The sequence below is a fragment of the Lepisma saccharinum genome, chromosome 12 (genome assembly GCF_977018435.1).
Source record: "Lepisma saccharinum chromosome 12, izLepSacc3.1, whole genome shotgun sequence".
NCBI classification, from domain to species: Eukaryota; Metazoa; Arthropoda; class Insecta; order Zygentoma; family Lepismatidae; genus Lepisma; species Lepisma saccharinum.
Genome location: NC_139240.1, coordinates 2744748 through 2888926, shown reverse-complemented (window position 1 = coordinate 2888926; position 144179 = coordinate 2744748).

The following is a 144179-nucleotide window of genomic DNA, read 5'->3' as shown; positions in this document are numbered from 1 at the left end:
AGGTAAGCATTCTTAATTTATATATATTATTGAAGTAAAAATTATATTTAATGTTTATTGTAATTAGCTTTCATTTTTTTTTATGTAGCACCCCCCAAGTTTGTCACGTGTATGGTAATTTTTCATCCTCTCCGAAAGAGAACATATCTGGGGACCTTTATTTTTCGGTGTTCCTTTTTTCAATTTTCTTTTTATTTTTACTCTTCAAAAAAATTAGCATTTCTATTTTAGTGCACTTTTCTGCCAAATATACCTAAAATTAAACTGTTGTGATTTTAAACAAATATTTTAATGTGTAGGTCACAAGGCCTATGCCTGTTCACGACAGTTTCATACGTTAGAAACTACCACGACAAATACCGATGTTAGAACCCCCCACGTGATTGTAGGTGTGCACCCAATCTCAGCCAAAACTGCATCACTTCACTTGGTAATCGCCCCCCAAAAAGTTTATATGTCATTAAAGTAGTGCGACGGTATGTGCGTAGTCAATCTCTACCTAAACTGCACCGCTTCGCTCGATTATACCAATTATAAAAAAAAAAACACACTCTACACTAAAAAAAGAGTCACTTCCCTTGGTAATGAGCAAAACATTTCTTGCAGGAAAAATACCGATCCCCCAGCTACCGTGTAACGGTAGGTGCGCACTCAATCTTCCAGTCGAACCCGATGCAAAGATAGAAGGGAAAAAATCGTGAGACATATCCAATTACACGTAGCTTCATGTAGCTGTCAGAAATATTCCATTTATAACACGCTCCAAAATTTTTGTCGTTAAAATTTGGAAATACGTTTCGGTGCACATTATTTTCTAAACCAAATACAGGAATGTTGGATTCTTGCGGTATTTTTTGTTTAAGCCCAAAATATGTTTAAAATTGAAAAATTGATTGATTTGGTGTTTTAAGTCCACTTTATTCACAGTAAGGCTAATCGGGACTGCACCTACAGTTTAAAGTGGGAAACAAACCACTATGTGCCTCCACTGGGTATCGAACCCGGGACCCCTTGGTTACAAGGTGACGATGCTACCACTGCACCATCGGGGAGGCCTAAAATTGAAAAAAAAAAGGCCACAATTAGTACTTTATGCCAAATTTGCTGGTTTTTTTTGTTTCTTTTTTACAATTTCAAGTGCATGAAAAATGTGTTTAGAACACGTCACTGCACATGGAAAAACACTTTTTTTTAACATTCCTCGGTTTCATGGCAGGGAAAAGGGGAGTTTACAGATTTATTAAAATGTACATGTTAGTAGTATTTTTAAATCTTCAAGAATCTACAGTTCATATTGTGCCCTCCCCCCCCCCCCAATGAAGTTTTGCCCCAAGTTACAATGCTGTTTGTCACATTTGCAAGAAATCAAAGCCCGTATTTAAATCTGAAAACTGACAGTAGGTTGTTATTGATGGAAAAACGAAACATCACAGCTAGGATTTGTTACGTACCCAATACGACCAAGTAATGTAAATAGTTTGCTAAAGAGGAATAGAGATGGCAGCACCAGGCATGCAAAATTAAGAATTAGCATAATACAGGGTGTCCGGCTTAGACCTTTAACATTACAAAACAGTATAACTTTAGTTACATTCAATTTCAAATGAAACTTATTGTTTGTATGGGACTGGCAACTGTACCAGTACTTCGAGTTGACATGACGTGCATGCGCATTTAACGCATAAATTCCAAGATGGCGGAGTTCACGGTTCAGCAGAAAGTGTTCTGCGTTCTTTCACTGGCAGCAAACAAATCTGTGAAGCTTGTTCAACATGATTTTCGGCGTGAATTCAATCTTCAACGTCACGACAATGTTCCTTCCTATTTGGGTATTGCTAAGTGGGATAAACAACTAAGAGAAACTGGAAGTGTTGTGTCAAAGTACGTGAAGCGGAAGGTATCAGAGGAAAACTTTGAAGTGATTCGCACTGCATTCACAGGAAGTCCAAGAAAATCAATAAGACGTGCAAGTTGAGAGCTCAACATTCCTCGGTCTACTATCCATGACGTTGTGCACAAAAGGTTACACCTACTAGCATACAAGATCCAGTTACATCAAGGAATTTATCCTGATGATAAGCCTAAAAGACAAAACATTTTCGGGCAAAATCTTAACCAAAATTGACAACAACAATGCTTTTCTGGACTAGGTGTGCTTTTCTGATGAAACTGCATTCCACACGTGGGGCAAAGTTAACAAGCAAAATTGCCGTATTTGGATAAGTGACAATCCTTATGAGTTTCGTGAAATTATGAGTGACTCGCCAAAAGTTAATGTGTGGTGTGGTTTAATGAAAGAGAAGATAATAGGCCCGTTCTTCTTTGCTGAAGAAACAGTGAGAGGAACGAATTATTTAGACATGCTTCAGCATTACGCTGTGCCTCAAATGCCTCCAGAAACCATTTTCCAACAAGACGGAGCCCCGGCACATTTTCCTATCATTGTACGAGAATTTCTCGATGAGCATTTTCCTAGAAGATGGATAGGAAGAGGTTCTAAACCACTTGGCCTCCGTGTTCGCTGGATCTCTCCCCCCTAGACTTTTTCTTTTGGGGGTTCATCAAGGACCAAGTCTGTCGTATGCCCGTCGAAAACTACGAAGATCTGCGTAACAGAATTTGTCAGGCGATTAACAATGTGACCCCCCTCAAATGCTAGTGAATACCTGGATGGAATTGGAATATCGTTTCGACATCTGCCGTGCCACAGGGGGGCTCATATCGAGGTTGTGTGAAGTGCTAGTGCTGGGTCAAAATAATGCACGAGTTTTTCTACCAAAATGTAAATTTTGGTAATAAAATTGGGTTTCTCTGCAAAATTATGTTCTTTTGTAATGTTAAAGGTCTAAGCCGGACACCCTGTATATGTGAATAACTTTATAAATATAAGAACAAAGCAAATTGGAAAGATGAAAAACAATAGAATATATTATAAGAAGACAAAGAATAAATATGAAATAAATAAATTAATATATATACTTGATAAATCAAACTAGTGATCATATGTAAATGGATCAGAAAACTAAAGAAGTCGAAGCACAGCTACAAATTTGTGTCTTTGAACAGATATTGCATCTGTCTGATTGATTTACCATTCCCATAGAGGAAATTTTGTTTACATCAGTGGTGGCATGTTCCAGTCGACGCCCCACAGCACTTTTGGTTGCGCGTTTCAACTGTAGCACCTACTTGGATGTATAAAATTTTGGTGCATATTTCTTTTAATTTGTTTTACTACAAAGGAATGAAAATGCTAGAAAATAAATGTAATGGCAAACGTTTCGATACAGCTCTATATTTTCAAAGCAAAAGCAACTGACATCTTCAAATGCTCATTTCTAATAGGTTCTATAGTAAATTCACAAAGAAAATCATATTGGTGACTTTATTATGACCTTTTTCTTCTCTGCATATAGTGTTTTGATTCTAACTAGGTCTGAGCAGCTTAAAGTAAATGGTCCATTTCCGTTTAAAGATATAGGGCCACACAAGATAAAGTCTTTATGTACACTTTGTATGTCATCATCAGAAGGCCAATTAAAAGTACCCAAAGATTATTTGAGGAACTTGATTATGCAGCTGTCTTCTTGAACTTTAGTAACTCGTCCCACATACCAGCTGATGCCATAGTAAATGGCACAGTATCGTTCTGGCATAATAGTATCTGTTTCACTATCTTCTTGATCTTCATGAGATGACTTCTGCTTGCCATGATGAGAAACCAAAGTGTTATTGATTATTGCCCAAAGCAAGGGGTGGTATAGATCAGTATCTTATTACCCCATTTGCTTTTCATATTTGGGGTAATAAGATACATGACAATAATCACTCTCTATTTTTGTGACAAAATTAACAAAATAGGACCAGAAAGTCCTATGTTCTGTCCACAGAATCACGTAAAAAATATCAAGAATATATAATCTGTATTTACTATAGAAAATAATATTAGACTGAAAATGCTACTTTCCGATGGAAAAGTTTCACACAAACATAAAAAAATGATGGAATAATCTTAAACATAACAACAATCTTATTCATTTTTTTTTAGTGATACAAAATTAATGAGTCTAGCTTGTGAATTTTTTTCAAATTTATACTTTCACAAATAATGAAAATAAAAAATAAGTTTCTTATTCCCCCACTCTCCCCTATGTTTATTCATGCAAAAATTTTGAATTTGATTTTAAAATTTTGCGTGCATCCGCACTTAGGCTATTTTGCACCCGTCTCATTATACGGGGTCCAGCCCCTTACCGTTAAAAATAACAACTCGAATGTTGCATGACTTCCATTAAAAGCTGAGGTTGTAAACGGGCACTCAGCACACACACAGGTACAAAAAGCAGAACAACACACTGAATTATACTGGCCGACCAGTCGCCAGAGCCTCGCTTGTCTGCAAAATGCAATCCAGGCTGTGCTGCGTGGAAGTGAGGTTGACAGTTGGGTGTACTAAGTGTAAGATCACCCCTTCATGCAAAAATATTTGATTTAAATTAGTTTACTTTATTGCACCTTTCTGCACCTATGTGGAAGGTATCCCTTACACTCCTCTCAATCTGTTGCAAGTAACTCAACCTCACAAGTATTTAATGCAATAATTTGCAAAACTTTTTGAAAGAGTCTTCTTTTAGGGTTTTTCTAACAAAAATCATGAGGGGAAAACAGTGTAGGGCCCAACCTATAGTATACTCATGATTCAATGACACAATGTCTGACGTATATTCTCACCTATTTATGTAACTCTTTTTTATTATTTCTCTGGACGTCTATAACACAGTAATTATTTCTTTTCAATACTGTCAGTTTTCTCCATGCTCTCTTTCTTGGAAATGACAACTCCACAAATGCAATGGCTCTGCAGGTTCTCTATCCTCATTAAAAAAATGCAACTACATACATTTTACCTTTAAGTAAATTCGAACAAAATTTTATGTTACTTTTACACTAGTTTCTCCACATTTTTGAACTGTGAACAAAAGGCAGATTCTTGCAATATGATACAATGTTCTCCTGAAAGAATGAACAAGCTGATGATTATTAAAATTGGGAAAAATTATTTCTTTTTTAATGTCACAACATGGATTACCTAGATATTCAAATTTTCTGTATTAACACTAAAACCGTGGCGATTCAGCTACCCCCTAGAACCGCGGATGGGTCATATTTGACCCACCACTGAAAACAGTCTGTTAACGTATTTTCTTGGTGCAGCATCAGATTCATTTACTGATGTTTCTCCAGATACATCAAATATCATGTCTTGTGCACAATCTGGCAACATACCCATGGTGCCATAGGAGTGGCGAAGTGGGTCAATCCTTTTGTAAAGGTGACAATGTATCGTGACAGATTCAGGGAAATAATGTTTTTCTTGATATTTGATAATTAGATCCACAAGGTCGGAGAGACTGAAAGAAGATAAATTTGAGCTGATTTCAGAAATCTGGTATGAGTTCATTGTAAATGCACAATGTAGCTATATACCTGGATAATATATAACCATTGATGAGCAGCTCTTCCCTTCTAAATGCCGCTGCAGATTTACGCAGTTCATGGCATCCAAACCAGATAAGTATGGGCAGAAATATTGGATGGCCGTTGACAAAGAATCGAAGTATATAGTACACGCTTTCCTGTACCTAGGCCAAATAATGAGCAGCACCTTGGTGATTTTGTTGTAAAGAGGTTGATGGAACCTTATTTGAAGTAGGGAAGAAATTGAACCTGCGACAACTTCTTCACCTCCTTGTGTCTCTTTCAAACTTTGAAAGCAAATGCCACAAGTCTTATTGGTACCATGAACAGAGCTCTTACCAGTTTGTGTAAAAGATAATTTATTGAGTACAGTGGTGCTGAAGAAGAATGATACGTCTTTGACAATCTACCAGGGAAAGACCAACAAAAATGTTGTAAGAATTGACAATATAGAGAAAGTCTGTAATTCACTTCCTACTTCATATACTCACTTCTTATGCACTCCTGGTGACGCATCTGGAGTTACGATTTGGGGGTCGCATGTTAAAATTGTACATTTACGTGTAAGAAGTTGTTATTTACAGCAATAATTCTCCATAAAGAAACACAGGCACCATCTTTCATGTAAGAACAAATGACGTTCAAAATTTGTTTCACTGTCTACAGCATTGCCACACTGTTCAGAGCGTTGGTCGTTGAAAGTGATTTAATCTAAGCGGGAGAGAAGATTGTTAACGTGGTCGTGGAAGTCGTTGAAGAGTGATAAGATTGTTAACGTGGTACAGTTATTTCAGTGGAGTGTGGAGGAAGAAGATTCTTGAAGAATGGTGGGAGACAGGAGTGACAAGATTGTTAACGTGGTACAGTTATATCAGTGGAGTATGGAGGTAGAAAGTCGCAGTCTCATAAACAAATTCATGGATTTCAATGTTTTGCCGAAAGAAGGCAGTTACATGTGTCCTCGCGGGCACGGTTTGAAATTGTATAAAAACTGTGCGTCCCTCGATAAGTACTCATGGAAATGTGGAAAAAGTGTTCAGTGCAGTAAGAAAAAATCAAAGCCATGTAGTTACTCTGTGTCCCTACCGAAAGGAACTTTTTTTGCAAGATCAAAGTTGTCCATCTTACAGATATGCATCTTCGTAAGACTTTGGGTCAGCAATTGTTCTTTAAATATAATTTGCGATGAGGCTGACATTTGTTACAGGACAGGAGTTGACTGGGCTTCCTTCTGTCGGGAAGTATTAGAACATTCCTTCTACAACAACCGTTAGAAGATAGGAGGTGTTGGTACAGACGTCGGGATCAATGAATCCAAATTTGGAAATCCAAAGTACCACCGTGGGCATCGTGTGGAGGGACAGTGGGTTTTCGGGGGTATAGAGAGAGGAAGCGGATGGTGTTTCCTAGTACCCGTCGAAAAAAGGGAGGAGGACACGTTAATAGGTTTGATTAGAGAATGGATTTTGCCACGTACAACTATCATATCAGACTTTTGGAAGGCATATGATAAACTTCAGGATGAAGGTTACCAACAATTTGTTCAATTTGTTAGTTACCGCTCCAGAAACGCATTGTGGAAGGAGAAGAAGCTTTTGAAGAACTCGCCACTGTTCATCACGGAATCTCTAACCACATACCGGCAGAGGCTACTACGTGCAGCGAGGGATCGAGTGGGACCACGGAACGCTTGGAGCCAGGACGGGCGAGTGTTTGTGTCACAAGGAGGACGGCGCTGTTTGATTGCATCACCTGAGGACCTCGACACTTTAACATGAACGGAGAGGGTGCCGTGTGAAAAGATTGAAGTGAACAATGATAATTTACATTTTATTATTTAGTTATACACATACCATGCGTGTGAGGAAAAGCATTGCAAGAAGTGGACCAGATGCAATTCAGATCACAGGTAAAAGTTTTACTTTGCTTCTCATCGTCAGTTTTCATGTTGTTTCATGTAAAATTTTCAAATGTTGCCACCCCTGGTTAGACCTGCCTCTGCATCGGCATTCCACCTTCCCCCTCCACCGTTGCGCTCCCAAATTTGTCAAAACAACCTTCCCTCCTTTCAAGAAAGTCACCCGCAGCCAGTGCAACTCCGGCTGCCTCCCCCCACCCCCTTCCTCGCTTTACTATCGCCCATGTCAATGTTCGTTCCCTGGTACCGAAAATTGACGAAATACATCACACGGTAGAAGAAAATAATTTGGACGCTCTTCTTGTAACCTAGACGTGGCTTAAGAGCCCGTATCAGCGTCGCTCGAAAAAAGCAGCGGACAGATGTAATTTATTCTTCGTAGTCTTACCAATATTGATTCCATTTCCCCCTTCGAAGGCAAATCCATTGAAATGGGAGACCTTTGCTGGAGGGAGGGGTTGGGCGAAGCAGACCACAAGGTTCCCTGTCCGCTACTCCCCCCCGCTCAAGAGTCTGACCATAACAGGTTTCCTGTTACAAGACAAAACTTTTTCCGAGTGTCTGAAAGAAGAAAAACCATAGACGAGAAAAACACACATTGACGAACATCGCAATACAACTGAGAGCCAAGGACTATTTAGGGGAGGCGGGGTGTCCAGGGAGTCCAAATCTTCTAAGAGAGACTTACGAAGTACTAAAATTAAATAATGTAAATATGCTTGTTTTGTTTAGCATCTGTCGTATAATCGAGAGACGTTTATTTCCGTCAAACATATTCTAAGGGAAGGATTACATTGGGGTCAAACAACTTTGGATGACTGTATCAAAGAAGATTTATTCACACCACTACTTAAGTAATATGATTAAATATTAAATTAAGAGCTTTCAATTTCGTCAAATGGATCTAACATCCTTATTCAAACAATATTCAATTCCTTATCTGTTTCACAAACACCTTGCCAGGGCAGTTGTTTTTATACAAATTGAAGCGATCTGAACTATTCATGAGCTAGATAATGAATATGTGCGGCTATATTCCTATTCATATACCGTCTTTTTCCCATTCATGTAATAACAATATTAATTAATATTTTAATTATTAATTTAATATTACAGTTATTTTAATTTCTTTTTATTATTAGAAGAAGGTACCAACATCATAGGCGTGCGCAGACCCTCTGATAAGGGGGGGGGGCAATCCCGCCCCCCCGCCCGTGCGCACGCCTCTGACCAACATATATGGAATAGTTTATAACATCGAGTAGCAGGATATCTCTCCTGTATGGTGCCGCGGTGGCTCAGTCGGTAACGCGTCTGACTACCATGTTCAAGGTCCCGGGTTCGATCCCCGGCCGGTTCAAATCCGGGAACTTTTCTAACGATGGAAGCGGCCCCGGCGCCCACCCAGCATCGAATAACATGGGTACCTGGGGGAAACCCTGGGGGGTAAAGGCGGTCAGGAACGTGATGCTGATCACATCACCCCCACTCACGACCGGGATCAAGAAAGTGGTGCTATGCACAGGGGAGCACTTTACCTTTGTATGGTGCTGTAAACTAGGGAAATAATGACGATGTTTTGTAGTAGTGCATAGCTATTCACCCTGTTGTGACACATGTGCAGAACAGGCGGAAGACATTCTTTTGTGTTTTCTGCAGTTTGTGGATTATCCTAGGTGAGATGATTTTGATGTTCTTTCTTTTCTTAACGTAATAAAAACGTGTCTTGCAACCTAAGGCGTCGTGCTTTGTGCTCCGCCTGAGGATGAATTGTATGATGAAACTGATGAACGGACATTCACAAAGAGCATCCATGCCGGGATTCGAACTCCCGGATGTGCTAACCACTTCATCACGGAGGCCAGTGCTAATGCACATGAATATCAATCCAAGTTAGCCATTTGGAATCATTGGGAAAGTCGTGTAGTTAGTAAAATGTGTACTTTTAGCATTTTTGATACAATTAAAACTATTTACAGCCAATGCATATTACTCATATTGAACCGGAACGAATTTGTGAATTTACTACAGGACTTTTCAAACATCCGCAAATAAGGCTAATACAGTTTCTTGTTCATATCTATCATAGTTATCCTGAAATACACGTATGTCAGATTTCACGCAGCTTACTAGTTTCCAGATATGCTTGATTCTGTTAACTGTACACTCCTCTTATTCATAGTTGCGAACTATCTCTCCGGATCCGAGCATGCATGTGAAAAAGAACTGAATCACTCCGCTCCGGAGGGCTCCTTTAGTACCACCGCGACCTAGCTCCGAAACCCTGCCTGCTGGCAATCGTATAATTGTCAGCGATGTTCTCTCCATCCTTTCATCCCCGGGTTCGAATCCTCGTTGAAAATTCTACGTAAGTTATGGTTGTAGCGAAATCCGGATTGTCTCCGAAATGGGGAGATTACCTCCGAAATCCGGATTCTCTCATTTTTCCATCGGATTCCCGAATAGTAAAAAAAAAATCTGTATTTGGCCATCCCTACTTCACACGCCTTGCGCGAACACTGACCTGCTGATGTGTAAGTGGAATTATTGGTGTGATAATTCCTAGTAATTCAGACTTCATAACATTCTGGTAGAAAAATGTGCAGAACAAATTCTCGAGTTAGTAACCTCAAAGTTGTCTTTTCGACAGCATTTGCTCTTTTTTTTTTAACTTCGGACGGAAATGCATGGTAAAAAAATCAGAATTTTCAGTTTTCATGAGAGAATTTGGAAATGTGTTTACAGGACAATACATCATCATCACTGGCACTGAGATATGGATCTCATACAAATATAATTTAAATACACGAATACAAGAACAGTGCGGGGGTGGGGGCAGAGACAAGTAAGTCTCTAGAAGGCCCTCAGTGATTGACATAGTATAGGGTTCGTATATGCGTATTTAAAAACTAAACTTAATTACTCAGGGGTTCAGAAACGAATACAAGATATACAGGTAAAGGCAGTGGCGGCGAGGGGGACAGTCGACCCCCGATTTTCGCCACTTTTGTCCCCGCACTATGCTAAACCGTACAGTATCTACAATGGGAAATATACTGTCCCCCCCCCCCCTCGGTTTTGGAACCCAATCGCCGCCACTGGGTAAAGGTAAAGTTAAAGTTCCCTGTGCCTATAGCACCGTGCCATGACGTCCGCTTGGAACACACCAATGTGTTTATATATGAGTTGCTGAGGGACTTTTGAATCGGTGTCTTCTTTGAATCACCCTCTAGGCTCTTAGATGTGACTTTGTCAACATGAGATCAAGAACTTCACACACACACATGCATTATAATATACATACAGACACACACACATATTATATATAGAGCGTAGAGGGTATGTTTGTGTGTGGTAGGTTGGTAGAGGGGAGCCTTTGGTAACATTTTGCGGGGGTGGGGGGCAAGATTTGTAGATCCGAGTTTCCATTGCTAAAACTGGCGGATGCTGAACTTTCTCCATGACGTCACAGTTTTACAACCACCTCGGTTTGACAAAAAGGGGTGTTAGGCACAGACTTTCCGAAGCATGCGGCAAGCACATGTCAAGTCAACGGACCCCTGGGCAGAAGACGTCAAAGCAGGCTTTCCTTTTCTGTTTCATCGTGGCGTGAGTGCGTATACGTTGTACACCAGAAGGATATTTCAAAAATGGGCAGAAGTAAATGTGAATATAGGAAAGGGAAGAAGAAGAATGGTTTGAATCTTTCAACCAAACGCAGAGCCAATAAAGGAAGAAACCTTAAAAAATGGAAAGAAGCACGAAGGTAAGTTGCATTAAATTTATTTGTTAAAAATATTGTGTTCGTGAGTTACTTTCAATCGAAGTTTGGCCTTCCCAATGGCGTAGTGACAACGTCATCATCTTGCAATCAAGGTTTTCTCGGGTGAAGGCATATAGCGGTTCTAATCCCGCACTTTAAACTATAGGTCCAGTTCCGATTAGCCTATCTGTGCAAAAAAATGCGCTTTATAAACAAAACTCAATAGGAATCAAGAAGTACGTCATATGAGAAAATTATGTGTTCAGCTTCTCGGTAATTTACATAAAAAACAATTATTTTACTTATCATGACATATTCTGCTTGATTAAAAAATGATTGAAGAAAAATAAACTTGCGTACAAGGAATCAATCCAAAGAAGCATCTGCAACGGTCGTTGCATAAATCATCGTGGTACTTTTCCTGTGTTAGTTTCCTTTCTTTATGGCTGTGCACAAAGTAAGTTGCAGAAACTTGTGGTCTTTTATTTCACAATTTATCTCTCCTTCCACGGTATAATTTTAATGCTCACATTCATTCAGATACCAACGTACACGTTCATCAGGAACATTAAATGTTCTGTAAATTATTTACATTATATGGACGTATAAATTGATAATTTTCTGAATATCTCTAAAAAAAACCTTGAAAAGGTTTGTCAAAGGAGTGTTTAAATTTTGTTTCTCTACGTAGAATTTAATTAATATAAAAGGCATGATTTTATATACATATCAGGAAGGATGAAATTTGTCGGGAACGTTCTTTTGTTGTAATGCATAGAATTGTTTCGTCGCACACTCATCCTTCTCCCTGACAGGAAAGCTGGTAATAATTTGAGGTCTTGAAAATGAACCCGAACATACTTAGATACTTGCAATAGTTGTTTTGTACTATTATTATTTTAATGTTTGATGATTTCCTTATACGTATTTCTAGAATTCTCAAACTTCGGGAGACGATATTGTCGGAAAGTGGTTCCTGTTCTACAGAAAGCAACTTGAAAGATGCGGACATTGAAAGTTCCGTGTAAGTATTCTTTTTTTTATTATATTTACTTTACCAAATGATCTCAGGCTATTATCTGAACCCCGGGGACCCCTCACATCAGTTCACTCTGTGTGTAATATACGCATAAAGACGACCAGTTCCTTAGGTTAGTTGCATTTCCTCCATTTTGTTTGATTCTGCATTACGAAATATAACCTTCTCTATGGATATTCAATTTAGTTGCCTTTCGTACTTCGATAAATCTCAGGAACTAGGAGAACGCCGTCCTCTTTCGTATCCTCTCATTTCCATTATATTTCCGTATATCAATCAACATGCTGGGGACCAAATATTGAGGTCTTTTTAAGGACGTTATTGTCCGTTTCAAAAAAACATACGCGTAGATGTACTTAATTTTATATTATATTTAAACTTTTAAAATAAACATTTTTAACCCAACTTTCCCTTTCCTCTTCAACCCAAAATTCACGTAGAGGAAGGGGGAGAGAGAGAAATAGAGATAGATATAGAGATAGATATTGATATAGATATAGATATTGATAGATAGATAGATAGAAAGAGAGCGATAGAAATTGCTAGAATGGGGTTCCGTTCACACGAAAATTGTTCTAGGATACGGAATCCTAGGTTCGAATACCGCATTAGGATCCATGAACACTGAGCCATGCTCACTATCATAGCGCTGTTGTACAAGGAATTATTTGCGTTGAGACTAACAGATAGAACTTACTCTTATTATGATAACCACGTATAATTTGCTTTTCGCAAGTTGATAAATAAATTAGCGGCAACTGGAGCTCTGTTGCACATAAACTGGGTTCTCCTTGGAGACTCGTATCATTAAAACGAGACATCAAACAGGAAAATATTACTGACATGTATACAATGTAAAAGTTGAATTATGTACAACCTGAGAAAATACGAGGCAAGTGGGGCAGGAAAGGTCGAGGGAGTTGCATAGGTACATTGTCCTCCTTCAATTGTCGGAAGGGGTACAGCGTTTGTTCTCTAGTAAATAACCTAATTCCATCAGCAAATGGTTGGAAAATACCACAAAACAAATCCACGGACTGCGAACCACCAAATTAACCCTCAACCAATAACCCACCAGAAATTAGCGGCATATTTTTACCTGTCTTTAATATATTGTAGAGATATGGAGACTATTAGACCGAGAAAACCTCGTCATGTTAATATTCACACTTGTTCATTTCCTGAACTTGTCCAACCAGCGAGTGATCCCAAGAATGCGCTAACTTGTAACTTCCGTAAAACAAGGAACTAGAAAGGCAAACGCGTGGATCTAAACAGGATCTACCGCGTTTGAAAGGTTTAACAACCTTTCGACGCCGAGAATGATAAAAGCAAGCTCCTACCCGGAGCTAGCTCTCTTTTGATTCTGACACTCATCGACGCTACATGGATAGCTAGTCCGATTACTTTACAACACGTTACACTGCTAACTACGATGATGGAACACAGAGTTACCGCTGCCTAGCATGCTACAAGGCGCAAGGGATCGCTTGGCTTGGTGAACTGAGGGTCGCTGGATAGAACCTTGGAACTGTCACGATTCGGTCTGCGAGAAGCATTAGGACAAGACATCACACACATCTACCAGGTATGAACAAGCGTGAATAACCTTTTACACCAACTTTCCATATCTCTACGCTCCTACGGAGCAGGTTTAGCCAACAGACATTATTAAGCTCTACCTAAATGTTTAAATGAAACTTCCCTGTGACCTCTCAGAGCCCAGGTAAACCGGGCTTACAACATGGTGGAGGTGCTTCAGGCCCTCTTTGCAATTAAGTACCCTCCTGTACGAATTGCTTTACATTAAATTATTCTCTCCCCCCCTCCCTCCCACTTTGGGAGCATTTTTAAAGTAAATTTTTAGTAATTCCAACTCATACTCCCACAGTACGCTTAAGATGCGTCAGACCCAGTGACAATTTTGTGTATTACCCTATGGACAACAACCCCTCTTTTCTTTTATGCCGAGCCCCCCCCCCCCTTTTTTTTTCAACAAAATCTAGTTCTTCTGCATAACATGTATTCAAGCATCATTCACACAGGAATGAGAACACTTGCTTATACTTATTTGACCAGCGATATATTAATGACATAAATAACTGTATACCCATACTTTCATTTCTTCTTTGGTCAGCACGACGAACCTTCGTTTATGAATACGTCACAGATAGCGTTGCACGAACACCTAGATTCCTCCCTCGACCAAATCATAGAGTTAGCAACTGCAATCACGGCAAATCCAATAAATTCACGACCTTTATCCCCAATTCCCTCCCCTACAACAATATACATATAGCAATTCAAATTGTATACCCCCAGATAATCTGACGGATTAAATATATTTATGTTCAAAGAAACTCGTTTGTAATTGGTAGATATAAACATTTCTTTTGGCTACAAACATTATGTTCCGTAAAACTGTTGAACTATATTTTTTTTTACTCATTACTTTACTTGATCTGCACTATTGGGAAAATTTTGAAGTGCAAATTTTTGATATGCGTAAAACGATTGTGAGGGTCGACATGCAACCCACTCCTTGTCTGTGAAGTATTTCTCTAAATTCATTATAAATAATAGTTTAGTTTTCTGGTATCGCCGGAAATAAACACAAGCCTACAAAACCTCATCTTCTTTCCAAAACATCAGGTTTCTCCTCTAACAAATGTCAAGTCTGCCAGTCACAGAATGGCTAGGGATTAATAAATAGGTCAATCTACTGTAAACCAAAAGAGCTCCTAGAATTTTCGTCAAAAAAGAAAATAAATTGTCCCTATAGTACTTTTGGCAGACAATATATCTCTCTATCTAAATTCACAATGTACACAAGACATCCTGTAACACTTTCCCTGCTGAGCTGAGCACACACACACTCTCACTATCTCTCACTCTCTCTCTCTCTCTCTCTCTCTCTCCATTCCACACACACTTACACAGACACCGCCCCATACACATGATTGCAGCACATGCTGTGCCATCCCTAGACAAAAATTCTGGATCCGACTATGGCTTCATCTGTTCCGGAATTCGTATCTGTTTTTTACGATTATTAAAAATTTATACGTATTCCAAATAAATACAAAATTCTAAAAAAATAACAATTATTTGTGAACAATGATTTTAATTGCAAAATATAGGGTTTTGCAAGGTTACCATTAAAAGATAGGAAAACTTGTGTTGGGAGAGGGTTAGACTTTGTAACCCAAAAATAAAAATAGTAAATACGAGTACTTTCCTGCCCCACTGGAGTGTGTAGGTAGAATAATTATAAATTCCGTTGCATCAATATTGAAATAGATATCTATTTACCCTAAATTTATGAACATGGTAAATGTAATATATAATCGAACCTTTTTCGTTACAGGCGTGTAACAAATAATGATGGAAGTGGCGGAAGTAATGAAAACCTGGATCGATTTACACCACCTGCAACTTCTACGCCCGAAAAAGTCTCAAATCCAGATCCCGATTCATCATATTCAGTGCAGAATGAAGAAATGCCATCAAGATTTCAATATCCCTCATCAAATGTTGTCGGAAAGGGAAGTAATTCTGATGCATCATATGTGCTCACCAGGCGACGAGTGATTGATATTTCTCATTTCTTCACTCAACTAAAAGAAATAAGTGATCATGGACCTTTCGGTTGCACCTTAAAAAATATGGATATCACGGGAGAAGTTCGAAAGGGGCAAAATTCTATGTTCACTCTTACGTGCAACATGTGTAAATCAAAGCATCACATCAGTACGGATGATCCTGAGCGTACAACAGGCATGGACATCAATACGGCAGTCGTGTCCGGAGTAATGTGTGCTGGTGCAGGGTATAGGCAATTGGAAGAATTAACTGCGGCTATGGACATGCCTGTAATGTCTGTAAATACATACGCCAAATACCACGACATCGTGTGTGACGGCTGGGAAAAGACGGCGCTGCAAGAAATGGAGACTTCCGCTGCGGAAGAGGCTGCTATTGCAGTTGCCAGAGGAGAAGTTGATAAAAATGGGATTCCCATTTTGACTGTAATTGCAGATGGCGCTTATGCAAAGCGCTCTTATAAGAATAGCAATTACAGTTCTCTCTCTGGAGTGGCTGCAATCGTTGGATTCCATACAAGAAAAGTTCTTTTCATAGGTGTGCGAAATAGGTATTGCACTATTTGTGCGCGTGCGGAGAGACAAGGTAAGGAAGCAGGTGAGCATATATGCTACAAAAACTGGTCCGGGAGTGCATGCAGCATGGAGGCAGATATCATTGCGGAAGGATTTAAGTCAAGTCTGGATATGTATGGTGTAAAATATGGGACGCTCATTGCAGACGGAGACTGTAGTGTTTACACCAAACTAGTACAAGCCAGGCCTTATGTCGATTTGAATATCGATAAAATAGAATGCCGGAATCATATCATGCGAAACTACGGCAACAAATTGAAAGACATTGCCACCAACAGCAAACTGCGAAACGTAAATTTACGTAAGATTTTAGGATCAAGTATCAAGAGGATGCGTGTTGCTGTTGTTTCAGCTGCTCGCCACTGGGCAAAGCAGAGCACTGTAAACGAACATGAAAAAATTTCAAATTTTCGTAAGGATGTATCTAACGTGCCGAGGCATATTTTTGGCGATCATGGAACCTGTGCATCCTATTTTTGTAAAGGTTCGAAAGAAGGAGAGAAAAATTTGGTTCCAGAGTTAGAAACTGCAGGTATCCTCCCTCTGATAAACGAAATACACATACATACAATTCAGAGAAACGCCCGGAGTCTTCTGAAAGATCTTGATAGCAACGCCGTTGAACAGTTCAACAATGTCATTGCTAAATTTGTAGGGGGGAAAAGAGTAAATTTTGCGTTAAAGAGGAGCTACAGAGCTAGGAGCTATGCCGCCGTTGTTTCATTCAACAGTAAGAAACCTTTCTACAAGCTCAACAAGGCTATGAACCAGACGAGTCCAGGCCAGTATACAAAAATTGTGGAGAGCAGACGTCGTCAACGTGCAATGAGGGAGAAAACTTTGATAAAGAAACGCTCCATCCGAAGTGTGAAGAATGTGACACCCATGGAAATTAGTTATGGACCAAATGTACCATCACCAGACATGACACCTTTGGAATACGATATTGCGAAAAAAGAACTATTGGCGTCTTTGCCTTCTACAAATGAGGAAAGACAAGATCTGGAAAGCCGAACTCTGCTACAAAGAAATAGCCGACATTGGAAGGAAATTCGTAGGAAGCTGTTGACAGCCTCCAATTTTGGTGCTGTGTGTAGGCGTAAGCCTTACACCTCATGTGAGAAATTAGTGGCATCTCTCCTCTATATGGATTTTGATACCGACGCCATGATATGGGGTAGAAGTCATGAGAAGACTGCCATCCAATGCCTGGAAGAAAAAATGGGTGTGAAGGTTGAAGAGTGTGGACTCTTCGTGGATCCCCTCAAAGCATTCCTAGGAGCAACTCCTGATGGAGTAATAGGCAAAGATGGTTTGGTCGAGGTAAAGTGTCCATCATCAGGTGCGTTGATATCGCCCGAAGACCTGATTCTACAAAGGAAATGTTCATTCTGGAACGTGAGCAAAGACAAACGTTCAATCGGTGACGTGAATAAGAATCACCATTTCTATTATCAAGTACAAGGCCAATTGCATGTGACCAGAAGGCAATATTGCATGTTTGGTTTGTGGACACCGCAGGGATTACGGATTGAAATTATTCACCGGGATGATGACTTCTGGTCACAGAAGATGGAGACACCATTAACTAACTTCTATATGGACTGCCTACTTCCTGAACTAGTTGATCCTAGACGGAGAAGGTCAATGCCCATCAGAAACCCACAGTATATAGTTGACGAAATGGAAAAATTCACCCATAAGAGACACCAGGAAAAAAATCAAAATGAGAACTTTACAAATGCCAAGAAACAAACCCGCCGGAAGCTGCCACTGAAATAAGTAAACTCTGACTTTTATGTTCTAAAGACGTGTGCTTTTAGGTTTCTAAAATAGGTTCTACAATCCAAAAATGTTCAAGTAGGTTCTAAAAATCTTTAATTAGGCTAAAAAATCCTCAGGTACATTAAAAAAAACTTGAAATAGTTAAAAATTTCCTGAAAAATACTAATTAGGCACAATCATTAAAAACAAAATTTGAAAACAACCATAAGAAATTTTAGTAGGTGTGTAAAATTTGTTAACCAAATTATCATTCGTATACATCACTTTCAAAATTATCCATAAATTACTGTAATACTATACTTTTGGTATCAGCCAAGGTGGATTGATTTAAATCCAGATTTCAATCAGATGATTTTTTGGGAAGAAATCACTGCTTCAAATCACTTTACAGAAAAACTTATAGAATGAAGTACATAAGGATTTTGTAGATATCAGAATCACTTTCCGTGAAATTACATTAACCTCGTAATCCTTTAATACTCTTTATTAGACTCTACTAATGTGGTGAAGCTCATAACAAGAAAGGAAATGTAGTAATATGTAAACTATAAACTCACTTGTACATTGATTTAAAATTCAATAATGTTTATAGGCAAAGATAGCAAATCCACCCTAATGTTAGCAAATGTTGTTGATGTGAATAATGAATTATGTATGTATAATTTGCTGCACAATACCAGGGATTGTAGTTAGCAGTTATTAATAAATGCCATTGCTTTCATAAATTTTAGTTGTACTGTAAATTTGTGTATGTGTTCCAGTGTCTGATAAAGAATTGAGAATATTTCTCAACGTAATGCAAGAATTCTGTTTGGGGAATAGAAGACGCAGTAGCGTAATAAATACACAAAAGTGCTAACTTTATCCTTGAGAGTTAATTGTAAATTATAATTATAAAAAATAATTATTTAATTAATAAGGGAATAATCTCGAGTGTTGTACTTTAGTTTGTCTAGGAGGAAACATTGCAACAAAGAAATTAAACTTTTTTGGATGTGTAAATTTTCGTGGACAATATTACTTACAGCACGATATGTCCGTGTGACCGTAATATAAGATGACCTTTGTGTAGATACACTGACTGAAATGATGAAGACTGTACGAGGTTAATTTTTATTTCCAAAGCACAAGTTGTAAATGAAAAAGAAATAAATGTGTGCCGATGTTTTTTCAGATATGCTCTTTCTTTTTTTTAATTATACATATAAGTAGTGAAGACCTGTTTGTGTGTGTGTGTGTGTGTGGGTGTGGGTGTGTGTGTGTGGGTGTGGGTGTGTGTGTGTGTGTGTGATGCAGTTATTTGGAAGGTTCATATTCATATTCCTTTAATAAATTCTAAGAGGACTTTTGAACTTCGGGAATGGCGCTAAAGGGGGTAGTGAGGGTTGGAGTCCGTCCGTCAAAATAGTTCTTAGCCCTCAGATTTGTATTGTACAGTAGAAGCATTTCGACCGAAACAAGATTTTTTTTTTTTCATTATAAAACTAAAACTTTCATAAAAGGTCATTACAATGCTCAAGTACATTTCCTACTTCAGGAAGATGTTACCTTATTACCATGTGTTCTAAAATCGTGGAAGGGCAGGGCAACATCTTATCTGCCTGGATCAACAACGGCCACTGATCATTTGATACTAAGAAATTGTTAAATCATGAGTCGCCAAACTTGTCACGAAATTGACATGATATTCTGCTGCCTACCTGGTAAGTGGATTTATTCAGTAGCTGTGAGATTGTTATTTGGTTCTATAGGTTATACATAGAGTTAAATGTGTAAAATTATTATCCTCTACAAATGGTGTTTCCAATTTCCGGAATAGGTGTGAAAAATGATTTTTTGAAAGTTGGAGGACGTTCAACATCTCAAGAACCGTCAAGTTTATTTTCTGTTTGTAGTGATTGATTGATTTAGTTTACTTTACATGGCTTTTCCGTCACTTTTGGCTAATTGCGAATATGGGGGATGAGTGATGATATGATGAAATTGATGAATGGACACCCATACCCAAGCTGGGATTCGAACCCAGGTCCTCTGGCGTCGAAGCGCGATGTGCTAATCACTCCACCACGGGGGGCAGCTTTTTTGATTGTAGTTTATCATTCGAGTATTTGCAATGAACATAATTGTCAGCGATGTTTTCTCAATCCTTTCATCGTTACATCTATTTTTGTTATTGAAAACATCCGAGAGGCAAAAATTTTTAAGGAATTAAAAGACTAAAGAAACTAACTAACTCTTAAATGTTAATAATTAGAAAGATTATGAGTGAACCTTCCCGCCTCGGTTAGCGGTAATAATGATGCTTTGTAATGGACGGGTCACGAGTTCGATCCACGGTTAGGCACATTTAATTAAGTGGCCCGGATTCCACTATAGGCTGTAGGTTTTGTCCCGATTAGCCTTTGTGCAACTAAACATTGCAATTTAGTGCAAAAATCAGCAAGCTTGGGCAGTTTTATTCCTTGTAAGCCTAGGTCTACATGTTAATAAATTATTATTTATGACGTTGGAAAATAATTTATGCCGAGTGGCCAATTTCTATTCCATGGAGAAGAATCAGATGTGAAACACACATAAAACTATTGGTAGTTATTTTCACTACTAATCACATCTGCCCAGTGCGAGAGCTGCAACTGTATCCATTGATTTATGTCAATGATATTGATAGTCAATGCTTTTGTCTCCTAGTGTAGGTGAATTTGCACTGAAAATATGTTTGTTCTCTCAGTGTTACCTTCACAATACAATTGGTAACATCCTCCAACTTATAAAAATTAATTTTTAACACTCGTTCCAAAAATAGTGACATGATTTACATAGGATAATAATTGTTATCATTTAGCTTCGTAGGCATCGTATTATCATCGTTTGACCCTCCAACAACCAAACAGCAATCCCACAGCCACTGAACACATCCACCTACCAGATAGGCAGCAGAGTATCTGTAAATCTTGTTTGGCAATTTTGGAGACTTGTGATTTAACAATTACTTAGTACGTATTAAATAATCAATGTCCGTTGTTGATCCATGCAGATCTGCAGCTGCCACCTCCAACCACGATTTTACGTACAACACGTTGTAATAATCTTGCGATCTTATAAAAGCAGGAAATGTACTTGAACATTGCAATGGCCTTGCCCTAAGGGAAGTTTTATAATGGAAAATATTACGTAAGAGAGCTTCTACTTCTTTAATTTTCGATCGAAAGGCGTCTACCGTACTATAAAAATCTGGGGGCTACAGGGAGCTTAGATATGTTGTTGGGGTTTCATCCCCCCTAACCTCCTTGTAGCTCCGTCCCTGGCTGTATGTATTTCGTCCAATGAGTACAAGCTAGCAAAACTGTGAATTTCAACAAGTTTGTAGATAATTCTGCAGCTGTTCATAAAAACAGACGTATTTTATTAGTTTCTTGCTGTGGTTCATTTTCCCATTTCAGCAAAAACGTATTCACACTGTTTGCATACGGTGAGTAAATGGGGGGAAGGGAGAAGTTGCCCCTTAATAGCCTCACTTAGAAATTTAGTGCAGAGGAATCTAATAACCGTTCTTAAACAACATTATGCTTTTATAGAAATAAAAGTAAATACTATTTTCAGACCTACGAAAGTTCCAAGTAACTACGTAAGGAAAGGGTAGTGTATTACTTCCTATGTAATTGGACTCTCCCACTAGCAAATTTCTTATTAACACATCCACATATTTTATTCTTTAGTTGTATTATCTGTATGTGTCTGCAGAATTGCCCATATATTGCACATGAATAAATCATGTGTAGTACTTTTGAATTTGCGGTACTAAACCACGTTTATACGTACAATAGTCTTTGAACGGCAGAGATGGAAAATAATGCGCCAGCAGAGAACAATGGTGCGACTGAAGTTGAAATTCATCTAATAAAGTGATTTTAGGTGCGTCGGAACACACACGACCCTGTTTTGTTCCCATCAATGTAATAAAAACAGTGAGATGGAATGAGGGCTTTATTTCGTCAGCTGAACTCTTATCAAGGCCCTTGCTCCCCATAATCGGAGGATCTGTCGTATATCCAGAAAGTTGATTGATTTGCTTTATTTTACTTCGCTTTTTGTGCGAAGATGGGGATGAGTGATGATATGATGAAATTGATGAATGGACACTCACAAACATCCGCGGCCAAGCCGGAATTCGAACCCGGGACCCCTGGTGTCGTAGCGCGATGTGCTAACCACTCCCCCACGGTGGCCGGCCCCAGAAAGTTGAAGTGAATGAAATTTTTATGGTGTGGGTTGTATGGTCATTATCAATAGTAAGTCTGTCATATTATTCCACTAAATAATGTCTTTGGGAAAGAAAAAACAACATATAATTAATGTATTTTATTTTACATAAGACCTATGCCTAAAAGTATTTTTGTATATGATGACACAGAACTATCTTATGTTGTGACTTCTTTGGGTCTGACTGTAATATATATATATATATATATATATATATATATATATATATATGTAATTGGTGATAAAATAACGCAGTAAAGTATTAAGTAAATATATTTTATCCCCCTACTTACAAATCATGAAGAGAGTCAAATTCGAAATTAAATTGAACGGACGTTCAAAATTTTTAAAAATATCACTATTTCCATAACAGGTCATCAAGTATTTTTTACCATTGACCCTCAGGAATATCTCAAACTTACAATGAACGTTCATTGAACTTATTTATGATCGACAGCTAAAAAGTCATTCATTTGCATGACTGGATGATAATCCACCACCAGATAGAATTTACACAATATTTACCTAAAAACTTTGGGTAAAGTCACCTTCACCCTAAAAAAAAATTCCTTGGTAATGGACTTTCGTGTTCTCACAACAAAAAAAAGTTATAATTTGGCACAATTTTTCTTTCGCGGGCAAACCTTTTGTAAAGGTATACTTTAGTCTGTGCAATCAGCCCTTCCCATTTGTGAACAATATACTGGGGAAATCCACCGTCCTTCACTGTTGTCATTGCACTACAACCCCATCGTGATTTAGTATGAGGATATCGCGTAGTGAAGAACTGTTTACAAGCATCGCCCAAACCATTGATTCTCCCCCCAAAACATTTCCCTGCCTTCTTTTTTCTTTTCCTAGCTCTCAGCATGCGGTTTTCTTGCCACTTGAGGAAGACTGGCCAATTGTGAAAGAAAAAAGGAACGGGAGAGGAGGGGGGTTCATGAGGGGCGCGAGCGGTACAGAGGGGGAAACGGCTAGCGCGACCAGCTTCGAAAAGTCAAAGTTAAAATTTACATACATTGCTCTGTACGTCGAAAAACTACAGACATTCTAAAGAAAATTATGTAAGATCAGTTTCATTTCTTTGCTGTAGAAGAACAGTAGAAGCTTTCTTGTTGTTTAAAATGTTGATTTAAGTTATTACATATAATTGGCGAGCAAGTGAATTTTACGAAATTGAGATAAGGAAAACTACGTAATAAATAATGTATTTAAAAAAAGGCTTAACGACATAACAAATTTCATATTTGATCTTTAACTCAGTAAAATTTAAATGCCACACACTTGACTGTTCGAGCACAGAAGGTCGACGCAAGAACCTATTTTTTAGGTATCGTCACCAGCGGTGATACGGGCTCTTAAGGAACACACAAATGATCAAATAATTAACATACCAGGATTCAACGTAATTAGGAAAGACCGCAAGCATAAAGGTGCCGGCGGAATTTTATTTTACGTGCGTTCGGAGCTAGCGGTAGAAGAGAGATAAATTATTCCTGAAGAGATTAATAATATTGAATTTATCGTAATAATAATCCGTCAAAAGCAACACAGTATTGGCATCTGCGGCATTTATAGGCCCGGTGATATTCCGTACTCCAAATTATCAATCATTGAAGATATTGTATCGAATATATATCACAAAGTCCATCATTTAGTAATCTTAGGTGACATAAACGTAGATTTTTTAAAGCCAAATGAGCCCGACACACGTTACGTCCTGTCACTTGCTGAACAGTTCCAGCTCTCCCAAATCTTAACAGAACCCACTTGTATCACACATAACACTCAAACCTTAATTGATCAGATCTTCGTAAATAACTTATCTGATATCAAAAATTCTGGCGTCTCTGTACCAGTCAGCAACTCCGATCATTGTTTGGCATATGTCTCTCTGCATTTCAGCAAAACAAAGCCTAAGGGGACGACTATTACTTACAGGAACTATAATGCGATAGTGAAAGACAGCCTCGAAAACGACCTAAGCAAAATAAATTGGATACATTAATGGAATTTGCAAACATTGAAGATAAAGTGTGTTTCTTCACCGAAAAATTGAATGCGGTGTTTGATAAACATGCTGCATTGAAAACCATTCCCGCAACTAAGAGAAAAGCACCCTGTACAACAGAAAATGTTAAGTTAATCATCAAATTAAGAGATAACGAGCTACTGAAATTTAAGCGGACAAATAATTCTCAACATTGGACCGAATACAAGAGATTACGTAATTTCACAACATCGGTCGTAAGACAGGAGAAAAAAGCGTATTTCGAACATATCATAAATTCGTCCAATGCTTCGAAGCACATATGGCAACATATGCGGAATTGGGGTTATAGTGGTAAAAACAAAATCGGGGAAGTTTCTCCCACATTAAATGATGCTTATGTCCTAAATAATCACTTTGTGAACGTATGCCGCGACTTGAAAATAAACCAAGAGAAAGTTTCTCAGCAGTGTGAGCGTTATTACGCTGGCTGTTTCAGTAAAGGTGAGGCTGATTTCAGTTTTCGTGAAGTGGATGAATCCGTTGTCAGAAAATTTGTGTACAAAATCCGATCAAACGTGGCCGGAGTTGACGGCATATCTGTAAAAATGATAAAACTCTCACTTCCCCAAATTCTTCCGCCATTAACGCATATCATTAATTATTTCCTCATCACAGGCTCTTTCCAGCATTCTTGGAAGGAGGCAAAGGTCATTCCCATACCTAAGAAACAGAATCCAAGCTCTGTAAATGACATTCGCCCCATTAGTATTTTGCCGGTACTCTCAAAAATCATTGAGAAAATAGTAAACGATCAAGTTCGTAAGTACATTGGCGACTACAACATTCTTCCTCTGCAACAATCCGGTTTTCGTCCTCACTATAGCACGCAAACTGCTCTCCTGAAAGTGACCGACGATATTTACCATGCAATGGACAAATCCCATGTAACAATGTTAGTTTTGCTTGACGTCAGCAAAGCTTTTGACACGCTACCACATACACTACTTCTTGCAAAGCTACAATATTACAAATTCTCTCCAATAACACTCAAATGGTTCAAGACGTATCTCCGTGGAAGGCAACAGCGTGTATTAACAGATAAACTGTCATCGCCTCTGCTAGTGAATGCTGGCGTCCCTCAGGGTTCAATCCTTGGTCCTTTGTTATTTACGTTAGCAGCTGCTGACTTGATTTCGTCAGTGAAATATTGTAACGTGCACTGTTATGCCGATGACACGCAATTGTATATATCGACAGATATATTTAATTTACAAAATGCGATTGCACTATTAAATCAGGACTTGAAAAATATAAGCAACTGGTGTGAATCAAATGGCTTAGTTCTAAATTTAAATAAATCTACATTTACTATTATCGGAAACAATAATCTCTCGAAACAAATTAATCTCAGCGAATGCAAAATATTAATTGAAACGCAGAACACAACATTCTCACAAACAATAGGAAATTTGGGCTTGACCATGGATCAAAAATTAGACTGGTCTGAACATGTACGGTAAAGGATATTCGGTGCTAAAGAGCCTTTACACGCTTCTTGACTTTATTTCACCCAAAATTAAATTAAATTTGGTCCAATCTTTAATATATCCTCTTTTCGATTATTGCGATGTTGTTTACGGGCCAAGAATCACAAAAAGGCTCTCATGCATGCATGAGGTATGTCTACAGATTTAAAAATCACGAACACGTTCTCCCTGTGCTTAATCAGCACAAAATTCTCAACATGGCAAGACGGAGAGAACTGCACATGGCATGCATTACTTGCAATGTTATAAATAAAAACATCCCGGATTATCTGAGTGTAAAGCTTAAAGCCAGGAGTGAAACGCACTCTTACTCCACCAGAAACGCCGCTAATCTCCATATAGCTCGCTGCAGAACTTCTGTTTCGCAATCTTCATTCAGTTACATGGCACCTAAAATCTGGAATGCACTCCCGAAGGAAATAAAACAACTGAACTACAGACACTTTTGTAGGGCAGTATATGATTCACTGATTGATGATCAGAAGCAAAGTAAGACCACATATGATTAAAAACTGTTTCCTGTGAGTTATTGAAAAAAACTGGACCGAAACTAAGTAATAATACATGTATATTATTATATTTTCATTTATTGGCACACACGCACTGTATATATTTTGTCATCTCTTTTCTTTTTGTAATTTTCTTTGTGTAGTAGTAGTTTTTTTTTATAGTTTCTTTTATGTTATTTTACTTATGTAGTGTCTTATAATCTTCATGTATAATAATGTACCTAGGTAGTTTGCTACATTTTTCTTTGTCGGGTTAGGTGGTAGATCAGCATTTGCTGAACCTTGCCCAAGAATAAAGACCATTGAATTGAATTGAAAATTAGTTAGTATACCGAAAATTAACAAAATTGGAGACTTTCTCTATATTGTCAATTCACTCCAAAAATGTTCTTTCTCAGCACTATGCATCCTGATGTTCAAATTGACACTGATAAAAAAAAAAAGGAACCCAACTAAGTAATATTTTATAATAACCCCAAATATGGAGTTGATGTGGTGGATCGGATGACCCATAAATTCTCCGTGAAAGCACCATCCAGATGCTGGCCAGTTCACACGGTCTGTAACTTGTTGGATTTGGCAGGAATAAATGCATGGGTTGCCTACAATGCATTGCATGAGAAGAAATTGAATGGAAGAGACTTCCTTCTACAACTAGGGGAGGAGCTTGCTGAGAAATATGCAGCAACGAGGATGGCAAACTTCCACAACACTATCCCTGATGAGATTCCAGAGAGACAAGAAAAGCACACACGGTGTCAAGTAAAGAAAATCTGCACAGGAAACAAATCGTATGTGAAGTGTCACGCTTGTAAGAAAATCATTTGCAAAAAACTGCACAGCCAAAAACTATTGTGTGTGCTCATTACCCTGTAAAACTACATAATACTCTTATATTGTCCTTCATATTTCATATGAAAGTACTCTGGGTGTGTTAAATTTCAAATAAAACATGCAGTATGCATAAGAGATTATTTTTATGTGCTGTTATTTCCATCCCTCAATTGATAATCACGAAACGGTAGTTCGTCTTAAGTGGCCCAACTGCGGTTCTAGGTAAATCTGGAATTTTCCCAGGGGAGGTAGGGGGAGATCATCGAAAAGTGAAATTACTTGTGTTTGTTACCAACTTTTATTGATGAAAAGTCAAGCAATTATAGCACTCCAGGTTCAAACAGAAAGAAGTGGGAAAATAAAGGAATAGCATTTGGGTCAAAAATGACCCAGCTGCGGTTCCAGTGTTAAATTTAGGCTCAGGATGTGGCTGGTCTCCCCCACCAACTGTCACAGTGGTAACATCGTTTCCCTGTAACCAAAGGGTTCCAGGTTTGATGTCCAGTGGAGAGAGATTGCAATTTGAATAACTGCAGGTCCAGTCCCAATTAGCCTATTTGTGTTAAAAGTGGATTTAAAAACTCAAAGCCGAAGACATCAGAGTATATAATGTCAGGCATGCCCAGTACATGCCACAGGTTTTTCATTAGACAGTATTTAAGAAAATTCTGATTTTATACACACAAGTGGTAGTCAAAACAGGTGGTTTTTTTTACTCATTTTACTACTCATTATACCCCTGTTATCATTAATTAGAACGTAAGTAGCTGTTCCTACAAATTCCAGGTAAAATTTTAGACATTATGATTAACCCTAGAACACTAGTGGTGGTCTGCACTTAATTTCCTTCCTTACCTCTAACCTACTAACGCCTCCACCTAGCAGTGCCTCGAGCAGTCTGTCATCAGGTAGAACTGTCGCAAGGAGGGTGTGAGTGCTTCATTTTCTTTCTTATGTTGTGCACTGTACATCAATTTTATGTACACTGCTCCACAAAACTTACGCAACTCTGTACAACGTGGAATAGGTGAGATGTAATGCGCATTCAACACTTGTATGAAACACGTACAAACATAAACAAGCACAGGCAGTGTGAGTGCCCTCCATAACGCGTGATCAGCACCTTATAAAACAAGATGACAGCTTCTGCCTGCCAGTGCAAACCACAACCTTGTATTGTCCCAGTCCTCAAGCAGTGAAGTGGTGGTTCGTGCATGGGATATTAAGTGTAGATACCTTGAAATGAATCTTAGACATCAAGGTGGAATAATTGGATGAGTGGAAATGGGTCGCTTCCAAGTGGAAATGGCACATGAATTCCATGTGAACTGTTTCTCACAATCACTGCCAGATGTAATCGAAAAGAGTCATGCTCTCAACTGGCAAATGATTTGTTTCAAGATACGGGATGACATCTTAGCCGTGGAACTGTTCGTAGGTGGCTGAATAAAGCAGGACTGTATGCCAGGAAGCTTGTACTGTGTGTACCGTTGAAACGGAAGAACAAACGTGCACGATACACATGGTGTCAGGAACATGTCGAATGGGGAGAAGACCAGTGGGCACGACTAATGTTCTCTGATGAGTCTCGATACATCATGTCATCTGATTCTGGTAGGATATTCGTGTGGAGAGCCAGGAACACGATATCACCTTAAATTCATTGTTGAAAGGCCGTCCTTTGGAGGTGGTTCCATCATGATGTGGGGTGGTATCATGCTGGATGGGAAAACGGACATCCATATTGTGGAACAGGAACTTTGACGATACAACGTTATCAGGATGAAATTCTACATTCACGTGTTCGCAATTTCCGTGGATCATATGGTCCGGACTTCCTTTTATGGATGACAATGCACACCCACACCGTGCACATCTTGTGTCCGATTATCTGGAGACAGAAGACATTACCCGTATTGAATGTCATGCATACTCGCCGGACCTTAATCCAATCTAGCATGCTTGGGATGCTCTTGGGCGAAGAATAGCGCAGTGCAATCCACAACCACGAACAATTCCTGAATTGCGGACAGCCCTCTTACAGGAAAGGCTCAGTTTTCCTCAAGACTTGATAACCACTCTGATATGCAGCATGAAGGCAGATGCCGTGCCTGTGTGTCTGTTCGAGGTGGCCACACACCGTATTGACAGCCTGTGCCCTCCCAGATTCAGCTTTTCATGTGGGGTTATAGTGGTACTGAACTTTCTGGCCACCCTGTACACCATACCTGCATTGTTGGTGTTCATTTGTGTTGCATTGTGCATCTGTACCTTCCTTATGTTCATTAACCTTTTGGTGCCCAAGGCCATTTTCACATGTAACCCCCTTCAAACCCCCTTGATGTCCAAGCCAATTTTGAGCAAAATGCAGAGTTTTAATTAAATGAGTGTAGATCGGAGGCTAATTGCCCTAGAGAGATGAGTGATATACCGTTGTACGCGAAATGAACCAGAGTTGCAGACTATATAAAATTTAAGCAAATTCGGCGTATATGTGGTGGGGGGAGGGGGCTAACTCTCAAAATTCCAAAATTTCGGGAAAAAACATTTGGTTCCCCCACCCTTCCTTCAAGAAAAAAAGTACATGACAGTGTCGACATGCACATGGAAATGATCGCTGACATGTAAGGAACACAAAAATATTTGCATTATTATCATATGACCAATGTAACTTGAGTTGTACCCCCAAAAGGAATGGTCGGCACGCCACTGATTCAAGCTTCAAAATACAGCGGTACCTTGAAATGACTTTAGCTCAGAGACTATTTGCCCTGGAGATATGAACGATATACCGTTGTCCGCAGAATGAATCACAGATTCAGACGATATATAATTTATGCACATTCGGCGTATATATGGAAGGGGAAAGGGGGAAATCCCCTGAAAATACTTTTTTTAAAAAAAAAATAGGGTTTCTCCCTCCACCCCCGAAAAAAAGGATATGAAAAGTTCAAAATGCACATAGAAATTATTGCTGGCATGTAAGAAACAGAAAAATATTTGCATCATTGCCGTATGACCAATGTAATGAAAGGCTTGTACCCCACTGTCTCAAGCTTCGGAATTGAGCGAAATGCAGAGATACATTGAATTGACTACAGCTCAGATACTAAATGCCCTAGAGATATGAAAAATATACCATTGTACGCAGAATGAATCACAGATTCAGACGATATATAATTTATGCACAATCGGCATACATATGGAGGGGGAAAGGAGGAAAATCCCCTCAAAAATACTTTTTTTTAAAAAAATGGTGTTTCCCCCCACCTCACCCCCTGAAAAAATGTCAAAGTGCACAAATTTATGCAAATTTGGCGTATATATGGAGGGGGAAAGGAAAAAAACCCCAAAAATTATTTTAAAAAATTGTCACCACCCAAAAAATGTCCTCGCACCTACGCACAACATTCACGGACGAAAAGCTAGAACGCAGTGAAAAATGAGCGCCGATTCTTGCAGCTGCTTGAAATTCTATTTTTAGACAATGCAGGGTAACCCCTATTGCAACTTGTGGACACTTGTGCTAAAAAAACAAAGGTTTCCTTCAGCGTGCTTCGAAATTCCATATTCACAACGCAGATTCAACAACCAGTCTTCCCCCTCCCCCACCCCCTGTTTGCACCCTCACAGAAAACTTTCATTTTGACATCGGATACTGATAAACAAGCTTCCTTCGAAAGCAGTTAACAGGAGGGAGTGAAAAGCATTGCTTTAGAACAACAAAGCCGGTCTTCCTTTGTCGCCAAAAATTTGACCTTGAAAAGAGACGCAAAAGAGAAGTCCCTTTTCCCGCCTTTTCCCCTCCATTTTCATGAAGACAAAAAAAAATGCAAATAAACATGTGTTAGGAACAATATATTAAAAAAATCCAAATTCTAGCCAAAAATAGAAGTCATAACGTAAAAACTTCGACCTTGACACAGCATCTCGATCGAGACGCTTCGGTCCCAAAAGGTTAAACTTGGTGAATTGACATTTTCTTTACATTTAGTCCTACTTCGTTCGAGTTGCTTAAGTTTTGTGGAGCAGTGTAGTTCTACTAAAACAAGAAAAATCTTTCAAGTAATTTTGACATGCCTCTAGTAATAGAATTGTGTGTGTCCATGTAAAAATTGTGTTCCACTAGTAATATGAGTACCGAAAATGTGTAGGAGACTACTGATATCTGATAGAATGTATGAACTGTTGGTAAATTGCGAAGAATATCAGCTGGAGGAAGAGAGTGAAGAAATCAAAGTCGCAGGGTAGGGGAAAAGAAGAGAAGGTAGGCCTCAGGAGATTCTTCCTGTAAAAAGTCAACAGAAAAGCCAGAACAAAGGGAAGTATCTCCTAAAGCAGTCACACCTGGAGAAGAAACAACTCCAGCAGATCCTCTGACCATTACCCATTACTGATGCTGATATTCTAAGAGGCAAAGATAGCTTAACATGGAAAACTAAAAATGACTCAAGTCAAGGCAAGACTGCTGCACGAGATCTTGTAAAAACACCAGACCGGGACCAAACCCTGCTGCACAAAAAGCTAAACAATGTAGATTTTTCTGCAAAAAATGCAGGCTTGACCAAGACTCGAACCAGGTTTCTGGCATGCTGTGCCATTGCTCTACCACTGAACTGGCCTGGATTTGCCTGTGTGTGCCTAATTTAACACTTTAGCGGCCACATGTATCGTCGGCGGTACAAGCGTATGCATTACTAGCAAGCCAGCAGAGATTTTGCTTTGCGTACCCACGAGGACAAAATTTCATCTTCAGTAATGTAGTCTTATTTACTTACTTTCTTAATTGTATTTTTCCTTTGTCGGACTCTTTGCGATTTACCATTAACCCTTAGTACGCCGCGCGGTCTGACGAAAGTAAGCCCAGTGTCGCCGAGGCTTTGAGCGGGAAATTTGAATTCGTATACATAATGGAGAAAAATCGTAATAACTCTGGCACTATGGGACCAATCTACTTCGGATAACTTTTGTTTTGCAGGTAATACATCGGTGCATGCAACCATGTAAAATTTGGATGCCCCAACCGCGGGGGGGTTACGGGCAGGGGCTGCATCCCTCGAATTTCAATGAAAAAAGCATGAAAATGTGGAGTTTGCCCCCTCTTCTCCAGCTACTTTGGGGAGAAAACCGGAACTTTTGCTTTTTTTTTTTAAGAATGGACCTTCCGCAACAGAATGAAACTTGATTCATGTTCGTAGGTGCAATACAATTTGAATAATAAGGCAAAACGTAAAACTCTAGCGAATTTTAGCCAATTTGCATATTATTCATAAAATTGTTATAACTGACACTATGGGACCAATCTACTTCGGATAACTTTTGTTTTGCAGGTAATATATTGGTGCATGCAACCATGTAAAATTTGGATGCCCCAACCGCGGGGGGTTACGGGCGGGGGCTGCATCCCTCGAATTTCAATGAAAAAAGCATGAAAATGTGGAGTTTGCCCCCTCTTCTCCAGCTACTTTGGAGAGAAAACCGGAACTTTTGCTTTTTTTTAAAGAATGGACCTTCCGCAACAGAATGAAACTTGATTCATGTTCGTGGATGCAATACAATTTGAATAATAAGGCTAAACGTAAAACTCTAGCGAATTTTAGCCAATTTGCATATTATTCATAAAATTTTTATAACTGACACTATGGGACCAATCTACTTCGGATAACTTTTGTTATTGGAATTTTCGTAAACACGATTGTAAAACATGTTCCCGAACGAACTGTCAGTGTTTCAACCTCAATATACAAATATAAGTGTGGCAAACCCTCGATAATTGTACCTAAAGCTGTTTGTAACATATGTGTTACAGAGGCTACAAGGGACATACGTTTTTGGTAACATATGTGTTACGGGGGCGGACTAAGGGTTGATGGATTCATGTGAGGCCAATTGACAGCTGGCGGTTCATGGGATTGAAACCTGCTTACCATTGTTGAAATGTTTCTTGTGCTCAAACATTCTCAGAGAAGATTTATCAACATAAGTATTATTACAATTGCCTTCATTTGATTAATAGTCATTGTTGTTACCACTTGTTCCATTTATTGTATTCCTGTATTTTTTTTGTTACTCCGCTTTTAGCAATTTGCAAATGAAGAACACAATGATGGCCCTCATTTGTTCAAGGTGCAGAGTTTGATTAAAAAACTGAATAAAACATGCTATTTTTTATGTCATTTTATTTACAATACTGTATTGATTAAAAAGAAACTTATACATAAAATGTATTAATGTATAGTATTGTACTATTAATAGAAGCACTTCATTGAGCAATGCACATTGATTGTGATAAAATGTGAAAGAAAACCCAATGAAAAGTATTTAGTGTGTAATAAGTTTATGCTGAAATATACGTTGTAAAAATAAATTACAATAATGTTTTATAAATATGTGATAAATAAAATATATGTTGGCGAACCCAGGACCTGTTTTACAAGCAGACAGGGACTGAAAAATTCCGACCTTAGACCTCGGGAATCGAACCTTGGTCTCCCACGTGGCAGTCAGATACCATACAGACTTTTTGGGGTAAGTGATAGTATCTCCTGTTTTCATGTCTTTCTCAAGTTTCCCGCATATCAATTTTATCGAAGTCCTCTGGATTTTCATTGGGACAAACACATATATCCATGTCTGAGCTGGGATTCCAACCCGGACCCCTTCTGTGCTAACCACTCCACCACGGAGGTTGACAATGACTAGACCACAGCAGCTCTCTTGTGAGAAAAAAAATATTTTAGCTAGCACTAAAGCAAACAATAATCAATCATGTAAATGTAATAAATGAAATGAAAAAATAAACGTAATAATATAAATATTGCGCTTGTAGAATGAAAATACTATTCTCAGCAGGCCACAATGACTCTAGAATTATCTGCCTAGAGAGCCTTTGAAAACACGACAAATTCAAATTTAACAGCCAGTTGACCGCCAGAACGTCATCTGGCCTCTTGATAATACACACACTTGAACTGCAGGCGGTACAACTGTGCATGCTATAGACAATTCACTAAAATGCCTATGGCAGCTAAAGTGTTAAGGAACCTGAAGAATGTTTCACACTATGCTTTTAGTAATCCACTGCACAAAGTTTTTGTACATACTGAGGAAATTAGATGTAAAATATGCAAACCGAAATGATGCTTCTTTGCAAGATATGTGTTACGAGGAACAAAATGTGTTTCTATGAGTCCACACTTCAGGTCCTATCCGACTGGAGAGTTAGATTATAGAAAAAAAAAGTTTAGACATGCACATTTTCAACTAAGATGTTTTTAAACTCGGAGTGACTAATTTCACCAGGCGGTGAAGCTAGCTTTTGAGCAATTTTCACCAGATTTTAAACCGCTCATGTGCATGGTCTACAACATGACTCACTACAAGTATGTGTGCATTCTTTAGTTGTTGATGTGTATCAAGCTTATGTCGGCGTGCATTTATTTTAGTATGGACAACAAGTAATTTTTCTGCACACCATGAACTTGGAAAAATACCGCAAAGTGTTCCAACATGAATTGGTGCTGGTAATATGTCACATAACGTAGGTAGGAAGGAGTATTGCATTCCATAATGTTTTCGTTGTAAGGTTAGGCAGGTCAGGTTTAGGCCTGTTATACCTGCCGCAAAATTAGTTTGGTATTGACATTTGGGAAGCACGTGGAGAAAGCGGGTCTACTTTACTGCGGCAGGGTGGGTTGCTGGCATGTGAGCCAATCAAAATCGTCCCAGTGCTTCACCCAAGCTCTGGTTACCTAGCAACAGAAAACGTTTATCACGGTGTTGCCGCTTATCGGGCGATTGTTCTTGCGATCAGGACGTGTTGTTTGTTGCGTTGCTGTGATATTTTAACCGGTCCGTTTGTTTAGTGTTTACTGAATTTAGAGTATTCTTTGTTGTATATAGCGTGTTGTTTTAGTATGTTATTTTTTTGTACATAATTTTCTGCTTGAGTATGTCGTGTGCTTGTGTGAAGAATGTCAAGCAGAGGAGGCAATACTCGAGGAATTCCTCTCAAAGGCCAAACGTGGGAAAACGTTTGTTCTGTGCGCAAATATTTTGAGTAAGAGAGAAACAATGGTGGTCCAATCATTTCTGTAAATAAAGTTCTGGACAGGACTGCTACTGCTGTCGGCGTGTCTAAGAACACTATTGTTACCATAGGGAAAGAAGAATATAATGTGGTAGAAATAAATCAATGCGAGGCTTCAAAACTGGAAACCCCAGGAAAGAAGAGGAATATCAGTAAACGCATAACAAATTTAGATACCTTTCAGCAAGACGCTATTCGTCGCCATATTTACTCTTATTATAGGAGGAAAGTTCATCCCACTGTAGGGAAACTGCGCGTTTCGTTGAAAGATTCGGGAAAGATTCAAGGTTGGAAAACATCTTTAAGGACAGTCATAAAATCTCTGGGATTCTCATACAAAAACAAATAATGGACGCAAAATAAAGTAAAGTATGGAGGCATATGGGGATGTGGAGGTAGGGCTGCACACATTCTCGACCTCGACCATATTATGGAGGTGATGCGGTGATGTGGTTCACCAACCGCCTTTACCCCAGGTTTGCCCCAGGTACTCATTTGGGCTGAGGAGCCGCTAGGGATATTTGATTGATTGATTTCTTGTTTTAAGTCCACTTTATGCACGGGAAGGCTAATCGGGACTAGACCTACAGTTTAAAGTGAGATCCGTATCACTGTGCCATGTGCCTCCACCGGGTATCGAACCCCTTGATTACAAGGTGACGACGTTACCACTATGCCATCGGGGAGGCCTGCTAAGGATATTTGAAAGAGTTCCCCAAAACACCGCGGGTCTCCCGCGTAAAAGTCAGACGCCTCACCAACTGGACTTTGTGCAATTCAGTTGCGGTATAATTGAAAGATTGGCAGACTTTAACGGCGACTTCGGAAAGAAATGGTTATTGCAAGTGTATATATTCAATATTTTCAGAATTGATTGAAAAGGTAACCTGTAAACAATGCTCCTTTCGTTAATTCGTTCATGTTGTAACGGAGATGGAAATGAAGAGAGAAAACAATAACACATTCATCATTGTTGTCGTAATTGTTATTCCGATTTCCTCGAAAAACAATAACACATTTCATCATTGTTGTTCCTTTTCATAACACGTTTTCCTCGACACAGCGTCAGAAGGCTGCACTGCGTACCGTACCGTATGATATGGCAACAGCGTGACGCGTGTTCCTTCAGCTCTCAATACCAAACTAATTTTGCGGCAGGTATAGCATTAAAATTATCTCTGTAAATATCTGTTCCCAACAACAAATCATGTAATTTCTGGTCTCAGCACTTTCTGCTATTCTCACTACTTGGTGACAGTAGTGCAGGGTGGCCACTCGAAGACCACGATAACATTCAAGGATACAAGCACATGCTTTCTCTATTTCAACCTTATGCATTACCGCTTCTCACCACTCACACAATAAAATATATTAACAATATAAAGGGTCTGTGCAATTCCAATCTATCCAAAAATTCAATTCAATTAAACAGTATAAGTAATTTAAGGTGGGGAGTTTACATTTGATATTTCACATAGTCAGAACCGAAATACATCTACAAAAACAAGTAACAAATATTATGGGATATATTAACCTACGAAAAATTGGTAATTGCATAATTAATTGCACTTCTACCCTGAAGATGAGAATGACATTAGCTCTTTTCCACAACTCACCCAGTCAATAGCCAGAGAGAATATTCTCACCATGAGAGAAGTCGGGTTTATTTTCCAAGCAGATTTCTTTTCCTTGATAAAAAAAAATCTATAATGTGGAAAAACTTGCCTCAGGGCATTTATAAATATGTATAAATTCAAACAGATTTGTATTAATAACAGTTGTAGCCCATACGTCATTATTTACTTATAGTGCTGCCCCCTGTGTAGTGGCAGTGGGCTGAGCTTCAATACCTTCAAATCAGTTGCACTTTTACTTAGTGAGTGTGCGTTTGCATGTCGCAAGGAAAGGGTGACTGCACAGTTTTGTTCCAAAGTTTGTCGGGCTACAGCTGTAGACCATGCGAGTAAACTCGTTACGAGTGGTTCAAAACGCTTTTATTTGTCTGATGCTGCTGTTTGCGCAAAATTACTAGAGTGCAATAGTTCGGATGAAGATGATTTTCAGGAAAAAGACAGTGGTGATGGCAAGGAAGACATTGTGGAAGGGGAACTGCTTTTAGTAGATACAGCGGAAGTGGTTGATAGCACAGGACCTGCAAGTCATCAACATGAAGAACAAAATGCGGCTGCATATTCGTCTGATGAAGATGACGTTCCTTTAGCAGATACCTTTTTATATTGATGGCAAATATGCTATTATACACATGTTTTATAGTATTTTATTTTTCATACATATGTTCAGAATAATCTTCTTTTCCAAATAAGTATTTTTTTTAAATCCTTGTATTTCACAGAAATTACATTTTTTAAGTTTGATGGCAAATATGCTATTATGCACATGTCTCTAAGTATATTCTTGGTATGATTGCACAATATAGAGAATGTCTCCAATTCCTTTCCTACTTCTTATACTCACTAAATATGCAGTCCTGGTATCTTATCTGGAGTTCAGGGTAAAATTTCAATCTGCAGGAAACGTATTCTTCAATTTTACAGAAGAAAGTACTTACGGAACTGAGTTTCTGTAGACTTTAGAAAGGTCGTGGAATTCTTTTTTCCCTTCGTTCAATTTATTTGGCTGGTAAATCATGTTTTTTTCGACGTTAATGTCTCTCCGATGCACAAAAGCTCTTGCCTCCATTACCTTTAACTACGTGAATCAGATGTTCTGTGCATTTGAAGGCGTAACCCCTGGTCAGTGTTTCCAACCACGTAGTTTTGTAACTGTGTAAACATTCCAGAACGTACGTGAATGTGCATCATAATGTGCATTATTTTTCAGTACGAACTTGCTAAAAGATGACGTGTGCAGGATGTGTCGGGAAGTTATTGAATTTTCCTGATGTTGATGAACAGTTTTAACTATGTTTGCCTTACCTAAGATAACCTAACCTAGCCTTGCCGTGCATGGTTCTTGGGGCTATTGAATAGTTTTAGGGGCATTCCATGCATGGTTCATCGTACTAGGTATTTTAATGAAATGTTCGTTGTACTAGGTATTTTTCGGTGAAGAAGGTTGGAAACACTGCATTGCATACCCACTGATGATGGACAATGCTAGTCGACCTGTGGCCGCCATATTGCATGTTACGGAAGCGAAAAAACAACGAAGAATGATTACTCGATATGTCGAAAATATAAATAATTTTAGTTTAAAATGCAAAACTCCATGTTAAACAATCTTTCGCAATGCAGAATCAGTAAGTACGAATATTAATAATAAACGAGTTAGAAATGTTAAGATGATGATGAGAATGATTCCAGTAATGAAGAACGTAATTTTGCAACGTAAGTGTACAATTTTTACACGTGACCCTCAAATCTTAACTCAAGAAAAACGGGCTTTGAACGGCCACTTTAGCATACCGTGTTGGTGATTTTAATATGTTTTTTCGTGAGTTTTAAGGGTTTTTAACAAGGTAGTTTTAAGTTTGTATGTGTCAAGAGCCATGAAGTTTTTTAACCCCAACCTTTTACCTTGTATCCTGTATGACACTTCTCCCATGTGGCTTGATGTTCCGAGCCTAAAATACGACCACCTGAAGAAGGAAGCAGTAAAGCTTCCGAAACATAGTTTACAACGAATATATACTCACTTACGTAAGTAGACGAAATTTAATACTTTTAAAGTATTTTTGTTTATAGATAGTGAGTAATAGGCACGTAACCAACATGCTACCAACAAACTATTGACGGATAGCCCAAAAAACCATTCACGAAAAGCCCCACGAATCATTTCCGGCAAGGTTAGGTTAGGCAAGTATAGTTATAATTTTGTTCGTAAAACAATGTGATACAGATTAAAAAAAAAAAAATCAATCTGCATTTTTTTCATGATTTCCAGACGTGACCGTGGCGTTTCAACAACAGATTCGGGTCACAGTATGGTATAGTGAAAACACATTTCTACAAATTTACGGGAGAAACTACTTACGGTAATGAGTTTCTGTAGACTTTTGGAAGCTCGTGGAAGTATTCTCCCTTCGTTCAACTTATTCGGCCGGTAAATCATGTATTTTTCGACATTAATGCATCTCCAATGCACGCTAGCTGTTGCCACCATTACCGTCGACTACATGAATCAAATGTTCCGTACGTTCAATTATGTAACCCCGTTAGTGTTGCAACCATGTGGTAGTTTTACAAGATGACATGTCAGCATTTTTTTTTCCAATTTAATTTTCTATGTTTGTCTAACCGGTAATGGTTCCGATTGTTTTATGATTTCTCCTAGCACAAAGACTAATTATCGTAGAATTTTGGAAATCATTGTAACACGAAATTTGAACTTTCTTAAAGTAATGAGCACTGTTTGGACTCGAAAAAGTTATTTATGTTGAAAAAAAAACTTGAAAATTACCTTATGCATCTCATGGACAAGATATTCTCCATCGACAAGCGACAGTAAATATCGTAGAAGCGTGGGAATAAATGTAGAAGTAAATCGGAATCTTAGTAGAATGCATTTAGGGACTTTATTTTAATGCTAAGGGAACCAAACCTAACCTGCCTAACCTAACCATGAAAGCATATATTGAACAAAATATTAAGTGATCGCTAAAACTCCGCAGTATGTGTTAACAGACATAAATCGAAATCAAACTATGTAAAAATTGCATCCGTAGAATGATGAAATCCCAATAAAACAAAAGGAACTTGGGCCAAAGTGAATTAGCAATCAACAATAAATACTTGTAATGTGAAAAATTACACTTTTTTCAGTGAAAAAAGCAAAATACCACGTTCAAAAATGTATGCATAACAGGTATGTAGAAATGTAAATAATTAGGAAATGAACGAGTGAAATGTGTTTTCACTACACCATACTGTCACACAGATTCATGATTAAAAGGCCAAATTTAGTTAGGTTACCAAACATTAACGAAATTAGAGACACTCTCTACATTCTTCATTAGCTCCGGAGTAAACACCCTTGATTTATGAAGAAAACAACTATTTTTTGCAATGTTTAGCATTTCACAATTATGTTTATGATGATCCTCAATTAGGTACTATTATAGTATGGGGGTGACACCTATAAATCATGTATTTCACACTTTTTTTTTTACATTGCTAATGTACTATTTTGGAATGCGGAACATTTCCTAAGGTGAAATAATGCATTTCTAAGATAATGTCTATTTCTTACATTTCCGAGTACTTACTGTTACTTGTTATTTCGATTCTGTAACACATTATGGCGGGCGATAGCGTACTGGTTCAGGGCGTGTTGTGTGAGTGTTTTGTCAATTTATGCAGTGCTGCAACCTCGTTCACCGGAAAATACCTACTATCGTGCCCGGATTTGAAATTATGTTAATACGTCGCAAACCATTGACGTTAGCCTCACAAACCATTGATGTTAGCCCCACAAACAATTGACGTTAACCCCAAAAACCATTGACGTTAGTCCCAAAAACCATTTTCCGTAAGGTTAGGTTAGGTTAAGTTAGGCAAGCATAGTTAAAAGAAAAAAAAATACTCGACACATCATGTTCTAGTGAAAACACGGTGAGGCTCAAACACTGACTATTGGGTTGTGTCATCTTAACACATGGAACATTGTAAAATAGCGTGTCGGACAGAGATTTTCGCAGAAAACATGTATTCGCATTAAAATGGATCAAAACTACATTCACGAACTTCCACAACGCTACAGAAAATAATTTCCGTAAGCACTTTCTCCTGTAAATTTGAAGGAATCCATCACCTTATACTATAATGTTACCCTCAATTTTAACTATGCTTGTCTAACATAACTACGAATGGTTCGTGAGGCAAACATGTTTTCCACCTTTACGCAAGATGCCACTTTGTCACATGCAAATCAACGCTCTCACTTATTGCACGTCTTCATATAGTTTCCATGTTAGTGTATGGAGAATCATAGCAGTAATTGACAAGGTTAATTTGCAATTTCTAGATGTGACCGCCAATTTTTAACTGCAGATTCGTGATTACGAGGCCAAAATAAATGAGTACGTCGAATTTGAAAGCAATTGGAGATACTTCCGGTATTGTGGTAAACCTGTCAAAGCCAGGAATCAGCTGTAACTCGTTTATTCTGTAATTGTTGACATTCGTACTTACTTATTCTGCATTGCGAAAGATTGTTTAACAAGTCATTTAACTTTTTTTAACGAAATTAATATCTATTGTCGACATATCGAGTAATTATTGTTCATTCTTTTCTCGCTTCCTGAACACGCAAAATGGCAGGCAAATCTTGACTAGCATTGTGTTTCAAACGGCAAAGCAGTGTTTCAACCTTCTTAACAGAAAAATTCCCGCATAGCCCCAAAAGCCATTCAGGATAGTATGACCAACCACAAATAGCCCCAAAAACAATTCTGGATCGTATAACCATCCACGAATAGCCCCAAAAACCATTCACGATAGCCCCACACACCATCACGGTAAGGTTAGGTTGCTTTAGGTTGGGCAATATAGTGAAAAAACTGTGTGTTTGGAAACGCTTACTGGGGATTACATCATCAGATGCTCGCAAGATCCGGTTCAAGTACATGGATGGAAATGCAAGCAACAGCTTTCGTGCATCGGACGGGCATTATTATAGAAAAATACATGAATTAGCGGCCAAATACATTGAAAAATGCGAGAAAACACTTCTACGACCTTCCGAAATTACACAGAAACTCAATTCCGTAAGTACTTTCTTCTGTAAACTTGAAGAAATCTAATTCCCGGGTTTGACAGTTATACCATAAAAATTATGAACTTTATTTTGCGTCAATACCAAGTGAAAAACTTCAAGGAAGATAAATAAAATCAAAACATACAAATATAAACAGCATTGACACGAAGAAATAAAAAAAAAAAATGTGGGCTAGAGTTGACATTGGTAGACCGCACGAGTGCCCGAGGGTTAAGAAAAGAATCGTCATATTGTTTCTATGATGTAGAGGTTGTATTGAAAAGCATTTGCTGCGTGAACATAAAATTTACATAACGCTAGTGATACTGGGTAACACTTTACTATACCTGAGACAGATTTCTTCTAATTTACAGGAAAAAGTACTTACGCAAATCATTTTCTGTAGCGTTGTTGATGTTCGGGAATGTAGTTTTGATCCATTTTAATGCGAATGCATGTGGTTTTCTACGAAAATCTATTTCCGACACGCTATTGCTTCTGCTGCCATTTGCTTTCTGCACGAGAGCACAATCCGCTCTCGTATTGTCCGTATATGCTAAATTCAACGAAAGGAGTGCTAATGGAACCAAACCTAACAGGCCTAACCTAACCTAGTAGGCATACCTCGTCCCCGTGATGGTTTGTGGGGCTATAATAGGGCCTCCCCGATGGCGCAGTGGTAACGTCTTCGCCTTGTAATCAAGTGGTCCCGGGTTCGATACCCGGTGGAGGCACAAGTGGTTCGGATCCCACTTTAAACTGTAGGTCCAGTCCCGATTAGCCTTACTGTGCATAAAGTGGACTTAAAATAACAAATCAATTTGTGGGGCTATCGTGAATTTTTGGGCTAACGTCAATGGTTTTTCTGGCTCAAGGAACGATCAACGGTAAGCTATCGCCATGTTGTGTGTGGAAATAAACAAGAACAGTAAGTACTCGTAAATGTAAGAAATATACATTACTTTCCTAACAAATTCAATTATTTCACCTAAATAAGTGTTCCTGAATGCAGAATAGGACGTTAGCAATGTAAAAAAGTGCGAAAGAAATGATTCCCAGGTGTCTCAGGTATAGTAAAGTAGTACCGAAATATATAGCAAAAGAAACTTAATCATATTTTCATTATCAAAGCGGTGTTTCTTTGGCGTGTTACCAGAGCAAAAATCGTTGGTTACAATCCAAAAATTGTCGTACCTGCACGTTTTTTCTTATCTATTATCGAAACAAAGACACAAGGCAAAGAAAAGCAATACTATTTCTAAACAACAACAACAACGAAAATGAAATGGGGTGTCCAATCACAGACTATGTTCGCCGGTTCAGAAAGCCAAAAAACCAACAAGTCTGTGCTTCGCATTTCGGATCACACCATGACGTCATAACGAGCAATTATGCCTTCTACTTTCTTCATTTATAAAGGTTTCATTTCTTCTTGGTAGTGATTGCTGCTACAACTTTTTCAAGCCTTCTGATTAGCCGGAAGCTTTTTGGGGTGGTTAGGTTAGATATATAAATAGCTAAAGTGTAAATCACCAACCATGAGACCTTCTGTAACAGTGACGTGCGGTACTTATGTTAAGTTAGCCTGATACGAGCCAGCCTGAACGTTTCACGCACGTGAATATAGCACCCGAAAGAGAATCCAAAACACACCAGATGGGAAGTTGCCTAACGTTACATGCATGCAAAGGTAATTAATAATTACTAATTTAATTACTCCGTACAAATAAATAATCCAATTAAAACAAACAAATATACCTTATTGCGTACAAATAAATAATCCATAATCCAACTAAAAGACACAATAGATTATTTCCTTTATAATATTAAATTTCATATATTTCTCACAATCGAGTAGAAATATACCGCATTGAGAAATATGTATAAAATTATTTTTAAAAAAAAACACAAAGAAAAGCTTAATAAAATTTATCACCTATCCCCAAACATTATTTCTAGACAAAAACCGAGTAGAAGAGAAATTTGAAGCCTCCTTTAAAATTATAGAATCATAATAAAACTTAACGGAATACATCTAAAGTTGATAACGAACTTACGTATATTATTATCGATCGAATACTCCAAAAACAACCTAGAATGCGACAAAATGAGCAGTTCTGTTCGTGAAGTTAGCCTGACGCGTCAGCCTGATCTCAACTTGAAGGTAAACACAGATATAAACTACCCGCCAATTTCTAAACGAGGCCATCTACTTCAGTGAAATGTACTTAGGGTCAAAATACTTATATAGGACAACAACTCTCATACTATGAAATTCATTGTTTCACCTATTTGCGCTCATAAAGTAGCGTCAAAAGCCGTCAGGCTGAGCATGTACTCGGACTGTACGCCCTACACTAGAAGCGCATAACCAATTTCAAGGCGAGTCTATATTTTCAGGATGAAATGAAATTTTACTGTATTGACTTAAATAGACTCTACACATGTTAGACTACAATGCCTTGCCATTGACAATTTCATATAATCAATATGAGCCCCCTCAGGGAGCGCCAAAGAAGTGTAGAAATGTATCGAAAAGTCGATTTCAAGGACGGACTATTTTTATAATATGGTATTATAATTCCTCATATGTAGTTGGACTTAATCTAAGAATGTCGCACAACAGGACTGCGCGAAAGAAACCAATAAAATCACTTATCTACCCCCTCAAATCGAACTCAGAAGTCGTCACTTGGACGTCGCGACAGCCTTAACGAGGAACCGTTGTTTAAAAAACGGATTTAAAGTGCCGGCCTATTTCTAAACGAGGCCATCTATTTCAGTGAATTGTACTTAGGGTCAAAAAACTTATATAGGACAACAACTCTCATACTATGAAATTCATTGTTTCACCTATTTACGCTCATAAAGTAGCGTCAAAAACCGTCAGGCTGAGCATGTACTTGGTCTGTACGCCCTACACTAGAAGCGCAGAACCAACTTCAAGGCGAGTCTATATTTTCAGGATGAAATGAAATTTTACTGTATTGACTTAAATAGACTCTACACATGTTAGACTACAATGCCTTGCCATTGACAATTTCATATAATCAATATGACCCCCCCTCAGGGAGCGCCAAAGAAGTGTAGAAATGTATCGAAAAGTCGATTTCAAGGACGGACTATTTTTATAATATGGTATTATAATTCCTCATATGTAGTTGGACTTAATCTAAGAATGTCGCACAACAGGACTGCGCGAAAGAAACCAATAAAATCACTTATCTACCCCCTCAAATCGAACTCAGAAATCGTCACTTGGACGTCGCGTCAGCAATGAACGAGGAACGGTTTGAACGAAAAACGGATTTAAAGGACCGGCCTTTTTCTAAACGAGGCCATCTATTTCAGTGAAATGTACTTAGGATCAAAATACTTATATAGGACAACAACTCTCATACTATGAAATTCATTGTTTCACCTATTTACGCTCATAAAGTAGCGTCAAAAACCGTCAGGCTGAGCATGTACTTGGACTGTACGCCCTACACTAGAAGCGCAGAACAGACTTGAAGGCGAGTCTATATTTTCAGGATGCAATGAAATTCCACTGTATTGACTTAAGAGTGGGCTGGAGGTTGGCATGAAAGTAGTTTCCTGGCCCGATGCGATACAGAGACACCTAGCGACATATCAGTGAACTAGCAATTTTTCTCTGTTGTGTCCTAAACTAAGCCCCGCGACAGATTAAGTTTGCAGCAGGTATTATGTATTAATTCACGCGAGAACGGCGCTCAGGACTTCCCGTGCAAGTCTTGCCTCAACACCGAACAGTTCAATCGCATACAGTGAGAAAATCCGCAGTATTGCAGCGGAACTATATTCTGCGTGCATGTTTGGGGTCTATATATGCGAAAAATTGCTGCAAACTTAACCTGTCGCGGAGCTTAGAGGAAGAGCACAGGCCGGAGGGCAGAGGACCTCCCCCCCATGGTGGAAAGACTTGCCACCAAGTGTCCCCCCTGCCTTCACCACCCCCTCTCCTTCGTGACCGCTGCGAAAGGGCACCACCTGTTTCATTTCATTCTGGTTCCGGCTTGTTTCAAGATTTCTCCACTGGCAAAATATTCACTGCTGGCTGGCCCTTGCTTGGAAAGTCAGGACCTTCACAAATGAGATTTGGATTGAATAAATTTTGTTGATTACAGTGGCTGCTAAAATTATGTAGAATTTCTCTTTGTGCGGTTGAGATTATAAATTGGGAGTAAAGAAGGTGGTAGAGATTATCAGTTGAAAGTAACGACGAATCAAGTAAGAATAACTAATTGAAAGTACGCTGTGTAAATGTATAGCATACCAGTGGCAGTGATAACAAGGCAGAGGCATACTAGTCGCCATTTACTTTCTTTTTTTTGTAGGGGGTTTCGTGTTGATACAAAATTTGTATCTAATAGTAATAAGCACAAACAATAGTAACAGTTATTATTTTAACTACTACGAACAGTGCTGATAATAATTCGAGATGGACGGGAGCGAGACTATTTCGAATTTAAAGGAAAAAGTCTTGGATATGTGGAATGACCTAGGGATAATCAGAAGAGGCGAAAGACAAACCAATGGAACAAAATGTACAACCACAGTAGTAGCAATGATGTAAGGTAACGAATAGGTAAACATTGAACTTACACTTTATGTATTACCCATCTTAAAAACAGCTCAAACGTATTTGAAACTTTCTACATGTTATCATTTTGTATCATTATGACACGTGCTTCCCCTCGAACTAATATTTATTGTTGTTAATTTCCTTTGTCGTTGCACAAATGTTTATTGCTCTTTCCAATTCTAGAAATATTTTTAATGTTATTCGTAATACCTTTAATTTGATGCGTGATTTTTGTGTTATTTAATATTAAGACCTATTACTGATGATGTCACAGAATAGTGACTCACCTGTATGTATATATCTTGTAAGACCTGATGCTATGGTAATTATGGACTGTGTTTAGTTTTTAGCTTTGGCTTTCGCACCCCTCAGGATAATTCACGTATCATATCTGGTCATCTTGCTCCGAAATAACTACAAGTATTACGGTCACAATGGCAGTCTTACGGATGACGTCAAGATGGAATGTTTACTGGAAATCGAACAATTGAAATGTAACACCACCGAGAGTGTAGATACGTTGATTGATTGGTTGATTATTTTTCGTCGCTTTCTGTCACTTTTGGCTAATCACGACATAAAATGGTGATTACATGGAATTGATGAAGGGATACTCGCAAAGAACATCCGTGCCCTGGCAACTTATAATCCCCACCCTACCATTAATTTCAATTGATAATACGCACCTCACCATTACTTTCAATTGATAATACCCACCTCCCCATTACTTTCAATTGATAATACCCACCTCCCCATTATTTCAATTGATAATACCCACCTCCCCATTACTTTCAATTGATAATCCCCACCCTACCATTACTTTCAATTGATAATACCCACCTCCCCATTATTTCAATTGATAATACCCACCTCCCCATTAATTTGAATTGATAATGCCCACCTCCCCATTACTTTCAATTGATATCCCCACCCTACCATTACTTTCAATTGATAATACCCACCTCCCCATTACTTTCAATTGATATTCCCCACCCTACCATTACTTTCAATTGATAATACCCACATCCCCATTACTTTCAATTGATAATACGCACCTCTCCATTACTTTCAATTGATAATATCCACCTCCCCATTATTTCAATTGATAATACCCACCTCCCCATTATTTCAATTGATAATACCCACCTCCCCATTACTTTCAATTGATAATACCCACCTCCCCATTATTTCAATTGATAATACCCACCTCCCCATTATTTCAATTGATAATACCCACCTCCCCATTATTTCAATTGATAATACCCACCTCCCCATTATTTAAATTGATAATACCCACCTCCCCATTACTTTCAATTGATAATACCCACCTCCCCATTACTTTCAATTGATAATACCCACCTCCCCATTACTTTCAATTGATAATACCCACCTCCCCATTATTTCAATTTATAATACCCACCTCCCCATTACTTTCAATTTGATAATACCCACCTCCCCATTATTTCAATTGATAATACCCACCTCCCCATTATTTAAATTGATAATACCCACCTCCCCATTAATTTCAATTGATAATACCCACCTCCCCATTACTTTCAATTGATAATCTCCACCCTACCAATACTTTCAATTGATAATACGCACGTCTCCATTACTTTCAATTGATAATACGCACATCTCCATTACTTTCAATTGTTTATCCCACCTATTACTTTCAATTGGTAATCCCCTTACCTCACTATTACTTTAAATAACTAATCCCTACCCCCCACGTTATATGTAATTCCAATTGCTCACAGCCCCATTATTTGAACTTACTAAATTTCGTGTCTCATTATTTTCAACTTTAACGCCCTATTATTTATTATTTGGATTTACTAAATTCAAATGGAATTCGGTAAAATTTTATGTATAGAGTTCTTAAAATATTAAAAATTTAAATAATGAAACAAAGCATTTGTGGTGGTTGTGCAAAATGCAGCAAACGTATGACGAAGATTAATATGTACACATTCATAATTAACAAAATTCATCAATTAACAAGAATTGTGCAAAATACAAAGAAAGGTAACTAGAAAGAGAGAATGAATTATTTACAATTAAACCTAAACATATGGCTTGTCCTACAACGTTTACATCAATATTACAATAAATAAATTAATTAAAATTCTATATATTACAGGTATGATGAAACAACGATATTCTAGTTGACAACTTGTTAACAAATGTCTGATTGTAGTTATTGTGGAAAATGCTTAAATAGTACGACGTACATATGGGAAAATTACATGAACTTTCAAAACATTGCAACAGATCAAAGAGTACAAATCCACAGTCAATAGAACATATACATTATTAAAAAAAGATTCACATATTAATGTTATTAAAAATCACATTTTCTAGCACTATATTTCGTACAATAATTGAAACCGTAGATAGTTAAACCAAATAAACACTATATTTTATGCAATAATATAAAAAGAAAATAGTTAAATAAAATGCATCACAAATACTTGTAAACAAACCCCTTCTCAAATTTAACATTTTATGAGGCTAAGCCTTTTTTCATCCTTGCTTCCAGTATATAAGAGGGATCTCGGATTGACATTGATCTACTCTGGCGTGGATCCACCAGCTCTGGTAAAAGGCAATTCATGTAGAATTGCTCGAGTTTTGGAAGCATTTTCTCTTCCCAGAACTTATCGTCTCGGTCAATTCTTGCTACTTTTACGCCGAGCGGAGTCCACATTGCATATATGCAATATTCTCTCTTTGTTACGTGCAATTGTCCCTGGACCTGGTAATAGTGGTTATGAGTTGTCTTTATTCCTTCAATTGTGCCTTGTTTTGACAAATTCCACGCAGTAGATTTCTTGGAGTGGATTGCTTCATCAGGTGTTAGCGTAGATGCAGACGAAGGACACTTCACTTCCACTATACCCTTGTCTCCAATTAGGCCATCAGGGGATGCTCCAAGGAATGGTATTTCGGCATCAATGAAGAGTCCACAATCCACCACTGCTTCTTTGAGTTCTTTCTCCACGTCTCTTTTCGCTCTTTCTTCGTTTTCACGTCCATATGCCATTGAAACACAATCAAATTTTGAATACAGAATTTCTCTGACAATTGACTGGCAGCTAGTGGTGGGCAACATCTTGCAGACTCGTCCAAAATACGAGGCAGTCAGAAGTTTCCGGCGTTGCTCCATCCATTGACCACTCCTGGATTGAGCTACAGTCATTCGCTCTATTTTGACACGTTCTGATTCCGACTTCCGGATGCTGGCGAGAAATTCCTTGCTCTCTCTCTCAAAATCTACTTCTGGCATGTCGGGTCTCTGTGCATGAGGTCCGTAATTCTCGTCCTGTTTGCCATTCAGTCGCGGGAAAATTGATCTGCGACATTTCTTGCTCGTTGAATGCGACTTTTGTTCTGCCTTCCTTTTTCTGCTCCATTCAGTTTTCTTGGCTATTTCACTAGGACTGCAATTGTACATCTTCTTGTGCAGTTTGTAAAATGCCAAACCAGTGTTATGACGAACAACTGCACCCGCACATCTTCCTCCATATGAACGACCAGCAGAATAATTAATCCTCTTTCCTCCAACGAACTTTGCCACGGCAGAATTATAATGTTCCACACGATTACTGTCCACGTCTTGCATGAGACTTCTACTGTGCAAACTAAGTTGCCTCACTACACTGTTTATTTTCTCGAGCAAACCACATTCTTCCAGTTCCTTGATAAAGCACTTTTCATGCAAATCTTTTCTCTTGCAGAAATATTCTGCGCAGCTGTTGTGATTTCCAAATACATGATTGGTTATGTTCAAAATGTCTTTTCTAACATTTTCTGTTTTGTTAGCTGTTGATACATTTTCACTTCTTCGATACTGAACAGCCTTGACAACTGCTGTTCTAAATCGCAGTATGTTCTCGCCCAACTTCTTCCTCATCACTGTCGTGTTTCTCTGTTTGTCACTTTTGATAGTGATATCACGGAGTTTATTGCAGAAGTTTCGTAATAGGTGATTCCTGCACTCCACTTTCTCCACTGTCACATTTTTGTACGGTCGTGCCTCAAGAATCTTTTTATAGACGCTGCTGTCACCGTCTGCTATAAGTTTGTTATATATCAAACCATAATCAGCTTCACTTTTGCAGAAGCCTTCGACAATTATAGCCGCTTCCATGGCACTTGAGCTGCTGCTCTCGCTCCAGTTTTTGAAGCACAGGTGGTCTTCCGGTTGGTCTCCTTTGGAGTACGCTCTACTACAAGTATAACAATATTTATTCTTCACTCCAATGTAGAGAACCTTTCCTGTTTGGTACCCTACGATAGCGCCCTGAAATAAACAAGAAAAAATCACAGTCGTAAGAAAACCTATTTGGCAAGAAATATTAACATGACTATAAAATTAGTTACCAGCCTTGGCAGGCAGGTGCACTTGAAGTTACGTTTATATTTTGAACATTTTGTGTCTTCACTGTGTGGTTTGCATTCGGAAACACTTTAGCTGAATTAAAGTATCAATCTGAAATTGGAAAATCTGTCTTGATATTGATTTGCTCAGTATCCATTTTTAATAAAAAGTGGCTATTGGAATACGAATTTGGATTGGAAAATGTATGTTCTACATAATTATACTATTCCAGAATTCTGTTTGACAGCACATTTCTTTCGAAACTCATGCAAAGAAAAAATCTGAGGAGAGTTCTTGTAATAAAGATTAAAATCTAGTTGTAAACTGAAGGAAATTTATTCTCAGTTATTTTACAATTGGTTGTACGAAAACATAAAATTAACTTCAAGATGTAATGTAACATTCCGTAGTAAATTATAATAATAATAAAAAAGAATTCCAGCAATGCATGTTACCTTTTGTAAACCAAGCGGTTTGTACGTTGTCGCGATTATCCAAAAGATGGAAAAGCGACGTAAGATAACGGACATAAAAATACAAACACAAATGAGGTATCATTTCTCTGTGAAATCAGTCACCCAGGGAATCAAGGCCAGATAGCCAGCGTGACACACACACGCCTTGCAGAAGTAGGTTCAAAAATTTTTCCACAGATACCGTAGAAGAAAATTGACGCTAAACAACAAAAATCGAATTCCCTTCCAGGAAGATAACGTTGTATTAGAACTTCTACGTTGGTTATTTAAAGCTGACGTTGGTACTTCATTGTGTTATTCGCGGCGATGAGAAGAAATGGTGATTAGATTAAATATGTTAATTGCTAGGAATCTAATCCAGACCCTTATGTGGCGTGATCGTGAGTGTGCTGCTCGGAGCGCTCAGGCCGGCCCCTGTGGCGGAGTGGTTAGCACATCGCGCTACGACGGCAAGGGTCCCGGGATTTATAGACTTGGCCATGGATGTTTGAAAATGTCCATTCATCAATTTTATTATGTCATCACTCACCTCCATCTTCGCAAATTAGCCAAAAGTGACACAAAAGCGAAGTAAAGTAAAGCAAATCAATCAATCAATCGGTGCGCTCGGCTACCGATCAGAGAGAGGCTTTGTGCTGTAGCAACAATGAGCCAATGAGTTTCAGAACGTGAGTAAATCAAGACATGCACACTAGGAACATTTACTCAGATAATTACTTACCACTCCTGACAAAGAGCTGTAGTTGCTTCTGTAAGACCGCTTCCCCCAGCTTCCATCTGCAATCACAGTTATTAGCGGTGTCCCGTTCTCATCGACATCGCCACGTTCTACAGCGAGCCGAGCTTCTTCCTCAGCAGCAAATTTCATTTCGTCTTCTGCAGTTTTCTCCCACCCATCGGAAACAATATCATGGTATTTCTTGAACGTCTTGAAAGACATGGAAGGGATATCCATGGCAGACATGAGCTCTTCCAATTGAGCGTGTCCACCTCCTGTTGACATTGTTCCGGCTGCTGCCGCAGTATTGACGTCCATAGATTGTGCTTCTTTGCCAGTCCAAACGGAACTCTCCAAATTGCACATGTTACACTTGAAGGTAAGCTTGCTCTTTAATCCAAACTGAGTTTCACGAACTAAAATCATGTTTTGAAATGTGCAACCGAAGGGACCGTGGTTATCCAGTTTCTTTATGCTCTCCAAAAAGAACTGTATGTCAACAATTCTCCTTCCTGTCAAAATTGTGCTTGTTATACTTGACGTACTTGGGACTGCAACATTTTCCACCTTACTAGCAGATATTCTTCTGCGGGAAGAAAAAAATATTTGTAATAATTTGGTGTTCAGTGTAATCATAAAATACAACTTTTTTTTAAAATTAATTCTTCGGGGATTGTATTAACTTTTGTCCATTAATATCCCCATACTCTACCAATGAAAGCATTTCTTTTGCTAAAACGAACGCAAGAGCGTGAAAAAGACTAAGGTAGAAAAAATCATAGCAGACATGTCACATTCAAGGAACTGAGAAGTCTAAATAATTACATGAAACAGTTTTGCAAACGTTTCAGGTTATTTTCATAGATACCATCGCAATAACATGGAGTATATTATCTTCATTTTTATTCACAGTGGAAAATAAGTGACTGTACATAACGAACTTCTTTTGGGTAATTATTAGTTACTAATATGGTAATGTTTGTGTCATGTGATTACTAATTACGTACATAAGGGGTGTTCCTTCCACGTAGTGTACCCAAATGTCAACCTCACTTCCACGTAGTACACCCTGTACTGCAGACTAACGAGGCTCTGGCGACTGGCCCCATGGCTAGTATAATTCTGTGTCGTCCTGTGTTTTGTCCTTATTTGTGCTGAGCGCCCTTTTTAGCCTCGGCTTTTAACCAAGGTAAGGAAATTTTAGTTTTCATTTCAGACGCTTTTATTTTTGTTATGATAAGGGGCTGGACCCCGTATAGTGTGACGGGTGCAAAATATCCTCAGTGCTGACGCACCCAAAAATTTTTAATTCAAATTAAAGAAAAATACTAATTTCGTTCAAATTATACGCAAGGTTCTCACTGACGTATTTAAAAAGCACTTCGAGCTCAATTCAAGCAACCGTATTCTCTAGTCTTTTGAAAATAACACGAAATAATCTATTACATATCATTCCTTCCTCCTGATTACCAAAAATTGCTTCAACACTCCGAGGATCTCGAAGACTAAAAATAAACCGTACTGAACGTAGCAAGATAGAAATTTTAGATAATTGTCCTCGGGCAGGGGGAATGTGTGTGTGTGTGTGTGTGTGTGTGTGTGTGTGTGTGCACAGGGGTAGAAAATACAGGTCGTCCGGTCACAATAGCGCCTGAATTTTCAAATTCAGTGATAAAAAATGTATATTGAAAAATATTTCGAGTTCGTTTATGGAAATGTCCATTCACTTTCTGTAAAATAACGAGTACACTGTTTTTTTTGTATCGCTTCTATCATTAACTCAAAATAATAAACATGCTATTATAAATTATTTTCACTGTTGCTAGCCGAATTTATAAATCTGTGGCAATATGGTAGAGCTGGCCATATATTAGAATGTAATGAACGTTACCAGTTGAGTCTTCTTCAGAAACGCCACTCTGGAACAAGAATTAAATACTTTTAATCCAAACTTGAAATAATTGATACATTAAATGTTTTAAGATCACATTTCAAAATGTTCAGTTTTATCTTAGTTAAAATTATGGCTTTCTTAGATCATATTTGCAAGAAAATAAATAAATAAAATAAGAAATAAATAACAAAAAACCTGCGGAAAAAGGTCAGGCGCCGGAATTAGTATCTATTAGTTTTTCTACCCCTGTATATATATATCTCTGTGTGTGTGTGTGTCACACACATAATGTAACAAAAGATGTAATAAAAAATTAATCTTACCTTTTTTCTTCAACGTATCTCTTCAATCCAGCGGATAGCTTCCTCTTTCTTCTTTGCACTGATAATCTCAACTGATTTTTCGGATTTCCCTTCTTGTGTCTCGATGACAATGGAGCCATTGCGTGAATGAACAAGAGATGAATAATCTCACTCCCAAGTGAAATATGATTACACACTAATTCTTCCCGTAGAACAAGAATATTCAGAATTGTTCATATATTTCCAAAAATTTTAAACACGCATGTGCGTGAAGTGAAAATAGTAAACTATACGGTAATGATAATTGGTTTGCACCTTATTCCAAGACCAAAGAAATAGACCTGTTTCCAACTTATCTGACTTGAAAATGACTCCCTTTCTTTGTCTGAGAAAGGCTGAAGCTAATGATGGAGGGGTGACAAGGGTCGGACACTGGCGTTGGGTTTCCTGCTGAGAGTTCAAAGGCCAGAGAGCGAACGGGGAGTAAATGCCTGAGGCAAGATCCTCAAACTGGAAACGAAACATCTCCAGGGAAAGTACTGCATTTTCCCCACAAATCAATTGGCTTTGCAGCACCATTTGTGCACAATTCTATATATACATATAATTATTTGTATTCTGTAAGACCTCTTATATATATGTTATACATACATACATATAAAACCAGACAAGATATGTTACATTCGAGGAACTGAGGCCAGATTGGACCTCGATATATTATTATTATAAATTCTTTATTAACTGGCAAAGTTCAGCCTGCGGCAGCTCATTATATATATGATAGGCTGGTGTCGGGAAAAATGCGCCCGGGAAAATTGCGCTCTCGCAATAAAAGTGGGAAAAATGCGCCCTCCCAAGAGTAACCACAGTGAATAGTGGGAAAAATGCGCCCAGCACACACGACCTTCACCAATATGATAATAGGTTGATTAAAACAACCTTGACGTAGCTTCCCCTCACATTTAACACAGGTTTGGGACTGTCAGGAAAGATATTTTTTTTAAAAAAAAAGTACAGTAAAAATACTCTCTTTTCTGGCGTGTTTAGAAGTTGGAGATGATGTCCTTCGTCATACTTTTTTTTTTTACTTTTGTAATTTTTATTTAATATGTTGTAATTTTTATTTTATTTGATTAAAGTTTTTATTTACATTTGTATTTCCATTTCTTGTGACCTCCGTTGACGATCTTTTCCTCCATTTTTTGGATGTACGCCAGACTTCTCAGGCACTTGGTAAGGTCCTTGGGTGTGCTTGTTTTGTAAGTATGTAAAATTTTGTAAATCTGTTCATCCTCTTCGTTCCTTCCAAACCGATGCTAGCCCTGTCATATTTGTATCCGCTGTATTCCGCTTCCTGCTTCAGCGTCTTCAGAAGGGTGTAGAATTTGGGATGAAGTCGAACTTTCTCCTGCAGCTTATTGTTCAACACTTCGACAGCATTGTTCGTTCGGTGCTTTGCATCTCCACAGTGCCACACATCAACTGGCGTACTATGGATTAGGAGCCACCCATCTTCAACGTCCTCGCGGGGGATCATTACCAGACCACTGCACATGCGGACATGAAGCCTTACTTCTTCGTCATTCTTGTAGTCCGGTACCAATCCAACGTCTTGAACTTTGCGCCACAGACACTGATTAACGATGTTCTGTCTGGAATTCGGTCTCGACGATCTCCTTGTGCCTGCCTCCTCACATAGTTCATGCTGCGTTTGAAGCTGGAGTACACAGGAACTTCCGCCACGAGGTCGAATCCTTGATTAAACAAGGGACCCATTTCTTTCTGGTAGAGCTTAGACATAGATTCGTCACCTTCTCTTGCTCGCTTCTTAGCTGCCACACGCTAAATTGTGTGCTGGGCGCATTTTTCCCACTTTCTAATGTGGTTACTCTTGGGAGGGCGCATTTTTCCCACTTTTATTGCGAGAGCGCATTTTTCCCGGGCGCATTTTTCCCTGATTCGATAGGCTATATGATTATAAATTTCCGATCCATTTTTGTGAAACAGTAGAACAAAACTTTACCATTCTGTTTTGAATGCTGCAATGCTCTAGGCATATTCTGCAGTGTAGATGGAGCAATCATTGCAGAGGCATCACTAACACTGTTTTCGTAGTGAGAATAACACTTATAATAGTTCGTGCTAAGGAAAGAAATGTAGATACATATTTACAAATGAACTATCATGAGTGAATATATTTTACAGTATATTTCAATAGCTAACTCGACATAAATCTTCTTTACTGATTTGAGTTGATTTTTGTTATTTAGCGTCGCTTTCCCGTCACTTTTGGCTAATAGCGACGATTTTAAAATCCTTTTTACACCACAGTAAACTATCTTATGAACATGGACGTCCGCAGGATCTTTTCCAGGGCGGGGGTGGGGCAAAGAAGGCAGATTTTCCCCATGATAATGATGCCCGCTCAAAAAACATTATTTCAGTCTGAAATTATCACGCTCCTTAAACACAATTATAATGAGTAACATAAATTACTGTGATGGAAATTAAATTATCTGTGAAATATATATATATAATTATTATGTGGACATTCATTCTCCCGTAGGGGGGACATGGCCCCTCTTGCCCTCCCTTCCGGACTCCCATGCTTATGAAGGTATGGGAACTTTTTTCCTAAAGAGAAAATAAACTGAATAAATAACAAGCAATAGCTCTGTCGTTGACAGCTAGCACTAAGTTCCTGTGCTTCAATGAGAAATGGATATTTCGTGCATGCTTTAGTGTATTAAATTTTATATGTATGTAAAGCAGAGGAAATATACCATGTTGCGTGAATAATATATTGTTAATTTCATACAGTGTTTATCCTCTGCATATGTTTCTAATTATACATTTTCGTAGTTGAAAATTACACGTTTGACACGTCTGTATTTGTATTTTATTTTCTGCTTCTGTCACATTTGACAATTAGCGACGAGGAAGATGAATGAAGACACGCACGCACGCACTCACTCACTCACTCACTCACTCACTCACTCACTCACTCACTCACTCACTCACTCACTCACTCACTCACTCTCACTCTCTATCTCTCTCTCTCTCTTTTACACTCTAACACTCATGTCCAGGCTGATGCCACGGCTGGAACGTGGAACCTTCCATGGTCAGACCATCGGGCAACTGCTGAGCGCGCTCGGCCACAGTTTCCTTTCTTATAATCTTCCAAGTCCCTTCGTGCAGTTCTCATCGTTGAGTTCACAGCAGATATACTGGGCCAAGGTTGATCTGTTTGGTCTATTTTACTTCGCCTTTCTGCCACTTCTTACTATTCGCGAAGATGGGAGGGAATGAGTGATGATATGAAATTGATGAAAGAACACCCCCCCCCCCGCATGCCCAGGCCTGGATTCGATTGATTGGTTTCAAACTGAAATTTCAGTCCAACTAACAATAGTATGATCTTCGAGATGAGCACTATACGTGTTACAAAGCACTCTTAAAAAATCCCCAGTGAATTGGTCAAAATAAATTGACAGAATTTCGAGGAGAGGTCGAGCCGCTGTGAGCCCACACCTTACGCCAATATATGTAAGTAAACCCGTGGCGCAACAGCCCGTGAAGGCAAGGGCCTACTCACTCACTCACTCACAAGGGCCGGCCTCACTAATACACCAACCAGTTACAGGGTGAAGTGTGGTCAGCACGACGAACCCCCCAGCCGTTGTTGAGGGTTACCCCAATCTCCTCAACAGGTCCTAAAGACCAGCCATGTCAAACTCAATTCGTGAGTAGGGCCGCATAACGATAATGTAAAACTATCCGGGTCACACATCTAGAACCCCAACACCTTGAAGTCCAGAACTAAGTGGTTCGACCCAACGGTGCCGGATTCCAGTGATTGTTATTGCAGCATCGATATGTAAATTATATATAGACCTCCCCCCATATTTTTTCATGGTTATAGTATTTTACATGTTACTTTCGAGTATAAATTGGTTACAATTGTGAAAAACTTTTTGCAAGAAACTGTTTGTGTGCAATTATAGTTTCGTTTCGCACAGATTTGACAGTTCTTTTAACAAGCTTCTCAAAAGTCTGAAATAAGTTTTTTGTGAGCATGAAACTCTTAATGCAAACAACAAATATTTTGTCAGTCATTCTTGATCATTCGGCTCGGATGTTTCATTAATCTTCCATTATGGAAAACAACTTTTCGCCAAGGCAAGTAAAACCAAAATTAATAAAATTTCTTCAGCAAAATAGCTTATTCGAGGATACTCCTATGGGAGATATGAGAAAAATCAAGGATAGCCCACCTCGCGACATTTATTTTTCAATACGAGTTGCACTGCAATTCAATAAGTTCCATTCGAAGGCAGGACTTGCACACGCATCATCAAAAGAAAAGGGAGCAGAGCAGAACAAGAATATTGCCCTTCGCACCCTCTGAAGTCTTGAAACCTGTTTCCAAATTCATCACGTAGTATTTTTACTGTGGACAAATATTCCTGCCATTCATGGTATTCCTGAGAAGTTGAGAAGGACAAATTATAACTTTATTAAAAAAGTTTTAATATAACGGAAGACTGTAACTTTGCAAAATGACCTTCACTTCCTTCAAAATATCAGCCCTTGTGTCACGGGGAGGAATCATTCAAGTAGTTTTACTGTCATATCGAGATGAGAATCGCATCCACGAATGAAGGGAGCTAACCCAGCTAGCTCGCAGACGTTCGTAATTTCACATATTGTGAGCGAAAAGGCAACAACACGAACAATTTCTGCTTTCAATTGTTCGTTGACTAAGTTATCAATCCTCTCCTCAACTGTATTTCTGATTTTTTAATATTTTTTTTATTAGCGTTGCTTTTCTGCCACGTTTGGCTAATGGCGACGATGAGGATGAGTAATTGTATGATGAAATTGATGAAGAGACACATACAAAGAACACCCATGCTCAGGCCAGGATTCGAACCCGCAACCTCTGGTGTCGCAACGGGCTGTGCTAACCACTCCTCCACAGAGGTTGGCAAATTTATTTCGTGATATAGAAATACTTCTGAATGAATAAACTTTATCAGGGTACAAATTTTCTACGCTTTTCACTATTCACTTCACAACAAAAGTAAGCATTTCACTTGAAAAATCTACATTCCTCGTCTATAGTCCTTTTCTTACTCCCACGAAGTTTGGGCAGCCATATGGTTCCCTGAAACTTTTACAGAAACTGACTTTTCTTCCAGGTAAATCCTTGAAAATCAAGAAACAGACTCATAGGCGACAGAAAGTATGCACGCTGCCCTCCCCCAGCTGGCAAGATATTTTCGTACTTCAGAAGTAACATGTCCATCAGCTTGCTTAGTTGACACAACACCTACTCTATAATGGAGTGTATACCTGTGTGGGGAAAATTGGTCAATGTGTTCAAGTTTGGATGAGTCTGGTCTTGTATCACGAGAAAAGAGAAAACGCGATAACTACAAATGTATAGATAATTTCAAGCATGAAGTGTTAAGTGGGGCCAAGGCGGGCCGCATTAACAGATGCTGGGGCCTACATGCGGCTCGCGGGCCGCGAGTTTGACTGGCCGAAATATCAGGAGAAAAGTTGTTACGCTTCTTCCAGGAGACTCGAACCTGCGCGTGTCCCGTAGCTGGAGAGCCCAAAGCATGACGCCTTGGACCGGACGGTCACGATGCAGGACAGCAGGCCCGTAGGCAGAATTTTATTTTTTTGGGGGGGGATGCTCATCCCTTATCAGCAGCTGCCATCTAAGGGCGAAAAAGTGAGGGAACCTCTGAAGATGAGTTTTTGTTTCCTAATTTTAATTTGGCAAAGGGGAGCTCTCTCACTGTACCAAGCGCCGTCAACCCTATGCCGGTCGTTTGAGTATCTTGAGTTTGAGTTTCTGTAAGTCTTCTTTATGTATAGATAGGCTAATCGGGACTGGACCTACATTTATAGTGGGATTGAACTATTGGGCGTCAACCAGGTACCAAACTCGGGACCTTTTGACATAACGAGGGTCATTTTACCATTACGCTATAGGGGAGGCAAAAATATCTGAAACTAAGAAGACATTTTGAACGGACATGTAGAATGTAGGAGGCAGGGTTCGCGCTGAATAGGAAGAAGACGGAATTCTCCCTCCCCTTTCCTAACCTGTACATCTCTAATGTAATTCTCAATCAAGCCAGGAGTCTTGTCCTTCTACATTTTATGTCACTTTTGTTATTGTTAATGAAGAATTCAAATTAATAATTTGTCTTTAAATCTCAAGTTAGCAAGTCAGCCAAAATTATGTTTTTATACTAAATTTTAGATTAATTGAAGATTTGCAAAGAAACAGTAGACCTTTTCATGATCCTTCCACTCCAAAAACAAATGTTTTGTAAGAGTCACATCAAGTTTATGTTTGGAAATAGTGAAGTTCTAGGAACCACACACACACACACACATATGTAAGCAACAACGATAGTAGGCTATTGTAATTTGGAGAGGATGTGATTTGTGAGCGGAACAAGCATGGGAATTTAACGAAGTTCCTTTGCGAATCATCAATTATGTGTGTGTGTGTGTGTGTGTACACGTATTTCCTACCTGCATCGTTGACTCACAAAGTACTACATGTGAGGTAAAACTATCGAAATGTAAAAAGAGGGAGCGCTACCACCCTCCCCGCCTTTTCTACATTTCATTCAAATCGAACACCAGGCACGTATCGAGATATATATTTCGGAGGGGCGTCCTAACGTAATGTCTCAAAATAATAATATTAATAAAGTTAAATTAAAATAAGTATAATTATATTAAAAAAATTAATCTATTTTTATTACATTAATAGATAAGAAGGCGATATAACAACAGTGATACAGTATAACATCACGTATTCATTATCTAGCTTACGTGTAGTTAAGGTCGGCAAAATTTGTAAATAAATAGAAACTACCCTGGCAAGGAAATTAATGTCAAATAGATAAAGAATATAATATTTATTGAGTATGAAAAAATGATGTTAGATCCAGTTGACGAAAGTAAAATGCCTGGTAATATTTTGCATGTTATTATAAGTAGTAATAATTCTTGCATAAATCTTCTTTGGTACTGTCATTCAAAGTCGTATTGCTTTCCAATATTTTTGCGGAAATAAACAAATTGCGACTAAACAACAACCTTATTTTCATTACTTAATTGAAGTTATTTTATGATCTCATTATTTAATTTTTGTACTTGGTAAGTCTTTCGCGGGGAGGTTGGGACTCCTGGACCCCCCTGAATACGTTCTTCGCGGTAGGAATCGAGATAAAGTTACTGTGTCACTGGTTCCAATTCACGGTAAATATGCTCTGCTTCTCTACACTCAAACATACACAAACTCATGGCCTTCCTGCTTTCTTGGTTTCTTGCCTGGGAAAGAGGCAATAAATCAAGCTGTGACAGCTACGGGACCTTCTGACGAGGGGACGGAACCCAGCTGTGCAGAGGATTCAAACACCCGCGCGAAACAGCCCTCCCTTCAGCCTGGGGCAATTTTCGAACAGAGACATCTAGTGGCCAAGTGGCGAACTATGATGAATGAAATTCGGCTGAAGCGGCCGTATCTTTCGCCGTCGATAATACATGACATTTTTAAACAATCATTTTGGGCTGTGCAAGTGACTTTTGAAAAAAAAAGCCCTCCCTGGCTTAGTCATAAAAGGATTGAGCATTACGTTAGTATGCATCATAATGGCCATTTTCGTTGGTGCTACCCACAAATCCTATAACCATTCTGTGCTTATTTACGTATTTCCTTATGGGAAATTGAAAAAAAATAATGGTATTTGTGCACATTTATCGAACTGAAATTGCATAAATGTGTCATGTACTTAAAGTTTCATAAAGTAAGTTCACATCCACTGCGTGTTTTCCGGCAAATTTTTGTCCTAAAACGTTATATTCAACAAAATGCAAAAAAGCCCATGTTAAATTGAAGCGCTTTCCACGGCGCCCTTCGCCAAACTCCACCTCCCTCTTAAATTGACTCTAGACATGTTAGACTACAATGCCTTGCCATTGAAAATTTCATATAATCAATATGACCCCCCTCAGGGAGCGCCAAAGAAGTGTAGAAATGTATCGAAAAGTCGATTTCAAGGACGGACTATTTTTATAATATGGTATTATAATTCCTCATATGTAGTTAGACTTAATCTAAGAATGTCGCACAACAGGACTACGCGAAAGAAAGCAATAAAAACACTTATCTACCCCCTCAAATCGAACTCCGAAGTCGCCACTTTGAACGTCCCGTCAGCCTAAACGAGGAACCGTTGTGCGAAAAACGGATTTAAAGGGCCGGCCTATTTCTAAACGAGGCCATCTATTTCAGTGAATTGTACTTAGGGTCAAAATACTTATATAGGACAACAACTCTCATACTATGAAATTCATTGTTTCACCTATTTACGCTCATAAACTAACGTCAAAAACCGTCAGGCTGAGCATGTACTTGGACTGTACGCCCAACACTAGAAGCACAGAACAGACTTGAAGGCGAGTCTATTTTTTCAGAATGCAATGAAAATCAACTGCATTGACTTGAAGTAACTCTAGACATGTTAGACTACAATTCCTTGCCATTGACAATTTCATAGTATCACTATGACCCCCCTCCGGGTGCGCCGAATAAGTGTAGCTTTTTTCATACAAATCATTTGAGATATGTATTTTATAGCAGGAAATGAAGTTAAATGAAGACCTTTGTTTCACTTTTTTTGTGGAATTAGCACATTTATCCCCTTTTTGATACTTTAGCACCCTTTTCCTTTTGTATCCTTTCATGTATTGTCGCAAAATTGGACAAAAAAATAAAATGATTTCTACTCTACTTGAGCAGCTACATAAAATCCTGTAGTCACATTTTGTAGAGTAGATCGAGAGCTTTGAAATGGTATAATATAATCATATAACCCCAATAGTTATATACCCATATGAATGAAGTAAAAGCCAAATAAATTTTAACGCCTTTAATTTTTTTTTTATAGTTACAATTCATTTACACTGTAATCTTCAGAGGTTGTAACATGCACAGATATGAGAAAACTTTTTTTATTCGTCCAGTTTGCAATGTGAACAGAAAAGGTGACAACAGGGAGAACTCACCACTCAGAAAAGATGTAAATCATAATTTTCATATTAGCGAATGTCCTTCTTGCTCGAGATATTGTTAACAAAAGTTCGAGGGGATGGCGGAGACCTCTGATGGCTGCGTCTCTGGCACTCAAGGGGGAAGCATTGAATATGTTAGATATTGTATACGAAATTTCAAGGATAGAACACAAAAAAGAACCTCTTTGAAATGGTGTTTTTTACTGCAGGAAGGACTGCTTTTTGTTTCTAAGGCGAGATTTCCGTCCTAACTGCTGTAGTGTTTGGTTTACGGATGCCAGTCCAGCATAGCCATAAACAAGTTGACCGGAGGGTTACTCGTTGGGAGCCTTGTACCGTTACACATGTAAAAAATTAGAAAGCGCTAAAAGGGTCCATACTCCATTGCCGTTATTGGTTTTTGCAACATTTTGGGTTGTAAAAGGGTGTAAGGGAGAAGGGATTCTGTCGCGGTGCCTCCTTTATTGAATTTGCCATGCTTGCATAGCTTTCGTGAATTACGACAGTTCAGGACAATATCAGCTTTTTCGGCCAATTTATGGTGCATGGTCCCAAGCAAACAATTGCCGAGAATTGCCTCCGTAGAGGGAAAGTTTGTTGGTGAAAAAATCGCGGCTGAAACGTGACACGGAGCTATTCATGACTTCATCTTTTGTCTATTTTTCCACTTGCCCAATGTAGGACTCCCTTCCTACTTCCGGCCTTCTATGGTGTGTTAGGAAATGGGGGAGAAGGTATTGACTCTGGTCGTTGAAAACACATTCTCTCTAGTTGTTGGCTGCACCCACAGGAAATTTTGCCCCTTTCTGAAGTTTTCTTCGATATAAATTAACAATAATTCCCTTCACTAGAGATGTCACATAACTATCTGCGTGATTGCCAAGGAAACGTATCGTGTTTGTGCAATTGCAACTTTTTAAGGATGCGTTTTCAAGAATCGTTTGATGGTGAAGACGTGGTACATAAGTGCCGTGTGATACTGGCTCGATACATACATTATTAATTACAAATAAAGAAAATATAGCTAACATTTCTCCTCTAAATGAGAAGACTTTCTTTCCCTAAAAAAATAGCAATTTCATCCAAAAATGGCATTGGGCATGAAAATGTATGATATCTTAGACGAAACAACCACCTGATGTACTTAGGGTTTTTTAATTGATTGATTTGGTGTTTTAAGTCCACTTTGTGCACAGTAAGGCCAATTGGGACTAGACCTACAGTTTAAAGTGGGATTCGAATCACTATGTGCCTCCACCGGGTATCGAACCCGGGGCTCCTATATTACAAGGCAATGACGCTACCACTGCGCCACCGGGGAGGCCTGATTTTGATGTACTTAGGGTTTCAACGCATGTAAGGTGAAATGGTTGCGGACATCAACATTTTACCTGTTGTTAAATTGGTACTTAACTTCCACGACCGCCTCCAGATAGTCAGTCCGTTGTCATTTTGGTTATACCTAAGAGTTTATGAATGAGAGCTTCATCCTCCTTTATGGTTCACTAACTGTTCAATACTTCTTTCCCCGGAATCGTTTCATGCCTCTATAACGACTAGTACAGGTGAAGTCAGCAGGTAAGCACAATAAAAGTACAAACGAATTTGATGCTTATCCTTCGGGCCTTTTCTTTCCTTTCCTGCCTATTCTACCCCCAACGGCGTGGGATCTGCTGCAATAGAAAATGTTTGACAGGTGACGGCAGGTCTGCTTAAGACTACTGAGAAGACTATTGTTGCACGTAATGTGAGTGTAGATCTTCGATTTTTTAAAATTTGTCGGTAACCGTTGTAAGTGTCGAACAAAGTTTTTTGGGAAAATAAGGCTAATAATGTACTATCTTCGGTCAATCATGTCTGAAACACGCTTGTTTCCATTTTATGCAAGCTAGCTTTATACGAAAAATAATATTTATAGGTGAAAGCACTTTTAGTTCATCTTTTCATTCAGTAGTCTTCATGTGATAAAATTACGGGAAGTTTTCTACACTTTTCAGAGAAAAGATCAGATGTCTTTATGCTCACTAATATTATAAATGAAATGGAAAATTCACTGTCATGTTTAAACTGCTCAAATCTTTCTCTTATAGATAAAATAATCGTCTGGGCTTTGAAAATAAAAATCAACATTGAACCGTTTTGGTGGATCGTCAACAGTTTCATCATACTGAAATTGCTTCTTCTTTCCATTTCGGCCCTGTACAGTGTTGCCTATCTTTGGATCATCTATATCTAAATTCGATGCAAGTTCTTTCTTATCAACCTGGACTCACAGGTCGCCGCCCCCGACGAATCTACGAGTGATTCACGAGTGGAGGTAGATAGGCCAAGCGCCCCTAAGAAAGTTTGAAATTTTTCATCACTCCTGCTTTTTTCAAAGCGCTGATATGTTTGCAAGAATCCATGTAACAACATCTAACAAATCGTGGATTAACGTTTTGAAGACATTTGCTCATTACATTACGTGGAGTAAAAAGGAATGTAAACCACACAACTGGTTTGCAATACACTGAGCCTCCTGTGCGACCATTTGGACAGTTTTCTTGTCACCGATTATTTGAAGGAGCGCATCAAAAACCACTCTCACTTGATATCTCAATGGAGTTAAGGCATCGAATATGCTTTCCCACCTTGTGGCACTCAGTGGTTTTAAAGTGAGACTACTGATATGTTCCTTCAAAAGTGTAGGTTGGCATATATTAACTTCCAAGTTACATAATATAATATAATATTATAACTTTCAAGTTTTCAAAATACTTTTTTTTCTCTTAACATTTTGCCACTCTGAGCAGTGGCAAGCGCCCCCCCCCCCCTCCGCCGGCCCTGCCTTCATACAATCATCCCTCAGCCTTATCGCTTTCGATCCCAATATCCTTCATGACTCCCAAATTCATGCGCTCTGAACCGTAGTCATTGCTATCATAAAATCAATCCGCTAATTAATTCGTTAGACGAATTTAGGTAAAAATGGCAAAGGAAAAAATGGCAACGGAAAAATTGACAAAGTGAAAATGGCAAGCGGAAAAAAAGGCAAAGGTAAAAAATGGCAAAAGGAAAAAATGGCAATGGAAAAAATGGTAACGGTAGAAATGGCAAGAATAGAAATGGGAAATGCAATATATTCTGATTTTATGTGAAAATTGAGAAATTATGTCTAGGGTTGCATCATTTGTAATTAAATATAATAGAATTTTGATTTCTTAAGACTGTCTTTGAAGAGATAAATTGTATTTGATGTTCCCAAAAAATATTATTATGCCTTTTAAATTCTTCATTCTTTAATGTGGTAGAACTTGCGGCTCCTATAAAATTACTATAAAATCAAATGTTAATGAAAGGTGACCTTTGTCAATAATTTCAAGCATGTGAAATGAAACTTGGAGGGTAGCATAGCAGGTGTTTTAATTTTGACTGAAAACAAGTTTACATCTTGCGCGCACCTGCTGACCAATCACACGTGTTTAATACAAGTATGACATCACCCCAACCCTCATCTACCCCCAGCACTAATTTGTGTCACTCATTCCGCTCAGGGAGACGAACTTGTTTACTTCTTCGAAATGGAAATTTTTAGATACTGCATCAATGTTTTTCTTCCTTCCGAATTACATATGATTTGCTTGTAGCAATTATTTATATTTCCCTAGTTTTGGAACCCAAACGCAACCACTGGATATGTACAATAAATAAGAATTGTTGCTGTAAATCAAGTGAAAGTTTCAGAATACGTGCCTATGACTTTTGCCTTTGTGGGTACATGCAGTCGTTCGCATTCTGAAAAGGAAGAAGAATAAGTCTGTAGTAGTCGTATTCTGATACTTTGTTACGTTCATGCAATCATGTAAGATTGATTTCGAACTGTACAACGAACATTTTATTAGGTTTGGTAACCTTATTCGGTAATATAGTGTATAAATTATCATACATTAATTTCACACGTATCAGGTATTGCATTCTTAAGAACCTGATGAATACTCTTTACAATTTACATGTGAATTACTTATATCAATTATTTATCATTTGCTTTTCCTTTCTTCTTGTCTTCATTTTTACTTTCGCCATTCTCACTTTTGCCATTTTTTCCGTTTGCCATTTTTTCCGTTGCCATTTTTTCCGTTTTTTTTACTTGGCATTTTTTCCGTTGCCAATTTTTCCTTTGCCATTTTTACCGGACACCGCTCACCGGTTATACTTCATGTTCGCAATCGCCCGCGATATGTGATCTTCTTCAGATCTCCTGGAGCCATGGACGTCGGCAGGAAGGGAGGGGGGGATCGAACCGGTCGGTCGACCCCCCTGGAAATTTCCATCTACTTTTTCAATTTATGACAATTTATAAACGAAGCACTTTATTTCCCCTCATTTTGCCTCATTGTTTAAAAATGGTCCTGAGATATCGAATTTGGCACAAAACTTTCATAATTTGCAACACTGAAACTCTGTTAGTTTGAAACTTTCACACGTTTTGAAACTTCTTATATTACTGCGTTTGCTGCTGCTACTGCTACTAATGTTCGAAGTAACTATTGTGCAATCTTGGTTGTAGCAAGTACTATATTATTCAAATAATAAAGTTATTGGATGCTAAAATAAACTAAACTAAAATTACTACTGCTGCTGCTGCCACTACTACTACTAGTAATAATAATGATAATAACATAATTTAAAATACCGATAATGCAATAAATTTAAAAATGAACCCCCTCTTTAACAAACTTCTGCATATGCCACTGGTCTGTATCAGAATATTTTTGAGGGGAGGGGGTGTCCTCGACATCTTCTGTTCGACCCCCCTAGGAAAATTTCTGGCGACGCCCATGCCTGGAGCAGTTGGTGAGATAGTTACGCTATTATACTCTTGGTGCCTGTATTTCACTAGCAAGTTATTTCGATAAGAGGGAAAAACCATATGCCACATAGAATGTGCAGAATCAACACAATTATTTTAGATACCAATCAGTGGTACATTAACCATCATTCTCAGGTTTTGCATTTGTTGTTTGTCACTCACAATATAAATTGTCATTAGTAGTTTTATATCGCCTCGTCCTCGCTCGCTTTAGCCATTTACTTACTTTAATTGCAGAATTATTATTATTTTAACTATTCTTAGCAATTTGCACTCATTAAACTCTCCGCCTTCGTTAATGCACTACGTCAATACTACCATACTTATAATTGTGTATGTGTGTGTTTGTTTATCGAAAAAATCAACATTTCAGGTGTCAGGGAGGGTACTATAGTCCCACTTCAGTAGTTATTTGCTTTTCCTCCATTGAGACACACACTTTCCTGTCGCCATGAATCATTATGGTGATTAATGCAGCGCTATGTAAAACAATCAACAAACAATCCAAAGTTTACCAAAAATGCATGCAAATACAGTGTAGGTATGGATAGAAATTCTAGTCACTTGACTACCTGCGCGAAGAACGACGACAACAATAGAATGCATTTATGTGCTTCCCGGGGTGTGTGCTGAAGTAGATTGATGAAATTGTTTTTTTAATTCCACTTTGTGCACACAAAGGCTATTCAGGACAAGACCAGCAGTTTAAACAGGAATCCGAACCACTGAGCAATGTACCTACACCAGGTATCGAACAAGGACCACCCTTATTTTTGTAGGACGAAGTTACCACTACGCCATCGGGGAGGCTTCACTGAATTGGAGTATGGGTTTAATACATGTAGGGAAATTTACAATTTGAAACAATGATGACCAGCGTTTCTGGAAGAAACCGTTGACGGAACATTAAACGTCTACGTGGATTTTAAGTCAGCCGCAAAGGAGCGAATTCTTTGATGATAGATTTAAATTTCATTGGTTAGCAATATTCCAAAGAGGCCGTCATATTTTACCTCACCGGAATTCGGAAGAGCGGCATCCTTCTGAAATTAGTCCAGTACATGTGTTCCAAGTTGTTAGTTCCTGTCAGAAACAGCAATATTTATTTTCGAACATCAAGTATGTCATGACTCAATTGCTCCGTGAGAAGAAGGGAGGAAACCCTACCCTGGCAAAAGCCTGTTGTGTCAACATTGGAACATGTGGTTTGCCTTAGCAGACAGTGGGCAGAGCTCTGCCAGGGAAAATTTATTGACAGCTCGCGTAGGGCCTGACCAGATGTTGCAAACTGAAAATCTTCCGTTTTGCTTTCGGAGTTTCGTCCCTATGTCATGTTCATTTCGGCTCTGATGATGCCAATTATTTTGAAGCAGTGGCGTGCCCAGGGGGGGGGGGTTGGTGGGGGTTAAAACCCCCCCATTGGTTTCGTCATTTAAAAAAATTCAAAACAGAAATACATTTTATTTCATAAATCGCCAATATTGTAAAATGTTTACATTTGGCAATGAGAAATGTATTTGCTTCTTCAATTACTTTTGATAATATTGGAGTTGAGTTACAGCAATGCACAAGCATTCATTCATTCCTTAGTCACTGAAAAGGAAGGAGAATTTCCTTCTCAGTATGGTCAAGAAAAGAGCCGTAACCCTTGGAATGCGAACTGAAGGAATCCCTCCTCCCCTTTCTTTCACCCACGATGGCCCTCTTAGGAGAATGACCCTCCCTTTCCTGTTACGACAGTGCTGCTAACTTCCCATTTCTTTATTTCCCCTTCTTATACAATTTATGCCAGCAGAGCAAAGTTCTGTGAGATTTGAATCACTACAATTAGTAGGCAAAGTAAGTCGAAATCTTATTTCGCACCTGGATGCATATTTATTTCAAAATATCAATAATTATAATAATAATAATAATAATTGTTGCAGGCAGTAGCGAAGCATGGTTTTACGAAGGAGGCAAGCGATGTTTTGTACAATAGTATGCCGGGAGGAAGGGAGGGGTGAAGGATGCGTTATATAGCCCAACTGGCGCAGTCAGTTCATAAACAAAATAAAAGCAATTAATATGCCAAAATATTATACGTTTTACTCTTGTGCTCTTTACAAATTAGATATTTTTTTCTCAACCAATTTCCAGCCTTCAGTTTATTGAATTTTCTTGTAACATGTGTGAAAGATCTCACTTGAATTTGTGCGTAAATCATTTAGCAGTTGCCAACACTACTGACACTGACACTACTGGTTGCTGTCAACACTGGTGACGTAATTTGAGCTGGACCAAGCTGGATGCATGGTTCAGACAATCGACCGCCCGGTATCTTTGTCCCAAGTTCTGGTGTTCACTGGGGTTGTAGCGAGTTGCAGTCTGCAAGGTAGCAAGTCGAAGTGGTCGTGTTGTGTGTTACGTTTCTGCGTGTGTAATAGATTTTTGACGTGGAACTAAAGATGGATAGAGAAAAGAGGAGAAATACGTATTAGATTATTTCCAAAAGAAACAAAAAATGGAAGTTGAAGCTTCACCTTCCACAAATAGAAATGGTCGATTTAAGTTCAGAGGAATTCCATCCGAATTGCGAGAGTGAAACGTGCGAACTTTCAGACTCTTGATATTCAACAAGAAGGCATAACAGAAGATATTGCAAACCTTGTTGCAAAATTATGTCAAGGAACTGTCGAGGTAAGTGACGTTCATTATTTGATAGCAGATATATCCATAGGCGGATTTAGAATTGTTTTTCTGGGAGGCCACAGCATGGGCTGTAAGCATACAATCGTGTGTGTGCAGGGGAGGGGGGGGGGTGCCCGCGTGTGTATGTCTGGAAGACGTGTGTAGGATGTCACCCTATTTCACCAATAAACTTCGGCAGGGCGAGAGAACATGAAGATGAACAAGTTCCCTCAATGATTTCAGGGGCCTCACCGATGGTGGTGTAATCAAAGAGGTCCTGGGTTTGATCCCCTGTGAAGGTGCATTGCACAGTGGTACGTATCCCGATTTAAACTTTAAGTCCAGTCCCAATTAATGTATCGGAGAATAAAATGGACTTTAAAACTATTTACTTTTTGTTTTGTTCACGAACCCTCGGTAAACGATATTACCTATCTTATAGATCCACCAAGGCATTTGAAACCCTGGCGTCGGAGCAGTGGCACGTATTTTCCGAGGTCCCAGAAAGCTTGGTGCTACTATACAGTGTATATGTATGCAACCACATTATAAAATCACGGTTGCCATGGACAGTTTTATTATTTTGTAGGAAAGGGATAAAATTTGTATTACGACACGGGATAGACTAGATAGGCATCCTATTAACTGTAAATATTCCTTACAAATCTTCTGAATATTTCTCTTGTACAAACGCAACAAATACAATAAGTAATATACGTGTGCAGTAATAAATTCATTTTCTGAAAGCATCTTTTGTGGCATCAGTGGTCGAAGTAGGGGATGCTGCCTCCAGTTAAGAAAGTTTCACAAATCATACCCCCAATTAGAATAATTTTCATATTGAGCATCCTCCACCTACTGTATTGTCTCCATGTTGATCCATACAAGGATGTACCCCCTCGTATCTCCAAAATCGATCAAATATCCCCTCCCTTTTCGGCTACGAATTTCTATTTCGAGCACTGTGTGGCAAGATTTTGTCGGGCTCAGTGACAGATCCTGTGGTGCGGTACTGGGCTTCGGAGGGGAAGGGGGGAGTGGCCCCTTGAACAGTTGGTTTCGCAGTTCCATAACGTTAACATTATACAAAATTCCTCTCCATAGACCTAATATGAAAATGAATATGACACATTAATGACACTGTAGTAGAAAATGTTAATTACTGAAGGGGTTCGTATTTGTTTGTCGACTGTCAAACAAATGTTTTCACCAATAATATAATAATACAATGCCAAAAATGTACACAATATTTAGCAAAATCATCTCCACAACAAGTACAATGTTGATTGAATTGATGTTTTAAATCCACAGTAAGGCCAATCTGGACTGGGCCTAAAGTTTAAAGTGAGATCCGAACCACTATTAGCCTCCACCGGGTATTGAACCCGGAACACCTTGATTACAAGGCGACGACGCTCACACTGAAATGAAACTGTGGTATCGTCATCTTGCAGCAATGCAATGACGTCCAGTAAATGCTCTGAAGCAATTGATATATGCAGTGAAGTAATATTTCCCTGGGTAAACACACATTTGCGCATATTATGTACAATCCCGGTAACAACAACATCAAATGATAAATCAATCCCAACTTTGAGGCGGTTGAAGACCTATCTTCGAAATACCATTTGCGAAGAAATATTAAATGGGTTAGCTGCTCTGAACATTCACCGGGATATAAAAGTTACTTGTGACGACATATTGTCAGAACTCGCACAGAAACCTCGATGCCTAAATTTCAGAATTTAAATTGTTGAACTGTGGTACCTTATTTATTACTGTCTTTAAGACATCAAGTAGTCTTAATCTCTTTAGTGTTGTTACAATGTTGAGCGTACATATTTTTTGTTTAAAAATTATATTTGAGCAATTAAATATAAAATATTAATAATTTGGAAATATTCAAGCAGGTGCTTTTATATGATGCAATAAAAACATGAAGCATCCATAGCAAATACATTGATTGCGTTCATTGGGGTAAAATCCAAGTATATTAATTATCTAATTTATTACAAGAAATTTGACCTGTGAACTGGAAAATGTATTGGATTCATAACCCCCCCCCTTACGAAAATCCTGGGCACGCGCCTGTTTTGAAGTATGTGAAGAAAGGATTGAATAATATTAAAATGTTTGGATCGTTGAAGGTCTCACAAGGCAGCACGTGTCGAAAATCCCCACGGGCGGCCCTGTGTTCAATCTCACATAACATCAGTCATTCAAGTCTTTTCCCTAACTAGCCCTGCTTGGCTACGAAAACTGACGGGATGTTTTGTTTTTTTTGACGAAACTCGTAATAAGAGGAGTGGTGGTGTGCCACTTGATAAAAGGGGAAAGCATCGACAGCGGCCTTGCTCATATTGCGACCAAGCAGGCACGTATCCAGAGGGGGGCTTAGGGGGCTCGAGCCCGCCCCCCGAAAGTTTTAGGTTTACACTAGATAACATGGGTTTTTTTGTTTCTTGTGGTGTGAAATAAAATAATGTGACAATAATTTAAGGAGAGAAATAATTGTCGAGGCAAGACGGAGAATGTTTCGTAACCCTATTATTGATAGTAGCACGTATCCAAGATGGGGCACAGGGGTCTCGACCCTCTCCCCAGGAAAGCTTTCAGTTTAAGTTAGATAAAATTAGGTTTTTGGCTTCTTGAATAATGTGAAAATAATTTAAGGAGAGAAATAATTATCGAGGCAAGACGGAGAATGTTTTATACCACTGTTAGTGTTAATAACACGTATCCAAGGTTGGGACGAGGTGGCTCGAGCCCCCCCCCCCTCAGGAAATTTTTCAATTTACACTAGATAAAATTAGATTTTTGGCGTCTTGAATAATGTGATTTATAAATCTGAGAGAAATAATTATCGAGACAAGACGGAGTCTGTTCTATAACCCTATCATTGTTAATAGCACGTATCCAAGATGGTAATCAGGAGGCTCGAGCCCCCCTTCAGCAATTTTTTCTGTTTACACTAGATAAAATTAGGATTTTGGCTTCTTGAATAATGTGATGATAATTTGGGAGAAATAATTATCGAGACAAGACGGAGAATGTTCTATAACCCTGTTATTGTTAATAGCACGTATCCAAGGTGGGGTTGAGGTGGCTCGAGCCCCCCCCCAGGATTTTTTAAATTTTTTACTAGATAAAATTAGGTTTTTGGCTTTTTGAATAATATCACGATGAGCACGTAAATTTTCTTGGGTTTCGGTGTTGTCGCAGCCCACTTGAGCACTATGTAGAGACTTGTCAACATTTGGAAGCTGCACAACAAAGGTAGCGCCGCACGTAATTTCGTTGTAATTTCTAATCTGTGGAAGGCGGGAGAGGGTACGTTCTTGAATGAGAGAAGGAGTCAACTACTGGCATTATTAACGAATCGTTTTATCTGCGGAACGTTCCAGATTATAATGAGGATATAAATATGCGGATTCAATTTTTCGGTTGATCTGTACAAAGAATCGGTTAATGAAATTTCAGAGGTAAGTGTGACAATTCATACAGTCGATTAGTGATCAGTCAGCGTCCTCTGGTTGCTTTATAAGATATAGTGATTCGAAAATGAAGTCAGTGACGACAGCAGAACTTTCCGGGCCTCAGTGTAGTGCTAGTTCGGGTCGAGGGCCGAAGAGATAGTTGCCCCCCCCTCTCTCTCTCTCTCTCTCTCGTGAATATTTCAGCAGTACCGGATATTGGAGTGGTTTATTAAAACAGAAATAAGCTGCATAGATGAACTGAAAATCAAAGTTTTGAGTGATGATTTAGTTTTGCCAGAAATAATTTTCGTATATGCAGTCCGAGAATTTCATGGTATAAAGAAATACTTTTGTTTAAGCCTACTGGTTTCGAAACACATTCAAACACTTAACTACCATAAAGAGACGGCCTAAAATTTTATGAATGTCGAGAAGAGAAAGCAAGAAGATGTTGCATATATAGACATTTTAGGCGGATATTGCAGGCTCTACCAGGACCTGAATCAGGGCTCTACCAACTGAGCCACCTAGCCATCTTTGACTTCAACCGATTTTTCGTTAAAATGTCTACATAGTACATGTCCTGTGTATATCAAATCGTAAGGTATTGCCTGTATAGTGAACAAGCACAGAAAATATAGAAGAGAGAAGAAAACTGAGGAGCATTCCCACTGGTTGAGGAGAATTTTTTTCTTCTGTGGTCAACAAGAGCTATTACCATAGCTACTACTTCGAGGTGACAATGGCAGTGTCCTAATACGGGAGATTTCACACTGTGTTGCCTGAAGATTTCACAATTCGAAATTAGGTTTGTGCGGCCTTTTGTGTCGCTACGGTGTGAAACGTTGCTGTTGATTGGCCCATTCCAATCGACATGTATCGCCTGTCTCTTCGGTCTGAAACCTTCCTTGAAGTCTTGAAAATCCAGGTCACAAGGATGGAAAATTAGGGCCTTGTTAAGGTTAGGTGTGAAGGCAGGCAGACAGCACCCTAAAGGATCATATCCAAAACTGCAGGAAGAACGCATCTTACTTCAATCTCCAATACGGAATGATAAAAACTTCTGGTGAGTTGATTTTAAAAAATGTGTCCGAGATAAAGAGTGCCGTACCCAGGATTTTCGGAAGGGAGAGGGGTTAGGCAAACTATTTTTGGTGGTCAGTCCTGATTTTGACATTTTTTTCCTGTCTTTGACGTTCTTTTTTTTAAAGTAAAGGAATACTGGATAAAATGGAGTTATGACCTCTCCAACCGTCCCTTGGGCACGTCACTGGAGATAAATGAATAAGCATTTGATCATACTGGAAGCATTTGATGATACTGGGAGACGAAACATTACATGTGTTGGGAACGGAAGCGTTCTCACTGTGCATTAATTGTTTCGTGATACAGCTGTATTCGAGAAGACTTCCTTTGTTTCGTGCCGATATATGACAAGACAGCGGAAGTGACAGGCATTTTTGAACATTTGTGAGTGCTAAGGCCTGAATCTGAACAATTTGGTGGGTTTATAAGAGCTGCAAATAAGAGAGGACAAGACATGTTAGTGGCGTTCAGGCTCGAATCAGAGATACATATTCGAGAGCTGTCTGCGTCCAGTTTGCAGCCCCAATTTGAATCTCGCATTGTAGAGTGGATTGTCCATCCCGTGCATTTGTAACAGCTTCGTAAAAACATTCAAAGACACCAAAGATGTTTTGATGCCTGATGAGAAGAAATGGACAAACACACATACTGAGATGGTTCCGACACACAATGTTAATGCATGGAAACAGAGAAGTCTAGTGGTAAAAAATGTTCCGATTTCACGTTCTGATTAAAATGACAGCCTTACAGTAGCGACGATTTAAGGGATAGTTGCTCCCCATTTTTTGGCCTCAACATTATGGCCTCTTAACGTTAAGCCTTGTCTACCAAGAGAAAGTAAACTTTCCTTGCACCGCCCTCGCCCCTCCCCCTCGTTTTTGAACCCAATTGCCACCACTGGTCTTAAACATACAATTGTGAGGTTTTTACTATACCCCTTAAAAATGGAGTTGAGCCCTCTGGTGGCGCGTACAATGTCTTATGGAAATTCCAACTCTGCCCATACCCTACGTAGCATTTCCCTGTGAAATGTGGCCATGACAGCTCTTATTCTGGCCAAGACATACTCGGAGGATACTCACTTCAAGTACGGTCTCGCACCTTTCGGACACGGCCTCTGTGCATAAAGTTCACTTAAAACAACAATTCAAATTCAAAGAACATCCTACTTCTGAATAATTTGAATATATTTACCTCAATATTTAATCTTATCTTTGCTACTGACTAAAGATGACACCCACCCGGAGAAATCTAGGTTGCGTTTCGAAAATCTAGGTCAGAGAGAGATCATGGTTCAAAAGTGAGACGAAAACGAGGCTTATTGCGAACTAAAGCAAACTGCAATCTAAGAGCTATTATGTGATTTGTACCCCACAACAAAGAACATAATGGGTTTGGAAATAAGGGTTACACACATACTAGTTCCTCAACGATAACTGTCAACCTCCGTGACGGAGTGGTCAGCGCAGCGCGCTAAAAAGCAAGGGGTCCCGGGTCGAATCCCGTATAGTAAGTACATGGCTGTTTGGGTTTGTCCGTAATGAGAAAAACAGATAATGTAGTAAAAATTGATGTATTAAAGTAGAAAAAAGGTGAATAACGGAGGATACCGATTAGGGGCGTTCCATTAAATAATAATAATAAAATAGTGGTTATCGCTGTCGCCTTGTAATCGTGGGGTCGCTTGCTCGATCCCCGGTGGAGGCACGTTGCTCAGTAGTTCGGATCCTACTTTAAACTGCATAGATCTAGTTCAATTCAGTCTACATAAGCATGAAGTGGACCTAAAGCAAAGTTAAATCCTAAGTTGATTTTTTCAATTTTTTTAACCCACATGTACTCCCTCGCAATCCCAGACACCCTTCTACGAGAGACGTAAAAGGTCTTCAGAGGAGGGGTATTCATCTACAGAAGAAAAAAATCGCCAAGAAACAAATGAGATGAACCATTTCGGGAATCGATCCGAAAATCTCGTAACTTATTCAGACTTGTCAAGAGACCAACAAAATATTGAAAATTGTAAATCAAGTAGAATTATAAACCATATGCTTTAAGTATACAAAATTTAATTATTGTATTTGTCATTATTATACAAACATAATTACTCACGAATTACACATGTTAACAATAAAAATGCGTTGCATAGCTCTGTTTTTTTTATTTCTCTGTTGTAAAATTCTTCAACTTGCCTAATGCGTATGAAGACAGTAAGTACATAAAACACTCTTGCAGCATTGTCACGGTATCTAGTGACATGTGAAACGCAGTTCGATATAAATTATTTTTTGGTTTATTGATTCATTTTTTATGCACAAACATGAAAGTGTGAGGTTTGATTTTATTTTGTGGATAAACTTGTATCCGAGCCAGACGTCGGGAGTTGGGAGACGGGTTTTTCTTGAGTGACAGCGGAACTGTCATTTCAGCTTAGGACATGACATATTTGCACCAACACGGAGATAAGGAAAGATTATTTTCGTCGAGACCGGGCTTCAAGTCGCAGCGGGCGGTCCAACCCATGTTCACGGAAGACCAGGAAAATCATCTAGAGCCCAAGCCTGCAAGGATCGAAGACGCCTCGGTGACCGCGTTTCAAGACAATGGACAGAGGTCATTTCCATCCCCTGAGAAACCGAAGCGAAGCCACCTTTAATGTCCTTCCCAACGGACAAATTCGAAAGTGACATATAAACAAGAGTACCATGATTCCAGAGACAGTTTTTACCGGGATTTCATAGAGAGAGCATCTCCGCGCTACACTCTCGCGTGATTATTGTTTTGTGTCCGTGAAGTTCGTTTTCTTACGTACCGTGAACGAATCGCAGATAGAGAGTTACCAGTGTGCGCCTTATTTTGGTGAAGATTACGCGGTGATTTGTTTTTGCCAAGCGTGGACTACATAATAATGGAGGGCTAAAGTAGATAGAGAAGGGAGTCCGTCGACTCCCCTGACGCCTGCAACGACGCAGAAGCCAGCCAGACGACGCCAAAACCAAACACTGCCCAAAGCCCGTTACCAGAGAGAGAGAGAGAAGGACGTTTCCAGATCGACGTTCCAACCGAAACCCGTTACCAGAGAGAGAGAGAGAGAGAGAGAGAGAGAGAGAGAGAGAGAGAGAGAGAGAGAGAGAGAGAGAAGGACGACTCCAGAACGACGCCCAATCGAAGCCCGTTACCAGAGAGAGATGATTGCAGATCGACGCCCAATTGGTGCCGGACACTAGAGAGATTCCGGACCGGCGCGTGACCACGTATACCCGACGCTAGTGACAAGAGGAACGCCCGAAGTACTGAGGAGGTTCAAGTACACCTTATCGTCGCAATTATTCTTCGTCGCGATCAACCAAAGGAACCGTGTGCAAGTCCCGCGTCCAGGAGAGATGAAAGACCACGCAACGTAGCAGAGTCCGGTAGAGTATACTTCAGAGGGCCTATGTCCATGTAAACGTGCATTGTTAGTATCAACACCGTACTGTTGACGTCGAAGTCTCACTTATTTGCAAAGTTACTCAGGAAACCCCGAACCTAATTTCCGTGTCTGATAATTTTTGGTATTGTTGTAAAAAAAGGGTTATTTCATGTTCAGATGTTCTAATTTATTTGTCTGCATTCAGGATTAGAAGCTCCATTTCATTTCTTTAATATTTAGTGTAAATTGTCAAAGTGTGCTACATTTTTTGTGTAATCGACCGCCCCGTCGCGCCATTTAACTTGTCAATAGTTGACTGATGAGCCCTTTTTAATTGTGGAAAGCGTAATTTTTATTGCAAACCGTGCGCATGAAGTAGTATTATTTGTTGCATAGTGGTTTTTGGTGTAATTTTTGCTCGCGCCGACGATTGATTTGTGTATTTCCGGCAGCTGGAGCCAATTAAGATTTTGCAACACTATGTAATGGCGTAGTTGTTCTCATTGGACGAGAGAGGCTTGTGTGTATTACCCCCGTCCGAGAGACTTGTATAATGTCGTGCTTACGACTGGATGCATACGTTCATTCGAACGAAAGATTTAACCACGCCGACCCAATTGTCTTAGTTAACCGCTTTTCGAGGGCTGGCACTTAAGTTACTTTAAAAGAGCACAGGAGCTGGCAGACAAACGCCCTAAATTCACATTAAGGTTTAAAACAAAAAAGGAATGATATGTTAATGAGATCCGTGATTTGTATCTATACTTCACATGTAAAAATACCTCATGTGTGTGAAAGAGAGATAGAGTGAATGTTGTGAGAGTTTGAGGAGGCTTTGTAAACAGTTGTTGATTGCAATGTTTTTTTTGTTGTTACAATATATATTCAGTTTTTACCGTTCGTCAGTGTTGTTATTTGACGTTTTTCAGGTACCGGATATTATGCTATTAGTGTGTTATGAGTGTTCGAATCTACATATCAAAGGTAATCAGAACAGGGTAATATTTCAAGGTATTTATCCCCGCCTCGCAATAGTATGACAATAAACGACCGTCTCAGTACCGAACTTGAAAACTGGACCGTGAGAGCCAAGACCGGTTTCCCGTACACATAACGACGTTTGGCCCCGTGCCGGGGTATGATTGACACGTCCTTTCGGGGACCGGGAGTCCACTCGTTACAGCATGGTTTGTAATCTTGCTCCCCTCCTGGATCTGCGCATCTGATATTTATTTTATTTGAACATATTCAACATATTTTTAAGGATATAACTTGTTCAAATGAACATTTGTATCAAATTTATAAATTTAAAAAGAAACAGCAACGTGTACATATTTAAGAAACCAATTGTTAACTGTTACTTACTTTTCACATAGCAAAATATTGTGTAACTTTCGAAACAAATTGTAAAACAAAGCATCTACAGAAAGAGCGATCGATTGAAAATACATAGCTACTTTGGTACTTTCTGTACAAGGGAACATTATGTAACACGCTACGTAAAAAGAAGTATCTTTCTTGTCAGCGAAACGAAAATATGTAGAGCAAAAATACCACTTTTACATATGCAATGTTAGTTGACTATGAGTAGGTTAAGTGGTTGAAGCTTTAGCCTTGCAATCAAGGGGTTCCAGGTTCAATTTCGGTTGAGGCGCATGGCAGTTCCGGACAAAACGTAGGTACTATAATTAATAAGCCTTAAAAGGAGGTCTGAGATAAAAGGGGCGACTTCCGGATAGCTTCAGCTCGTTTCGACTCTGGAAAAAAACTTTTACGCTCATTACGCTTTTCTCAAGGGATGTATTGATAATGTTACAGGCGTCTTCTGTCTTCCACACTACTTTTCTTGACAACGTGATTCTTTTGCAATCTCCTCGTCGCCTTGTAATCAAGGGTTCCCCGGTTCGATTCTCGGTGGAGGCACATGGTGGTTCGGATCCCACTTTAAACTGTAGGTCCAGTCCCAATTAACCTTACTGTGCATAAAGTGGACTTAAAACAACAAATCAATCCAATCAATCTAAATCTTTTGCAATCTTTCCCACAATTTCGTACATAACATCCACAGAATATCAATAACAGATCTATTTCTTACCACCGCATGTCACATTTAGATTCGTGCCTTCGACTTTCTTTTCATTTGACTTGCCTCGAACTTGAATTTTACACCACATATATCTATTCCATTTATTGCAATCTGTCGAATAAAGTTTTCGGTGCTCGGCGACATTATGTAACCACTAGAGGGTAGCAGAATCTATTTTTTCTATAGACCGAAGGAGGTCAATGCTTCCCTTTAGCGGTTCATGTTCGAACCTTGTCGACGTCCACAAAAAAATGGAGGTAGCAGTTTAATACATTTAAACTTTGTCTGGAATTCAGAAGCCACCTTATTTTTTTTTTCAAATATGGAGTGAGAAAAACATGATGCACTTCAGATAAAGCCTTGTGTTTTGAAATGTACCCGTAGAACAGTTGATTTATTAATAAAGGAAGCCGGTCCCCGTGGCGGAGTGGTTAGCACATCGCGCTACGACACCAGGGTTCGAATCCCGGCCTGGGCATGGATGTTTGTGAGTTTCCATTCATCCATTTCATCATGTCATCACTCATCCCCATCTTCGCAAATTAGTCAAAAGTGGCTCAAAAGGCGAAGTAAAATAAAGCAAATCAATCAATTAATTTATGATTCGATGAAAGTAACTAATTTTCGCAAGGGAGTAATGACCTTCTTAAAAAAACTTTATATACATGACTCTACCGGTAGCAGTATTAATAACTATGCAATACATTGTGTCTGTTATAATATGAAATAGACTCTACCATACCACTTCAGACTTCGAAATTCGACTACCAACAGTGCAAAAATATAAAATGGCATTTTCCTTAACCTGGTTTAATTATGCTCGTGCTACATGCAAGAAACTGCGTATATTTTACTCCTTAATTTTGTTAAGTAATGAAAATTGTCGTATGGGAACTGGAATAATAAAAATATACATATTTCACAACCGAAGTTTAAGATTCAAGGGCCTGCTGAATTTGTCTGCCTCTGGTATATGAAGTAGGAAGGAACAGGAAACAAGTAGAGGGGAGAGACAGGAGGGGGAAGGTTCGCTCACAGAAAATGCCTCAATCTGCAAATAAATTTCTCAATTCCTTCAGTATTCCAATGGACCAAGTCTGTCCTGCCTGTCCTGTATTTCCTGCTGGTATCAAGTTAAAAACTCGACGTCTATTATATACACAAGTGTCGGTGGCAAGTATAACGTCTCGCTTCATTTTCAAGATGTACAATTTCAGAACATTCTTTGTGACTACACGAAAAATGAATTCTATAATGTAGAATAATTACAAAATCAGATAGTTATTGCAGGGTGTAGGTGCAGCTGTCGTCATCGGAGAAGTCGCATTCCCCCTACGATCATGAAAAATCAATTACATATAATTACATAATTTCCAAGATCAATAGATCAGCACCAATTGCTGGGACCTGGAATGGGAGGTTGTTACACAAGGAATATTTACCGCTGTACAATGCGATTACATTAATGATACTGTCATACGTGATTCTTGACTCCCATAAGGCAGCGCTGGACCTTTCACTGACGACAGCGAAGCCGTTTTCGAAAATTCCCTCTACTTTCAAGAAATCGCTATGTTCCTATTACTCAACAATTAGATCTGCCTATAAATTCCTCCTTCGGGTGGTGGATACGTTCAGTGCCTTTGCATAATTAATATCATCCCAGTTTTTATACCTACGATTCAAATATCGAGTTCTCAAAAAATGCTCTCTTTTTTTTTTTAACAATTTGCCATCTTCATAATATTTATTCTTCAGAATCCAAGCGAATGTTCAAATTACGTTTGCTCTATTAGTGTTTCCCCGCGAAATTTTGTGGTAGTTTAACAACTTGTCATAACTTGCAATAGTCGAGTAGAGAAAGAGACAAAGCCATCATCTACACGATAAATTGGTTAATACATTGGTTGTAACTCATACATGACTTTGTCTATACCTGCTTACATTAATCGTGGCGCGAGTTCATTTTTCTAAAATGAAAATTCTCCACCCCTCGGCCACTAACTTCTGACTGTTCTGGCGACCTCTCGTCACCGGGGAGTTGGCTGGTGTTTGCTGATTTAACATTTAATGTTGGCTCGTGATAATTTCATCTAACCATCATTCGTGCTCATCGTAACAAATTGCCTAAAGAGGCACAAAAGTAGAGCAAAGTAAGAAAAGTAGGATTAAAAATACGTTTGAGAACAGTCCTTTTGCTGGCACAATCAATTATTTGCCTCTTATTACTTGTGAATGAACAGTAGTCAGTTTGCAAGAATGCTTTCATGGTGTTTTTATTTGGGCTTTTCGAGGTGAGCAATTTGCAAGACAAAATTTGCGTCCTTCTTTATTTAGTCCCTTAGAGGGTGATATTTCAAGCACTTCAGATTTTAAACAGCGCTCGTAGCACTCTCGTGAAAAAATAAAGCGCACATTTATAATTTCCTACCTCAAATTAGTATTTTCAATAACTTTTAGCTACTTCTCGTCGGAAGGAATCATGGAAAATAAATATCAGTATTTTAAAATTATATTTTGGTAGTTTGAACATATACTTGCGAACAGATATATTTATCAGAAGAAACAAACGAATATAATTAAAAAATACACAAGCATATTTCACTTCAAGCTTGTAGCCAGAATTGATCCCCAGGGTGGCCGGGAGGGGGACGTCACGGGTTATCAGCGGAAGCTATATAAAGCAAGTCCATTTTCAGGAGTTTAACAGTATTATATGCGTGTGTGGGGGGAGGGGAATTATAAAGTTAATATAGGTCAGAACATGTCGAAATATCATTCAAATGAATAATGTTCATTTATCAATATCTTGCACACATCCCTTGTTCCCGCTCATAGCCGAAACCGGGGGAATATTCTAATTACTTCCTGCTACTATGACTTTACGTAGTTCGTAAATCACATGAACGATTGTGATATTTGTTCTTTTTATTCTGTGAATTTAACCTTAATCAAGTCTTGAGAAAAATAATATCAATAATAATTGCAAATACGTTTTATAAAGCAGTATTACCAAATTTCAGAGAGGGCTGAGCACCCCCTGGTCCCTTCCTGGCTACGACCCCGTTTCACTTTCTAAGCAGGCATGTCCTATGTCTTCTGCGGCAACGTTTCATCCCTCTGACGTCAAACTTTACAGCTCTATCCATTTCCAAAAAGGGACTTTATAACAGGGCCAGCGTCCCAGCGCACAGGGCCTCGCGCTTTGAGGGGCCTCGCACTTCGAGATATTTAATATTATTGTATCTTTTATTCATTTCTCGTGATCACGTTAGAATAGATCAATGCAAAGGAAAGAAGCCTACATTAGCAATACAGCTTCATTTCCAATCAGCATACAGCCGGACTCTGTGGCTGAGTGGTTTGCACATCGCGCTGCGACGCCAACTTCGATACTCTTGAAGTTAATTTCAAAATGAGGGGATATTATTCGGAAATAATACATTAAAATCTTGACCAAGGCAAACTTTTATAGTATAAAAATGAATATTCGTCTGAAGAAGACCATGTTAGAGGTTGGAAACGTAACGTTTTATATGGATTTTTTTATACTATTAAGATTTACCTTGGTCAGCATTTTAATGTTTTGTTAACATGGAAACAACGTTTAACAGTGTTACTATTCGGAAATGTATTGAAGTTGAAACTTAAATGCAAATTATACTCAACATTCGATTCAAAACAAATTAATCTGCGTAATGTCCACACTTATTCTGAGCAAAATATACCACGAAGTGGAAGAGGCGAAAGTGTTCGCACTGATGTCAGATGAAACAAAAGACATTGCGAGAAAGGAACGGGAGATATTGGTATCGTGGGCAGGTAAAATAATAACTTGCTTGTATTAATAGCACTAAGTTTTCTTTCATGGGGATTCATCAGCACAAATTGAGTACTAAAACTTGCCGTAGGAGTTTAACCTCTTGGTTGTTGTGGGGAGGCTAGCTTCACAGGCGGCACAGATCAAAGGAATCAATAAATCTCTAATAACTTGCTTGTATTAACAGCAATAATTTTTCTTTCGTGCGGGTTGGTCAGCACTAAATTCGTAGCACATGTTTCATACTGTTGTAGGTGGGGCCACCGTGAAGTGAGCCTCACTCAGAATCATTTTCATTTTTCTGGTATAGCAAATTTTTACTGCAGATACGTGATTACGAGGCCTAAATTATTGAGTATGCAAAATATGAAAGTAATTGGGGAAGTGTCCGGTATTGTAAAATCATGTCAAATAATCTTAGCTTAGTTAAAAGCTGAGCCTGTAAAAAGGCACTCAGCAAAGACAAAAACACAGGTCAACACACACAGTCCTGCGAAGATTATACTGGCCATAGATCCAGTCTCCATAGCCTCGTTAGTCTGCAAATAGCAGTCCAGGGTGTACTACATAGAAGCGTAACTCCTTACACTCCGATTTTTATCTTTATTAAAATAATATGAAATTCAACATGTATACATTTCTCTTGAATGTGTGTAATATTGTAATGTGTAAAACAAAACGTTTACAAGTTTGCATCATGTTGCAATATGTGCAATGAGGTAGGGAGGGGGAAATCAGAAATTACATCCTTAGTAATCCATTAACTTTAGCTAGTTTCAAGTCCCTTTTACTACCAAATGCACCGTATTTAGTCCGTTAGGTGAAGAGAATGAATAATATCCGGGGAAGGCAGATCAATTAAAGTGTCCGCTGTATTTCTTAATTGCTTTATGATGAATGTGACATGATGTGGGTGTACGCCATTGGCCTTGGGTAGGAGGAGACGGCTACTCTTGTGATTGAGGACTGATACACAAAAGGTAAGGGACACATTTTATGTGAGAAGTAAGCTATATTGTGCTCTAGAAAATAATTTCCTTCAACTATACCATACCAAATATTTATACTTTTACAACACATGTGTAAAGAATAGCGTTCGTAGTGGAAAGTGTTAGATGGTGAATGTTGTTTCAGTCTTGGGAGTAGTTGGTGGGATTCATTGCATAAGCAAAGAGACTTCTGAGAAATAAAATTGTCTCGCAACCCCCCCCCCTTCCCTTCCCCAGAGCATTGAAAAATATATTAAGATTGTAAAGATTTTAAATATATATATGTACGTACACAGGCTGTTTCTGCAAACCACCAACAACCTTTCACAGCATGAAGAGGACATCAATGTCAACGACTTTACTTGATAACCTTTTTTTCTCTATGACGTCTCATATCGACTTTACTCCTCAAAAATCGGCATTTTTATCCTGTATGTTTGCATCCACGAATCACATTTTTTTATGGGACGAAATCTTAAGTATGCTACGGTTAGATAGGAAAGAATCGGCCTCAGTATGTTAATACAACTTTGCGATAAGAAGCAGCACGTGAGTTGAGCAAAAGTTAAAATGAGGAATGTCTCTCTGCAAGGGTCTGATAGCAAAATCCCGTTTTCATAAAGTACTAACAGCTTTAGTATGTTGCTAAAGGTAAAGTTCTCCGTGCGTATAGCACCAAGTCATGAAGGCACATTTAGGAGATGTGGGGGTAGGGAACCACACATTCCCGATCTCAACCATTTTGGAGGTGATTTGATCAGCACCATGTCCCGGCTGCCTTTACCACCGGGGTTGCCCCAGGTAAAGAAAAAAAAGGTAAAGTGCTCCCCTGTTCTTAGCACCACGACATGAAGGCGTATAGGGGGTGTGGGGGTAACGCCCCACACTTTCTTGATCCGGTCGTGAGTGAGGGTGATGTGATCAGCATCACGCCCCTGACCGCCTTTATACCTCCGGGTTTCCCCAGGTACCCATGTTGTTCGACGCTGGGTGGACGCCGGGGCCGCTTCGAACGTTAGAAAAGTTCCCGGATTTGAACCGGCCGGGGTTCAAACCCGGGACCTTTAGCATGCCCATTTATTTCAGTGTGGGTGAGCCCCAGATCGACTTTATGCGGGGACAAGGCCAGAACAATTCTAACCTTAGATCACCCACCCCGGGAATCTAAACCGGGTCTCCCACCCTACCGACTAGGCCACGGCGGTTCTTATGTATGTTTGCAAAGATCAATCTGTAGAGCATGGTTACATACAAACACACAGGAAAACATATATTTCTCGAACGCTGATAGAAGGCCGAAACAGGTCCTAAAGTAGCTAAAAGTTCTTGATGAAATTAATTTGTATTGATGTCCTCAACACGCTGCTAAATTTCATTTGTGGCTCAAAGGAAAATCCTTGTGTTGAATGTGGGGTAATAATTATGCAATATTAATAACTTAATTCAGGAAATGCATGTTACTTTTCTCTTCATAAACTTTTGTCTTCTCGTTTAATATCTAAGAAACTAAAAGTTAAAATATACAAAACTGTAATTTTGCCTGTAGTATTATATGGGTGTGAAACTTGGTCCCTTACATTGAAAGAGGAACATAAATTGAGAGTATTTGAAAATAAGATCCTTAGGAAAATATTTGGACCTAAAAGGGATGAGGAGACAGGTGAGTGGAGAAGGTTGCATAATTTAGAACTACATAATTTGTATTCATGTCCAGATATTATTAGAATAATTAAATCAAGAAGACTTAGGTGGGCAGGCCATGTTGCACGAATGGGAGAGGAAAGAGGAGTTCACGGGATTCTTGTGGGGAAACCTGATGGTAAGAGACCTGTAGGAAGGCCAAGACGAAGATGGAGGGACAACGTTGAGATGGACATAAAGGAAATCGGTAGGGATGGAAAGGAGTATATAGATCTTGCTCAAGATAGGGACAGGTGGAAGGCCTGTGTTGCTGCAGCCATGAACCTTCGGGTTTGAGAAGGCTAGAGAGTTAGTTAGTAATTTTAAGAAAAATTAAAGGTGTATACATTTTTCAAAATATAAGGACCTCGCGCTTCCTGAAGGCGGCTCTTCTTTATGAACAGACCTTGCAAGGCAGGCGGTGAGCAGGTCAACGGCCCTTGGGTCGGCATATCCCCCCCCTTCCTCCCCAGATGAATAGAAATAAAGATCTGGAGATATATAATTTTTATTCCCTCACAAATATTGCCACGTCCCTCGCGTAAACACCTACCAGCTTAGCACAGGGGAGAGACAATGGCCACCTCTGGGCACAGATCAGGGTTACTAACGCTACAAATATATGGAAAGAAAACAACAGATTTAATCCACTACTGAGGGTACAATTCGTACTATATTCTTGATTAATTATGTACAAATATTAAATAACTTTTGAAGTATTTTCATAAAGTAATTTTCTTCTCCTTTTGTTTTTTTATTAATTGTAACCAATCTTCTTTGGGCTTCTTCTTCTTGTAATCAAATATGGCGTCTTCTTCTTATAGCCTCTTCTTCTTATGATCAACATGGCCTCTTCTTCTTCTAATTAATATGACATCTTCTTCTTATGATCAGTATGGCCTCTTCTTCTTATAATTAATATGGCATCTTCTTCTTATAGCTTCTTCTTCTTATAATCAGTATGACATCTTCTTCTCATAATTAATATGGCATCTTCTTCTTATAATTAATGAATCTTCTTCTTCTAGTATTTAATAATTAAAGTGCATTCTTCTTGCAATTAATAAGGCTTCTTCTTCTTATAATCGCTAATATTTCTTCTTCTTATATATTTACATCTTTATTCCTCATCCTTTCTTTATTTACATCTTTTGTTTCGCTCCTTAATTTTTCTAAGGAACATTTTACATCCTTGCTGTCTGGATTATTCTTTGTCCGTGGATCATTCAATGAGCTTCCCTTTATATCTTTGTATACGCTCCCTGTAACGGTATGTATATCTATTTGCTGCAACTTATATCCACGTTCTTGTTTAGAAACGTCGTGCAAAAGACCCAGTGGATCATAATTGATAATTGGAGGTTGTATTATTTCTCCTCCTTCCCTTACTCGTCTTGCCAGAATAGATTCTCTTGTTTTTCTACCTCCTCTCTTTCCTCGTTTCTTTGGCATACCAATTGACGTAAATACCGATCTTCCAAATAAGCAAAGAGAAAGGGGTTAGTTAAAGATCGCCGCCTAGCCGGCGCTAACCTTAACTTGGAGCTACAATGTATGCGCTTCCAAATGTGCTTGGGTCCTGCCGTGAAATGGCGCTACACCTGGGGAAACAACCCAAAATCCGCACGTAACTCTCTGTTCGTGGGAACTGTAATAGACACAAAATCGAAATTGCAATTCGACTTCGTTACTTTTGTATATTAATCGCTTATGCCATTACTGAATGATAATTCCCCTTTTCTCCTTATTTATATCCTGTTATTATGTTAAACTTATTTATTTATTTCCTTATAATTATTATTAATATATACAATAATTATTTCATCACGTCTGCTCTTTCCGTTGTCTCTATTCACAATCGTATAAGTTCTCCTGGGTGGTGCCATCTCTTACCCACTTTCCAAACTGATTTATGCTGCATCTTTCATAACCGTTGTTCCTCTTGCCTGCTGCCATCTATGGTCCATTATTTCAAAGAATAGCAACGCAGTTTGTGTACGTGACAATATATAACCTAAATAATAAAATATAATATAATATGAATTTGCTTGCTTGCAACAACAGCATAGAAGATTGTTTTGTTTTATTCGTGAGAGACAAAATTCAGGTCGTTTTGTGGCTTATATATGTTTCACTAGACATGTTCATTGCCAAAGTTTTTCACTCCTTGCATTAGAATTCAAGTTATATAAATATACCAGTAATTTGTGCACTAAATCGCCTGAGGTAGCATAGAAATGCAGTAGAAAGTAGAATGTATTTCCAGGGGAAAGTAAACGACAGTTCATATGATTAGAATTTACAAATGAAAATCAGAACTCTATTTCTATATAGTTTTTTTTTTTTTTTTGTTGATGTCCAACTTCTTGAATAAATGGTAACAATGACGATGAGTAATGAAGGTTCAAGCATATGACGGGACAACCACACGCCTATACCTTAATATGGATTTGAGCCTAGGAACCTAGCATCATACGCCGACCACTCTACAAGCAACGGAGGCCAGCTAAAGGCAAATATTAATTTTGATGTAGTATAATGTTGCCAGTAGAATTGTTTAGGTATTAGATTCTTATTTCCGACCCTCTTTATTTCCTTTTTTATCATCGATCTGTCTCCTTACACACCTCTACCACGGTGCCTTGAAAACTGATTATTAACGCCGGAATTTCAGAGCTTTTGCTTCAACAAAGTAGTAATCAAAAAAACATTCCCACACATACATGAACACGCCTATGAAAGCATATTAATTCACTCTTGTACGCAATTGCTGGCCACATGTTAAGAAATACAATAAAAACTAATCAAAACAAATACCGATCCTTGCAAAGCATTTCATGTGTATTTTTATTTCATACTAATTTCGAAAAAAATACTAATTATCGCAGAATAACTACATAAGTACAACAACTATGTCTGCCTTCGTGGTGAACGTAACAATTACTACGCAGAGGTCCTAGGTTCGAACCCTGGGCAAGGCGTGAATGTATCATTGTGTTTGTCCCACCATTTATTTAATCAGTTCACAGTTCACCTTCATCGTCGCGATTAACAGAATAGGAGGGAATGCGACGTAAAATAACCAAAATACAATGCACCGATGGTAACTCACATTTAATTTACAATAATTAATCGTTATATACTACTTATTTATTTGGTGCAAAAACAAAACGAATATTTGTTTCTGCCGATAATCTTCAATTTATTCTTCAAACCATGGTGCATTAACAAATATTAGAATGAGAAAGTAACACAAGGTATGACATTGTTCATGCAAACAAAAAGTAAACCTATATATAAATGTTAAGACATTAGATCAAATATAGCTAAACTAAAAGTGTGTCTTAATTATTAAAATTGGGATTTGATAAAATGCAGGAACATTTCAAGTTTCATGGAGCATAAAATAGGATGGAGAGATGATGATACATATTTGGGAGCTCATTTCATCTGCTTCACAATCACCCTAGCGGTGGTTTTTTTTCACCTGGCTACAATGTGAACCACTAGTATCATTTATTTAATCCTTAAGTAATTACATACAAGTCAAGGCAAGCCAATGATTTACATATCAACACTAACATTACGTAAAAGAAAAAAATGAAAACTTCGCCCTTACAACAATGGAAAATGTGACAACATATTTTCTGCTGGACCTTCGAAAATTCAGCGATATTCTGATGCATTTAAAGTCCAACTGATGGAATGAGAAACTTGTTGATAATATATTCACAAGCAAGTCAATCATTCCCTCAGTTGGGGGCGATTCCGGACGAACTTCTAAACTTTCCCCGTTCACCTGGAAAAAAAAGCAAACAAAAAAGGTCAAACAGTAATTAGAATGCAGGTATGAAAATGTTTATATAAAATGTAGCTTCTCTCTTTTTCCACTTCCACCTGAAAAGAAAATGAATTTAATTAATGAAAACATTTGCATAAAAAAGGAAAAGGCCACATAAATGATCAGTTTATCATAAAAATGCGCTTATGTAATGACTTGAACCAAATCTATTCAAATAATAATTTCTGCGAAGTTCGTAAGCTTTCCGTTGAGGTAATATCAACACAAACACAATCATTGTACTTATATCCTAAGTGTTAGGTGCAATACGGCCCCCAAAGTTCTCCGCCCTATTGAGTGGGGCCCAACTCATCTCAACCGGCACTGCAATGTGATGGCAGCCTCTCTTGGGTCCTACCACCTGTGAAGCAGGTACAGTAGAGCTCTAGAGAGCCCTCCTTCTGTATGGCATGCCTCAGGCGGTTAGTAATGTTATTAACTACTTGAAAGCACACCTAGTGTGTATGACGCTAAGCGGCTTCTGCCTTTCGGCACTTGCCGGGATCTCAAAGAAGAAAGAAAATGAAGTAAGAAGCAAAATTGTCCGGGGGAGTCGATTAAATATTTATCGTAATGAGGAAAAACCTGCCTGAAGGGCAGGAAAAAACCTTCCGGTCTTGTTGAAGCTTAAAACTTAATTGTGCATGTGGTTGGGAAGTGGAAACTTTACTTACAAGTGTTGTCATGCATTAATACAATATAAACTGGAGTTTCGGGATGTTAGTAGGTGTGTATTTTGTCTGTTGTTTTCGTTGCTTGCTGTGCAGCGCGATCATCATCTTGGAGGCTTCCCTGGAATGAGACTTAGAAAACTGTGTGATGAGATTAGCTTCAGAACTAATAGTTGATCCTGAAGCTTCGTTTGGTTGCCTTAACCTGGACAGGATTAACTGAACTCTAAATTTTATACACGTTTGTGCCGTGCATATTTAGTAATATAATTACACATTTATGTACATATATTTACTATTTTGGAAAGAGATTGTTTCTTTTCTGAATACAAAATCAATTTCTAAAGTTTATCAGATTAAACATAGCCTATCGGTTAAATAACCGGCGTCAGAATAATAATATAATATAATAATATATAATATAACAATATATGATATAATAATAAGAAAATGAACACAACAACTAAGTAGAGGTGTGTATTTACAACATATTTACAAATAATGTATACATTTATACGGTAGGTTAGAATGTGCTCCAAACTGTGCGGACACGCGTAGATTTAATCGCATTCACTTCTCGAAAATCTGACATTTTTAATCGATCATTCTTTTCCACTGCAGGCAGCGCGTCTTTTAAGACGATAGTTGCGCCTATGTTTCAGGGAAAGAACAATATACGAATAATATACGCATATGTACGGTAGGTTAGGTTGGTGTGTGTGGATATATCAATGACCATACTCCGATGGGCAAGTATCGATCTTATTCAGTATGCGAATTAACGGGGGATGACGGGGATTTTCCCACAAACATTTTTATCTTCAGCAGAATAAAACATTTTTAATCCTTAACATGAATGTTTTTATCGACCCCTAAAAAAATGAAATTGAAGCAAAAGAAGTGCATCCTACTTGGCGACGTTGCTGTATCCAAACTTAAACTACGAAAACCTGTTGCCATGGCAAGTAGAGGTGATTTATTCAGCTTCAATCGTTGATAGTTGATCACATTTCTCGCCGTACGGCACATGCCGCAATTGATTTGAAAGGGCAATAGAATTAGGTTAATTTTCTTTAGTGTTACTAGTTAAATAGCTCTGTTGTGCATGCGTTTGGGTTTCCTTAGTATATAAATACACTATTTCTAAATTACGTGAAATGTCGTAGGCTAGAACCACTGTTCGAAGACACTGAGCACTGCATTGCAAGAGCTTAATTTAAACGAACTTGAAACATATACAAATTTTGCATATATCGGCGGGGCCAGGATTAATCATGTAGGGATACTGAGGGGGTACGGAATATGGCATTTAGAGGGTGAGATGTTAGAGAGTGGAACTGCGGAAAATTATTACCAATCATCTCTTAGAAGGCATCTATGAAAGTATGCCAAGGGAACTGCCGAAGACCATATGTGCTGCTAGTGACTTGCTTAACTATTCCTCCATTTTCCCACATGTTAGGAAATTTCAAACGATCAAAGTTATATTGAAGGCAGCCAAATGGCATAGGCTATATTCTTATGTGTTAACAGTCCAAGAAAGTGTTCATAGAGTGTATACATACAAATACAAATTATAGTCGTATTGAACTATGTAGTGAAATACTAAACTAAACATCTTCCGTATTTTCAATTTATTTATTTAACTTTACTTCGCTTCTGTGCCACTTCAACGAAGATGAGGTTGAATGGCGTTAAGATAAAAATTATGAAGGATCAATCAAAAGCGTACATGGATAGCATACAACACACTCCCCACAGATGATCATACTGGCTGAGAGTCTTGACGCCTTAGGTTCGTTAGTCTGCTAAATGCAGTCGTAGATATACTACTGTACGTTGCAGTTGGAGTTTTGGTTTTATATAAACTCTATGCACAGTAAGATTAAATGTACTGGACCTACAGTTTACAGTGGGATGAGAACCACTTGTTCCTTCACCTGGTACAGAACGTGGAGCCCCTAGATTACAAGGCGATGGTGTTACTACTACGCCATCGGGGAGGTCGGGGTGCACTAGGTGGAAAATAATTTGACATTTGGGAGGGTAAACCCTTACACCACATTCTTGCTTTTATAAACACACTTTTTGAACCTTTGTAATGCAGCTATAATAGAGTTACAAAATAAAAATATTACTATGAGAATGACATGACAAATTATTTCTTTGAAATTGTGCTTATTTTTCGCTGAATTTCTGAAATTTAGTTGTTTGTGTTAATTGGGAAAACTACAAATTTATATTTTTCATCTGAGGTAATAAGTTTACCGTGCCTATGAATTTCTTTACGAAACGCAGACGAGATTGAAACCTTCTGTTCCAGACCAACATGAGGCCAAGAAAGGGACAGGATCTATCAAATGGGGTTCCTTCCTGAGTGGCTATAGCCCCAGGCGTCCTTCCACCCACTCTTAGTATGTGACCGTTCTGCGCGCTTGTAATCATCCCATATTGGGGGAAAAGTGTGTGTGGGGGGTGGGGTGGAAGCAGAGGCTACCAGAGCAAGGATTTAATTAGCCCACCCCCAACATGACCTATATCGATAATGTGTGGAGCTCTGTAACTCCACACCCTCTATATGCCTTCAAGGTATGGTGCGATGCAAAGACGATACCCTTACATTATTATTATTTTTTAATGAAGCAATGCTACTTGTCTTGCTTCTCTCGTTTTCCACTTTATGCTTGGAAAGGCTAATGTGGAATGGGGATTGGAACCCCCCCCCCCCCAAGTATCGGGTGTCTTGCTTCTTTGTGTCAGAGTGAGATATGCAGGTAGTGTGGCCTCTGACCTTGGATTTTCGCAATCGGAAGCAGAAAAGAAATGTTCTTTTTCAATCAACCTGGTTTGAAGCTAATATGAACTCGTCCCACTGTTTACGGTACAATTCGAATAACTGTCCGAGCTCCTAGAGGAAATCTAATCCGGGCACTCTTCATTATAAGTGGACATTCCAGCAAAAATGGCGAATTATTCTGTAAGAGACATGTACTTTTCGGAGGGTTTCATTCACCTATCGGATGGCGTAGTGGTAACGTCGTTACCTTGTAATAAAGGGGTCCCGAGTTCGATGCACAATTCGTATCCCAGCCCCGATTGGACTATCTGTGCGTGAAGTGGACTTTAAACAAACCTTAATAAAAGATCAAAGAAAAACAGCTTTCCAGTATGTGCAGCTCTCTATACAGGCCGTTGCTGCATTCCCAGAACAATTGTTGAATTGCCTGCTCTAACAACATGTAAGGCACTCATACCTCCCCCCTTCAAAATTCGCGAGTGTGTATTTAGTGTTTACGCATTTCGTATGGGACCATCTGGAGCATCTAGTGCATCTGACCCGGTCTGTCACCTGCTTCCACCGCTCTCGCAAGCCGCATACCAAACATGTCAACCGAAAACCGGAGGATTTGAATTAGCATAAGTTTCCGAAAAACGGCTGGTGAAAATTTATTTTTGAGACTCTCCTCCCTTACCGTTTGCTGTATATAGTAGAATACGAAGACACCACAGCTAAAATCATCCACCTGTCGGATTGCATCAACGTGATTATAAATCCACTTTGTACTGAGTTTTTCATCAGACTGGGTGTTTCTTTTTTTAACGAAAGCCTCACACTTCGCAACGGATTGCTCTTGTACCCTTTGTGTCGCTTCTCGCGTGGGATTCAGGTAAGTGACACTCTTCGTTTTGGGATTAACGATATACAGTGCCCAGTGGTTATTTGTAAAGTTAACCGGCATGAATACTAATGACTTGTCAGGAAATATCATTTTATTTACGGGAAAATCCTTGTACAAATTACATTTCAGAGCATGAAGAGAAAGCTCGTAACTAACATACAAAATATACTTCCTGCCGCTGTCAGCAATTACAGTTATTGCAGCGGCATCAATAGCAAAGCCTGTTAAACACTCTGTACCGTATAGAGACACGTAATCGCTCTTGTATAACGCTTGTCCTTCAACAATGGCAACAACAAAATCTTTTTTATTGCTCGCTGCAATATATTTTTTCGACTTTTGGACCAACTTACTTTCGATGGTGGACTTACCGACTAAATTCTCTTCGAGATCATTGCAGTTAAAAGTGGATTCGGCACTTGGAGTAATCCCACTGCTTGAAGTTGTAATTGCTGGTAACGCGTCACGATTAATGTAATTTTCTGTAACATTTTCTTCACAATTACTTGAACTTGATTCTGTTTCCATAGACTTAACTTCGAACGCCTGTTCTCCGCTTACTTTTTTCAATGTAATTTTTAAGGGTTCCATTTGTACACGTTCTGGGGCGACAGCATCGCCTTGGGGGTTGAGCAGTTCCAAACTTTTCAACAAATTACTTTCAAAATAACAATTTTGTTTTCGCTGCTTGCGTTGCCATTTCTCTTGAGTGATACAATCCATGTCCTCCTTAATCTTTCTTTCTTTAAATTTTGAAAAAACCCGCGGAATGGACAGATTGATTTCCTTCATAACGGACTCTATTCTTTCCCTAAGGGCGGGGGGGGGGGGGGGGCAGAGGGTGGTGCAAGGAAAGTTTACTTTCTCTTGGTAGACAAGGCTTAACGTTAAGAGGCCATAATGTTGAGGCAAAAAAATGGGGAGTAAATCGTCGCCACTGTAAGGCTGTCATTTTAATCAGAACGTGAAAGCGGAACATTTCTTACCACTCGACTCCTCTGTTTCCATGCATTAACGTTGTGTGCCGGAACCATCTCAGTATGTGTCTTTGTCCATTTCTTCTCATCAGGCATAAAAACATCTATGGTGTCTTTGAGTGTTTTTACGAAGCTGTTACACATGCACGGGATGGACAATCCACTCGACAACGCGAGATTCAAATTGTGGGCTGCGAACTGGACGCAGACAGCTCTCGAATACTTCTCTCTGATTCGAGCCTGAACACCACTAACGTGTCTTGTCCTCCCATGTTTGCAGCTCTTATAAAAGCCGAAACCCATCAAATTGTTCAGATTCAGGCCTTAGAACTCACAAGTGTTCAAAAATGCCTGTCACAGCTTCCGCTGTCTTGTCATATATCGGCACGAAACAAAGGAAGTCTTCACGAATACAGCTAGATCACGAAACAATTAATGCACAGTGAAAACCCTTCCGTTCCCAACACATCTAATGTTTCGTCTCCCAGTATGATCAAATGCTTACTCATTTTTCTCCAGTGACGTGCCCAAGAGAGGGTTGGTGAGGTCATAACCCCATTTGACCCAGTATTCCTTTTCTTAAAAAAAAAATAAGAAGAAGAACGTCAAAGACAGGAAAAAATGACAAAATCAGGACTGACCACCAAAAATAGTATCCGTAACCCCTCTCCCTTCCAAAAATCCTGGGCACGCCACTCTTTATCTCGGACACATTTTTTTAAAATCAACTCACCAGAAGTTTTATCATTCCGTATTGGAGATTAAAGTAAGATGCGTTCTTTCTGCAGGTTTGGATATTATCCTTTAGGGTGCTGTCGTCTGCCTGCCTTCAAACCTAACCTTAACAAGGCCCTAATTTTCCATCCTTGTGACTTGGATTTTCAATACTTAGGAAGGTTTCAGACCGATGGACACGCGATACTTGTCGATTGGAATGGGCCAATCAACAGCAACGTTTCACGCCGTAGCGACACAAAAGGCCGCACAAACCTAATTTCGACTTGTGAAATCCTCAGGCGACACGGTGTGAAATCTCCCTTATTAGGCCACTGTCATTGTCACCTCGAAGTAGTAGCTCTTGCTGACCACAAAATAAAAAAAATCTCCTCAACCGGTGAGAATGCTCCTCAGTTTTCTTCTCTCTCCTATATTTTCTGTGCATGTTCGCTATACAGGCAACACCTTACGATTTGATATACACAGGACATGTACTATGTAGACATTTTAACGAAATATCGGTTGAAGTCAAAGGTGGCTCAGTTGGTAGAGCCCTGATTCGGGTTCTGGTAGAGCCTGCAGTTTCTTCCTGAAATGTCTACATATGCAACATCTTCTTGCTTTCTCTTCTCGACATTCGTAAAATTTTCGGCTGTCTCTTTATGGTAGTTAAGTGTTTGAATGTGTTTCGAACCCAGTAGGCTTAAACAAAAGTATTTTTTTTTACCATGAAATTCTCGGACTGCATACACGAAATTTAGTTCTGGCAAAACTAAATCATCACTCAAAACTTTGATTTTCAGTTGATGTATGCAGCTTATTTCTGTTTTAATAAACCAATCCAATATCCGGTACTGCTGAAATATTCACTTTAGAGAGAGAGAGGTCTTGATCTCTTCAGCCCTCGACCCGAACTAGCACTACACTGAGGCCCCGGAAGTTCTGCTGTTGTCAATGTCTTCATTTTCGAATCACTATATCTTATAAAGCAACCAGAGGACGCTGACTGATCACTAATCGACTGTATGAATTGTCACACTTACCTCTGAAATCTCATTAGCAGATTCTTTGTACAGATCAACCGAAAAATTGAATCCGCGTATTTATATCCTTATTATATTCTAGAACGTTCCGCAGATAAAACGATTCGTTAATATTGCCAGTAGTTGACTTCTTCTCTCATTCAAGAACGTACCGTACCCTCTCCCACCTTCCAGAGATTAGAAATTACAACGAATCGCCCTACGTGTGGCGCTACCTTTATTGTGCAGCTTCCAAATGCTGACAAGTCTCTACATAGTGCTCAAGTGTGCTGCGACAACACCGAAAGCGCAAGAAAAGTTAACGTGCAATATTATCAACAACAGCGTTGTAGAACATTCTCCGTCTTGTCTCGATAATTGTCTATCTCCTTAAATCATCGTCACATTATTCAAAAAGCCAAAAACCTAATTTTATCTAATATAAAATAAAAAATATCCTGGGGGCCTCGAACCACCTCAACCCCACCTTGGATACGTTCTATTAACAATAACAGGGTTATAGAACATTCTCCGTCTTGTCTCGATAATTATTTCCCCCAAAATTATCATCACATTATTCAAGAAGCCAAAATCCTAATTTTATCTAGTGTAAAAAGAAAAAAATTCCTTGGGGGGGGGGGGCTCAAGCCTTCTGATTCCCATCTTGGATACGTGCTATTGACAATAATAGGGTTATAGAACACTCTCCGTCTTATCTCGATAATTATTTCTCTCAGATTTATAAATTTATTATCTTCACATTATTCAAGACGCCAAAAATCTAATTTTATCTAGTGTAAATTGAAAAATTTCCTGAGGGGGGGGGGGGGCTCGAGCCATCTCATCCCCACCTTGGATACGTGCTATTAACAATAACATGGGTATAAAACATTCTCCGTCTTGCCTCGATAATTATTTCTCTCCTTAAATTATTTTCACATTATTCAAGAAGCCAAAAACCTAATTTTATCTAACGTTAACTGAAAAATTTCCTGGGAAGAGGGTAGAGCCCCCTGTGCCCCATCTTGGATATGTGCTGTTATCAATAACAGGGTTACGGAACATTCTCCGTCTTTCCTCGATAATTAATACTCTCCTTAAATTATTGTCACATTATTTTATTTCACACCACAAGAAACAAAAAACCTCATTTTATCTAGTGTAAACCTAAAACTTTCGGGGGGGACTCGAGCCCCCTAAGCCCCCCCCTCTGGATACGTGCCTGAATACCGTTTCCAAAACCAAAAACATTCATTGTCACCGAACCATCGGATTCCTTACGGCCACACAAGTGCGACAATCCCTGTACTTGCAATACGCGTTGATGACAACGCACGGCGACCATGTGCTTTTTCCCTCATCATTCACCCAGTGCCGTTTAAAATAAACAACGCAGTGCTTGTTAATTCTGGAAAATTTACGGCGAATAACCCCTGCCCAGTAATCTTTCTTCAGCACTGTACCATCCGAAATATCTAACCACTCGTCTTTCGTTAAGCTGAAAGTTCCATTGAATGTGCATTCTTTCGATTGAGCTGTACTGTATATTTCCTCAACATTAGATTTGGAAATATTTTTCTCTCTTTCTGGACGCACGTTACATACATTTGTCGGTGAGACACACTCTGTAGTCGGTAATACTTCGGAACAAGCGATATCAGAAATTCTTTGAAAAGGTAATGAGGAATTCTCACCAATTGACAGAACAGGTGACTGACAGCTGGTTTCCAGCCGGCCAGTACCATTTACGACTTCAAGACGCTCTGTACATGCATTTCTTGGTGAGGTATCTAAAATTTCAGAACATGCAACTTTACCGATTGTGTCGAATGATGCAGGAGAAATGCTACCAGAAGACAGCATAGGTGACGGCGTTGTTATGTTGCAATACTTGTCTTTGTTTTGTGTAGAATTTTCATTACACATTAATGCGCTAGTTGTTGAATTTCCTGCATCTAAATAGTGTTGTATCATTCTTGCCACTGCTTCTTTCTTCCTACGAATTACGCAGTACAAATACACTCTGTGTATTCTATCATTATTTCCAAATAAGGCTAAGGCAGCTTTATCCAATACGGAATTCACGCCATACCCGGACGACAAAACTAAGTTTACTGAACTTACCTCGGTAGCCAGGAACGCTGCCAAGTTCTCGTAGTCCTCCTTTGTATTGAATCTGCGGGTTCTGCGTACCATTTTGAAAACTGAGCACTGGTCACTATACACACATAGATCGCACTGCACCCAGAAGAAAAAAAGATGGATTCAAAAGGCTAGTGGCGAAAATGGGCGTTTCTTATTCTAACCAATACCGTTCAGTGTTGCAGGCTTTAGAAAACCGTGGGAGGTGTCAAGCATTTGAAGAATAGATTCCAGGAGGTACCATTCTTTTGTGAAAAGAGGCGAAAAGGGAGGGGAATAGGATACCTGTAACGCACGTCTCCTACACGTGACTACGAGAAGGAATAACCAATAGGCTCACACTGGCGAATATGTATACTAATAGACAAAATAGACAGATAAAGATGACACACCTAATTTAGGTACGTATGTACTGTAACTTAATGCTAATTGTCCAGTATACGAACTGGACGCTGCCTTATAATGGTACCTGCACTGAGGAGTTTCGAAAGTTTCTTAACAAGAAAGTACAGCGTTTCAGATTTAGTTACTTTAATTAGAAATGAAACGCGTTACTGTTATGATTACTGTTGAATATTTTAGACTTTCTTTTCAAGACCGTGTACAGAGACGTACAGGCCTGCCAGACAGTAGTGTAATTGATGCTATAACCAGCACAAGAAAGTATGAACCCCCCTCAAGCAGATTTGGCTACACTTAAAACAAGCTCAACATGCCCATATGAGCTTTTTGCTCAAGTGTGGAACCCTGCCTAATCAAAGATTTTTGTAAAAAATGCCCTCGGGAATTTCTCGGAAAGTATGAACCCCCTCAGATTGATTTGTTTACACTTACAAAAGGCACTTCTGTGAGATTGTTGTCCATAAACCTGTCAAAAATATGCCCCTCTTGATATTTTTTTTGGCCACACTTAAAATTAAGCCAAGATGCTTATAAAACCCACACCCACACACACCCACACCCACACACACCTACACACACCCACACCCACCCACACCCACCCACATACACCCACACCCACACATATTTACTTCCGGTCCACTTCCGGTCCACTTCCGGTCCACTTCCGGTCCACTTCCGGTCCACTTCCGGTCCACTTCCGGTTTGCCTACTTCCGGTCCACTTGTGTCCAAGTTGTGGCCTATTTCTGCTTTTTTTATCCAGCATAGAGTTTTGATTTGAACCCCAAGAAATTGTATATAAATACCAATACCAAAAATATCAACACACATACACACACACACACACATACACACACACACACACACATACACACACATACACATACACACATACACACACACACAAAGTACAGTGCTGAACCCAGCTGATATTTTTTATCCAGCATAGAGTTTTGATTTGAATCCCAAGAAATTGTATATAAATACTAAAGCCAAAAATATTAAGTGTATACACACATACACACATACATACACACACAAAGCACAGTGCTGAACCCAGCTGATATTTTTTATCCAGCATAGAGTTTTGATTTGAATCCCAAGAAATTGTATATAAATACTAAAGCCAAAAATATTAAGTGTATACACACATACACACATACATACACACACAAAGCACAGTGCTGAACCCAACTGATATTTATTATTAAGTATAGAATTTTGATTTGAATCCCAGGAAATATATATAATAAACAACAACAAAAATGCCGAATCAAAAATATTGTAATCAATGCAATAAGAATATATCCAGCCCCAATTTGGGTTAAGCACCAAAAGAATTGTAGTCCAGATAAAAGCAGAATAGTCACAAAAATATGCCCCAAATGCCATAGAGAATATAGCATGAAATACTTCACATATGAACATATAGATACTTCTTCTGCACAGTCATCAATATTTCCAAACAAAATTGATTGGAAATATTTGTGTGATTGCCTTGTATAACTTAGATTGCAAGGCCAAATTTTGTAATTTTGTAGACCAGGAGCTTTATCCTATGCTCCAGAAACAGGCTCTCCACAAATTATGTGAACATCATGGAGCACACAATATATTTTACAATTCTGAGAATCTCAATTTAAATTCAGGAACAAGAGATTTGGATTTGATGTATCTGGAAATATTTTTGCATCTTGAATCAACCTGCAAACAATATTACATGTTAGGCTGGGCTATTTCAACAGCAGTAAATATTTACCAAATGTTTCAATGTTAAAAAACAATCAAAATAATATCTTCCAGGAAATATAGATACCTGAACATGCAAACATATTTTGAAAGAAGAAATATTGCAAGATATATAAAATCAGACCACCTGTTGGATTGTTTTAGGGAAAAATTTGAAAATCTATCAGAGTATGATTTTTTTAAAGTGCAAAATGAAACAGAGGCAAGATGGGTACTTGACAGTGATGTTGGGTTTGGGTATGTGAGCATAGAATTGGGTTCTGAATATGATGATTTTGAATCCAATACATACTGGCATAGAATTGATGCATACCTGTTGCATTGTTATTGGGGAAAATATGTTGCTTTTTTTACAAAAAGTACTTCAAGTTTAGAAAAATTTAGGTTTTACAAATTTTTCCATGATCATAGAATTTATACAAACAGCAGGTGGCCTGTTGATATTTGTAGCTACAAAGCTGGAACGTATGTTGAAACGTTTATAAAGGAACAATAGTGGAAAATATCAGAATCAGATTATTAGGGTATGTATTATTCACATCTTATCCATAACATATCAGCAAGGGTAAATAATATTTTCAAAGCAACCTACACAACACAGCTCTGTTAGAGATAGGGATTATGACAATAACAATATCAACAAGGCTCTATATCTATGTGTGAGATATGTACCTACACAACACAGCTCTGTTAGGGATTCATAACAATTCCATGCTGTAGAAATATCAGCAAGACTCTATTAGATGTTATTTCCATAGTAATCACCTGTCCATAATAATTCCAAGCTCAGCAAGGCTCTGTATCTGTGTGGGATTTGTAATTGTTAGAGATAGGGATATTAAGTATAGAATTAATACTAAATATTATTTTATTTTCTGTGTCTGTATCTAATATCTATCTTCATGCCTTTCTATAATAATTCCAAGCTCAGTATTAAAGCTTCTTCCCAATAACAGCATCACCCCACAGCTCTATCAGGTATAGGAATATTGAGTATAGATTTATAAAATTTGTGTCTAATATCTATCTACATGGCAATCACCTATCTATAATAATTCCAAGCTCAGTATTAAAGCTTCTTCCCAATAACAGCATCACCACACAGCTCTGTCAGGTATAGGGATATTGAGTATAGATTTATAAAATTTGTATCTAATATCTATCTTCATGACAATCACTTTTCCATAATAATTCTAAGCACAGCAAGAATTTGTATCTGTGTAGGATTTGAATGCTGTTCTCAATAACACACCTATCTATAATAATTCTAAGCTCAGCAAGGATTTGTATTTGTGTAGGATTTGAATCCTCTCAATAACAGCTTCACCGCACAGCTCTGTCAGGTATAGGGATATTGAGTATAGATTTATGGATAAATATTATTTACCTCTTCATGGCAATCACTTATCCATGATTTGAATCCTGTTCCCAATAACATTATGACCGCACAGCTCTGTCAAAAGGATATTGAGTATAGATTTACAAAAATTTATTTACTAGATATTATTTCATTCTCTGTGTTCTTTATGACAATTACCTATCTATAATAATTCCAAGCTCAGCAAGGCTCTGTATCTGTTTGTATTTGTGTCTAATATCTATCTTCATGACAATCACCTATCCATAATAATTCCGCTCTGTATCTGTGTAAGATTTGAATCCTGTTCCCAATAATTATATCACCGCACAGCTTTGTTAGGTATAGGGCAATCACCTATCCATGATTTGAATCCTGTTCCCAATAACAGCATCACTACACAGCTCTATTAAATATAGGGATATTGAGTATAGATTTATGGATAAATATTATTTCTATATCTATATCTAATATCTATCCTCATGGCAATCACTTATCTATGATTTGGATCCTGTTCCCAATAACAGCATCACAGCACAGTTCTATTAAATATAAAGAAATTATAAATTTATTGATACTGTGTTTGTGTCTAATAGGATATTGAATATCTATCTTCATGGCAATCACTTATCTATAATAATTCCGAAGCTCTATATCTGTGTGAGATTTGAAGCTTGTTCCCAATAACAGCATCACTGCACGGTATAGGATATTGAGTATAAATTTATGGAAACTACAGCTCTGTTAAAAAATATTATCTAGATATTATTTCCGTGTCTGTATCTGTGTAATTGAATCTTGTACCTAAGTTCCAATTCCCAATAATAACATTATTGCACAGCTCTGTCATGTATAGGGATATTGAGTATCTATCTTCATGGCAATCACCTATCCATAATAATTCCAAGGCTCTGTATCTGTGTAGGATTTGAATCCTGTTCCCAATAACAACATCACCGCACAGCTCTGTTAATGAATATTTTTGTATCTGTATAATTGAATCTTGTACCTAATAACAAAAATATTGAGTATCTTCATGGTAATCACCTATCCATAATAGTTCCAAAATTTGAATCCTGTTCCCAATAATTATATCACTGGTATCTTCACTCTAAGCTCAGCAAGAATCTGTATTTGTGCGGGGATTTGAAGCTTGTTCCCAATAATTATATCACCGCACAGTTTTGTTCATGGCATAGTTCTAAGTTTAGCAAGGATCTGTATATTTGAATCCTGTTCCAATAACAGCATCACTGCACAGCTCTGTCAGGTATAGGGATATTGAGTATAGATTTATGGAAAACACAGCTCTGTTAAAATTGTTCCCAATAACAGCATCACTGCACAGCTCTGTCAGGTATAGGGATATTATTTCATGGCAATCACCTATCCATAATAGTTCTAAGCCCAGCAAAAATCTGTTTCTGTGTGGGATTTGAATCTTGTTCCCAATAACAGCATCACCGCACAGCTGTCAGGTATAGGGATATTGAGTATAGATTTATAGAAACCACAGTTCTGTATGCATTATTATTTATATCTGTGTCTGTGTAATTGAATTTTGTACCTAATAACAGCAGAAATATTGAGTATCTTCCATGACAATCACCTATTAAGCTCAGCAAGAATCTGTATCTGTGTAGGATTTGAATCCTGTTCCCAATAACAGCATTATTGCACAGGGATATTGAGTATCTAGATATAATTTCATGGCAAAAATTAATTCTTCACTCCTATCCATAAATATTTGTAGGATTTGAATCCTGTTCCCAATAACAACATCACTGCACAGCTCTGTTAGGTTTAGGGACTAGATATTCATCATCACAACATGCAGCAGAGCTGTTCATAATTAATAAGATATAATTGTACTCAGAACAAACCTCTATACCAACAAATATTATAAACACATCACCTCTTGCTCAAATATATCATGCAAAAGCTGAGATAGACCCGCTTGTAGAATGGCTTCACTTTTATGAACTTCCAGACAGTTTGGATTATGTTTCAAATTTAAGAAACCTGAAATACATAAGCTTTGGGAGTTTTGTTTGCAACCCGTACAATATTATTTTTCCTACATTTGTAGACAATATATTGCACAGTCCCGAACTGCTGAAGCTACAATTGCAGTATAATTTTTTGTATGATATGGAATCGTGGAAAAATAATTACTCCATTCCATCGCTTGGAATTATGATTTTATGCAGTGCGTGCCTTGTAATGGTACTTGTGATATTAATTGTATTAGAATAGGTGTGACAGAATCCAAGGACTTGACATGTTCCACAGCAATACTATACTACAGAATCAATGCTAATCTTAAAAACAACATATTCCCACTCAAGAAACTTGAAATTGTTAGCAAAAAAAATATTTTGTGTAAAAACTCTAATTATTTAAGTCCATATTGTATTGAATAAGCCAGAATTGATATTGTTTTTAAGCAGGTACATAATCAACTCATTAAAATATAAACCAGACTTTACATCCAATTTTCCTGCCTCATCAAGTATGGAAATTGTTGTATCCCATGTTATGTCATCAACAGGCCACCTGCTGTTTGTATAAATTCTATGATCATGGAAAAATTTGTAAAACCTAAATTTTTCTAAACTTGAAGTACTTTTTGTAAAAAAAGCAACATATTTTCCCCAATAACAATGCAACAGGTATGCATCAATTCTATGCCAGTATGTATTGGATTCAAAATCATCATATTCAGAACCCAATTCTATGCTCACATACCCAAACCCAACATCACTGTCAAGTACCCATCTTGCCTCTGTTTCATTTTGCACTTTAAAAAAATCATACTCTGATAGATTTTCAAATTTTTCCCTAAAACAATCCAACAGGTGGTCTGATTTCATATATCTTGCAATATTTCTTCTTTCAAAATATGTTTGCATGTTCAGGTATCTATATTTCCTGGAAGATATTATTTTGATTGTTTTTTAACATTGAAACATTTGGTAAATATTTACTGCTGTTGAAATAGCCCAGCCTAACATGTAATATTGTTTGCAGGTTGATTCAAGATGCAAAAATATTTCCAGATACATCAAATCCAAATCTCTTGTTCCTGAATTTAAATTGAGATTCTCAAAATTGTAAAATATATTGTGTGCTCCATGATGTTCACATAATTTGTGGAGAGCCTGTTTCTGGAGCATAGGATAAAGCTCCTGGTCTACAAAATTACAAAATTTGGCCTTGCAATCTAAGTTATACAGGGCAATCACACAAATATTTCCAATCAATTTTGTTTGGAAATATTGATGACTGTGCAGAAGAAGTATCTATATGTTCATATGTGAAGTATTTCATGCTATATTCTCTATGGCATTTGGGGCATATTTTTGTGACTATTCTGCTTTTATCTGGACTACAAATCTTTTGGTGCTTAACCCAAATTGGGGCTGGATATATTCTTATTGCATTGATTACAATATTTTTGATTCGGCATTTTTGTTGTTGTTTATTATATATATTTCCTGGGATTCAAATCAAAATTCTATACTTAATAATAAATATCAGTTGGGTTCAGCACTGTGCTTTGTGTGTGTATGTATGTGTGTATGTGTGTATACACTTAATATTTTTGGCTTTAGTATTTATATATAATTTCTTGGGATTCAAATCAAAACTCTATGCTGGATAAAAAATATCAGCTGGGTTCAGCACTGTGCTTTGTGTGTGTATGTATGTGTGTATGTGTGTATACACTTAATATTTTTGGCTTTAGTATTTATATACAATTTCTTGGGATTCAAATCAAAACTCTATGCTGGATAAAAAATATCAGCTGGGTTCAGCACTGTACTTTGTGTGTGTGTGTATGTGTGTATGTGTATGTGTGTGTATGTGTGTGTGTGTGTGTATGTGTGTGTGTGTGTGTATGTGTGTTGATATTTTTGGTATTGGTATTTATATACAATTTCTTGGGGTTCAAATCAAAACTCTATGCTGGATAAAAAAAGCAGAAATAGGCCACAACTTGGCCACAAGTGGACCGGAAGTAGGCAAACCGGAAGTGGACCGGAAGTGGACCGGAAGTGGACCGGAAGTGGACCGGAAGTAAATATGTGTGGGTGTGGGTGTGGGTGTATGTGGGTGGGTGTGGGTGGGTGTGGGTGTGTGTAGGTGTGTGTGGGTGTGGGTGTGTGTGGGTGTGTGTGGGTGTGGGTTTTATAAGCATCTTGGCTTAATTTTAAGTGTGGCCAAAAAAAATATCAAGAGGGGCATATTTTTGACAGGTTTATGGACAACAATCTCACAGAAGTGCCTTTTGTAAGTGTAAACAAATCAATCTGAGGGGGTTCATACTTTCCGAGAAATTCCCGAGGGCATTTTTTACAAAAATCTTTGATTAGGCAGGGTTCCACACTTGAGCAAAAAGCTCATATGGGCATGTTGAGCTTGTTTTAAGTGTAGCCAAATCTGCTTGAGGGGGGTTCATACTTTCTTGTGCTGGTTATAGCATCAATTACACTACTCCAGACTGTCCTGATTTCTATATCCGTTGTCACACAGACACTTGTATATTGGTAGAGTACAAGAGGGTACGGGTTCATCCCTCGGCGAGTAGTCTTCAAAATGTGGGAAACGGTCAGTGCCGTATCTACAAATATTGAGCCTCCCCGCAAAAGATTACCGAAGGCCCCCTCGACCTACCTACCTACCTTCACACACACACACGCATACATACACATATATAATGTGTGTGTGTTTGAGTGTGTGTGTGTGTGATTCTTGATCTCATGTTAACAGTCACATATAAGGGCCTAGAGGGTGATTCAAAAGTTCCTTACCACACACACACTTATAAAGAGTAGAGGTGTTAGGCACGGTACAATTGGTCTGGATCGAAACAGATTTTAGTTTAGCGGAAATCACACTCATGTGTTCCAAGTGGACGTGCAGACCCCCGTGGCAGAGTATTTATCACCTTCACATCGCGCTACGATGCCAGTGTTCCCGGGAAAGAGTCCCGGCCTGGAGATGTGGGCATGGGTGTTTGTGAGTCTACAATCATCAATTTCATCATATCATCACTAATCCCTTACTTCCCAATTAGCCTACAGTGACAGAAAAGCGAAGTAAAATAAACTGAATCAATCAATCCAAGCGGACGTCCGCCATTTTGAATTCAACTAAAAATTTAGAAATGGTTCTAATTTGTGATATATATATATATATATATCAGATATATATATATATATATATATATATATATATGTTATCTGACACCTGAAAAATGATATAGCCTACTCGTTACAATCATGTAATCGCAACTTTCCCTGATTAAAGATTGGTTGAAACGTTTACCACTGCATTTCTCGAGAAATTCTATTCTGAATTGATTCTAGTGTGGTGTGGTGTAATTGCCACGCGGGAAACCCGGTGTGGGTGATCTTAGGTAGGAACTTTTAGGACTTTGCCCCCGCAAAGAGCGGTTATAGTGCCCACCCAGCATCACATCAAATGGTATTGTGGAGGAGGAGAGGTAAAGTCAGAAGCAGCGTGATGCTGATCACATCACCTCCAAGCTGGCCTACATCGAAAATATGTGGGGCCCTATCCCCACCTGCCAGAAATGAGCCTTCATGGCACGATGCAATATGCACAGGAAACTTGAACTTTACCTTTACCTGTATATATTGTATTCGTTTCTGTAGCCCTGAGTAACTACGTTTATACGCATATACGAACCCTCTACTATGTCGATGGCTGAGGAACCCCTTAAGGCTCAATTGTCTCCGACCCCCTCCCCCCACCACACACTGCGGGGTTTTGCGGATGTAGATCCGGGAACGATAGCAGTGTTATTGTTCCGTAATTTAAAGGATAATGTCTATAGTAATTTTGCATGGTCGGTTGAACCTTCAAATGTGTAATTTTGTGACAGCCCTATGCACAGTCACCGGCAATAAAAATAAGACACCAAGATCCCAAAATACTTAATACCCTGCATGGCATTTTGTGTGTTGCTCAACTCAACGGTGGTAACACATCATGCCATTGAAAAGTTGATATTCAAATTCAATCATCGCTGTTGAGTTAAGCAACACGTACACCTTTATGGGAGGTAGATTTATGATACAATGGCATCGTTATGCACTGGTAGTTAGGCAATTAAAACAGGTTTGCAAGCCCACAAAGGAAATAATAATTTCCTTCTATCCACGGATTTTCGAGGGCCTCCCCGATGGCGCAGTTGTAGCTTCGTAGCCTTGTAATCAAGGGGTCCCGGGTTCGATACCCGGTGAAAGCACATAGTGCTTCGGATTCCACTTAAAGCTGTATGTCCAGTCCCGATTAGCCTTACTGTGCACAAAGTGGACTTAAAAGATCAACTCAAAACGGATTTTTCGCCCCTTGCTCCACCGTGTTTGTACGTACAATCGCAACTATTTGTCCCACACTACAGAGCCGGGTAAGAAAAATTTGGAGTTAGAAATAAATTAATGTGTAGTTTGTTGTATTGAGCATTGAACGAAAGTTTCAAACCGAAAACTACATCATGTTATTTAACTCAAAATTAACCAGTAATCCTTTCACCTAAAGGCCGGAACTGGATTTGCAGTAGGAATGCTCTAGTTGTTTGACAGGCTACCTGGTTGGAAATCATCGCCGCCACTGAATATAATCTGTCACTCTGGCAAAGGAATGGTTTTGGCTGTGAAATTGTACGCCCAGTCTCCAAACCCTATCTGCGCATAAAGTTCAGTTATAAGAAAACTGAAACTCCAACATTTTTTCAACATGAAGTCATCCATAATCATCTTACGTGTCCCTGATGTTGTAGTGATAACGCTGTTGCCTTGAATAATGAGGTCGGGTTCGATTCCCGGTGGAAGCGCATATTTGGTCGGATCCCACTTAAATTTGTAAGGTAAGTATCGATTAGCCTATCTGTGCATAAATATTACATAAATTATGAAAATCTGAACAACAAATGACATTGGAATTTTCTGAATTCGAGATGCAAGCGGTCGAAGAACTTCCGTAACCATGTTTCATGTAATTCACAAACCCATAGAGTTGAATGGGAAAAAAGGGGTGTAAGGGGTGCTGCTTCCACGTAGGCGCCCAAAAGTCAACCTCACTTCCACGTAGTGCACCCTGGACAAGAGACTAACGAGGCTCTGGCGACTGGCGCTATGGCCAGTATAATTTTGTGTGTGTTGTCCTGGTTTATGTCCTTGTGTGTGCTGAGTGCGCGTTTACAGCCTCAGCTTTTAACAGAAGTCAGAACATTTTAAGGTTTTAAAGTTTTTAGTTATGCAACGTTTGAGTTGTAATTTGTAATGGTAAGGGGCTGGACCCCGTATAATGTGACGGGAGCAAATTAGCCTAAGTGCTGACGCTCCCAAAATTTTCAATTCAAATTCAAATTCAAATTCAAATTGAATGGGAAAAACCGTAATGGAACCACAGATAAAGATATATACTGCTGGACAATGAAAACCGGACACTTTAATATTTGACATCTGAATTGCAATAACAGCTCGCAGGTATATTACAGAATGTTCGGCAGATCATGTAGTACCATATGCACCATTCATAGGCTCGGACTTTGTTTATGCATTCGTACTTAATTCAGTTTCTGCAACATTTAGTTAGCCCTTGTACCAGAGCTTTTATCGACCCATTGCGTTATCACAAAAAATGCAAGTGTCCGGTTTTTTTTGTCCAGCAGTATATAATATATATACGAGGGATGATCGAAAAAAAGGGTTACAAAGCATATTATGGCGTATGTGTTAGACATAGCTGGAAGATCAACACACCTGATGATGGAGGGCACTCAACACCAGTCCTCGATGTAATCACCTTTTTTTATTCAAGCACTTGTCACAACGGTAGATGAGGTTTTCCATACCGGTTGCACATAAATCCGCGTCAAGTTCTCGTAGCCACCGTGAGGCAGCTATTTTGACATCATCACATGTCAGATAATGGTGGCCAGCCAACCAAATGGTAGTCTCAGCTCAGCTGATATTGAGCGTAATATTCTTCTTCTGTCCTCACGAATACACTCATCCACAAGAGCACAGTTCACGTCAGTGAGTAGTGTAATTGATGATACAACCAGCACCACTTACAAGTGTACAAATGATGAGCTCATTTGATTAAACAGCCCGATTTGCCCACACTTAAAATTATGCCAAGATGCCCTTATTCCCCAATTCTTCAAGTGTAATATGCTCTTAATTCTAAGAATTTTGAATCCTAGTGTACAAATGATGAGCCCCCTCAGATTGATTTGCCTACACTTATAAAAGGCACTTCTGTGAGATGGTTGCCCATAAATTTGTTAAAAATATGCCCCTCTTGATATTTTTTTTGCCCACACCTAAAACTAAGCCAAGATGCTCATAAAACCCACACCCACGCCCACCCACATACACCCACACCCACCCACACCCACACATATTTACTTCCGGTCCACTTCCGGTTCACTTCCGGTCCACTTCCGGTCCACTTCTGGTTTGCCTACTTCCGGTCCACTTGTGGCCTATTTCTGGTTTATTTCTATTGCATCATGCTGTGCAACAAATTATTATCCAATATTATGCATGTGTTGTTTTCTGATTGGTTAATTATGACATAATGTAATGATGTGTTATATTCTAATTGCTTTATTGTTTCAGATGTTTTAATCCATGCTTAGGGTATATAAAGAGATTTTGCATTGCATATCAGCCAGTATTGTGAGAGTGGCTGAGGAGAACAGATGTGTTGTTACAGTGCTTCTCATACTTACAGGCCTGTTTGGTTTAATTCTTTTTATTCATATTAAATATATTTCTGGTATATTGAACAAAAAGGGCTTATATTTTGTATAAAAAATCTGATATTTGTTGCATCCAGCTTGTTTGTTGTAATCCACTCTTATTTAGAGTCACGCTTATATCTGTCCCAGCCTGTTATACAAAAATCAATACATAACACTCAGCGCTAGGTCATTGCCATTCTAGGACATGCATGTCTGTGCAGGCATTTGCGGAAGGTCAGTGTAGATCAATATTTATTCTCTTTTTCCACTTGTAGGCTATTAGCTTTACAACCTGTCATAATAAGCATAGAGTTTTGATTTAAAACCCAAAAAATGTTATATAATAAACTGAGAATAAAAATTAATAATATTAACATATTAAATATACACAAGAAATAAACAAAGCACACAGCTGAACAAAATATATATATATATTAAGTACAAAATTTTGAATTGAACCCCAGGAAATCTTATATAATAAACCAACAACAAAAAATGCCAAATCAAAAATATTGCAATCAGTGTAATAAGAATATATCCAGCCCCAATTGGGCCAGACACTAAAAGAATTGTGACCCAGGCAAATTCAGAACTCCCACTAAAATATGTCCTAAATGCAATAAAATATTTAGCAAGGCATATTTCAATAGACATGTGGGTTCTTGTTCTGTACAGTCATCAACATTGCCCCCACAACCATCTACATCTGGTCTGAAAAGGAAGCATGAAACACCTGTTAATGCTGGACCAGCAAAGCAGCCACGCTATGAACCCATCCATAGCAGTTTTAACGGCCAATTAAGGGATCACCGGTTTGTATCAGAGCCAAAATGTGATATTAAGAATTTTTTGAACAGTATAAATCCAGATGTGCAGGCAATTCTAAATGCACAAAATGGCTCTTATAAGCTGTCCCTCAAATTGTTTACACAATATAAGAAGCCAAATGGCACAAAATTTACACAGCCGCACATAACAGAAACTGTACCGGTATATTCAAATGCAAATTCAGACAAAATAATAAGCAGTTTGATAGATCAATTGAATATTAAACACTCTGAATTTGCAGCAAAAGAGTCTGGATGGAGCCTATGCGGATCTTCACACAAGTTATATGTTAATATTTCTGAATTCAACCCATTACAAGGTTCCACTTATGTGCCATTACCTGCCAATATCAAAAACAAAACAGCCGTGGTTAATATAAAAAATAATGACCAGAAATGCTTTTTGTGGTGTATTTTAGCTGCTTTGTATCCAGTTTCAAAGGATCCTCAGCGAATAACTTATTATAAACAACATGAAAATGATTTTGATGAGGCAATGGAGGGTTTAGAATATCCAATGCTTGTTCAGAATATTGATAAATTTGAAAAAAAGGCCCGGGATATCAATGGCAAACAATTATCTATTAATGTATTTACTTGTTCTACTGGCCGTGGCAATTGCTTGATAAATCCTCTCAGAATCAGTACACTTGATGATGAATCTGCTATTCCGATTGATCTGCTCTTAATTGAAGAGGATGGCGCAAATCATTACACTCTGATACATAATCTTGAAGCTTTAGTCAGAACACAACTAGACAAAACTCATAGAATATTCAAGTTGTGCAGAAGATGTTTGTCTGTATTTGAAGGTCAAAAAATGGTGAATGGGGTTCGGGAAGAGAATGCAGAAATTGCTAAAAACAAGTTACTTGAGCATCTGAAATACTGTGGCAACCATAAACCTGTTCATATGGTGATGCCAATGCCAAGTGAAAATGCCAAATTCAAAAAGTTTGAAGCCTTGTTGGAACACCCAGCATATATAGTCTGTGATTTTGAATCAAACCTCAAACCCCTTGCATTCTGCAGCCCAGACCCTGAGGAATCTTCAATTACATCATATCAATTACATGAACCTTCCAGCTTTTATTATGTGGTTGTACAGGATGGTGTTGGTAGTAAAGAATATTTATACATGGGACCAGATGCCATCAAAGAATTTGCACATAGAATAGAAAATGAGTGCCATGACATAGCATCTAATATCTTATTAAAATCAAAACCCATGTTGCCTTTAACAGAGAAACAGATTGAAGATTTCAACAATGCAGAAAAATGCCCGGTACGTGATTCTGAATTTTCAGATACAAATATCAAGGTGAAACACCATTCTCATACAGATGGTAAATTCTTAATGGCCCTGTGTAAAAGCTGTAATATTAAGATCCAGAGACCAAAATTTGTCCCTATATTTTGCCATGGTGCATCCAATTATGATTTTCATCATTTGATCAGGTACGAGGGGTTTGACAAGCAGAATTTAAATATTTTAGCTGAAAATAATGAAAAATATATAGCTATTAGCAAAATAATTAAATTTAATGGTGTTCCTATTCACTTAAGATTTCTTGATTCATACAGAATTTTATCGGCTAGCCTGGCTACACTGGCCACTCAATTATCTGATGATCAATTCAAAATCACATGTGCTTTGTTTCCAAAACAGGACCTGAAATTAATTAGGCGGAAGGGTGTATATCCATATGACTATGCTACAGATTTTTCTAAATTTGATGAGTGTTCTCTGCCACCACAACAAGAGTTTTACAGCAAAATCAGAGGATCTGGAATCACTGATGAAGATTATCACCATGCCCAATTGATGTGGAACAATTTAACCCTCGGATGCATGTCACTTTTTTTTTACAACTTTACATATGTGGGGTCAATTTGACCCCAATGCAATTATGCATTGAAATAAGTACGACAGAGTAAATAGTTCAGCTAATATGGTTTATTGATCAATTATTTATCTGAATATAACATAGGAAACACTTACCCTTTTGTTATTATTATTATTATTATTTAAGCCCACCCAAAAAATAACAATGTATTGACAATTCACTGTTCTACATATTAATGGTAGTTACATTTCGCTCACAATTATCAGAACTTCAGTTGACCTGAGAAACAGTATTTTAGAGATAACACAATACAGTACTAAATATTATTTTATCTAGAACAAATATATTAAAAAAATAATAATAATAAAAAAGAAATAAGAAAGAATGCGCCGGCCTCTCATGGCAATTAAATACACCTCACTCGCATTCTGAGCACACCACAGTCACACTGCTGTGGACCTGCACACAGGTTTCTCACATCTTCATCAACGTTCCGTCGTCTTCCTGTCCTCTTGTCTTGTGCAGACCTGGCATCTTACTCTTATCTTTGAAGATCTATCCTCCAGTCTCTGTGCCTGCCTTACTACGCCGCAAAGTTTCATTGCCTCGGTTACTGGTTTCTTCAGGTACAAGCTTTGGCACCTCACCCGCATGTGAGGAAAAATCAACTCATTCGCCAACTCGATAAGGAACATACGGCGTCTGTGACTGACGCCTGATTGGTAATCAGAATGCTGTGACAAGTAGCATGTGTATGCATTGAGAACGCCTACATTGATTACATTATAGAACCGGGCCATTGGCCATCGAAGAGTCTTGTTCTGCAGGTGTACGTTTCAACCAGTTTGTCCATGGCGCACACTCCACTCTTTGTTTGGTTGTAAAACTTTATGATTTCTGGCTTCTTCTTAGAATCATCATCATCATCAATGTGTATGTCATGATGCATGGTGCTGAGTAGAATGACATTCTTGTTTTTCTTCGGCACGTAGCTTACCAGGATCTCATTTTCATGGAAGCCGAATTGTGATGTGCAAGGCTGTCTTGTCTTGATATTGGATAGTGCAGGTGGGATTTCACGCTTGTTTTTCATTACTGTTCCGACAATGGTTACATTTTGTAACAGGAGATCGTTAGCCAAGTCATGATATGTGAAGAATTGGTCAGTTGTGATATTTCTTCCAGAGTTCCGCAGTGTGTAGCACAGTTTCTTCACGACTTTGCTGACGAGGTTCTTTTGAACTGGCTCTCCTGGCTGTCATCCCAAGTAGATTAGACCGTCTTTGGCGTAAAAGTTATGAGCATCGCACAACCAGAAGATCTTGATGCCATATTTGGCCGGTTTACTTGGTATGTATTGCACGAACTTGCATCTCCCACGGAAAGGCACTAACTGTTCATCAATCGTAAGAGAGGCGCCGGGTACCATGATTCTGCGACAGTTTTTGATAAAAAGTGTCCAGATATATCGAAATGCAGCCATGTGATCAGTCTCCAGATTTGCAGCGCCAGTATGTGTCATCAGATCAGAGCAGTCTTCTGATGTCATCGAAACGATTTACAAAAAAGGTTGCTTTGTACTTCGGGTTGGAGAATTTATTGAGAAAAAGCTCACGAACAGGAACATCCCATCCCAACTTCTCTCAGTTGGCCCCGATCCGTGCCAAATACATCTGCGCATGCGCACTTTGCAGTGAGTCATGGCAGGGTGGGTGGTTGACCTTGAGATGATTTAGTTAGTTTTGGCCATAATTGATCATAATATGCAGGATCAATTTCCCTTTATGAATGTTTTCCTGCTGTTTTCAGGCTGGGGTCAAAATGACCCCACACATGGAAAGGAGGGGTATTGTTAAAAAAACGTTAAAAATATAATTTAAAATAAATTGTAAGAAATGTATTTATATATGTTCCTATTGCTGAAGTAGCATGGTAAGATGTCACAGAAAATCAGAATTATTTATTTAGATTTTATTATAATAGCAGGAAATAAACAGACAGTGGGGTCAAAATAACCCCACACATGCATCCGAGGGTTAAAATGCCAGACATTTGGTGATTATCACAAGGCATATTTAAAACTTGATGTGACCCTCTTAGCTGATATACTTCAGGCATTCAGAAAATCTTCCATGCAAAATTATAAGCTGGATCCAATGTATTTTTACAGTGCTCCGGGCCTAGCATGGTCTGCAATGTTTTTAAACACTAAAATGCAATTGGATCTGATCCAGGATCAAGATATGTATCTGTTTATGGAGCAATGTATAAGAGGAGGCATGGTGCAATGTTCTCAGAGATATGCCAGAGCAAATAACAAATATATTCCTGATTATGATCCAGCACTGCCATCAAATTATATACTTTATGTAGATGCCAACAGCCTCTATGGTTATGCTGTGATGCAAAAACTGCCATATGCAGGGCTTGAGTGGGTTGAAAATTTCAATATTGATGATCTTAAAAGATTTTGATGACAGTAACTATGGCCTGTTCTTAGAGGTTGATCTCACAATTCCTGATGATTTACACAACACATTTTCTGATCTGCCCCCAATTCCTGAGGTTAAGTGTTCACCTGGCTCTAAACAGAAGAAATTGATGATGACTCTAGAGCCGAAACAGGATTAAGTCATATATTACAAAAACCTCCAGTTCCTGATGAATCATGGTGTTCAAGTGATCAAAGTTGGAAAAGTTTTGAGGTTCAGGCACTCAAGATGGTTGAAACCATATATTGATACAAACACAGAGCTTCGAACATCTGCAATGAGCCAATTTGATAAGACCTTGTTTAAATTGATGGTCAATTCAGTGTATGGCAAAACAATTGAAAATGTCAGAAAACATATTGATGTTAAAATAATTACTGACCCCAGCCGGAGCAAAAAATTGATTGCAAAGCCCAACTTCAATTACAGAAGAATTTATGATGAGAATATGGCACTTTTCAATATGAAAAAAACAAAGATTAAGTTTGATAAGCCTATTTATGTAGGGGCTGTGATATTGGAATTGGCCAAATTACACATGTTAAAATTGTTTTATGATGTGTTGAAGCCTTTTTATAAGGATCGTGTAAAACTGATGTACATGGACACAGATAGTTTTGTTCTTGATATTCAAACAGAAGATGTTTATCAAGATATAGCACAGCCTGAATTGTTTAAATATTTTGATACCACTGAACATTCTAAAATTAAACACCACAACAAAAAAGTGCCTGGCAAGTTAAAAGATGAGACACTTGGTGATGTTATTGTGGCATTTGCTGGGTTAAGAGCCAAGATGTACAGTTTTGAAACATGTAGTGGCGCTGCTGCCAAAAAGGCCAAGGGCATTGGCAGAGTAATTGTTGACAAAGAGCTTGAATTTGAATATTATAAAAATTGTCTCAAATCATGTAGCACAATCAGAACATCAGAAAATAGAATTCAGAGTGTGGATCACTTGTTGACTACAAATATTGTAAGAAAAGTGGCTCTGGACACACATGATGATAAGAGATGCATTTTGTCATGTGGCATACATACTTTACGATGGGGTCATTGTGATTTGAAAAGTGGGAATCAATGCCCAATTACAGAGCATGATTTGAAATAAATAAACATGCCTATGAACTTATTTGGGTTCAAAAAACAGGCTATTATGGACCTGCCAACACCACAACCCTCTTCTGATATAATATCTAAACTAAGTGCTTTGTTAATTATTCATCTGAACAGCATACTTACAGATGTTGATGATGAAACAGGTAAAATATTGTACATATTTAACAATAATTTAAATCATTACCAATTACCTGTAGGTGGGCAATTGCAATTTATTACAACCCCTGAGGGTAATGTCAAGATTTCAGTAGGGAGAAATATTTATAGAATTAAGCACTCAAACATGATTTCTGGCACTGTATATACTGTTTCTGCTGGTGACTGCTTATATATTGAGGTCCCTGGATCATATGACAAGCTTATACCTTTTTTTATAGAATTAAGAATCAGATATTTAATAATAAATAACCACTAAAACAAAATGCCTAATGATATATTTGGCCATACAAGACATGAAGATCACAGTGATGAGATTCTGATGCTTGATGTCAGAGTCAAGAAATTAAGAAGTGATTTACAAGCTTTACAAACCACACTGAATGCCAGTCTTCAACTAGAAATTACAAATTTACAATCACAATGCATGGACCCTCTTCTTAAAATTGACTCCGAACTCAAAGTGCTGCTTCAGAAATATACTGATTTGGCCACATTGGATAATTTTCAAAGTTTAGAAGAAGCTGTAGCAGCTCTTCAAGCCAAATTTAAGACCCAGGCCACCAACTCTGAGCAATTGAAAGCAATTGGAAGACCAGATAAATAATGTCCAGGCACAGCTCCAAACAATTGTCAAAAGCATAAAATCACAAGAAGATTTTGATCTAGTGATTTCCACTCTAAAAGAACAGATTCAATCACTCCAGATACCTAATCTGGGCCCTCTGAACAATGCCATAGCCGAGGTTAAAGAAAAAATTGAGACACTTGAAAATTTTATGAACAACTTGCCATCTTCTGATGCTTTGAGTGCAATAACACGGAGTGTTGCCAATATTAAGCTGCAACTTAAAACATATGAAGATTTTGGAAAAATTCAAAGTACCATAACCCATCTTGAGGGTACAATAGCAGCAGTGCAAAGTGATTTGACAAATGTACAAGAATCTCGAGAATCTCACCTGCCTGGTATTGTAGACACACTTGTCAGTGTCCAGGAACAGATCACAAAGCTTGAAAACCTCAACACTGAATCTGAGCTATCTCATTTTCATCACTTGATCGATGATATCCAAACAAAACTTGAAATTTTACAACAATTAACACCCACTCAGGCAGATATAGCCCTGCTCCAAAATGCTATGCAAAATGTGGCTGATGCTTCTGAATTAAATAACGTGAAATTGGCACTTGAATCTTTGCAAAATACTGTATCAAATCTGCCTACATCACAGGAACTTAAAAATATTAAGAGAGCTGTGAATCGCATCTTGAAATCAGAAGATATCAAGAATATCCAGACAGAGATCAAACAACTTACTCAGACAGTGGCCACTCTACCAACTAATCAACATATTAATGAACTGCATGCCCTGTTTGAGGATATCAGAAGACAGGTCCATGATCTTACTGCTCAAAATTCAAAATTGGCAGTTGTTGAAAATTTACAGCAAATTGTAGCCAATATCAAGCAACAGCTAGGGACCATGGAATCCAATCAAGCAAATGCTCTGTCTGTTTTTGCCACCCAGCTTCAAGAGATTGTGCAACAATACAAGAAAATTGTTGTGGACATAAAAATTAAGCCAGGCCATGATGATGTTGTTAGGACCATCAATGAGCACCTTGAATCTGTAACAAGCAGATTGCTTAGAGCAGAAAAAGAAATAACCGGCATAATTGAGAATCCAAAACATACAGTAATTCTTGAATTGTACAGCATCCCCAACAAAGAATATGATTCACCATTTACACCAGGTGGCAAAATATATATGCTGTCCCCTGCTCAATTTTATTACCAGTTTTTTTGTTGGGGGCACACTTAGACCAATCAAGATCAAATATTGGCTTCAACCACAGGCACACCACTACCCTACCTTATCAATAACAAATGCTAACAACAAAGCAAAAATCACCAGTGTAGAGTTAGAGGATTTTACAGACCCCAATACATTAGAAACAGCCTATGTTGAAGATGATGGCTCTCTGGAATTTAAAATACAAATAGGGGACAAATTATATTTAGAAAACCCTGTAGTATCAGCTGCTGAACACCCCATAGTTGCAATATTCTTGTTTTCATATTATGTCTAGACAAATTATTGTTGATGAATTACACAGACAAGCCAGACATAATTATAAGAGACTGCCAGTAGTCACAAAAGGCATAGATGATTTATGGCAGAGCGACTTGATTGAAATGGCAAGTGGACAGCTGAAAAACTTAGACAAAATCAACAAGGGCTACAAGTATCTGGTTTGAGTTGCTGTTTTAAGTCCACTTTATGCACAGTAAGGCTAATCGGGACTGGACCTACAATTTAAAGTGGGATCCGAACCACTTGTGCCTCCACCGGGTATCGAACCCGGGACCCCTCGATTACAAGGCAATGACGCTACCACTGCGCCATGGGGGAGGCCTGGCTACAAGTATCTACTCACTGTCATAGATACATTTTCAAAATTTGCCTGGGCTGTGCCACTCAAATCCAAGACTGGAAAATGTGTTACAGAAGCCTTCAGGACAATCATCAATCAGAGTGGAAGATCACCGCGCTATTTGCAAACAGATAATGGCAAAGAATTTTATAATTCTGTGTTCCAACAATTTATTAAAAGCCAGTCAATACAACATTATTCGAGTTACAGTGATCTCAAAGCCTCAATTGTAGAGAGATTCAACAAAACCCTAAAAAATCTTATGTATAAACAATTTACACTTCAAGGTAATTATAAATGGTTCAGTATTCTTCCAGAACTTCTACATAAATATAACAACTCGGTCCATTCCACAATCAACATGAAACCCTCTGAAGTAACTTCATCTGATGAGCAAAAATTGATCAGGACTGTTCATTATCCTAGATACCAGCCAACAACAAGAAAGGCCAAATACAGGGTGGGTGATCAAGTAAGAATCAGCAAATATAAGCACTTATTCAAAAGAGGCTTTACAAGAAACTGGAGCACTGAATTATTTACAGTGGTTCAAATTAAACCTGGGACCCTTAACACATATATAATAAAAGACCACCGAGGAGAAATTCTCAAAGGCCGGTTCTATGAAGAAGAACTCAACAAAACTAAACAGCCTGACACATATCTCATAGAAAAAATCATCTGCAGAAAAGGCAACAAGTTACTTGTCAAATGGCTAGGACTTCCAGAACACAGCTGGATCGATGCAGACAAAGTGATAATATGAGCACCTGGGATGTTATAAAAAGGCTGCCAGAACCTGAACAGCAGATTAAGAGAAATGGCAAGTTGCTGCCTGAAAATATTAGATGTCTTATTGTTGGACCATCGGCTTGTGGTAAAACTACACTAATGATTGATAATTTTTTATTGGCACCCAACTGGTTAGACTGGAAAAACAGGCACTTGTATGTCTTCTCTAAGAGCTTGGAACAATTAAAATATCAGCAGTTGGTGAAGCTATATGATGGATTGGATATTGCCACTTTTGAATCAGATGTTAAGCCACTCGATGAATGTCTCGATAATTCTGTTGTTGTGTTTGATGACATTATACTGGATAATCAAAACAAGGTTAGAAATTTCTTTACACAGGGCCGACACAAAAACATTGATTGCTTCTACCTGGCACAGACTTTTTCAAAAATACCGAAGCAGCTGATCCGAGACAACAGCAATTTTATATGTGTGTTTCATCAAGATCATACCAACCTCAAACACATACATGATGAATATGTAGGTGGGGATTTGAGCTACAATGATTTTTCCAAGGTTTGCAGTAGGTGCTGGAACCAGGACAGTTATGGGTTTGTCACAATTGATATGACAAGAAAACCCAATAGTGGCAAATACAGAAATAAAATCAACAATTTTCTAGACATTGAAACATATATAAATAACCATGAAAAGGCCAATCATTGATGATCTTAAATTAAGAGATTATCTTGTAAAAAGATTTAAGGGATGGAAATCACAGAACCGAGGAATTTATGAACAACACAAACAAACAGAACAGCCTATTTTTGACGCTATTAGTGAATTACGTAAAAATATCAAAACTGTTACAGAGCAAAATCAAAATTTGATCACAGAGCTTGTACCTGTAGCTGCAAGGAACATATTAGATTATCCAATCACCCCACTTTCCAGTATTCATACACCTAGTCCTGTTGCTCCTCGAAGAATTGAAGCTACTCAGGATCCTATTGAATTGGGTCTTCTTGCTCAAAAATATTTAAGCACACCTAAAGACAACAAAGATGAGGTCTTTGGCTTATATGCTGACACAGAGCGTGATGGTAGCATCATACATAGAATTGGCAATTTCAGAGTAACATTTATGGGAGATGATCTAATTGTATATTCAGAATCTCATCTTGGAGAAAAAGGTGGTTTTGTTAATTATCCCGGCACACCTGGATTGTGGGAACTGATGACTAGGAAAAGGCCTGGCAGCTATACAGATCAAGACTATGAGCACTACAAAGAAATATTAATAAAATCAGATGCTCTATACCAGAACAATGATCCCACACAAAAAAGAGTCAAGTCTAGCAGTGGAGCAAAATACAACAACTTAATCAAGCCCATATGGTCACAAATTAAGACTGGCAGTGGAATCAAACAATACAACACCCTGCCTAAAGAATTTGTGTGGGTTGATGATGTCAGGAAACTTGTAGATAGGTTATTGGTAATAGCTAGGGAGGAACATGCTGGCAACCACCATTTTTACAATGAAAAGGTTGGAATTATGGACATGATAAGCACAAAATTGTCTAATTTTATAGTGAATGACACTAAGGGGATTGGATATCTTATAAAAATTATTAATACTCTACCACCTAAATTTTGGAATATTTCTGAGGGCCGGGGGTTGGTTAATGACATTATAAACAAGCTGCCATTTGAACTACACATTCCAGGCTATCAGTATTGTGGTCCAGGCACAAAATTGGACCATAGATTAAACAGAGGTGATCCTGGTGTTAATCCCCTAGATGCTGCTTGTAGAGACCATGACATAGCATACAACACACATTCTGATCTTGACAAGAGACATGTTGCAGACAAGAAATTAGAAGAGGCTGCATTTGGTAGATTTGTAAGCAAAGATGCTTCTTTGAGTGAGAGAATAGCAGCATTGGGGACCACCATAGCTATGAACACCAAACAAAAACTGGGGTGGGGGCTGTGAATATGTATATAATAAACCTACAATGAAGGCCAAGGGTGTTATGTATCAAATACCTTATGCAGGTCTTAAATCTCTTAAAACTATTGATAGTCTTTTAACCAAAAAGCAGCGGAAGAAAAAAAATTCTTGTTTTGCAAAGGGCCATGGTATGAAATTGTTGCTTAGTACCCCCCAATTAAAAAAATTACAACAATCTAGAAAAAAATCACGTGGGGGGATTCATATTTACTATCCCTGCCATCTTAGCAGCTCTCGGGGCTGTTGGGAGCTTGGCTGGGGGATCAGCTGCCATAGCAAAAACAGTAATAGATGCCAAGAAAAATAAGGCAGAATTAGATGAAATAAAGCGCCATAACCTGGACATGGTGAAACAAGGCAAAGGTGTTAAGAGAGCCATGAATAAGTTTAAAAAAAACAAGAGCCGCTTACAAACCAAGATATTGAAGCTTTAATCAAGCCACTGGGCATCAAAAATTTTAGAGGTGTGTACATGTCTGATTCTTTACCAGAACAACCACTCAACAAAGAGTGTGGCATTGTTAATTTGGATAAGTACAAAAATCAGGGCACTCACTGGATTTGTTATCTTAAATATTTAAAAGATGAGGCATTTGTGTTTGATTCATTTGGAGGTGTTCCACCTGAAAATTTAGTAAAATATCTAAAATCACTTAATCTTTATTACAATAATGCCCGTGTTCAAAACTTCAAAGATGTTAATTGTGGACATTTGTGTTTATCTGTTCTTAGATATATGTCTATAATAAATAAACCATCAATTGAAAATTTTCAAAAGGCCTTGTGGTATTTAAAACATCATGGGGGTATTCCATCTCACCAGCCAAAATTCAATATTGAAACTCAAATTACATGATGATATAGTTATCCCAAAACAATAGCTCTCAGAGCATTTTATGGCATGTACTTGATCCCTAATATTACACACCACAACAACAAAATTGCAGTAGGGGATCAAAAAATTGTCATTACTCCAGGGCAATATAATCTGTCCACTCTAAATGCTCAATTACCCAGAGGTATAGTATTAACTCAAAATTCTGTCACTCACAGAGTAGAGATTGTATCTGCTACAGAAACAGTGGATCTGGGTACTATAGGAGAGCTGTTAGGCTTTGAGAACAACACAAAACTTGAACCAGCCATCAAACACACTGCTATTAATATACCTAAATTCTTAGCCATAGAGACTCTGAATATTCACTGTAATGTGGCCGAGGGTATGATCACCAAATCAAATGGCATAGGCACTCACAAACAAACTGGCATCATTGCAACATTTAAACCTAATTCTGAATTTATGGAGCCAATCATCTACACTCCATCCCCAACATTATATTTTCCTGTGTGCCATAATAGAATAGATAACATTGAATTGATGGTCACTAATGAAAAAGAAGAATTAGTTGATTTTGCTGGAGCCACAACAACTGCAATCATAGAGATTAATATTTAAATAAAAATACATACAAAAAAATGGAAAATATTGAGAGTTATGAGCTACAATCATTCCCCCCAAACAGGAGGACATTTGCAAATTTAAATCAACCCAACACAGAGATTGAGGTTGATCTTGATGTAGGGGATGGCTTTATACACCCCCACAGAGCAGATCTATACATCAAATTTGATGTTGTAAAGCTCGATGGAACAGATTATCCGGCAAATTCAAATATAAGATTGGTAGATAATTTTGTGCCGCATCTGTTCTCTGAAATTGAGATCAGAAAACATGGTGTTGTTATAAACAGAGTGGATTATCCCGGCATTACCTCCACAGCTTTGGCCACACTAAAATTATCCAAAACCGAGGCTTCTTACTACAAAATAGGTGGATTTGAGGCTGGTGATAAAATTATATCTAAGAGTCACACAGTGCTGTTCCCCTGTTCCCTATGCGCCTGTTGTCAGGATTCTTCTCAGATTACAAAGATATTATGTGGAAGGGTGGTTTAAGAATTACATTTAGAAGAGCTGCCAATGATAATAATGCTTTGATGAGGTACAGCACATTAAACTCTACAGGGGAAGCTCTGCCCAATACCCTACCTGATGAGGGCAAGTGCATTATTCAGACTATGGAGCTAAGAATCCCAGTTGTTGAATATGAAGCCAGTTATGCTCTTAAATACAAAGCAGATATAATAAAAAATCCACAGATTCCTTTACAATTTTATTCATATCAATGTGTACAAAAACCTACCGCTGGTACCTATTATGAGTTTGATGCTACAAATTCATTCTCCAGTATACAATATGACATGCCGGATTTTGTGGTGGTATTGTTTCAGAATAATAATCAGGAAAAAAATTCAAGTAGATTTGATAACTGCAACATCAAGAACATATATCTTAAAAATGGCAGAAATGAGGTATTCCCTAGAGAAAATTATAATTTAGACATGTCCAAGGATGATTTCCTTAAATTATATGAAGCATTTACAGCATACAAAAGGGTCACTACTGGCAATACTGACATGTATTACACACCAGATGAATTCAAAGCACAGAGACCCATGTTTGTCATCAACACTTCAAAAAGGAAACAAGTTGTGGTTAATGACAGGACAAACATTAAAATTATCTGTGAATTCCACAATACACTCCCTGATGACACTATATGTAGTCTTATTCTCATAGGTGAAAAATCATATGTTTATGATGTAAGAAATGAGAGAGTCACAGAACAATTCTAGATTTTTGCACAATGCATTGTTTTAATATTAGATAAACAAATTGAACCTGGTATCCAATTGAACTTAAACCGGAAGTAAATATGTGTGGGTGTATGTGGGTGGGTGTGGGTGTGTGTGGCTTAGTTTTAGGTGTGGGCAAAAAAATATCAAGAAGGGCATATTTTTAACAAATTTATGGACAACAATCTCACAGAAGTGCCTTTTATAAGTGTATGCAAATCAATCTGAGGGGGCTCATCATTTGTACACTGTAGTTTCGGGCATTTTTACAAAAATCTTGGATTAGACGGGGTGCTACACTTGAGCAAAAAACTCATATGGGCATGTTGAGCTAGGTTTAAGTGTAGCCAAATCTGCTTGAGGGGGGCTCATCATTTGTACACTGTAGTTTCGGGCATTTTTACAAAAATCTTGGATTAGACGGGGTGCTACACTTGAGCAAAAAACTCATATGGGCATGTTGAGCTAGGTTTAAGTGTAGCACCCCGTCTAATCCAAGATTTTTGAAAAAATGCCCGAAACTACAGTGTACAAATGATGAGCCCCCCTCAAGCAGATTTGGCTACACTTAAACCTAGCTCAACATGCCCATATGAGTTTTTTGCTCAAGTGTAGCCAAATCTGCTTGAGGGGGGCTCATCATTTGTACACTGTAGTTTCGGACATTTCTACAAAAATCTTGGATTAGACGGGGTGCTACACTTGAGCAAAAAACTCATATGGGCATGTTGAGCTAGGTTTAAGTGTAGCCAAATCTGCTTGAGGGGGGGCTCATCATTTGTACGCTATAAGTGCGCTGGTTGTATCATCAATTACACTACTTCAGTGGCTGAGGTACTGGGTCTACCGCTGTGTCGAGGATTGTCATTAACGATACTGGTCCGTCCTTAATTGAATGCACGACACATTTTCGCTACATGTTGCCTTGAAATTGTCCCCTCCCCATACACCTCCACAATCTGCCTATTAATGTCAGCAAGTGTAGTGTTTTTGGCCCACAGGAACCGCACAACTGCCCTCACTTCTACTCTTGACCAATTTTCTAGAGGAGTCACCATTTTAAATGTCCGCTTCTCGGGTATACATGGTCAGAATCCGAAGTCCTTAAACCCGCAACAAGACAAACATGTTATTAATTTACACATAAATTTTCGTTACTTTACAGTGAATAAAACAAAAGTTATATGCTTTGTAACCTTTTTCCCGATCATTCCTCATATATATACGTATGTGTGTGTGTGGTGGAACCCCGCTGCTGGCGAGAAGTTTCCAAGAACGGTTTGATTTTGGGTCCATATTTCCAATTGGCAGGCTATTTGATTGGCCAGTGAAGGTTACTCCCCCTCCCTCTCCCTCGAAGCAACCCTGTTTTCTGTCCTTTTCACGAGCTAGAGTGACATAAATAAGGACTGAAAATGTTTTAACATGGATGAAATAAAAGCTGAATTGATCACGGTAAATGCCTGTAGAGATGAACCTACTGTATGCCATTAATTGTATTAAAATTTGATTAAATGATCGATTGATCTGCTTTATTCTACTTCGCTTCTTGTGCCACTTTTGACTAATTTGCGAAGATGGGGACGAGTAATTGATGAATGGACAAACATCCATCGAACCTGGGATCCCTGGAGTCGTAGCGCCACGGAGGCCGACAAATTGAATTACATTAAATACCATCTTAGTAAAGGTTGGAGGCACGTTGCTTCATAGATCTGCAAAGAACATGTTTAAATGCCTTTTTCTTCGAATATAAAAAGATTCATACAAACCGATATATCCCCAACAATATTCCTAACTAATCATTTTAACTGTATATCTATTCAGTTATTCGAAGTCCCTTTCCTGGTACTTTGGCTAATGGCGACGAAGAGGTTTAGTGATGATTAGATGCAATGCAATTGATAAGAGTACAATCACAAAGAATACCCAGACCGGTATTCGAACTCTGGACCCCTGGCATTGTATTACGTGCTAACCACTCTGCCACGGAAGTCAACGATACTCTCGTAATCACTACCATAATGGCACCATTAGTACGAGACCCATACGTGCCACAGAAGAATGTGCAACTAATGACTTTAAATTAACTTGTAGTAGTTTCAGGTGGAATACTCGTTTTCTTTATTAACAACAAGCCTTACATCACATGACATCTTTAAACGAAAAGTAAAAAAAAATATTAATAATAAATAAAATTCCAATATTACATGTATTAGCAACACTATATGTATTTGTAGACTAACTAACTAACTCTCTAGCCTTCTTAAACCCGAAAGTTCATGGCTACAGCAACACAGGCCTTCCATCTGTCCCTATCCTGAGCAAGATCTATATACTCTTTTCCATTCCTACCTTTTTCCTCTAGGTCCATCTCAACGTTGTCCCTCCATCTTCGTCTTGGCCTTCCTACAGGTCTCTTACCGTCAGGTTTCCCAACAAGAATCCTGTAAACTCCTCTTTCCTCTCCCATTCGTGCAACATGGCCTGCCCACCTAAGTCTTCTTGATTTAATTATTCTAATAATATCTGGACATGAATACAAATTATGTAGTTCTAAATTATGTAACCTTCTCCACTCACCTGTCTCCTCATCCCTTTTAGGTCCAAAGATTTTCCTAAGGATCTTATTTTCAAATACTCTCAATTTATGTTCCTCTTTCAATGTAAGGGACCAAGTTTCACACCCATATAATACTACAGGCAAAATTACAGTTTTGTATATTTTAACTTTTAGTTTCTTAGATATTAAACGAGAAGACAAAAGTTTATGAAGAGAAAAGTAACATGCATTTCCTGAATTCAGCCTACTTTTTATTTCCTCTTTAATATCATTTTCATTTATAGTATTACTCCTACGTACAGGCACGTATCCAGGAATTTCTTTCGGGGGGGCTCAACACCATTTTTTTAAGGGGTATAGTAAAAACCTCACAATTGTATGTTCAAGACCAGTGGTGGCAATTGGGTTCTGAGATGGGGGGGGGGGGGTGCGGAGTACGTTGCAAGGAAAGTTTACTTTCTCTTGGTAGACAAGAGGCCGTAATGTTGAGGCAAGAAAATAAAAAATAGGGAGCAACTATCCCTTAAATCTTCGCCACTGTAAGGCTGTCATTTTAATCAGAACGTGAAATCGGAACATTTTTTACCACTCGACTCCTCTGTTTCCATGCATTAACATTGTGTGCCGGAACCATCTCAGTATGTGTGTTTGTCCATTTCTTCTCATCTGGCATAAAAACATCTATGGTGTCTTTGAATGTTTTTACGAAGCTGTTACACATGCACGGGATGCACAATCCACTCGACAACGCGAGATTCAAACTGTGGGTTTTGAACTGGACGCAGACAGTTCTCGAGTATTTCTCTCTGATTCGAGCCTGAACACCACTAACTTGTCTTGTCTTCCCATGTTTGCAGCTCGTATAAAAGCCAAAACCCACCAAATTGTTCAGATTCAGGCCTTAGCACTCACAAGTGTTCAAAAATGCCTGTCACAGCTTCCGCTGTCTTGTCATATATCGGCATGAAACGAAGGAAGTCTACTCGAATACAGGTGGATAACGAAACAATTAATGCACAGTGAAAACCCTTCCGTTCCCTTTACGCCTAACCTTAACAAGGCCCTAATTTTTCATCCTTGTGACTTGGATTTTCAAGACTTAGGAAGGTTTCAGACTGAAGGGACACGCAACACATGTCAATTGGAATGGGCCAATCAACAGCAACGTTTCACACCGTAGCGACACAAAAGGCCGCACAAACCTAATCTTCAGGCGACACGGTCTGAAATCTCCCTTATTAGGCCACTGTCATTGTCACCTCGAAGCGAAGTAGTAGCTCTTGTTGACCACAGAAAAAAATCTCCTCAACTGGTGGGAATGCTCCTCAGTTTTCTTCTCTCTCTTATATTTTCTGTGCTTGTTCACTATACAGGTAACACCTTACAATTTGATATACACAGGACATGTACTATGTAGACATTTTAACGAAAAATCGGTTGAAGTCAAGGATGGCTAGGTGGCTCAGTTGGTAGAGCCCTGATTTGGGTCCTGGTAGAGCCTGCAATTTCCGCCTAAAATGTCTACATATGCAACATCTTCTTCCTTTCTCTTCTCGACATTCATAAGATTTTAGGCTGTCTCTTTATGGTAGTTAAGTGTTTGAATGCGTTTCGAACCCAGTAGGCTTAAACAAAAGTTTTGTTTTTTTTTTACCATGAAATTCTCGAACCGAACTTGCATTACACTGAGGCCCCGAAAGTTCTGCTGTCGTCAATGTCTTAATTTTCGAATCACTATTTCTTATAAAGCAACCAGAGGACACTGACTGATCTGATCACCAATCGACTGTATGAATTGTCTTACCTCTGAAATCTCATTAACCCATTCTTTGTACAGATCAACCGAAAAATTGAATCCGCGTATTTATATCCTTATTATATTCTAGAACGTTCCGCAGATAAAACGATTCGTTAATATTGCCAGTAGTTGACTTCTTCTCTCATTCAAGAACGTACCCTCTCCCGCCTTCCAGAGATTAGAAATTACAACGAATCGCCCTACGTGTGGCGCTGCTTTGTTGTGCAGGTTCCAAATGCTGACAAGTCTCTACATAGTGCTCAAGTGTGCTGCGACAACACCGAAAGCGTAAGAAAAGTTTACGTGCAATATTATGAACAACAGGGTTATAGAATATTCTCCGTCTTGCCTCGATAATTTTCTCTCTCTTTAAATCATCGTCACAATATTCAAAAAGCCAAAAACCTAATTTTATCTAGTGTAAAATAGAAAATTTCCTGGGGAGAGGGCTCGAGCAAACTCAACCCAACCTTGGATACGTACTATTAACAATAACAGGGTTATAGAACATTCTCCGTCTTGTCTCGATAATTATTTCTCCCAAATTATCATCACATTATTCAAGGAGACAAAATCCTAATTTTATCTAGTGTAAACAGAAAAATTTCCTCAAGGGGGGCTCGAGCCTCCTGATTCCCACCTTGGATACGTGCTATTAACAATAATAAGGTTATAGAACGCTCTCAGTCTTGTCTCGATAATTATTTCTCTCAGATTTATAAATTTATTATCTTCACATTATTCAAGACGCCAAAAATCTAATTTTATCTAGTGTACATTGAAAAATTTCCTGAGGGATGGGGGGGGGCTCGAGCCACCTCATCCCCACCTTGGATACGTGCTATTAACAATAGCAGGGGTATAAAACATGCCCCGTCTTGCCTCGATAATAATTTCTCTCCTTACATTATTTTCACATTATTGAAGAAGCCAAAAACCTTAATTTTATCTAACGTAAACTGCTGGGGAGAGGGTCGAGCCCCCTGTGCCCCATCTTGGATACGTGCTATTATCAATAACAGGGTTACGGAACATTCTCAGTCTTGCCTCGATAATTATTTATTTCCTTAAATTATTGTCACATTATTTTATTTCACACCACAAGAAACCAAAAAACTCATTTTATCTAGTGTAAACCTAAAATTTTCGGGGGGGGGCTCGAGCCCCCTAAGGCCCCCCTCTGGATACGTGCCTGCCTAAGTATTAATATTTGAATTTGGAAACTGGTTCAAACGAGTTCAAACGAGTTGTTATCAGGAATTAGATTTTGAATGTATTTGTAAACCCGTTGTTAATTCCATCATAATAAAAACTATTTACAGTAGTTATTTTATTTGTTACATTTTTATGTTTTGTTTCAATATCCGTGATGTAATGGTTAGCGCAGCGCACCATAAAGCCAGGGATCCCGGCAAGGGCATGAATGTTCTTTGTGAGTGTCCCTTCATCAATTGAGTATTATCAATCGTCCTTATCTTCGCGATTAGCCAAAGATGGCGGAAAAGCAAAGTAAAATAAACCAAATCATTGAACCACAATTATTACTCTATTCGCTCGCACGACATGAAATATACTGCGCTACGTATTTTTTACGTGAACATTTTACTTTCTACAATGCGATAGGTGGGTGAATATTATAACAGCACTCTAAAATAAAAGGCTTCTTACATTTAAGTTGGTAGGGGGAGTCGGGTGATCACATTTCACTCTTATGCTAATTGATAATTTACTTAATGTTAGGCATCTTGGGGAGCAGTTTAGAATTAATGAAAATGCAGAGAATGAATAAGGGTGTTCAAAGACTTTCATTCTGCATATTTTAGTTCCTTTTTTCAAGTTTATTCTCACGAAATTACACAAAAATTCGAAAATAATGACAAGCCAGTTTTCGCTACCAATATCACTGAACAATTAATCCAAAAGAAAATTCCTAACACTGCAACTATTGCCGCTGAACTGAAAGAATTGCCGGACAGAGCGGTTTGTGCGGGGGGAGGGGGGGGGGGCGAGGAGGTGGCTCGAAGTGTGACCCTCTGTTCCCTGTATCCCAAATTGTTTTATGGCCTGACCTGTCTCCTTGTCGATAAACAAAGGTCCTAGGGCTAGTGTTCTTACCACTCGATTAAAAGGGGGTTGCACATTCCAGGATTGTGGGCATGGCCGGTGGGAAAGAGAAGACTGTAAAGTAATTTAGAAGGCCGTGAAGTCAACCTCCCACCCGAGCCCTACACAGGTAGAGACAATGAGACGTCCATAGGTTTGCACGTGTGTGGAAAGTTAGAGCCTATTGTACGAAAGCAAAGTTGTCGGGAGTCTACCAGAATTTATGTGTTTGGAGACCCTGGGATAACAACCCATAGGGCTTTGAGGAGGAGGGTGTGAAGGTAAAAATTAAGCGGAGACAGACGAAAATATCTCTGTAGCAAGTGTAAACACAGAACTGATAGATCGTGTGGGGTGCACGGGTTGACCTAAAAAGGCACCAAAATGTAAACAACCCTCTCTTCAACGTTGTTCACCCTGGAATGCATTTTGCAGACGAACCAGGTTCTGACATCTGGATTCGCAGTGTAAAATCACATGTGTAGGTTTTATTTCTGACAGTTGTCACATGTCTACTCGAATTTGTATTCAGTTTCTCAAGGACATATGGAGACTGCTTGTTATTTGGTGCTTTATAATACGTCAAAGTTAATAATTGGAAAATAGCTAAAATCTTGGTTGGTTGGTAAATTGATTTGGTCGACTTCATGTACAATAAGGCTAATCGGGACTAGACCTACAGTTGAAAGAGAGATCAGAACCATTATGTGCCTCCTCTGGGTATCGAATCCGGCACCCCTTGAGTACAAGGCGACGTCGCTACCACTGCGCCATCGGCAAGACCCATACATTCTAGGTGTCTAGCGAATTCAAACTCAATAACTAATTCGAAATGTGGTCCCTTTTGTTAGCAAATTATATAGAATCCATAAGTAGTAACTGCTATTGATTTGTTTTATTTCGCCTTTCTACCACTTTAATCATGATTATTAGAAGAATGGTGATAAGATGAAGTAGACATAAATACAACCACGATTGGAAAATCCTATCCCGTATCTTCCATCAAAGAACGAAGTTCCCTTCCAACCTCTGTAACATCCATCCAGTGTCATAAGCAGTTTAAAAAGAAACTAAAAAGTCATCTACTAGCAAGGCAACTAAACACATAATCATGAACAAATTTTCTGTTACGTATGAGTATAATGGTAATAATAGGCAATTGCGCGCATGTAACTTCTTATAACTATTATCGTTCCGGATTTCGTTATTTCATTACTTTCTTTAGATTTTCATATTTTATTATTATTATTATTATTATTATTATTATTATTTGGCGTCCAGTCCAAGTACATGTTCAGCCTGATGGTTTTTGACGTTACTTTGTGGGAGCAGATAGATGAAACACTGAATCTCATAGTAAGAGGGTTGTTGTCCTATATAAGTATTTTGACCATAAATATATTGCACGGAAATAGATGGCCTCCTTTAGAAATAGTGCGATCCTTTAAATCCGTTTTTCGCTTTAAGTGTTCCTTGCTCGGGCTGACGCAACGTTCAAAGTGACGAATTCGGAGCTTGATTTGGGGGGGGGGGGGTAGATTTTATTGATTTGCCTCACGTAGTCATATTGTGTGACATATGTAGAAGCTACATTTGAGGAATTTCTATTTCGTACTTTGGAAATAGGCCGGCCTTGAATTCTGCTTTTCGGTACGTACCTTCAGTTATTTGACCTTTTATGAGGGGTGGCATGTAGATTATATGAAATATTTAAAGGCAAAGCGTTGTAGTCTGACATGTCTACAGTCAATTTAAGTCAATACAGTGGAATTTCATTTCATCATCAAGAAATTGGCTCGCCTTGAAATCGGTATTGCGCTGCTTCTGCTTGGAGTACAGCTCAGCCTGATGGTTTTTGACGTTACGTTATGCACGTAAATAGGTGAAACAATGAATTTCATAGTATGAGAGTTGTTGTCCTATATAAGTATTTTGACCCTAAGTACATTTCAGTGAATTAGATGGGCTCATTTATAAATAGGGCGGCCCTTTAAATCCGTTTTTCGCTCAACCGTTCCTCGTTCATTGCTGACGCGACGTCCAAGTGACGACTTCTGAGTTCGATTTGAGGGGGTAGATAAGTGATTTTATTGGTTTCTTTCGCGCAGTCCTGTTGTGCGACATTCTTAGATTAAGTCCAACTACATATGAGGAATTATAATACCATATTATAAAAATAGTCCGTCCTTGAAATCGACTTTTCGATACATTTCTACACTTCTTCGGCGCTCCCTGAGGGGGGTCATATTGATATTATGAAATTGCCAATGGCAAGGAATTGTAGTCTAACATGTCTAGAGTCACTTTAAGTCAATGCAGTTGAGTTTCATTGCATTCTGAAAAAATAGACTCGCCTAGAAGTCGGTTCTGCGCTTCTGGTGTTGGGCGTACAGTCCAAGTACATGCTCAGCCTGACGGTTTTTGACGTTAGTTTATGAGCGTAAATAGGTGAAACAATGAATTTCATAGTATGAGAGTTGTTGTCCTATATACGTATTTTGACCCTAAGTACATTTCACTGAAATAGATGGCCCCGTTTAGAAATAAGGGTGCCCTTTACATCGTTTTTCGCTTCAAGTGTTCCTCGCTCGGGCTGACGCAACGTCCAAAGTGACGAATTCGGAACTCGATTAGAGGTTGTACATAAGTGATTCTATTGGTTTCTCTCGCGTAGTAATGTTGTGCGATATCCTTAGATTGAGTCAAGGTGCGTTTAAGGAATTATAATACCATAATATAAAAACAGTCCGTCTTTGTAATCGACTTTTCGATGCATTTCTACACTTCTTCGGCGCTCCCTGCGGGGGGTCATATTGATATTATGAAATTGTCAATGACAAGACATTGTAGTCTAACCTGTCTAGAGTCAATTTAAGTCAATGCAGTTGAGTTTCATTGCATTCTGAAGAAATATACTCGCCTAGAAGTCGGTTCTGCGCTTCTGGTGTTGGGCGTACAGTCCAAGTACATGCTCAGCCTGACGGTTTTTGACGTTACATTATGAACGTCAATAGGTGAAACAATGAATTTCATAGTATGAGAGTTGTTGTCCTATATAAGTATTTTGACCCTAAGTACATTTCAGTGAATTAGATGGGCTCATTTATAATTAGGGCGGCCCTTTAAATCCGTTTCCGCTTCAAGTGTTCCTCTCTCGGGCTGACGCAAGGTTCAAAGTGACGAATTCGGAGTTCGATTTGAGGAGGTAGACAAGTGATTTTATTGGTTTCTCTCGCGTAGTTTTGTTGTGCGACATCCTTAGATCGAGTCAAGGTCCGTTTGAGGAATTATATAAGCAGAATATAATAATAGCCTGTTTTTGAAATCGGCTTTTCGACACATTTCTACACTTTTTTGGCGCTCTCTGAGGGGATCATATTGATTATATGAAATTGTCAATGGCAAGGCATTGTAATCTAACATGTCTAGAGTGAATTTAAGTCAATACAGTGGAGTTTAATTTCATGCTGAAAAAATAGGCTCGCCTTGAAGTCTGTTCTGCGCTTCTGGTGTTGGGCGTACAGTCCAAGTACATGCTCAGCCTGACGGTTTGTGACGTTACTTTATGAGCGTAAATAGGTGAAACAATGAATGGAAAATAAGCACTAAGAGTTATCTTGTTTTAATATAACAGATTTCGAAATTTAAAATTTTATCTTTGCAATTTTTCAGACGATTATACGAGTATCACATGCTTCACCAAGTATCGAAGGCAGTTCTTTTACACGGTATGAAAATGCCTTTAATAATAATATTATTATTAATAATAATTTTCCTTAAACTTCAACGTAAGCCTTAATTGATTGCCGAAATATAAATCAGTGAATGTCCAGAAATATAGTGGGAAGGCGGAAACGTTTCATCTAAGGGCAAAACAAAAGTATCGACACAAAAAAGGATTACATTCATCGTGTTTTTTCTACTTCACTGACGTTTTCTAACATTTTGCACTTACATCCCTGGCAACCCTTATATCATACACCCTGCACCCTGATACAGCGGAAAGATTGCTACGCTACCTTCCCGCTATTGGTGACTAAGAAGGACAATGTGAGGCTAGCTTCACTGAGAGATGCGCAGATCAGGCTGGCGCGTCAGGCTAACTTCACGGACATACGTGCGGTGTTGTCGACACTTGGGGAATCAATCAGTGGCTTGCCCAAGTGAGGTTGGTATGGGTCATAATCCCCCTCCCCCCTTTAGGGCCCAGTATTCCTAAAAATAGAACGTCAAAGAAAGGAAAGGATTGCAAAATGAGGAAGGACTACTGAAAAGAAGCACGTGTTAATCCCACCCTCTTTCGAAAATCCAAAACATGTTGATTTGACTATTAAGCCAGAGATCCCGGGTTCGAACCCCGACCTCGGCATGGGTGTTTTTTGTGTTTGTCTCTTTATTAATTGTATTGTACCATCTTCGCGATTAACCAAATGTGACAGCGACGGTAAGTAGCATAAATCAAATCATTGATTGATTGTTTAATTTGGTTGGTTTTACTTCGCTTTTCCTACACTTTTGGCTAATCGTCAAGATGGTACGATGAAATTGATGAATCGACAAACACAAATAACACCCATGCCGAGGTCGGGGTTCGAACCCGGAACTCCTGGTGTCATAGCGTGCAGTGATAACCACTACCCCGCGGTTGGTTGATTTGGTGTTTAAGTCCACTTTATGTACATAAAAGCTAATCGGGACTGGACCCACAGTTTAAAGTGGGATCCAAACCACTATGTGCGTCCACCTGGTACCGATCCGGGGCCACTTGCACTCCCCCACGGAGGTCGGCCGACAACAAGGATAAGTGGAAGCTCTAACTATTTGGATACTTGGGTATCGGTAAAGCAAACTGCGTATTTACTCAGTGGTACGTAAATTTCAATTGGATTTTTGAAACACCATATTTGCATATGATAACGTTTTTCCAAAAAAATTGCATTCCTTGATTTCCCTAATTTCTTCATCTCATGATCTCGTTACTGAAGGATCCGGGCTCGAGCCCTGGCCTGTGTATGAGTGTTCCTTTGTAACCACTTTTCATCCGTTTAATTTAATCAACGTTCATCGTCATGGCAGAAGTTAGGTAATGTGATGGAAGAGCAACGATAAAGAAAGGAAAAAGAAAATACAAATAATTTCCTCCCAGTGCATCTGCAGGGCACTGTGAAATCAGGAGTCCAGAGTTCTCTGTTTATGATTGTCCCTCGTGACTTCCATAAGCTCATTAGCTACTTTTCGCGATTAAATCTATACAGCTAGAAAAAGTGATGGAAGGTTGTAAAAATTAAATATATTAGAGGGGATGAACACGTAACAAGACACAATTTTGTAGTTTCATATTCATTTGGCTTTTTTAGTTCAGGGATACACTTTTACATTCCAAATTATTTCATTATTCACTGCAGAGTACAACACATAGGCACAAGAATGCGCGCTCGTCACGGGTTCGAATCCCGGCCTGAATTGTTCTTTGGGAGGTCCCTTCATCAATTTCATTATATCATCACTCATCTTCATTTTCGCGATAACCAAATGTGGCAGAAAGGTGAAGTAAAAGAAACCAAACCAACAACAACAATTAGAATGCGCGTTTTCTTGCCCAAATTAATACAGCCGTATTCATGACTGTTTAACTTACCCATTTTTTTTTTTATTGGAGGCCACATTATTAGACTATTTCAATAAAACACTACTAAAACGAGAGCGAGAGAGAGCGTGAGCAAATATTTGTTATTTAATCATTATATATTCCATATTTGAAAAAAGAAAAGAAACCATAACATTTTTGTCTGCACATAATACAAGTACGTTCCCATTCGTATATAAATAAAACCACATCCCATATTATACATAATATTGTACAACGTTTAAAGGGTTGTGTAAATGCAGAGAACATAAGTACTGCAGAAAATTTTCCCCTGAGTTCTTTAGAGGATTTACAAAGGAATCGAAGGGAAACCAATCCCTTATCTGTTCTATAGGAGATAGACTGGAGGACCTGAAACCACGGGCTTTCAACCATGGGAGCGGGGGGCGAAGGGGCAAGGGAGGTACAGACAGAAATCTTCCCTTTTCCTTCGGGCGGTTGTCTATACCTGGAACTGGTAAGGCGGAAGAAGAGCCAGCTAGGGTTGCCAGCTGATCACATCGAGGGACGAGAAGGCGTGTAAAGAAGTGTTGCATATGAACTGATGCTTCAAGATAATAAATATTGTGATTTGAAAATAATTAGAAATGTGAGATTGGTTGATCTATCTCTGCTAGACTAGCTACTCCTCAGTGCACGTCACTGTTCTGTAAACAAACCGTCTCACCGATTCGATGCATCACTGAACACGGAGACCTTCCCGCACGCACAGAACTCGCCATGTTGAAAGTGGCACTACTTTCTTGCTGTTCACATGATTATTTTTAGAAAATAACCAATGTTATAAAATATCATTATGTACACAAATCTCTAAGCTCATTGAAAGTTACAATGCATATTCCTACATGCCTTGCCATGTCACCAAGTTATTTTACGAAGTGCACTATATTTCGCAGAACAAAAATCGTTATTAGGATGCTTGTCAAAGTTTCCAACGCAATAAATTTACAAACTTTCTTTGTCTTGTTTTGATCATCATCATCAATATATTTATTGGACTTACAGCGTTGCATTTGGTTGTTTATGCCCATTATATATTTTATTTACATAAGATACAATTTACATAAAATCTACAAACAAATTTCAAATACACTCCTATCTATATGAAACTTTAGAAATACACATTACCATGTTATATCATTTTGTCTAAAAAAAATGCAAGTAAAATACAGGGTGTCATTTTAATGGCGCCCACGGACCACGGAAACGTGTAGAGGACATCAAAACGAACAACTTTTCTCAGTAACATTTTTCTCGTTGGTGGGTCGTTCCGGCGCTACAGTCGTTCAAAAAAGCTTGTTTTGCTGCCTGAATGCTGGCAACCACACACATCATTTGATTGCATTGGTGACGTCATATCCCGTCGTGAAGCGATGCGTTCCAGGGTTGCCAGGAACACACATATTCTGTGAAAAATGACATAGCTACAATCAGCCACATTATGTACCGTCCAACAATAGGAGAAAACACGTTCTGTAACCTAACAGGAAGTAAACAAACGATACGAAAAATGGTAGAATGAAAATCGAATTCAAGTGGAAGTGGTCATATCGAATTTTGTCTCAGCTTACATGTCAAATATTTGCGAATTTAGTTACCAAGTTAGCATCTACAATTTAGTCTTATCCACTTTGTCCTTCTGGTACTAGTTGTCTGTGACACACTGAACAGATGACAAAATAGAAATGAAAGAACTCAAAATTCCAAAGGTAAGCAACACATAGGTTAATATAATGTATATTCAGGGCATTATGAGGCAAGTGGCAAAAATGATTGAAAATATAGGGATATAAGTAGTAGTAATACAAGCTCTCCGACGACTGTGTTTATCTATGCACCGGATACACATGTAATAGTTTGGAACAGTATATTCGCTACTGATTCATCATTAGATTGTTACTGTGGTTGTACGTGTTTTAGCCGTAATGTAACAACGTGAACCTCGGATACTTCCCTTATCAGCACAAAAGTACCACATGACATCTGGACACAAACCTGTAGATATCAACCTTGCAACGAGATTTTCAAATATTTGACATGTAACTGGGCGTAAACAGCCACATGTATGTAAGCTGTATTCCAAGAAAATTTATTGTCGTTGATATTTGATATGTAGGCTGAGATAAAATCCGATATTGACACTTCATTTTGAATACGTGTTTTTACCATTCTCATATCGTTAGTTCACTTCCCCCTTCACCGGAGATGACTGCTGATCTTCTGGCTGGTAGGTTATGATGTTCTGTCTACTGGACGCGTTTCTAGCTTCGTTTTACAGCTAATAATGTGGTTGGTAGTTTGTCATTTTTCACAAAATTTGCGTGTTACTTGCAACCCTGCCGTGTGCTGTTTCGCCGCAGGAAATGACGTCACATAAACGATCAAATGTTGTGTTGGGTTGCCAGTATCCAGGCGGCAAAACGGTCTTTTTTGAATGGCTGTAGCGTCGAATCGACGTTCCTGTGTTACGACTGACTGTTGTATAAAGCTTACGTATTTCGAAAATTTAATAATTTAAAAATGAAATCAAATTATCGACATTCAACAATTACTGTGTTTTTATCCAAAATATATTTGTGCGTTGGGGGGGTATGATGAACAATTCTTTGGGGGGGGGTTCTGTTGAACAACTTTGGGGAGGATGCGTCCACGGCCTTAGGGGAATGGGCACCCCTGGGTCTTCCCACAAGACTCTCACGGCAGCCTGGGCTCCTCTGTCTGCGCATGCGCTAGCGTCAGCTCAGCTGTTGAGTGGGAGGTTCGATTGAGAGCTTCGCGTACGTGTTTTCCTGCGCTTGGATTCTGTTGTTTCTCATAAAGGAAATGTGTTTTTTTTTTGTGCCTGTACCCTGTATCTGTCTTCTGTAGCAAGGACATTTAGTATGTGTGTATTTGCTTTGACTGTGCCTGCGTGAGTGTTTTCTTTTTTACTGTTCGTAAGTATGACGTGAGGTGGTAGTGGTATAGTGGGATCCATGAGTATTACAGTGCAAATTGTCCATCAGCATGTTCGTGCACTTCATTTGATACAATAAGAGCGTCAAGAATTAAAGAAAAATCAAAACAAGCTGTTGACAACTTCTGCACCAGCATACATAAGAATCCATCGCTTAAAAACACATAGGATTTAAGAGAAAAATTAATGAAAATAGTCATGGACAATTTGCACGGTAATACTCATGGATCCCACTGTACATGTCTTCCCGCGCGCGGTTTCTGTTGTTTCTGATAAAGGAAATATGTATTTTTTTGTGCTTGTACTCTGTATCTGTCTTCTGTAGGAAGGAACTTTAGTATGTGTGAATTTTCTTTGATTGTGCGTGCGTGAGAGTTTTCTCTTATCATTTTGTCTACGTAATACAAGAATGCCACCTCAGTTAATCTGCCATTTGTGTGATAAAATATTTAAAAAGAGTTTCAATCTGAGGCTGCATTTTTCCAATATTCATCCCGGGCACGACTTGCAAGAGCTTCCATTGTTAGAAAGCAAAATATTCAAATGTCCTGTGTGCCACCTTAATTCTCGTGATCACCATAGTTTTGGGGATCATATTTCCGAAGCCCATGATATCACTCTGAAAACTGAAACAAAGGAATTTACTATGCTTTCTGACTTCTACAGCTGGAAGAGAGCAGTGGAAGATCGCGACAATACTTTGTTAAGTCCAGAGGAGAAACAAAATTAGCTTCTAATTCACGGTTAGTTACTTTCCAGTGTCATCGGTCTGGATTCTACCCTCCGAAAGTTTCACCTGATAGAAGAAAAAGAGAGTTGAAAATACAGGGTTCCTCCTAAAAATAGTGCGTCTCCCGTTAACACTTCAGGGTATTAACAGACAATCGACATCAAAATAGAAAATACACTTCCTGCCGATGAACGGTCATAGATCCAAAAAATGTTCCATTACACTACATTTCAAACACTTTCCCGTTGGAAAACAGTAAATGTGCTGGAGAAAAGGTGTCACGGTTCCATTCTTGTAGTATTTTCAAAACAACATCGGAAATGTCCTCCTTACTTTCAAATATCCAGCACAACACAACAGTTCCACAGATGATCAGCAATGCCATTCTTCCTATATTCTCAATGAGCTCAGATTTCGTCCTCGCCTTCAAACTGACCACAGGGTTCGACTCCCAAACAAAGCATGGCTGTTTTGTGTCAGTATTCTTCCATCAATTAGGCTGCTATTTTATTCATTTCTCTCTCTCTCTCTCTCCCTCTTTCTCATTTTCTCTTTCTCGCTCTTACTTCATCTTTCTCTCTCTCCCTCTTATTTCCTTTCTCCCTCTTTCTTATTCCCCCCCCTCTCTCTCTCTGTTTTGAGTGAATATTCTTCCATCAATTACAACTTATTCAACACGCTCTCTTCACCCTTTTTCTCATTTCCTCTTTCTCTCTCTCTCTCTCTCTCTTTCTCTCTCCCACCCTCTTTCTCCAATCTTTATCCCTTTTTCTTATGTTCTTATTCTTTGAGTGTAACAGGCAATCAGAATAAATACCAAAGAACACCTTTTTATCCCCCTTTTCTTTAACTCTCTCCCTTTCTCAGGTTCGCCACCTATAATCGTTCGCCTCTTTATTCCCTCTTTCTTTCTTTATCCACTTTCTATCGTCTCTTGAGGGTTAAATCTCAAAACAAACGCCTAAAAACACTCTTCTACCCTTTATTCAACCCTTTCTCTCTCCATCTCTCTCTCTCGCTCTCTCTCTCTCTCTCTCTCTCCATCT